The sequence below is a fragment of the Sus scrofa genome, chromosome 16 (genome assembly GCF_054392235.1).
Source record: "Sus scrofa isolate SSC_HxYL_T2T_F1_AM1 chromosome 16, Sscrofa_HxYL_maternal_Yorkshire_Landrace_v2.0, whole genome shotgun sequence".
Classification (NCBI taxonomy): domain Eukaryota; kingdom Metazoa; phylum Chordata; class Mammalia; order Artiodactyla; family Suidae; genus Sus; species Sus scrofa.
This window is the reverse complement of record NC_139398.1, coordinates 25,304,624-25,448,802: the sequence shown is the minus strand read 5'-3', so window position 1 is coordinate 25,448,802 and position 144,179 is coordinate 25,304,624. Positions and strand designations below refer to the sequence as shown.

Genomic DNA, 144,179 nt, shown 5'->3' with positions numbered 1-144,179 from the left:
TGTGGTCAGGCTTGACCCAGATTCCCTTGGAGACTTTGCTTTGCCCTGGGACCCAGTGCACGTGAAAGTCTGTGTGCGCCTTTTAAGAATGGGGTCTCCATTTCCCCCAGTCCCATGGAGCTCTTGCGCACAAGCCCTACTGGCTTTCAATGCCAGATGCTCCGGGGCTCTTTCTCCCTATGCCAGATCCCCACATGTGAGAGTTTGATGTGGGGCTCAGAACTCTCACTCCTGTAGGTGAGTCTCTGTGAACCAGTTTTAGTTTCCAGTCTGAGGATCTTCCCACCCAGGAGGTATGGGGTTGTTTATATCGTGAAATCGCCCCTCCTACCTCTTGATGTGGCCTCCTCTTTTTCTTCTGGAGTAGGGTATCTTTTTTAAGGTTTCTGGTCCATTTTGGTGAAGAGTGCTCAGTCTTTAGTTGTGACTTTTGTTGTTTTTAGGAGAGAAGTTGAGCTCCAGTCCTTCTATTCCACCATCTTAATCCTGTCTCCTGCAGCTAATTTTTATACAGATCACCCTATGGACCCAATCCAAAAAAAATCCAGGAATAGTACATGATTAAATTCATATTGTTAAAAGCAGCTGTATTTGTCCGACGACTTAAAATGATACGAATTTTATGAGAAGACTGGAGAAAATTTAAATAAAAGAATATTTTTAAAAGACAAAATAATGGAAGAAACTGTGGCCTGCAGTTTGGAGAATAACTGGATTTAAGTGTGTGTGTGGTGTCTTTAAAAAATTACACGTAGAAATGAAGCAGGAGATAGAAAATGGTCTGTTCTGAAGCAGAAAATTGATAGCACCTACACCACTGAAACAGTAAAATTGAATTGTGAATAAGAAATCATTGACTTAAAATTAAATAAAAATGCAAACACTTTCCCGTGTTTTACAGTTTTATTATTTTACCTGAGTTCATAAGTGTCCTAGAATTAAAACATTCAACACTAGCATCTTTATCCTCCTTCCTCTATCCCCACCCAACCCAGACTACACTCCCATTACTTTCTCTTTCAGTAAGTAACAACATCATCTTTCTTGTTTTTTAGATCAACAAACTCTTGCACTTAAACCTGCTTTTCTTCCTTATCTCTACAAGGTAGTGATTTTATTTCTTTTGGGTATACACAGAAGTGGAACTTCTGGATCGTATGTTAGTTCTATTATTAATTTTTTGAGGGATCTCCATACTGTTTTCCATAATGACTGTACCAATTTACATTCCTACCAACAGTGTATAAGGGTTTCCTATTCTCTAAGACATCCCTAGCAACCCTTATTATCTTTTGACTTTGTGACAGTAGCCATCTTTACAGGTATGGAGTGATATCTTATTGTTTTCATTTGCATTTTCCTATGACTGGTAGTGTTGAACAACTTTTCATATACCCGTTGGCTGTTTGCATGTTCCTTTTGGAAAACGTCTATTCAGGTAGTTTTCCCATTTTGAAGTCAGATTATCTTTGTTTGTTGTTTGTCTGTTTCTGTTATTGAGCTGCATGAGTTCCTTATGTATTTGGGGTGTTAATTCTAATCAAATATATGATTTGCAAATATTTTTCCCATTTTGTAATTTGTCATTTCAATTTGTCAATAGTTTCCTTTGCTGTGCAGAAATTTTTTGGTTTGGTATCGTCCCAATTGATTGTTTTTGCTTTTTGTCACTTGTGCTTTTTTCCCCAGCTTTATTGAGATATAATTAACATACAATTCTTAAGTTTAAGGTGTATAAGTGATGATGTGATGTACATAGGTATTGCAAAATGATTACCACAATTAGGTTAGCAAACACTTTCATCACCTCATGTAATTTACTTATTTTGCACTTGATGAGAACTTTTAAGATTTACTGTCATAACTTTCAAGTACCAAAAAAATCTAATATTGCTAACTATAATCATCATGCTATATATTAGCTCCCCAGAACTTATTCATCTTCTAGCTGAAAGTTTGTATCCTTTGACCACTTTCTCTCATCTCTCCCACTCTCTGGGCCCTAGTGATCACCAATCTACTCTCCATTTCTATGAGTTAAGATTCCACATAAATAAGATTATAGAGAATTTGTCTTTCTTTGTGTGACTTCCCTTAGTTTAATGACCTCAAGGTTCATCCATTTTGTCAAAAATCATGAGATTTTCTTCATTGTTATAGCTGAAAAATACTCAATTGTATATACATATCATATCTTTACCCATTCATCTGCCCAAGGATACTTAGGCAGATTTTGTTTCCATGTCTTGGCTATTGTAAATAATGATGCAATTATCATGGGAGTGCAGACATCCCTTCAAAATATAAACTTTGGCATATTTTTTAAGATATATACTGAGAAATAAGATTTCTGGATATTATGGTAGGTCTATTTTTAATTTTTTGAGGAACCGCCATATTGCTTTCCATAGCTACTGTATTTATTTACATTCTCACCAATAATGCAAATAAGGGTTTCATCTCCTCCATATCATTGTCAACCCTTGTTACCACTTATATTTTTGATATGACAGTTCTAACAAGTGTGATGTGATATTTCATTGTGGTCTTGATTTGCATTTCCCTGATGATTAGTGTTGTTGAGTGATTTTTTTTTCTTGTATCCCTTGGCCAGGTTCCCAGATTGTTGGGTCTGGGTCTGGGACGAGTCAAGTAGAGCCAGGTCACATGTCTGTTACCAGGTCTGCAGTTTGATCTGGAGTTGGCAAACTTGTTACCAAGGGTATGGTTAAGCATGGTTCCTGACAGATCCCCAGGTAGATGAGACTACCTCTGGTACCATACCTGAACAGGGCTTGGCCAGGACACAGGGCCACTTCTAGGCCTGCAACTGAGTTTATGACCATGTACTGGGACCAGGGAAATGATGGATGTGGCTCCTTCTGGGTCCCTGAATAGGTTTTAGTCAAGTCCCTGGTCATGCAGGACTACATCCAGGAACTTGAAAGTGAAGGATGGGAGCCAGGTAACAAGGCATCTTAAGGATCTGTGGTCAGGTAAATGGCCATCTCATGTTATCAGAGATGTGAACAGGTGGGATTATTTCTAGGTCTCTTGGTGGATAGGGGTACTTGTAGACCACAGTCTAGTGGGACTGGAGCCAAGTCCACAGGGGGCTGAAGCTGCTTCCAGTCTCTAAGCAAGAGCACATAGTAAAGCCCGCCACAAGGTCATGGGCTTTCTTCTTCAAAACATCTCTCCTTGTTTTTGGGCTTCATTAGAGTTTTTCAGCTTCCTACCTAGTTTGCAAATCTCACATCAAGACACTTGTCAACAGATGGCTATCAGAGTATTTATTATATGCTTGAACACAAGTTGGGGACCTCAATCCAGAGTTGGTTAAATCCAAGGACATGGAAACCATGGATAAGAAGCACCAACAGTACTATGCCATTTACACAAGGGACATAAGTATCTGTGGATTTTGGCATCTGTGTCCTGTAACTAATCCCCCAATCCCAATACTAAGGGACAACTGTATTCTACCACTTTACTAACATTGCTCCTTAAGGAGCACATTTTCATGTACTCAGAATATAATTTTACAGTTAGCCATTACAGATTTTTCTAAAGAAAGTATAGAGCACTTTAGAAAATACATTAATAATTCCCAGACTTCCCCTAACTTCTAGAGGTTCTCACTATTTCCCTTTGATAATGCTGAGGAGTCCCCTTCATGGCTCAGCAGATATGAATCTGACTAGCAACCATGAGGACACAAGTTCTGCCCCTGGCCTTGCTCAGTGGGTTGAGGATCCGGCATTGCCGTGAACTGTGGTGTAGGTCACAGATGTGGCTTGGATCTCGCATTGCTGTGGCTGGTGGCCACAGCCCTGATTCCACCCCTAGCCTAGCTTAGGAACCTCCATATGCCTCAGGTGTGCTCTAAAAAGGAAAAAAAAAATGCTGAAAAAATATTACTCAAAGTTAATCTTGCATTTTTCACTATTTAGACTGAATGAAAATGTCCAAGCACATTTGTTATTAACCTGAAATGGTTTCTTATAATTAATTTATTATATTAATTTATATTTATATTGTTGGGTCTTTGAGGACATTGAGAGGCAAACTATTCTCATGAGGCATTCATTTACTACACATTACTTGAAATTATACCTGAGGAAAGCAGGTTTCATCTAGCTATATTGTTTGTTCTTTATGTCATTATCAAAGAGAAATGACACTTTGTTCTTTTACCTAATTAATGTATTCTACTAGGAATAATGTATACCACTTAACACCCTAAGAGAAAAGATAAGTATTATGATATTAAAACTTTGATTTTACAGAACCTAATATCATAACTTACTCTATGGCTTTATGAAATACTAGAGAAATAAATATCATTTGAATAATACATTTATGATAAGAAAAGTATAAACAGAAGTAGTAAAGCAAACTTATCCATCTAAGAGAGCAAAGTAACAGTTTTAACTCAACCTCTTTTTTGTTTTTTTGTTTTTTTTTTTTTGACTTACAAAGCAAAATAGGAAACAATTACATTACAGCCTTTCAATTACTGAATCCATAATCATTCTCGTGTAGAATGTTATATAGTATCAGAGATAATTCAGAAAATGGAATAATTTATGTGGAAGTACTGCAAAACACCAAAGGATTACTCAGAGATGCAATTTCCTACAATGGATGCATGAACACATTCCATGATGCTCTTTTTTTCTGTGAGACTATTGTTAATGATGGACACTGTTAATGATAAACATTAACCATAACTCAGTGAAGCAATTCTGCAAGGTGCTGGAATTATATAAACCAGATGTGTAGCCTTCTGGTGGTGAAACTTAATTCGAAGATATAATTTAGAGTAGTAATAAGTATAAATAACAATCCTATCTCTTTGTATATACCCTAGAGGAATTTCCACACATGTGGACAAATTAATGTGCATAAGGATAATTTTTGTAGAAATGTTTGCAAAATCAAAAATTATAAAATAACAAATGTATATAAGTTATGAGTTGGTTAATAATATATTGCGTAGTTTATGAAATATATATTTTATTTTATTTATTTATTTATTTATTTTTTATTTTTTGTCTTTTTGCCTTTTCTAGGGCTGCTCCCACGGGGCATATGGAGGTTCCCAGGTTCCCAGGCTAGGGGTCTAATCGGAGTTGTAGCCGCCGGCCTACACCAGAGCCACAGCAACGGGGGATCCGAGCTGTGTCTGCAACCTACACCACAGCTCACAGCAATGCCGGATCCTTAACCCACTGAGCAAGGCCAGGGATCGAACCCACAATCTCATGGTTCCTAGTCGGATTCATCAACCATTGAGCCATGATGGGAACTCCCTGAAATATTTTGTATAAACAAACAAATTTGTTATAAATAAAATCATATGTTAACTAATCAAAACACAGTATTGAGTATAAAACAGTAAGAAGCAGGAAGAGAATTGGTACTATTTTTATATAAATTTTAAAAGTACAAGTATAAATTATAATTGTTGGTTTCATAGGTCATAATACTTTTCATAGGCTATCTCCTACACAAATGCATACAGGTTAAGTTAATTAACCCACATTATTCCTGAGCTCTGAATAATAATCTTAAAAATCTTAAAATATTAATGGCAGTAAATAACAAAAAAATAACAAAGAAAAAAATAAAAAATCTTCTTAGAGGTGGAAAATATATTGAATAGAAACAATGTAACAGAAAAATGGAAAAATATAGAATTTAGCAAAGACTTAGAAAATAACACTGAACTAAAAACTCAGGAAAGCATTCAATATGTAACATACATATCTTCAGAACATATCAGATATGAAGAATCAGTTTTAGCAATGCAAAGTAACCCACAAGGAATAAAACAAAACAGAGAAAAGCTAAATTTAACAGCCAATTAGGATCAACTGCCTTTCAACATACTTATAACTTGCAACAAACATAGCATGTGAATCAAATACGGAAATAAATGCTTCACATCTTCTGGAATATATATTTGCAGCTTTCTTTTACAATTTTGAGATAATTTTTATTTTAGCAATTAATAATTCAGTATTTGATTTTTTTAAATGTTCTTATGGTATTTTTTGCCAAACAAATTATTGAAGTGGATTATTAGTGTTTTTGTTTGTTTGTTTCTAAGGTTAAATGGGAAGATTTCTCAGACATTTCAGTCTAATTTACTTTTTTAAAAGAATACTCTATGGTCATAGGTTTTATTGGCAATGTTAGATGCTATGAAAATTAGATTTATAAACACAATATTGGGCTATTTTCCTTTTCTTATTTTCCATGAATTTCTCCAATTCATTTTGAGGTACTAGAACTTTAGGATTTAATCTAAGACTGAAGTAAACACTAAGCAATGACTATTGAGATTCTGTTGCTGTCAGAATTTAATACCTTGATTGCTAAAGTCAATATTTATTCAGAGAAATTTAAAACTTTAGTGTAGGTTTTATCATAAACTATTGGATAGGTATTTCAAATACACTTCAAATAAACATATGTACTTACCAACTCATTGTCTTTTCAGCATCAACCCAACTACTTCCTTTAAACCAGATAATTTTGTTTCATATAGAGGTTATAAACTATGATTGATTTTTTTATTATGAGTGATATAGTATCCAAGAATAATTAAAAGCCTTTGTTGCTACATTTTCCCCTTGCTTCTAATGACTACAATCAATCTAATTAACATATCCATCAACTCACATATTTACCCTCCTTTTTCAGTGGTAAAAATGGTTGAGATCTATTTTTTTCAGCAAATTTCAGGATAAAATACAATATTACTAACTATGGTCTCTATGCTTGCTGCACATTAGAACTTATTACTTAATTATCTCATGTGAGTTAAGTCATCTTTTTAATGAATTTTCTTGGTAATAATTTGGGTTTAGATTTTGTATGTGTGATTATATATGTATATTTGTCTATAGATGACTGTCTCTCAGTATTTCAATATTGAACAGTCTATAAATTATGTACACATTTGAAATATATTGATAATGTATTTATTTGTCTTAATTACAGTATAGTTGATTTACAGTGTTGTGCCAGTTTCTGCTGTTCAGCAAAGTGACCCAATCATACATATACAGTCTCTTTTTTATATTATCTTCCATCATTTTCTATCCTAGAAGATAGGATATAGTTCCCTGTGCTGTACAGTAGGACCTCATTGCTTATCCATTCTAAATGTAACAGTTTGCATCTATTAATCCCAAACTCTCAGTCCATCCTACTCCCTCCCCCCTCACTATTGGGAACCACAAGTCTATTCTCTATATCTGCTAGTCTGTTTCTGTTTTGTAGATAGGTTCATTTCTGCCATATTTTAGATTCCATATATAAGTGATATCATATGGTATTTGTCTCTCTTTTTAAGATTATGGAATACCATATGATTTTATTGTACACTTAGCCCAAATCCAAATAATTTCATGTAAATTATTGTCAGTGATGAAATAAGATATTCATATACAGTGTGGTGAATAAGATAAAATAATCACATACAGTGTAGTGAATATCCTTCATGTTTCTGACTATCTAGCAGGTTAAACATCCTTAGTTAAAAATGGAAGATTCCCAGTCTTATGGTCTTACACATCAAAGTAAAACTCAGAAATAGAATTTCCTAGAATCATTGTCATCTAGTACATAGACTTGGGAAAGAAGATTCTCAAATCAGAACCATTACAAACTTTAGTCTGGAAACAAGCAAGGTGGCAAGAAGTTTCATGACATTTGTTTTGGGTGATGGTCAAATTATCAGGTATTGTTGGCAGTAGGAATGACAGTCTAGTATTCCGCTGATTTAAAGACTGAGTACTGACAAAGAAATAGCTTCAGCTTGGAAACAGTGCTTGTGTTGTCTTTGGCTAATTTTTAATATATGTTCTTAGGTATAATTCCTGAAAATTGTTTTCTGTTCCTCACAACAATTATCTGAACTACCTAATATTATTTTAGTGAGTCTGTTTTTGCTTATTTAGACAGAGTCAGCCTCTGTTGCTTACAACTGAGACATGTAGTTGAAAAATAAATATCTCAACTATTAAAGAATTATTTTTGCTATAACTGTAAGTGTCAGAAAATATGATAGTATCTTGAAAATGTTCTTTTTTTTTTTCCTAGAATGTTCTAAGTTATCCAGAAGAAGATCACTGCTTTGACTCAAATGCCTGAAACAGACAGGGCTAAACATTCTTTATTTCTCTTACTCTTTTTCTGTGTGGCCACATGTTGATTGTTACAGATACAGTCATTAAAACAGATTTCCTACAGCAAAAGAGGTTAAAAAAATTAATGCAATAAGCAATAGGAGACTGGCATATTAGGACCACAAAGTTTAGCTGAATTTTCCAACAGACTTGGGTTTGTGCCTAACTGTCCACCATAATTGCAATATAGACCAATGAGTACAGTTCTGTAGCTGATTGTATTGCTTCATCGAATTAAATTGGGATCTGTTCTAAAGAAGAATCTATCCTGACTATATCACTCAGGATCATATGCAGATAATAGCAAAACCTCTACTATTTTACACCAAAAGATATTTACTTAATACAGAAAATTTTACATTTATACTAATCACCAAAACTCGAGAGAGAGGTATAATCTTTGTTTTTTAGGAATGACTTTTAAACACCATTCATATCAACAGAACTGACTTAGCAAACAAGCTGCTTCTACTTTAGTCAGAAAACTGCTAATCTAACTGCTGACCTCTGAATCACACTGGTTATAAACTTGGAATTCAGAAGTCACTGCTGTGGATGTAGGGTATGAATCCACACTGCTCCAGCCCTATTGAATGGCTCCCAGACATTTTCCAATCATCTCATTTCATGGTCCTGCATTTGGATCTCATGTGGTACCAAATGAGATGAACCAAAAGTATAATCACAAAGACTATCTGAAGAGAAGTTTAGACAATGTGATTTAACTTTTAAACTAATACTACACATGAGGATGTGCCATAAAACTGTGGAGAGAGATGTACGGCCATGTCTACAATTGTGTAGAAATTAAGTTAAATTTCAATAAGTATTCTTACTTTTCATGCAATTACATTTTGCAAGATATCTAATCATATCATTATTCTTTGATTTCATAGTGATTTGATAAGAGGACAAAATAAAAAGAATTTGCCTTTTCCAATTCAGGTAGTTCCAATGTAGTTTATTCTCCCGTTATAAAGCTCTGTCTGGGCCACCAGAAATTCTTCTGATTAACCCTGTCCCTTGGAGTTCCTGTCATGGTGCAGCAGAAACGAATCCAACTAGGAACCATGAGGTTGCCAGTTCGATCCCTGGCCTTGCTCAGTGGGTTAAGGATCTGGCACTGCTATGAGCTGTGGTTTAGGTTGCAGATGCGGCTCAGATCTGGTGTTGCTGTGGCTCTGGTGTAGGCTGGCAGCTACAGCTCTGATTAGACCCCTACCCTGGTAACCTCCATATGCTGTGAGTGTGGCCCTAAAAGGACAAAAACAAACAAACAAACAAACAAAACAAACAAACAAACAAAAAAAACACCCCTGTCTCTTTTCTTCCTTCAAACGCATCCTCTGTAAGTTTAACAGGAGAGGGCGGAAAAAGTGTTAAATATTTAATTGTATTATTCTGCTTAAAATTCTCCAGGCCCCCTTGTCACTTTAGGAATAATACTGAGTTCTCAGCAGAGAACAAGAGATTCTTCCGAATTCTTTCCTACAGCCCTTACTTTACTTCTGACAACTCTGTAAAACACTATATATTCTAATCCTAGACATCTTGCAGTTCTCCACACAAGCTTCTTTTTTTTTCTTCCATAAATGTACTTTTGTAGTACTTTATCTGTCTCATATTATTTCCCAGCTACATCCTATTTTTCCCTTAAGATAAAACTTTGCCATCACATCCACCAGATATCTACCCTAACAAGATATCCTCTCACTTTTCTTTCATTTTCCTCTTCTCCTTAAGAACATTTCCAATAGTCTTTGAGATAAATAAATCACTATATCTGCCACATTTTATTCTAATTGTCTTTGGGGGAAATTTGTCTTTCCTATGACATGATGAGACACTTGAAGATTGTATTTATGTTAACTTATATGTTGCTGACACATTACTCAGTGACTGATCCTTGCAAGTTTTAGAAAATGTTTATGAGAGGAAATAAAACCAAATGATAAAGACCACCTTCAGTAACATACAGACTACTAATTTTAAAGAAAAGCTTTTACTTGAGTATTGTTTGAATTTTTTTATATGAAGTTTACCCAGAATAAACTTGGTAATTAAAATAAATGCTTTGGACATAGGTAAATATTAACCTGTACTCATGAAAAAAAAAAAAATAAGAATCAAGAATTGTTATAAGCAATAAGCTCAACTCTCTTTAAATTATTCCTAAGTACTCATACCATGAAACATTAGGTGAATATGCTGAATGTGCTTTAATACCATATGTATAATGTACTTTTTATGTGACAAAATAATATTTTTTAAGTTTTATTGAAGTATCATTAATTTACAAGGCTGTAATAACCTGCTGTAAGCTGAAGAATTTTGGAAAGTTATCAAAAGATTGGACATTTTCAGGACAAACTTTAGAACTGATTTCACAGTTAGAATTTTTTTTTTACTTTTTATTTTTTATTTTCTAAAGTTTTATTGAAGTATAGTTGTATAGCACAGGGAATTCCACTTAATATTCTGTGATAATCTTTATGGGAAAAGAATCTAAAAATGAATGGATGTGTGTATACATACAACTAAATCACTTTATTGTTAAATAATTAGAACTTTTAAAATGTTACAGTTACATTCTATGAAAGTAGCATAAAGTCTTTCTACTAATAAGTATGATTATTTTCAAAAAGTTGCAGTTTATTTATTTACACCTTTTGTTTCACTATTAAAATTATGGGCCTTGTGTGTTTTCTTTGGAGACAAAAATTAATATAATGCTTTATTTAAAGTCTCCAAGTATTAACAAATGAAGAATGCCCTACTTGTGACCAGTGACACTCTTTGAAAGACCTTTATGATTAATTATCTCATAATAATTACTTGTCTTCGTTAATTAGAAATATGCTTTCTATCTTCTAAATTCAGGTAAAAGTAAAATGAAGTGCAATATCGATACGGATTTATGGTTGCTAAGCTGTCTTTTAGAAAATGTCCTTTAACAAAAAGTAACTGCTCAGAAGTTATTTAGTCTATTCTAATGTTATTTTGGTTCATGATTTGAGAAATTATCTTAAAAAAATTAATCTTATAAACTATCATCCTAATAGTGGAGATTATTTTAAATCTTGTTAGATATCCCAATATGAAATTATTTCATGTGAGGTAGTCAGCAATGATTTTCATTTGGAAACCACCCAAAATTTTCTTCTAAGGAAAGGAACCATGTCCACATTTTTGGCCATCAAAGCTTAAGACTAGCTCTCATTTAAAACTTTTATGTGGTCCTGTAGACTTTTGGAACTGGTTGCTTTTCCCTGAGCATTAGAATTCTGGACTCTGAAGGCTAGGGTAAAAGCCTAGTATAAATGTAATTGAGTTTTTAAAGGTTTCTCTAAAGTTCAGCAGGGATTTAAAATGAAGAATTTCAAGCCTGCCTGGCTATAAATAAAATATGTTCTTTAATGTTGGAACCAAGCACTTTTTTTTCTTGTCAGCAAAAGGAAAAAAAAATCATCACCAGAGAAAAATGAAGTACGACTGGTAAGTCAAAAGGGTTTTCATCCTTGTCTTGATGTTTTGTTACTAGAGGTCCAAATTCTCATGATAATACTTCTGCTTTTCTTTTATTACTGGGGTAAAAAGGAAAAGAAGAAACTAGATTGAACTGTCTCAATTAGGAAATTTTTCAATTATTCACCTCAAAATGAGTTGGTAGAAAGAAGAAATATATATACACATACATATACATATAAACATATATATACAAACACACATACACATATACACACATAGTATATACACATATGCCTATATACATAATGGCTGCTTTCACTGTCATTCTTTTTTTTTGTTATTTTTATTTCCACACCTGTGGCATATGGAAGTTCCCAGGCTATGGGTCGAATTAGAGCTGCAGCTGCTGGCCTACACCACAGCCACAGCAACACCAGATCTGAGCTGCATCTGTGACCTACACCACAGCTCACAGCAATGCTAGATCCTCACCCCACTGAGAGGGGCCAGGTATCGAACCCATACCCTTATGGATTCTAGTCAGGTTTGTTACCACTGAGCCACAATAGTAACCCTGTCATTCCTTTTTCTTAAATAATAGATATATCCAAATATTATTATCAGCAGAATACAGCAGTTAAAGAAACAGGAAATAACATTCTAAATAACAACAAAAAAGGCAAGGTACATGTAATAGTAGACAAAGACTGACAATGTTTATGACAAAATGAAGAATACAGAACTTTTGGAAGTTAAATAGTTGTGTGGAAAGAATTTAGAGAACATTAGGGTATATGGTCATTATAGTTCTTATGTAATTAATTTTATATTAAAGGTAGCAACTAAATGTTCCAGAACTCTTTTACTGTGCCAATTTTAAAGTACAAACTTATGCTGTTTTCTTAGATGTCAGGAACATTTTTGGGCATTGGTTTCTGTTGTACAAGAACAAGCATGTCGATACAAAAAAAAAAAAAAAATGACCTCTATTCTTATATAGAATTTACCTGTCAAAAATGTTGAATCAAACCTGTGTTAAGTCATTTCTTCATTAACACTAAAGAATACAGATGCTTTTAGAAAACCATTTTTAAAATAATATTGTTATTTTCTTGTATATTCAGTGAAGATTTTCCATTTATTTTCCAATAATAAGCATGCAGACTTACAGCTCATGATTATTAACTTGCTTTTTGGTATGATTCTTACTATAGTTAGCTTGCATTGAACATTTCGAATAAGACTATTCTATCACCAAAACTACTGCTACTATTTAAAGAGAAGGATTAACATTAATCTTAGTTTGTTGTTCACTCTATGACTTGAATTGTCCTAAAAATTTTACATGCATTATCTCTAATATAAGCATTAAATGATGTCAGAGTGCCACTAGGTTTGAATATAAGATCTAGGAGAGAAACATATATATAATTATAAAACAATACTAGAAAAATGTATCATACTTTCTAATTCTGTAATTTGTCAAACAAAATTGATCATAGGCACTATTTATATCCTCTGTTGAATAAGAGAAAAAATACATAATGTATATATAACCTCAGTTAATCAAAACTATAAAAATGATTTCTTTTGTCATTTCAGAGTGCCAATAAATATCTGGACAAAAAATAGATATTCCCCTGTATCAATTTTGCAGTTCAGCTCATCACAAAAATATAGTCAACACCAACAATGCCATGAGCTGATTGAGTTTTTATTGGAATGTCTTCAAAAGTATACTTCAGAGCAAAAGTAAATTTACTGTTATTCTATGTGTTGATGAAAGAGAAAAGAACTAGATGAAACAAAAATCGTCACTCAAAATTTTACTTTGAAATCTAATAAATTATCTAAAGTCATTTCTACATAAAATCATTATACATAAATAAAATATTTGAACATTTTAATATAGAAACAATAGTAAAATGTATTTTAGATAATTTAGAATGTACAAATTTTGAAAAAAGGTGGATAAATGAGATATATATACAAAATTAGTCTGAAAATAGTTGAAAACTTTAACTAAAATATACAAACTCTAGAAGAAAACACAGGAAATGTTTGACCTTAGGTTTGGTGATGCGTTTTTGGGGAAAACATGAAAAACACGATCCATTAAATACTTGATAAATTAGACTTCATTAAAATTTAAAACTTGTGCTCTACTAAAGACATTATCAAGAGAATGAAAGGACAAGTCATAAAATGAGAGAGAGTATTTGCCAAACACATATCTAATAAAGGACTTGTATCAAAAATATAAAACTAACTCTTAAAATTTGTTAATAAGAAATCAAATACCGCAATTAAAAAGCGAGCAAAAGATAGTCCCATTTATGAGGTGAACAGATGAGTCAATGAGTAAGATATACAGGTGGCAAACATACATATGAAAAGATGCTAATCATCATTTATGATTAGAGAACTGCAAATGAAAACAACAAGGATAAAACACCTATTAGAATGACTAAAATTCAAAACCTAATTATATTTATCATTGGGGAGGAAACAGAGTTACAGAAATTCCTATTCATTACTGAAGAGAATGCAGAGCAATCCTGCCAATTTGAAAGAGAGTTTTGCAGTTTCTTACTAAAGCAGTCTTAACACACAATGACACTACTAAGTATTTACACAAAATACTGCAAAAGTTTGTGTTCAAACAAAAACTTGCACATGAATGATTATAGTAGCATTATCCAGTCTCTCCAACCCTTCCCAAACTTGAAACAACCAAGACGCCTCTTTTTTTTTGTCTTTTTGTCTTTTGGGGGCCACATCCACGGCATATGGAGGTTCCCAGGCTAGGGGTCTAATTGGAACTGTAGCTGCTGGCCTACGACAGAGCCACAGCAATGCCAGATCCAAGCTGAGTCTGTGACCTACACCACAGCTCACGGCAACACTGGATCCTTAACCTACTGAGCAAGGCCAGGGATCAAACATGCAACCTCATGGTTCCTAGTCAGATTTGTTTCTGCTGTGCCACAACGGGAACTCCCCAAGATGCTTTTTGATAGCAGTGATGGTACATCTACACAACAGAATATTATCCTGTAGTTAAAAGAAATGAGCTATTTATATATATATATTAAACTATATGAATGAATTGTCAATGCATATTGCTGAGTAAAGGAATCTAGACAGGAAAGAGTACAAGTTGCATGATTCTAATTATACGTTATTATGAGTAACTCAATATAGAGATGATAAATATTTGCCAGTGGCATAAAGGGAGGGTATCAAAAAGGAAGATGAGTGGGTAAACACTAATATTTTAGGGTAGTGAAACTGTTATGTATAATGCTATAATTGTGGATGCTATGTCATGCTATGAATCTGTCAAATCCCAGGGAATTTTACAGTATGAAGATTGAACCACAATAAATTAAAATTTTAAAAAATTAGGACATCAGGAGAATCCCAGGGTAGAATGTAGGATAAAAATAAAAATCCGACTTACAAATACATGAAACCTCATTAAAGGTGGTGGGGGCAAGGAAGATGTTGGCCTAAAGAACTTTGGAAATGAGTCTGTAAGTTAACAGTAAAATAAATTGTATAAAAGCACAATAATCTAGTGAATATTTTATTTACCATGGGGATGGGGGTTTATCAATTCTGATACAGCTATACATGTGTATTAAAATTGGAGAAACAAGTAAATGGATGGTGAATGGTGGAAGTTAGCTATCTCAGTGTTGGAGTGGCAAGTTTTACACAGCAAGGGAGAAGCCTAGACTTACCTATGTCATGATGGATTAGAGCTGGAGACCTAAGTATGAACTCATGTTTGGTTCAATATAGACAGGAAGGTTAACATATGCAAATATTCATAGATATGTGTATAGTGTATATGCATTTGTTAGGATAGGTACATATACTTCCTGGCTCTGTCAGCAGGGAGTTCCTAGAAACAATGACAATCTAGTTTTAATGTACACACACACATGACATTCAGATTTTGACTTCTAATTCCATTCTCCAGGAAAAATAACCATAACTCCTTGGTGAAATGGCTGATTCAAGGATCGATGCAGGCAATATAGACGATGACCTTGGAGAATTTTGTAAGGTCAGAAATTAAGGAAATTTATGAAATATGTAAAAAAGACAGAGGAACCAACTGAGAGAGCTTCCACAAGCCAATGCTACAAAAATTTGAAGAAAAAAATATAAATAAAGTAGTATTGGATTATTATCCAAATATAAAATGCGCATATATAATCCTATACTGATATAACTAGGTGATTGTATAAATAAATATATGGGGAAAATAGACAAATCTCCCAGTGCAGGAGAATGCCAACAATTTATGTAGATACCCACATTCAAGGAGGTGGAGAATAGCTCCTGTCAGTCTAAGTCTGGGCCACATATAATGACTTTCTTCCAAAGGATATAGTATGGAAAGGGGAGAAAAGAGTAATTTTACAGTAGAGAAAACTAAGAATCTTGCTAGCTAATGAAGATTAACATCAACAGTGTTAAGTCACATTATAATAAGCATGTTCCCTTGTCTGAATTTAGCCATTTTTTAAGAAGTTGCTCTCATTATCATTTGCATTAAGAAAAACTGGCTTTGAATTTTCCATCGAAAAGCACTATAGGAGTTCCCATTGTGGCTCAGTGGTAATGAAGCTGACTAGTGTCCGTGAGGATGCTGGTTCGATCCCTGGCCCCAGTCAGTGGGTTAAGGATCCAGTGTTGCTGTGACCTGTGGTGTAGGTCACGGATGCGGCTCAGATCCCATGTTGTTGTGGCTGTTGTGAAGGCCAGCAGTACAGTTCCGATTCAACCCCTAGCCTGGGAACTTCCATATGCCGCAAGTGCTGCCCTAAAAAGAAAAAAAAAAAAACCACTATAGACTATGTTGTTTTTAAAAATCAATTTCGTATCAGTTGAGCACAGTAATATAATGAACTTTTATGAAAAAATAATTTTTTAAATTTATATTCTAAAAATTTTCTTTATCTTTCACAAAAACCAATTTCCTCATTAATTCAAACATTACATATGAATTTCATGTTTATCAAAATACAGTTCTAAAGCAGCTTTCTCTACTTTTAAATATTACATTAAAAAAGTACAAATGAATGTATTGAGTTGCAGCACTTTTTGCTAGATAAGCTTAATTATGTAAAGTTATTTTTAAAGATAATATTTACACAAAATGCATGTGTATATGGACTAAACAATATGAACTTTAATAAGCAGAAGTAAATAGAAAGATGACATTTAACCAGATTAAGGTAAACTTTAAATATCAATAATTAGAGTAGCATGATATTCATCAATGGACACAAAGATCAATGGAGTAGAATAAAAAATCCAGGACTAGACTTAAGACATTTTGGCCCTTAAGAGAATGTTAATCCAATGCAGAAAAGATAATACATTCACTAAAGTGTAATGTGATGACTGATTAACCATTTTCAGGAAATAAAATAGTTATATCCATATTCCACATTGTATATGGCTATAAAATGTAATAAATACCATATTTTTTAAAAGAAAATATAGCACTAGAAGAAAATATGTGAGAACTCCCCACTTCTTTAGATAGACATTTTAACAGATTTTGTTTAAATTTGATGGTTCAAAAAATTGGGTAGTTGTACATTAGAAGAAATGAATTAAACATTAAACAAAATTAAATAGGCAAATAGATTACTCTGGGGAACAGGAAGGATCTAGAAAAGGATATGAGGGCTGCAAGACTTAGTTTTGTACTCATTTCTATATGTTTATTTTGACTTATGACAATAAAAAATTCAAATTCTATGATGATTGTTTAGAGACGAATGGTTGAAGTGAAGAACTGTGGAAAGTCACAAGGCATATATTGGAATCAACAAGATTGTTTGGATTGTTTATACCTATTATTTTAGTCTAGATAACTTTTAAAAACTAGACAGGACATATGGATCTCAGTTCATGTGTGTACCCTGCTTGATTGGTTAATGGTTGCAACTAGTTAAACTGAGAAAATTTCCAACAATATTTCCGAGATTAGTAAGAAAACAAACAGGATCATTTAGCTGTCTTCCAGGATTTGAAAGAGAATTGGAGAGATTATTATCTTTATTTCATTTCTCTTTTATCAGCAGACATTGTGATATACAATGTGTATTGACCAGACCTTCCTGTAAAATAAGTGAATTCTATTAAATAAGGGGACTCCAATTTAGCCTATTCAATTTTAGTGCAGCACACATTAAAATATACTATATTAGGAGTTCCCGTCGTGGCTCAGTGGTTAACGAACCCTATTAAGAACCATGAGGTTGTGGGTTCAATCCCTGGCCTTGCTCAGTGGGTTAAGGATCTGGCGTTACCCTGAGCTGTGGTGTAGGTTGCAGACACGTCTCAGATCCTGCAATGCTGTGGCTCTGGCATAGGCCAGTGGCTACAGCTCGGATTAGACCCCTAGCCTGGGAACCTCCATATGCCACAGAAGCGGCAAAAAGACAAATAAATAAATTAATTAAATTAAATTAAATTAAATATACTATATTATTATAACATTTCAGTATAGAATTAATTGTAAACTGCATATAATTATTTTTTGATGAAGCACATTTGACATAAGGCTCAATTATATCAAGGATGAATATTTATACAGTTATACAGTAAGAAAAGTAGTATCATGAGAAATTCACATTTTTTACACATATAGTCACTAATTTTAAAATGCTAATATTATACAAATAAATTATAAATGTTCATTTTAATGCAATTCAAAATGATATTCTTTCATTTGTGGAAGGAAGCTAGCAAATTTCTGAATTTCACTGCAGGCTCAAATAAAGTTTGCAACTGTGACCAGTTCTATGATGATTTGTTAAGGTCTTCTGCATTTAAAAGCTGAAACTCATCTAGTTTAAGGTTAAGCTGACTAGGGCTTAAATTTCCAACAGGGAAAGATGGCTTCATAGACAGGTTTTAAGAATCCATGGGAGTCACAGCAGAGAGAACTATCATTCTAAATTACACACATTCATGTTTGTTTTTCCCTCCTTTATTTTTATATTTTCCTTTTTAAAAGTAAAAACTCAGTGATATGTGGCAGAAAAGCTAGAAAAGGAAACTCTCAGCCGTAAAGGAGAATATTTGAACTACTGGCAAATGGTTAAGTTAAAATGAAGCTAATGTGAAATGGAATTTGCATTCTAGTCATTGGTGTGGTATATAATCATGTACTGTATGCAGTTAAATGAGTCTGTTGTCTGGCTGTAATGAATATCTACATCCATCCTAACAGTTAATGAGGAATAAATGACTTATTATCCACAAATGGCTGTGTCTAAATAGCTCTGCAACAAAAACAGAATATTAAAATGTGTAGCCAAAATAGATCTTAAATGATAATGAACTTACTTAGACTATTAATTAATTTTTAAAGCACCATAAGGTTCAAAGCTTAAGGGTGAAATCAGCTCTAGAGCAGGTTCAAGCACAATGACAAGCTCAAAATCTGAATTTTAAATTGGACTTGAATTCATATGTACATTTTTGTGTGTGTGTATGTATATACGTGTGGGTTAATATATATATATATTATATTTATATATATACTCACTCACACATACACACACTTTTGAAAAACTGTCCTTTGTAAGATACTTTTTCTGTCTTAAAAATGACAGCACATAAATCAAGTTGATAAAATTCATGTTTAATAAATTCACTTATAATTTATAAATCTAATATTTTAAAGGAAAGAATACCACATTAAAATTATTTTTGATATGCCTGAAATTCATGCTTAGTTTTTGACATAATGAGAGTTATTTTCTGTGAAAGCTTAAAGAGTATCTTTTAAAATATAATTTTTCAAAAAAACTTACAGCTTTGTACTTTTTTCATAGTACTCCACTATAGTATTTTACTCAACTAATATGAAATAACTCTTTTAAAAACAACATAATCTACAGTGCTTTGTGGTGAAAATTCAAAGGAAGTTCTTCTTAATCTATAAATGACAAAGAGAAACTTCCAAAAATGGCTAAATTCAGGCATTGTCCAATTTACCCCCCAAAATTCAGAAAATCTGTTCATTATTTTATCAACTCAGTAATTTTAATGTATCTATTCCCTTAACTCCAACATGATCCCAAATACCTTCATCACTAGCACTGGAAATTGTAGTCATCACCAAATGAGCCAACCGTGCTCCTGAGCTCAAACCCACATTCCTGCCCTTCAAATTCATTTCTCTCCCTGAAGGCAACATAATCTGTGACAATATCTTGTCTGAGGCCAGCCATTCAAGTCTTCCAATCGCTTTCAGAGTTGGACCCAAACCATTTCCCACTTGTTCCACCTCTTCTACAGTGTATCCCTCTTTTTTATTGCTGATTAACAGTGCTTTTGAAATATCCTTTCATTGAACCATGCCCCATTTCCAAAGGACCTTTTCATATGCTATTATACTTAGACTTCTTTTTTTTCCTGAGTTATTAGTTTTCCAGGGAAAATTACCCTGAACTTCCAAGTCAGTTCAATCTTTCTTATATGTTTCCATATATAACCCACACATCTCTTTGGAAGTATTTTCCAGAATTATAATTTTCCATATCCTTATAGGCAGGAAGCAGAGGTTATACTTAAACACAGGGCAACTTTATTTAAACCAGAAGTTATGGCTGAATCATAGCATTGTGTGGCAAATAGAATGAGCATTAGATTTCAATCACTTTTTGCTACATAACACAATTAATGAATGACATTTGAACATTTGAGCAAGCGTAGCTAAGGTTTTAAACTGTCACTGCTTTATTTTGTAAGTTAATGACTAAAATATCAGCAATATAGGAACCTGTGCCTTGAATGTTCAGAATATCCATTAGCTGAACATTTTCAAAATTACATTTGAACACAAATTTGTCCTGTAGCTATACATTTGGTTTTAGTTCAAAATGATCTCATGATTATCTTGTCAAGTATCATTATTTTAAGGTAGTTCTAATTTGATGCAAATATCACATAGTATTTGTGGATATATTAGCATTTATTGTGTCCCTGCTAAGTGCTAAGACTATCCAGGAAAATACCAAGAACATATTTCTAGATAGATACACTTAATGATCAAAGGAAAATATACTCAAAACTATAGAGAGTAGGCAAGCACAAATAAATTTATAAGATAAATATGTTTTAATTTGGTAACTTTACTCTTTATCATGGTCTTATCATGCCAATTATTATAGTAGAATAATATAACTCAGAAACAACATTCTTATTTTGTAGCTTATTTTGAAAAAGGTCAAAAATACAAATCTATATGAAATAAATTCAAATTTAAAACAGAAGTGTGGTTCTTTTTATATATTGATTTTCCCCATAAGCTATCTTTTTTGAATCTTTATGAAAATTTGCGAAAACAACTCAAAGTATTTTTTAATGACAGAAATGATTAAATTTTCTAGAAGAGTCTAGCAGATGTAATTCATTTAGATATAAGTGGGCCAAATGAAAAGTATATGAGATGTTTCTGGGTTAAGCAAGGGTAGAAAGGAATTGGAAGTGCAAGCATCTAGTGCACATGCCATATTTTTCTGAATTTCTCATAACAAATAATGATAACCATAGATTTGAACCAGTGACCCCAATATGAGAATATCTGTTACGGCTCAAATTATTTTTGGACTCAATCAGTTTTCCATTTTGGTTGAATTTGCATTTCAAAAATTAAAATGCATTTAAAAATTAAATTATTCATAGGAATATCTGAAAAGTGTAATGAATTGTGAAACTGAACCACCCAATTTGGCTGTAGAACAAAATGTTAAAATAGAAATGGTGATCTAGAAAAAATGCAGGGGACAAAAGTCAGGGAGATGTTTGAGAAGCATTTTACTAAGCTTTTAAAAATCATGCAAGTTTGATGTAGTTAAAGATAAAATGCTGGTTTTCACCCAAGGGTGGGAAATTTTTTATAAGTATTATTTGTGGTTTTACTTTGTTTTATTCTAATACTCACCATTTGCTAAAACAATTTTCCAAATAATGGATAATATCCTACACTCTTACACTGAAATATAGAAACTCTCAAATTCCTACTTATCTAAAGCCTCACATAACTCTTGTAAATATCATATACATCATTCATTTGTATTGAATAATGAACTAATAAAGATATATCCAGACTCAGCAGTAAAAAGTAAACATTCAACCCTATGATAAGTGTTTAAACAATAACAATATATAATTGACCTCTATACTTTGTTCAAGTCTTCCAGGATTTGTATTTTAAAACCACATTTTTATTATTTTCTCCCACAAACCTGTCCAATGAAACAAAATTGCCTTAATTGATGCTTTTTAATCATTCTGTAATTGAATAAGTGTTAGAAATACTGTATCATTTATCCCTCTTTGGGATATTTTGAAGTGCCCCAGCTAAATTTATTTGAACATAACATTTCTTTTCTAAAAAATACAAGATTTAAATCAACAACAATCTAGCCTATTCAATAAATTCTCGTCACTTAGCACGGTACTCTTCCTTTGTGCCTTCATATGTTGTCTATCATCTTTCGTCTTACCTTAGGTATTCTGTGGTCCCCTAACCTAACATATTTGTGACCAACTATTGATCTCTTTCAACAGTTGGTGTTCCCTAAGCTGCTCCTTATTCTTTCACTTTTACAGTGAAATGTTACCTTCCCTTTAAACCTAGGCTTCTTTTGAAATGAGAACCACTGCTTGTCTGTATATATAAACTAGCATACTATTTAGAATATAAGCTGTAAGCTTATAAAATTGTCCAATGTATATCAAAACAATCAAAATAGGAAAGTTACTTTCAACTTATTTTTTATAAGAAAATATAAAATATATATTTATAGCAATATAGATTTCACATCTCTATAACATTAAGTAAAGTTGAAAAGAATGATAAGAAAACCTAAACACACTTTGCAGAACAGATGCTGACTCACAGACATTGAAAAACTTATGGTCTCTGGAGGAGATAGTTTGGGGGGTAGGGGATGTGTTTAGATTATGGGATGGAAATCCTGTGAAATTGGATTGTTATGACCATTATACAACTACATATGTAATAAATTCATTTGAGTAATAGAAATAATAAATAATAATAAATAAAAAATAAAGTCTATAGCAATATATACACACACACACACACACTTATCTATATTCTCCCAAAAGTTAAAAAAATTTCTCTTGGTATTTAAGAAGTAATATGTTTGCAGTTGATACTTGGGTATGTTGTGAGATACTAATTTTGTTTGAATTATCATATGAACAATTGTTTTGTTAGCTCAAATTTTAAAATACTTTTTCCTTTCCCCACGAATATGGCACATCTCTTCCGTCATAAATTAAAATTTTATATATGTATAAAAAAAGAAAAAAGAAAACCTAAACGCATGTTCTTAGTGCAATGTTCTAATGACCACTTGTACATACAAACATGGAATACATCATCTGCTGACCACCATCATTTCCAAAGGATGCTTTCATGGGATGTACATGGTAAACTTCTGTTAGCACTCTCACTAAATTATGTTTTAGGCAAGGAAAAAAAAAATGAAAGTTTAAGTAAATTAATAAATTTGTTTAACTCTTCTCAGGAAGGAGTTCCCTGGTGGCTCAGTGGGTTGAGGAATTGGAATTGTCACTGCTTTGGCTTGGGTTGCTGCTGTAGCAATGTTTCAGTTCCTGGACTAGGAACTTCTGCATGTCATCGGTGTGGCCAAAATTTTTTTATTTTCTTAGAAAAAGACATGAGAACCACAAGGACTTCTTTTGTGGATTTTTATCAGTTATTCTATATAATTTTTATTAAAATGTTAACACTCTAGATTAAAACTTAAATATGAATTTAGATTTTTCTCATATTTCCATGTAAAAAATAACTGCTCATAGCTTACTCTAGGTTATAATAATAAGTGACTTTTAACAAAAGACATCAAAATAAGCCATAGAAAAGGAAGCATAGATGTCTAAAATTCTTCAGTACTTGATACAGCATATGGATTCTAATTTTATAAAGGCAATGCTTTATTTTGCATAAATGTCAAAAGTTGTAGATATATGTTCAGTAACCTGGGTCCTAAAGAAGTAAAAAAAAAAAAAAAAACTAAAAGGTTTTAAAAATATACCTACATTTATTAAAACCAAAACCAAACAATAACAAAAACTGTAACACTTCCCTCAACTTCATTATTTAGTCCCACTTTCAAATTTCAAACAATTTGACATTGAGTTTGTAATTACTTTGGCATAAATACCAGTGTAAACACAACTCTTTAGCATATTTTGGCAACTAGAGAAAATTATCTTTCAGAAGGGAGCCCTAAATTTCATCAGGGTCATTTGTGCACTTGCAAGGTGGCCATTTTTCCCTCAGTGAATGCATGGCTGCTTGAAGCCAATAAAATTAGTATCTAAAAAAAATTGACTGAGGCATGTAATAGATTTACTGTAATTCTTTCTATTATTTATTTGGCAGTTAAATATTAAGTTTAAGATTTCTTATGTTTTATATTTATATTTGTTGCTTGACTTTTCGGTTAACTGGTTTACATTTAACCTTCTATGAATTTCTATCACTTTACTTACATATCTCAGAGGATTACTGATTTACCAAAAGGTCCATTGTAAAACAATGAGGGATAACCCAACATAGTGAGCAGAATTTGGGTTCTAAGCTAGACTTTCAGGTTTTGAATCCAGGAGCTACCAGTGAGGAATTATATAACTCTAGAAGTAAATCTTTTTGTTTGTTTGTTTTACTTTCCTCACATCTAAAGTGGAATTTACTTGTCTGACAATATAATTATATTATAAATCAGTTATCCAAAAATGTGATGAAATGCATGGCTTATCTGAATATTCAGAGTATTTATTTTCCTTTTTATTGAAAAACCAAAGCTGTTTTCTGAAAATCAATATTTTTTGAATTAATTATTTTTATTAAGTTATTATTTTAATGAACATACCAAAACTCTACACTTTATTTGTTTGTTTGTTGTTTATTTTTTGTCTTTCAGGGCTGCACCGCAGCATATGGAGATTCCTAGGCTAAGGGTTGAATTAGAGCTGTAGCCTCTGGCTACGCCAGAGCCACAGCAACAGAGGATCTGAGCCGTGTCTGCGACCTACACCAGAGCTCAGGGCAACACCAGATCTTCAACCCACTGAGTGAGGAAAAAGATCAAACCCACGTCCTCATGGATGCTAGTCAAGTTCGTTAACCACTGAGCCACCATGGGAATTCCCAAAACTCTACACTTTAACTTATTTTTTGTAAAGCATAGAGTTTTCTATATTTCTCAATTACTTTGCTTTCCATTTAAATTTGTTATATTGTATTTCCACATGAATTTTAAATTTCTTATATACTTGTTCATACAATAAATCAAGATCATTACTTGGTATAAAACACTTGGGGATCCTTTTTTGAATCTGTACTTGAATCTTATATATTTTTGTGAATCTTATATTTTTGAATATATATATTTGAATCTTATATATTTTTGAATCTTATATATTTTTGTGAAATATGTATTTATATTGACAGAGGTATTTCAGTGACAGCAGACACTAATATACTACCTTAAATTAGGAATATTTTACACCAAGGAAGAATATCTTATATTTTAGTCACAGCTAGAAGGCAGTAATTAAAAACAAATATTACTATTTTCTTTCCTACAAATGGTGAGGAGAGACGTTATATTTTCAACACTATCTCTAGCATTTATCATTTTTTTATTATAACACATACAAAATATATTTTTCAGTCGTGTACTTAGGCATATGTCTGCTCACTTAAAGGACAAAAATGGTATTTTTGTATGTCACCTATTTTAATGACCTCACTAAGGAGGTCATATACTTTCAATAAATTTTCCAAATTTATTAAAAGCTAAGCACTATAAATATAGACATAATTAGTTATTTACAACTTCAAAGTAGGCTTTAATTAATTTATTTGTTCTCTGTGAACAAATACCTAACGCTAAAATAGTTTAAAAGAATATCTTTTTTTTTTTGGTTTTTAGGGCTGCACCTGTGGCATATCGAGGTTCCAAGGCTGTTCTTCTAAAGTTCCCATCAGGGCTCAGTGATAATGAACCCAACTAGTATCCATGAGGACACTTGAGGACACGTGTTTGATCCCTGCCCTTGCTCAGTGGGTTAAGGCATTGCCATGAGCTGTGGTGTAGGTTGAAGACGTGGCTCAGATCTTACAGTGCAGTAGCTGTGGGTTTGGCTAGCAGCTACAGCTTCAATCTGAACCTAGTCTGGGAATTTCCATATGAAGCCCTAAAAAGACAAAAAAAAAAGAAAGGAATATTTTCATCTTTTATGGCCTTATTTAACTACAATAACATAACATAATAGTATGCTAAAGGCAAATTATTGGGAGTGATAAGGAAAATATTAAGGAAAGAGACATTCTTCCTCTATATTTTTGATTGATCAAATTCTGAAGACATAGATATAGATAGGCAGATATCTCTTTCTATCTATAGATGATACTAATGCATAACATGAATTAGGAAAAGTGTGAAACCAAAAATGAACCGCTTCTTTTTAACTGCTAACTTTGTAGGTTTTAATAATATAAAGTTTATTGAAAGTCTCCAAGAAAGATTTAATGAAGTTTTCTTTGTATCAGCAAAACTAATTATTAAAGCAACAAATTTGTTTGGGATACATTACCTGATCCCACCTCCTAGATGTTTTATTTAGCCCCTACTTCCTTTCTGATGTCACTCTAAAGAGTGCATATATCTAGGAATTCTTGTTTTATTTCAGTGTAAGTTTATTTCCAAAGAGTTCCCAGAGTAGATGTAAAATTAAACCAGAAAATGTGCTCATTCCAGTTTGTGTACAAGAACATATAACTCTACCATAAGTGGACCCAGCTGTGATGAATCTTTTGGAATTGTTTTCTTGACAGCTACATCAAAAAGATTAGAATCTCCCATACTCCTTTTCTAACTTCTTGAGGAACTAATTCTATCTTTGAAGATCAGGGTAGCAGGGAGGCATGGCTAAGAGATTAACATTAAAATACAAATACAACATGAACTTATCTATCCAGTCCTATTTATTTTCATGTCACTTTTCCCCTCTTCCTTCTCCACCTCTTCTCTATTCATCATACTATGTCGAAACATACAGAATCATCTACAATTTCTCTAAAACCTCACATAGTTTCATAACTTGGTTTTTAAATTAATTTTAATCTCCTTGCCAGGAAATACTTTAGCCCTAAGTTTGTGCATCCTCTATTCACCTTGTCTTTACAATAAAATGATGGTCAATTTATTCTCAAAATATCAGTGTCTTAGGTTATAGTTATATTTGCCTGTCTAATTATTTGAAGAATGACATTTTTGTAAAAAAAAAAAATGAAGTCTTACCAATTAATTATAGCAGAAATGAAGTAATTTAAATGTATGTTTTAACATAAATTTAGTTTTTATTGTTACTAGTGAAATTAATCACACATTACAATTAATGAATATTAATTGCAAATATAAACATCACACCGCCATCAATATTATTCAGTGAAAAAAATAAATGAATCATTCATGCTCAATTACTCTTTTTTAACAGCTTTATTAAGGTATAATTGTTACACAAAAAGCTACACGTATTTAATGTATGCAACTTGATGAGTTTAGACATAGGCATATACCTGTGATATCATGCTCAATTACTCTTAAGGACTCTGTATATGCAAACTATCTATGACTTCTACAAGCAAAACTTTAAAGTCATAAATTTCTCTATTTGTAATAAATAACTAAAAAATGGAAAACATGATGTTGAAAACAATCCACGTCCTATTTCATCAGTAATTGGTGATCTAAAAAAATTAGAAAAATAATGTCTCCAAGGCAGATGAATTTTCCTCTATAGGTATTGGCTTCCTGAACAGATAAGCAATCCATTTGAACAAAGTGTTTTTGGCTCTCACATAATTCTATAATTTTAAATTTGAAAAAAAACCGCTTTAACATATTTAGGGTAAGAAGCTGAATAAAACTGAAAAGATAACTGACAAATGTTATCAGGGAGAAGGAAACAGAACAAGTTGTGTTTGTTAACACATGGGTGACGTAAACTAAACTGAGAGATATTCTAACCCCTGCTCCCATGTTAGCATTAAATCAGTGTAACTTGCAAAATGCATAAAACCCAACAGTTTGACTTATAGTGTTGATGGAAGAAATCATTTTTAATGTGTACTAGAAAACCTGAAATACTCAAGAGCTGAGTTAATACGTCTTTTGCTAATTACAATCCCGATCTGTTAGTCTCAGCAGTTTTGTTTTACATGATCTTTTTCAACTTTGTTTCCTGTTCAGCTACAGATGGCTGTTGTTGTAGACTCACAAGTTTAACTGTAGTTAAATAAAGAATGATATATTTTTGGCACATTCAAATTTGTAGCTGAAATAAGTATCTGCCACTTTTATACATATTAAGTTTGAAATAAGTGAAGACACTGCACATCGAATTTGTAGACAAGCTTTGTTATCAAGTAAATAATTACATACACAATAAATCAAAAGATGACTCCTTGAATTTTATTTACAGATTAACTTAATATATTTCTTTACATATGAATGAAAGTAAAATTTACAGACTGTCCTTTTACTCATGTGGATGTTTAAAAATACGTACTAGATTATCTGGGCTTCGTACTTTCCTCTAGTCTTAAAAGGTTTTCACTGGAAAGTGTGCCATTCGTTTTGTTATGTAAACAATTGTGGTCCCAGGTTGCTGGTTATCATAAGAATTCATTCAAAAAAGCAATTTTCTAAAATGTTTTGGGGCTTAGGTCAATTTTAGAGCCCTCCAGGAATGATATGGATAAAAAGAGATGGCTATGGTCTTTCAGTGACATTTCCATAAATGGATAAACAGCAACAAAGTGACAGAGTTGGCAAATAGTAAATAGAAGCAAAATCACTAAGAATTCAAAAATTAAGTCCTTTTTGTTTTATCACAGGATAGGTGAAAGAATTAAATATCTTTTATCTTAATATCTGGGTATATAGATGATGTTTTACAATAACTTTATATAGAGCCTAATCTACAAAAATACTTAATCACTTTAGACAAATTAACTGTCACATTATCTACACATACAACATCTCTGAATTTTGACTCTTTGTTATTTAAAATAGATACTTCTCTATTAACAGATAGTAATATGAGGAAAAGCAATATGAACCTCTACATGCCTTCTCCATTTGTATTTTGTCACACTACATTGTTGTGCCTACCACCCATCAATAATTCTCTGGAGTAAAGAAATACTTTTTTCATTTACATAAAAGAATCATTGTTTAATGAATAAGAGGTTTGAAGATGTCACCAAGGACTTGTGTTTAACAATACAGATGATATTTTTTCTGCTTCGGAAATATTTTATTCATAGATCTGTTTGTAACTAAAATATTTTATTATATTTCCTTTAAGTTTTTCTTAGTCAATTTTTTTATAAATTTTTAAATTATAAATCCAGGCCTCTTTTAAATTGTCTTTTATTTTTTATGAATTTATAAGAGCCTCAATATAACACATGAATAGAAGACATTTATAAAAATATTTTATGTTGGGAGTTCCCATCATGGCTCAGCGGAAACGAATCTTACTAGTATTCATGAGGACACAGGTTCAACCCCTGGCCTCACTCAGTGGTTAAGGATCCTGCATTGCCGTGAGCTCTGGGTAGTTTGCAGATGCAGCTCAGATCCTGAATTGCTGCCACTGTGGTGTAGGCCAGGGGATACAGAACTGATTTGACCCCTAGCCTGGGAACCTCCATATGCCATGGGTATGGCTCTAAAAAAAAAAAAAAAGACAAATAAATTATATATATATATATGTATATATATATACACATTTTTTTATGTTGGAAATGATAATATCGATTATCAAAATATTGAATATGAATCACTCAAACTTGCTATGCTTATAATAATTATTAAACATTAAATATTTGATCATCTTAAATATACTTAATAATATTATTAAATATTCTTAATTTTCAACCTATAATATCTTATAAGTACTAGAGGTAACTTTACTTATTTCCTTGGATTTAAGCACCAAGAACCTTATCTACTTTCTTGAAGAGATTTGTGTTTATAGAGTCAATTGAAAACTTGATTTCAAAGGAAAACCAAAATTACAAAATGGTCAAAGGCATTTATCAAACCCCAATTTATAGAACATAATTTTACAAAAAAGTAAAATTAGTGTTTAAAGTCACTGACTAGTTTGCTGCCCTCCAATAATGTATAACTTTATTATTAGTTTACTAACACTTCGAGCTTGATATATATTTGTGAATATGATGACATTTTTATTTTTATTTTAATTTATCCACTCAGTCTTCATAAAACAAAAACAATAGGAGTACATTTATTATATTCAATTGAGTATCAAGTACTCCACTGAGCAGTAGCTCAAACTGAATCACATTCAATAGCAAGAATACTAATAAAATTAAATGTACTTAAAATACACATTTATTTGTCAGCAAAATAATTTTGGAACATCTAACTTATGGACTATTTTTTTTATTCTTATTCAGTTTCTGGAGATTATGCAAAATTGCATTTTATTTATTGTTTCACATAATATAAATTTTAATAAACTCCAAATAAAACTGAAAATGCACATGTTTACAGTTAGTCATGCATCAAATGCAATGTGGTAAAATTCAATGCAAGTAATTGAGATATATTATTAATTTTAGATTGATACAATCGAGATGTTTCACTACATACATGTTTTTGGGTAGGAAAGACATTCTGAATTCAAAGTATTGATAATTTATTTATATAAAGAAGATTTTTATTTTGGAATAATATTAAATTTAGATTTTAAAGCCTCAGTAAAGATTATTGATTTGTACTTGGCTACTTATTAAGTGTTTGGTAATTATACTTTGAATTAATAAGAATACATAAAGTTTTTTGCTTAGAATGATGGTAAGCAGAACAACGTTCCCTAAAGATGTCCTTATCCTAATCCCTCAAACTTGTGAATATGTTAATTATATGATAAAATGGAATTTGCATGCGTAATTAAGTTCAGGATTTTGCGATGAGAAAATGATCCTGAATTGTAAGAGGAAGGCAGGCAGTTAAGAGTCATGTGGACATGCAATCAAGGAAACAGAGGTTATCAAAATGAACTTTAAAAGTGGAGAAAAAGACCGTGAACCAAGGAACTAAGGGACCCTCTACAACCTGCAAGAGGCAAGGAAATGAATTTCTCCCTAGAGCCTCTAGAAAGAATAAAGCTCTACTGATGCATTTTAGATCCCTCTAACCCAGAACTGTAAGATAATACATTTGTATTGTGTCAAGGAACTAAATTTGTGGTAATCTGTTAGGGCAGGAATAGTAAACTAACAGAGTGTCCTTTCTGACACTATCTTAGATCAGCATTTTCAGAATTTTCACTTCTTAAATTCCCCACAAACCCACTGTCCTTGTTTTACTCTAAGGCCAAATTTTTGCTTTTTTTGGATGTAGTGTCCTGAAGATATCAATTAAGTCTAACTTTTCTATTGTTTCCTTTAGGATCTCTGTTGCTTTATTGTTTTCTGTCTAGAGGATCTGTCCATTGATGTGAGGGAGGTATTTAGGTCTCCTACTATGATTGTATTCTCATCAATATCTCCCTTTATGTCTGTTAATATTTGTTGTATGTATCTGGGTGCTCCTATATTTGGGGCATATATGTTGATGATAGCAACATCCTCTCCTTGGATGGATCCCTTAATCATTAAATAGTGTCCCCAAATTTTTAATATACCACTTCAAACTTTTTTCAGATATTCCATTGTTTTCTGGGTTTGAAATATGTTCTACTGTGTATTCTTGCCTATCTTTTGCCACATCTGGAATGATAAACTAATAATCTTCATATGTATAATATTTTTCTTATAATCAAGACAATTTTCTGTCTTCCTAGAAGCTTTTACACTTTTCTTTCCCTCATTAAATTGTATTCATTCTTTAAGACCTATTTCAGCAGTGTAAGCAGTCTCTTTTATTTATTTACTTTTTATTTTATTTTAGGGTCGTACCTGTAGCATATGGAGGTTCCCAGGCTAGGGGTCTAATCGGAGCTGCAGCTGCCAGTCTACACCACAGCCACAGCAATGCAGGATCCAAGCAGTGTCTGTGACCTACACCACAACTCAGGGCAACACCAGATCCTTAACCCACTGAGTGAGGCCAGAGATTGCACCTGCATCCCGTTGCCACAACGGGAACTCCCTAGTCTCTTTTAATTGTTATGGGACCCTTCCCTTGATGGTCCATTACCTCCCCTTAACTTCTTTTTTTTTTTTTTTTTTATTAAAGTAGAGATGATCTAAAAAGTTTCTTCAAGTTCTGCTGTACACATTGTGACGCAATCACACACAGTCCCCTGTGCAGTACAGTGGGACCCCATGGCCCATCCATTTCAAATATAACAGTTTGCATCCAGAAAGGCCCCCAAATTCCCATCAATCCCACCCCCATCTCCTTCCCCGGGGAACCCCAAGTCTGCTTTCCTTTGCCATGATCTGTTTCTGCTTTTTTATTTATTTATTTATTTTTTCAGATAGGATCATCTGTTCCATATTTTAGATTCCACAAATAAGTGATAACATATAGTATTTATCTTTTCTTTCTGGTTTACTTTAGTTAGTATGATAATCTCTAGTTCCATCCATGTTGCTGAAAATGGCATTAGTTTGTTCTTTTTAATGGCTAATATTTCATTGTATACATGTACTACATCTTAGTCCATTCATCTGTTGATGGACATTTAGGTTGTTTCCATGTCTTGGCTATTGTGAATAATGCTGCAATGAACACAGGGGTGCATGTGTCTTTTTCAGTGAAAGTTTGGTCCAGATACATGCCCAGGAGTGGGATTGTTGGATGATATGGTAATTCTATATTTAGTTTTCTGAGGTACCTCCATACTGTTTTTCATGGTGGTTGTACCAATTTACATTTGCACCAACAGTGAAGGAGGGTACCTTTTTCTCCACACCCTTTCCAGCATTTGTTATTTGTTGACTTGTTAATGATGGCCATTCTGACTGGTGTGCCTTGCTGGGAGCCGAGTTTCAAGAGTGGAATCCACCTGATGACAAAGACCAGGGGACTCTGAAGAAAGGAATCTGCCTGGTGACAAAGTCCAGGAGATTCTGAAGAAGGCTCTGCAAAACAGCATATCCACCGGGCCTCGAAACCCCCACCAGGCATTAGAGACCAGTGCCTGGAGATACATAGCTTTGGCTTCTGTTTTTTTGTTTTAATAATTGATCCATGCCTTGCTTACTGTGCCTTAACTCTGTGTTCTTTTTGCCTTAAGAAAGGAATTTATTATTCTCTAATTAAGCTTCAACCTATTTTTGTTTGTTAGCCTTTAGTTTATCTTTGGAGCTATGGCTCTGTGCTGTTTACTTCCAAAATAATAGCTTCTGGGGAGGTTTCTGTTTTTTCATATGATGACCTTAGATAATATTGGCATGCTTTATTTAGGCAGCACAATTATTTAGTTTTTACAATATAGTATGTAGGCATTAGGAATTGATGATTATTATTACTTCATTGTATAAAGTATAAAGATCTATCATAATGTTAGAAGTTAAAGTAAGATTGTTGCTAGGTAGTAAATAGACGTTTGTGTTAAAGGACAATAAGATGTACGTGACATTTACAAGGTTGTTTGTGATCTGTATGTGCCTCTAGCTTTCTGCTTATTTACTCTATAATGGGTTTATGGTGTACTTTCCCCCATCCAGGTGCCTTTTTCTATCTTTGTACTTAATCTGTAACCCTGGAACAGTTATGAGATAGTGATCTTTTTTGCTGATGTAAGTTTTAAGTTTTTTCCCTCTATAAGCTGCTGCTGTTCACCAATAAATTTGAGACTGCTTGAGCACTACTCGAGAGTGTGTGTGTCTCCATTACTCTTCCTGCGCCTGCCGCCCCTCCTCTTCCGGAAATCCCCTGACCGCTGGGGCAGGACCCAGGCAGTGCCTCCCATTAACTCTTTACCACAGTATATATGCTATAAAAACAATAAATCTTCTTTTAAATGTGAACTGAAATTTGTTTAAGCTAAATATTATAATAAAATATATGTGTAGGAGTTTACATTGTGGCTCACTAGGTTAATATGATACATTGTTCTTGAGAATGAAGGTTTGATCCCTAGCCTCACTCAGCGTGTTAGAGATCCAGAGTTGCTGTAAGCTGCAGTGTAGGTCTCAGAAGCTGCTCAGATAATTTGGCTGTGGCACTGGCCAGCAGCTGCAGGTCCAATACAATCCCTAGTCCAGGAACTTCCCTGTGCTAAAGGTATAGCACTAAAAGAACAAAATGTATATAAAATAATAAAGAAAAAAGTTTTCTCCCTTTATGCAATGAATATATTTCCAATTATGCTGTCCTATAATTACTTTTCAAACATTTATTCTGGTAGTTAAATAAAATAATAATGTAATGATGTTTATTTAATAACTATTTGACATGATCTGTAAACACTTTATACATTGAATTACCAACATGTGTAGGTCAAAATTATCTCTGTAAAAATAAGAATACTTGCTGTGGTTTTTTTCCCAAATTGTCTGAAGTGTATATAGTGGAGTTTGCCAGAGGCTACACCCCAACAGAGTAAATGTGAAAGCAGACATAACAATCCAGCTGTCTTCTAATTATCAGTCATTAAGGAGATTTGAAAAAAAAAAAAAAAGCCTACTTTTCTCATTATTTTTATTGGATTGTAAATTATAGTTAATTTTCTTAAAATGCTATTTTGTTAGTGTATAATGGCTTTGATACCACTATTTTTAAATGAATAAAATAGATTTAGGTTTTCCTGGTTTTAATTTATAATACAGTAAATATTGACCTATATAACATATCTAAATGAAAACCCTTTGGGGTTCTCAATGAATTTTAAGAATTCAAAGAACTCTTGAGACCACAGAGTTTGAGCTCTGCTGACACATGCCAAAGCAGAGATATTACATCAGAGGAACTAATTCTAGCTACATTTAAAAATCTCCCAGGGAGCTTTTAAAATACACTAATGCATAGACCCCACTCATAAACTTCTGTTGTTCCTAGAAAATACATATGTTCAATTAGATATTTTCTTACTTTTATAAGGCAGATATGTTCAGTGGTTCTCCTATTTACCTAACCATAGTGAAAGTAAATAAACATAAGTTTATTGTGCATCTTCCATTTTCTTTACAACCAGGCAGAAAATATTTATAGAAACCTTTGAAAATAAAAAATGTAGGATAGAAGGATTTGCAGGAAAATCTGAATGTTGAAGAGAATGCATAGTTTAAACCATGAGGCTGAGCAGGTATAACAACAAAAGTGACAAGAAAGGTAGATGAAATAGAGAATCAATTCTGCATTCAGCACCTGAGAATAACTGAAATCACTGAAGAGACTGAATAATGACTTAACACAGTTTTTATGGGTAATGGTTGGTAGACGGAATAAATTTTAACAAGCTGGAGGATTTCCCCCTGGTAATCTCTGTGATGTTTCTAAAATGGAAAAATCATGAGGTCACGTTATAGTTATCTGAGGATTCATGCCACTTGAAAATAAAATGTGAAAGTCAGCTTTAAAGAATAATTGTGTCTTGTTTGGAGAGTTAAGAAACTAACAAGTAGAAAATATAGCCAAAACAAATATATTTTTTGAATGTTTATTATATTATGTATCTATCATTAAAATATTCTTTTAGAAGTATGTGCATATTAATTGCCCTTTTAGAATGCAACTCAAATATAAATAATATTAGGAGAGTTGCATTCACATTCTTCTCCATAAAAAAGAGTCAAATAGACTTTTAGAATAGTATTTTTTCTAAAAATTACTCTTTGAATATAAAAAATTATACTGTCCCTTTCCCTTGGTAAACTTTGATTTTGATGTTAATAAAAACAGAAGAGTGTTAAAATTCTTATATAGCTTAATATTTTACTAGATTAACTTCAAACCGTGAGTAATATCTTAGAATCCAGTCTCGCTTCATGTGTCCAGTTTACCATCTATTATCAAAGTTAGTATTGTCAATGCAAATTTATATTTGGATAATGTATATGTTTTGGTGTGGAAATCATAAAAAAAGAACATAAAAATTATTAAAATTATTAGAACTATCTCCATAAAAAGTGTGTCTACAATGTGGTGTTTGCCTTTTTTAAAAGTAGTTTAGAATTTTTTAAGATAGTGTTAGACTTACAGATTGTTGAAACTAGTACAGGGAGTCCCTGTTAACACTTCATAGAACCTCCCCTTATTTTAATATTTTACATAACCATAAAACATTGATCAAATTTAAGAAATCATCCTTAGTACAATGCTATGAACAAAAATACAGAACTTAATTTGATTTATCACATTTCCTGATAATGTCCTTAAAATAAAATACAACCATTTCATGGAGGTATGATTGATATGTAGAAAGCTGTAGGTATTCAATAGATGCAACTTGATGGGGTTTAGGAATAAGTATTCACCTGTGAAACCATTACCAGCCTCAAGGCCATAGGAAGAGCTATAACCTCTCAAAGTCCCTTCTTGTCGCCTTTATCATCATCATCATCATCATCGTGTGTGTGCTAAGAACACTTAACATACGATCTACATCTTGGCAAATTTTAAGTATACAATACAGTACTTACTTATCTTGAAGAACTGGAACTTTGTACCGTTTTACCATTTACTCCCCATTTCCATCTCCTCCCAAATCCTAGTAACAACCATTCTACCCTCTGCTGCTATGAGTTCTACTACTTTAGACACTTCATATCAGTGGAACCATACAGTTATCCTCTTGTGACTGGCCTATTTCACTTAGCATAATACCTCTGGGAAAATTGAAAACGGTCACAGTGAGAGAGGTATGAAGAATATTCCCATGCTTGCTGCTTTACGATGCTTTTATCAATTCATCTTTTCATGTGTTGTGTGCATTATTGTGCATCTTATCAATGAATTTGATCATTTCCTACCACTCCACTGCTAACATCCTCATTAGACACACATAGCTTCTTACCTGACCTCCTTTTTTGTAGCTTTGCCAGATGCCAAGACCAGCTCAGCAAGATGGGGCTGAAGAACGGGTGCTGTGGAACTTAAGGAAAAAAGTAACATAAAACAAGACACAGAGACAGTAAAGGTGGGAACCTGGGGACTCAAGGTCTCAGGGACCAAGAGCACTGCCTCAAGAAACCACACCGCTTTTATTGTGCTCTTTAGATGAGATCAAGTGAGGAGGGGCTATGGGTGGATGAGCAAGCAAGAAGATTGGATAAAGAATGGAGATGGGATAAAGTAAAGAAGGACAAGATAGAGTTTTCAGAGAAACATGTCTCACAACAGCCAGAGAATCTTTAAAAAACTCTTTCATGTGAATTTTAGTTCAAAACTCTTCAATATCTTCCCAAGTCAAAGTAAATACCAAAGCCCTTTGAAAGGTTTGCAGGGTCTCATGGGATCTGAGCCCCACTTTACCCTTCTAAACTTATCCCACACTCCACCTCATTTGTCTCTCCACTCTCATCTAATAGACAGGCCTCTCATGTGTTCCTCAAATATATCTGGCAAGTTCCTATGTTAGTATATTTACAGTTGTTATTCTTTTGCCTGCAAAAAATTTTTTTCCATATAACTACAACTAGGCAACAATTCTTTCTGGCCTTCTGTCAAATGAAACCTTCTCATTACTGATTCTTGGAATATCTAAAATTATATCCTCTTTCCCTAGTACCCTTATATGTTTATCCTGTTTGAAGCTTTATAGTAATCCATACACCCCCATATATTTATCTTGATTATTATCTGTATCCCCTAGCAGAAAACAAGCTTCATAAAGGAAATAATTTTTATTTAATTGGTTCCTTATTTTATGTGTGATTCCTAGACAGAGATCCAGAACTATTTTAACTGGATTAATTAACAAATACATTATTGTTATTATTTAATTGTGATTTCGAACTATACTTTAAAAAAATAATCATTTTATCTGGTATAACTATAAATTCCAAGCAGTGTTTATTTTGAACTTTAACACTATTTATTTATAGACTAGAACCTAAGGACATGCTTCTCTACGCCTTCAACTCCCAAATTGTTTTTTCCATTTATGATAAAAGTCAAATAAACATTTTTGGTCCTGTTGAAAGAAGCTACAGTTTTCTCTAGTGAATCTAAGTGTTTAGTATGAGTGACTTTCATTAGATCACTCATGGGATGATCTTCAAATTGTCATCAAATGTTTGTTTAATCTCAAGGAGTTTTAATTTTTTGTTGCAACTTAAAAGCATACTTGTGATACTTGCTAAACTTTAACAAATGCAATTTGTATGTTATTAAAACCTTTTGAATATATTCATTAATATATTTATTCATAATCTTTTTGAAGAAAGAAGGCTTTGTGGAGAGGCCAAATATTAAATGGAAACATTTCTACAGCACTCCTATTTCAGTAGAGGGTTTGGCAAACAACTGCGTATGGTCCAAATCCAGTCTGCCACCTGTATTTGTTAATATTTTACTGGAACACAGCCAGACTCATTAGTTTATGTATTGTCTATGGCTGCTTTTGTGTTATAACAGTAGAGTTGAGTTATTGCAACAAAGACATATGGCCTGCAAACCTGAAAATATTTTCTATCTGACCCTTAACGGAAAAGTTTGCCAACCTCTCTACTAGTAAATGATGAGGGTTAAATTGTGTGAAATTGAATGGAGTAAAACGCTATGACTACCTGGAATGAAACTGAAATTTCTGGAACATTAAAGCCAGTTGTCACAAGCCATATTTGCAAATCAACTCCAGAGACTCCCAAGAGAATCAGTATAGTCAAACATTAAAACTGAGAATTAGCATGAAAATTGGGATATATTTTTGACCAAGAGTTGATCTAAATGCTATCCCAATGTTGGGATAAACAAACACAGTAGAAATGATTTGTAACAGACAAATAATGTTAGGCACTATCAAGCTATATAGACATTAATTTGTGTCATGTTTTGCTATTTCCCAAGAAACACAAACATGTTATATAAATGTCTCTCCAACATCAATGTTTTTCAAAGTTTCTTATGAAAGTATGCTGAAGCTTAAAAGCATTATGTGCCTAATAAAAAGGTCTATTGAACATTATATAAATACTCATTTTTTAGAATTTATTTTTTAGTAGTCAGGCTTACCACATAAGAAAGGAAAATAACAATCCTGTTGTGTTAGTTAAAGGCAAACTTATTTGTGTCACTTTTTGTTTATAATGGTGGGAAGAAGAAGGAGAACAACAAAATGGTGCAAAACAACACAAAATAGGAACTGGAATAATCATACAATTGACTTCATTGAAGTATGTACTATATAAACCCAGGGGATAATGGAAGGGTGTGAGAGGCACAGAGTACCAAATTTTATGCTATAAGTGTACTACCTACCACTTTATAACAATTTACTATAAAATGTAGTATTTTAAGCCAATGGCAATCTAGTATTAACTTATAGATCTACAATTTTGGCAGGAATCAGTGGGGAAAGTCCTGCTAGTTCCTACAGGGCATCACTTGGTATGGTTCAAAGGACTGCATGGATATGGAATTATTTGAACTTTCACATACACACATGTCTGATGTTTGATGTTAGCCCTTAGCTGGAGCTTCGCAAAAGGGCTTTCATAAAAAAGACCCCCACATGGCTGCTTGGCTTTCTCAAAGCAGGGTGATTTGGTGCTAAATGTGAACATTCTGAGAGAGAACCAGGAAAATCTACCTTGTCTTTTAGCCTCAGAAATCATATTTTATCACTTGTGCCATGATTCAAAAGGAGGGCACACATGATAATATAGTAGCAAAGTTCTAAAAAGAAACATAGGGAACTGGAAACATTGTTGAGACCATTTTTGGGAAATACGATCTGCCATAGGAGGGTAAAGCATTGTTTTAAGTATTATTCATACCATCATGTGTTTCCAAAAATTGTTGACATAAGAAAAAATAAATATGCTTGGCTCTATATTGCATATTATAAAAAAGTAATTTTTGAAAAAAAAAGGCAAGAAAAAACTAATACAAGAGTACCATCTAGGCCTCAAATTAATTGCTTTTATCTAATCCTAGTATTCTGTCAACAAAATGGATGAAAAATAAAATGGCTCAGAGAGTATAATTGCTGATTTTCATATACCTAGGAAATAGGTCTTACAAAGGTGAAAGTGATTGTTGAGTAGCAACAGCAGGAATCATAGTACTTAAGTTCTTTTTTGGTTGGTGAGGATACAGTTCATTATTATCAGAGAGCTGCTGCACAAGGTGTATCTCAGTAGTATGGGTTCTTGCTTCCCTGGTCTTAAATTCCCTAAGAAGAGTCCTGGATGCCAAAGGTATTACCTGATTGAGATCACATAAGGCAACATTTTGTGCATATCATGAGTGTTTTGTATCCCTTTGTAGTCCCTTTCAATGGTTTCTGAAATACTAGCTTTGTGCTGGCCAACCCACTGGGGAGGTGCAAATGTGTGCTAATAGATCCATCATACTTCTAAATATCTTGGGGGAGAGGTCAGATGGATCAAAGGCCAGGATCCCTTTGTATTATCTCTCTACCAGTGCTGGGGTTGCTGAAGTTTAGTCTTGGACTAAAGCTGTCTTTAATTACACTGAAAACACCACAAAACACTACAAACACAAATTAACTCACTATTTTTTCCAATTCCTGCTCAATTCTAGATTAAACCTCAAGAAAGCGAAAAAACATGGATGCAAGAGATGTGTTGAAGCAGTAATTAATGATGCAATTATTTGAAACACCAATCACATAGTGACCTTATGAGCAAAAAGGGAGAACAGAAGGTGTATTTATAGAAATGAGTTATGGTACATTTTTTACATGTTCTATCTGATTCATAGTGGAGTAAGAAAATCAGAAGTGATATTGGCCTAAGTAATAGCACATTGTTGACACCTGAAGCACTAAGAATGTATGAGGTCACCCTAGTGATAGTTAGATAGCACATCACCAGGTCCTCAATTCCACCAAGAAAAAATATTTCTGTTTTATTCCAAGTGTGCCAGTTAATTTTACCAGAAAACTAGTCATGCAAAACTAATTTTGATCAATATAATAATTTGGCATATGTCACATATGGCAAGAAAGGATAGCTTTTCTTCTCTTCTCCATTGAGGTGTGTTGATCAAATCCTTGAGCATATCTGAAATCTTAGGAGTCATTCCATCTTTAGCATCACAAAGAACTAAAATGGAATATTTTTCCAAGGAAACCAGTAAAATCATGAAGAATTTTTTAAGTAAATGGATTATTGAAAGAGACAAATTACATTGTTGAGTGTCATTTGGATAGAAAGGAATGAAAGACGTTGGATTTTATGAGTGTGGAAGTAACATTTACTGCGTACTCTTGGAGACAACATTTTCTACTACACTGCATATTCTATAAGTCAATGTAATGTCTAGAATTATAACACAGAAATTTGAGGAAGGAAGGCCTTTGCCCTGATATTTTCAATTCTAAAAAAAAAAAAAGTTTTTACTACTGATCACAAATCATTTCTCTGAAAACAGAAACTTTTTTTTTTTTTTTTTTTAATGCTATACCTGAAAAATATTGAAGTTCCTGGGCTAGGGGTCAAATTGGAACTGAAGCTGCAGACTACACCACAGACACAGCCACATCAGATCCAAGCTACATCTGTGACCTATACTGTAGCTTGCTGCAAGGCTGGATCCTTAACCCAGTGAGCGAAGCCAGGGATTGAACCTGCATTCTCACTGACACTACATAGGGTTATTAACCTACTGAGCAACAATAGGAACACTAGTATCAACCATATTTCTGGTATGGATGTAAATATAAATTAAATATATACTTAATTATAAGTAGTTAAAATAACATAAAAGATGGTGAGGTAATTGTGGGGAAACAATATGACTACAATGTGTGCTTCTGCTTCAGTGATCTTTTATAGCTGATTTGTAAGTACAGTAAAATGGACATACTGACAGAATATTAACTACATTTGTGGTAGAGACAGTATACATTTAAGTATTTGTCTTACTTACTTTTCAATGTCATGCTCATTATCCTTTATAACTAAAAGGATATTTATTTCTTTGTTGGAAGTTTTGTTTACCTAGGTATATGAAATGCTAATTTTGATAGATAAGGAACTGAGAACTGATTCAATTATGCAAGTATTCAGAATTTTTATTAGGGTGCCAAGTATAATAAACTATATGTCTACATTCTTTGATCTGTTTCTGAGGAGGAGATGGTTTAAAAAAAATACACTGTCACTAAATATTTCAGTTTATCTCCATGGATCTCAATGAAATCAAATCATATAATAAAGGCTGAAACTTCATCTAGCAGCATAATATGCTCCTGTCACCTTTTATTAACATGGCAAGGTTTAAACTATAATTCATGTGTGCAGGTTTGTTTCTCATTATTCACAGGTATTCTTTTGTCCTTAAGATTTCTAGCTCAGAAATGATATTCAAAATTTAGGACAGTATGTAAATATCTGACAATTACACCAAAGGTGTATTTTGTTTGTTGCTGAATAATTTATATTTATAAGAAGAGACCTTCCATTTCTTCCAAATGCTGATTTTTGGGGGGTATATAAATATATACCTAGAAACAAAGTAAAATGTCACTACTTTAACACTGTTTTTTTTTTTTTTACCTTAGAATAATGAATATTAAAAATATAAATCTATTTATAATAATGAAAATTTCATAGTCTTTTTTTAATGCTACATTTCAGATTCTCCCAAGAATATCCAACAGAGTTAAGTTCTTGTTTTGAATTATTTTCATTTACTTGAAAAATTCCAATGAATCAAATTGTCTAAATCAAATAAATCAGTTACTATTTTTAAGAAAATTAAAATGATCTGATATAGGACTGATATCTTGATCATAAATTCCTTAGAAAAAAATAAATAAAATATATCAAAGAAAACCAGGTGAAAAGGAACACAGTGAAGTATGACAAATCTTGCCAAATATCAAATATATTTTAAAACCTCAAAGCTTAAAAGCATGTAATAATACATGACTTATCATAAATTGTTGATAATAAAATAGAAAGTATGAGAAATTGACTTATGTGTATAGAAAGTTACTCCCTGACAAATGCTAAAGAGTTCACAAAAATTCTATTAGAAATAAGAAGTTTAACAATGCCATGGGAGAGAAGATTAATTTATTAACTATTAAAAAATGTGAAATGTGATCTTATGCAATGCCTAGGATCTCCACAACAATGCTGAAAAAAAGCAATGAGAGTAGTTATCTTTGTTTTGTTCCTGAGCTCAAAAGAAATCATTCAGTCTTTAGTGTTAAATATAATCTTAGCTTTAGAGGATTTTTTTTTTTTTGTAAATGTCCTTTATCATGTTGAGAAAGTTTCCTTCTGTTTCTAATATACCAATAATTAAGTTTCATTTTTTCACATAATTTTTCTGCATGTATTAAGATAATAGTCTTTTTTAAAAAGTCTTTTTATATTATGAATTACCACAATTAATTATTGAATATTAAATCCTCTATTGCTTGAATGAACAACACTTCATCACAATATATTTTAACTTTTGTATTAACTATATTCAGTGCCAGTTATGTAATTTGTGGCATCCTGTGAAAAATGATAACGTTGGACCTCTCGTTCAAAAAAGTAGAAAAAGATTCCCTTTCAAGGTACTAAATTATAATGCTATTCTCTTTTGTATTTCTCTCAATATATGCATCATGGTGTTTTTTTCTTTGCTACTTACTGTCATTCAACATAAAGAAAAAATTTAAATTATTAGCATGGTCATTATAATTTGGACTTATATTGTCCAATGACAGTTTTAAATGCAGATAGATGGAATCATCAAAATTGCAACACTTCATATTTTGTGGCTCATACATGCATATGCATTTCATTCTCAGAAAAAAATGGAAATTCTGCACAAATACAACTCAACTAATGATATTTCACCTTTCGATATAATACATACTACCAAAACTCTCTACCCTGATTACAAATGGGTATGAATGGACTGAAATGAAAAGAAACTATGGGTTGTTCTATTGTTCCCTTTACTATTATGTCATGATATTCATTGTTAGAGGTTGGTCAATGCAAAAAAAGTAGACCTGAGAAGTGCAGCCTCCTAGGGCTACCGGTGACCTGGCTTATTTGGTCATAGCTATTGATGAAATGAGAAAAGAATCCTCACTGCTCCCTAATACACTATAGTTCAGAAAGACAAAATAAACACAAGGTATGCATACCTTGCATTTGCCTTGAATCTCACTGGACTACCATGCATTGCGGATTCCCCAGAATCCTGTGCTCTTTGGGTCTGCAAAAACGGGCATCAGGGAACCCAAATATGCATATTGTATGCATTTCCATGCTCCATGGTCTTGTCAGACTTTGCTTACAAAACCCAATTTCCAAGATAAAATTATTGGAGTTCCCACTGTGGTGCAGTGGGTTAAGAATTTGACTGCAGGGTCTCAGGTGGCTACAGAGGAATGTGTTTGATCCCTAGCCTGGTACAGTGGATTAAAGGATCCAGTGTTGCTGTAGCTGTGGCAAACTTCACAGCTGTGGCTCAGATTCAACACCTGGCCTGGGAACTTCTATAGGTTGTGGCTGTGGCCATTAAAAAAAAAAAAAAGATTAATTAGAATTTTTTTTTTTTTGGTCTTTTTAGGGCCACACCCAAAGCATATGGAGGTTCCCAGGTCAGGGATTGAATTGAAGTGTAGCCAATGGGCTACACCACAGCTCATAGCAATGCTGGATCCTTAATCCACTGAGTGAAGCCAGAGATTGAATATGTGTCCTCATGGATGCTAGTCAGATTTGTTTCCACTGAGCCATGACAGGAAGTCCAGATTTTTAAGAATTTCTAGCTGTCAACATCCAAGCCTTAAACCAAGCACAGGGTCTTGATAAATACTGGGTTCTGTGAAACTGCAAAAGTCACAGGCCCAAGAAGCTGACTCTGTTACATATATGATATATCTGTTCATGTTTTGCAAACCAATATTCTGTTAAAAAGATAAAACAAATATCTAATTTGACCCTCCCATTCAAATTTTGAAAAGTTATAAATACATCTTATTTTAGTTTTGTTTCTTCAGTAATTCATTTTTCTTTTTATTTATTTTACATTGACTTTTCTCATTTGAACATCATCAGGAATCCTAGTCTTTTACAGACTCAACAGTTGCAATTATTAACATTACCGCTAGAATTCCCATCATGGTACAGCAGAAATGATACCGACTAGAAACCATGAGGTTGCCAGTTCAATTCCTGGCCTTGCTCAGTGGGTCAAGGATCCGGTATTGACATGAGCTATGATGTAGGTTGCAGACGTGGCTCGGATCTGGCATTGCTGTGGCTGTGGCTTAGGCCAGCAGCTACAGCTCTGATTAGACCCCTAGCCTGGGAAATTCCATATGCCACGAATGTGGCCCTAAAAAGGACAAAAAAGACAAAAAAAATTTACTGTTTATATCACTGTAAAAACTTATATCTTCAAATATTAGATAATGCGAGTCACTTAAACTATCTCTTTTATTCTACACCTCTCATCTTTTACAGCACCCACAGTATCTAACATCAACAGTGTTACCAGATCCCCCTAACATTTTCCTTGTATCCTTAGGGACATGAGAGATCAGTGACAATCAAGGTGTCCCCTTATAGGATAGTAGTAAGGGGCATAACGAAAAAAATATTGGGAGTGAATAGAGGCGGGCAGGAAGCAACAGAACTCTGGTATTCATCAGCCACGTATAAAAGAAGATAGTTGGGGAAAATGTCTTGTAAAAGATATGGATTCATGTTGATTGTTCCGATTAAAGATGTAAATGTTATTGTACCTATTTCTTTTTATTCTTAGAGAATATGTTTCACCTATCACCAAAACTTTCTACAATAATGTCATTCAAAGGAATACATTGTCAAAAATCCTGAACAGGATAGAATATTTCTTTTTCCTTATTATGGCTATGCCTTCAGCATATGGAAGTTCCTAGGCCATGGACTGAACCCGAGCCTCTGTAGTTACCTGAGCTGCTGCAGTCGGATTTTTTAAATAGGTGATTTATAATGTTCCTTCAATTTCTGCTGTATAGCAAAGTGACCCAGCCACCCATACACACAATCTTTTTTTTTTCTTTTTCAATCCAGTTCTAACCCAAGAGACCAGACACAGTTCCCTGTGCTGTACAGAGGGACCCCATCATCCATGTGTTCTAAATGTAACAGTCTATATCTACCTACCCTAGACTCCCTGTCCATTCCCCTCTCAGTCTGCCCTCCATGTCCATGACCTGTTTCTACTTTGTAGATAGATCATTTGTGCCATATTTTAGAAATCCACATATAAGTGAATTCATACGGTGTTTGTCTTTGTCTGTCTGACTTACTTCACTTGGTATGACACTAAGTTCCATTCATGTTGCTGCAAATGGCATTATTTTGTCCTTTATATGGCTGAATAGTATTCCATTATATATACACGTGTGTATGTGTGTACTGTATATATCTTAGTCCATTCATCTGTCAATGGACATTTGGGTTGTTTTCATGTCTTGATGTTGTAAATAGTACTGCAGTGAACACAGAGGTACATATACCTTTTTCAATGAAAGTTTTGTGTGTATATATGCCTAGAAGTGGGATTGTTGGATCATATGGCAGTTCTATATTTAGTTTTCTGAGGTATCTCCATACTGTTTTCCAAAGTGGTTGTACCAATTTATATTCCCACCAACAGTGAAGAAGGGATCCCTTTCTCCACATCCTCTCCATAATTTGTTGTTTGTTGGCTTGTTAATGATGGCCACACTAACTGGTTTGAGGTGGTACCTCATTGTAGTTTTGATTTGCATTTCTCTAATAATTAGTGATGTTGAGCAATTTTTCATGTGCCTGCTGGTCATCTGCATGATAAATGTGTTTTTCTTCGGAGAAATGTCTATTTAGGTCTTCTGCCCATGTTTTTTGATTGGGTTTGTTGTTGTTTTTGCTGAGTTGTATAAGTTATTTGTATATTTTGGACATTAAGCCTTTGTTGGTTGCATCAATGCAAAGATTTTCTCCCATTCTGTGGGTTATCTTTCCATTTTTTTTTAATGGTTTCCTTTGCTGTGCAAAAGGTTTTGAGTTTAATTAGTTCCCATTGGTTTATTTTTGTCTTTATTGTCATTATTCTAAGAAGTAGATCAAACTAGATGTTGCTGTGATTTAGGTCAAAGAGGATTCACCCTATGTTTTCCTCTAGGAGTTTTATAGTATCTGGTCTTACATTTAGGTCTTTGATTCATTTTGAGTTTATTTTTGTGTGTGGTGTTAGAGAATGTTCTAATTTCATTCTTTTACATGCACCTTCCAACTTTCCTAACATCACCTTTTGAAGAGACTATCTTTCCTCCACTGTAGATTCTTGTCCACTTTGTCATAGATTAATTAACCATAGATACATGAGTTTATTTCTGGGCTTTCTATCCTGTTCCATTTATCCATACTTCTGCTTTTTTTTTTTTTTTGTCAGTACCACACTCGATGATTGTAGCTTTGTAGCATAGTCTGAAGTCGGGGAGTCTGATTCTCCAGTTTTGTTTTTCTTTTCAATATCACTTTGGCTATTTGAGGTCTTTTGTGTTTCCATACAAATTTTAAAATATTGTGATATTGTGTTCTAGTTTTGTTAAAAATGTCATTGGTAATTTGATAGGGACTGCATTGAATCTGTAGATTGTCTTAGGTAGTATTGTCATCTTGACTATGTTGATCTTCCAGTCTACGAGCATGGTATATCTTTCCTTCTATTTATGTTGTTTTTGATTTCTTTCAGCCCATCTTACAGCTTTTCAGAGTACAGGTCTGTTGTCTCTTTAGGTAGGCTATTTATAGTTTTTTTTTTTTCTTTTTTAATGAAATGGTAAATGGGATGGTTTCCCTAATTCCTTTTTCTGATCTTTCAATGTTGGTATATAGAAATGCAATCAATTTCTGTGTATTCATTTTGTATCCCTCAACTTTAGCAAATTAATTGATGAACTCTTAACAGTTTTCGGGTAGTGACTTTAGGATTTTCTAGGTATAGTCATTTACAAACAGTGATAGTTTTATACCTTCTTTTCCAATATGTATTCCTTCTATTTCCTTTTCTTCTCTGATTGACGTGGCTAGGACTTCCAAAACTATGTTGAATAACATTGGTGAAAGTGGATATCCTTGTCTTCTTCCTTATCTTAGTAGAAATACTTTTAGTTTTTCACCATTGAGAATGATGTTAGCTGTGGATTTGTCATAAATGGCTTTTATTACATTGAAGTAGTTTCCCTCTATGCCCACTGTCTGGAGAGTTTTTATCATGAATGGGTGTTGAATTTTGTCAAAAGCTTTTTCTGCATATATTGAAATGATCATATGGTTTTTATTTTTCAGTTTGTTGCTGTGGAGTATCACAATGATAGATTTGCAGATATTGAAGAATCCTTGCATCCTTGGGATAAATCATACTTGATCATGGTGTATGATCATTTTAATATATATTTGGATGCAGCTTGCTAATATTCTGTTGAGGATTTCTGCATCTACATTCATTAGTTATATTGGCCTTAATTTAATTTAATTTTTTTTGTAGTATCTTTGTCTGGTTTTGGTATCAGGGTGATGGCAGCTTCATAGAATGAGCTTGAGAGTATTGCTTCCCCTGCAAATTTTTGGAAGAGTTACAGAAGAAGAGGTGTTTAATTCTCTGAACGTTCATAGAATTTAGCTATGAAGCCATCAGGTCCTGGACTTTTGTTTTTTGAAAGTTTTAAAATCACATTTTCAGTTTCAGTGCATGTGATTGGTCTATTCACTTTTTATACTTCTTCCTGGTTCAGTCTTTGTAGGTTGTACTTTGTAAGAATCTGTCCACTTCTTCTAGGTTGTCCATTTTATTGGCATACAGTTGCTCATAGTAATCTCATGTTCCTTTGTATTTCTGTGGTGTCAGTTGAAACTTCTTTTTCATTTCTAATTTTATTGATTTGAACCTTCTCCCTTCTTGTCTTGATAAGTCTAGCTAAAGGTTTATCAATTTTTATCTTTTCAAAGAACCAACTTTTGGTTTCATTGATCTTCTCTGTTGTTTGTCTCTATGTTATTAATTTCTGCTCTTTGTCTGTTCTTTGTTCTCTAGATGTTTAAGGTGTAAGGTTAGTTCCCCCCCCCTTTTTTTAATGGGTGCATCCATGGCACATGGAAGTTCCCACGCTAGGGGTCAAATCAGAGCTAGAGCTACAGCTGCTGCCATATGCCACAGCCACAGCAGTGCAGGATCTGAGCTGTGTTTGCAGTCTACACCAGACCTTATGGCAATGCTGGATCCCTGACTCAGTGAACAAGGCTAGGGATCAAACGTGCATCTTCATGGATAATAGCCAGTTTTGTTTTTGCTGTACCACAGTGGGAACTCCCAAGGTTAGTTTGAGTTTTTTCTTTCCTGAGATAAGATTGTATTGATATAAACTTCCCTCTCAGAACTGCTTTTGCTGTTTCCCATATGTTTTAGATTGTATCTTCATTGTTATTTGTCTCTAAGTATCTTTTAATTTCCTCTTTGATTTTTTTCAATGATCAATGTTTAGTAGTATGTTGTTTATCTTCCAGGAGTTTTTATTTTTTGCTGTTTTTACCTTGTAGTTGATTTCTAATCTCATAGCATTGTGGTCCTCTTCATCACCTCAAAAATATCTTACCACTCTCTTCTGGCTTGTAGAGTTTCTGCTGAAAAATCAACTATTATCCTTATGAGAGTTCCCTTATATGTGATTTATTGCTTTTCCCTTGTGGCTTCTAATATTTTTTTCTTTATATTTAATTTTTGTCAGTTTGATTAACATGTATCGTGCTGTTTTTTTCTTTGGATTTATTTTGCATAGGATTCTCTGTGCTCCCTCAACTTGAGTGAGTGTTTCCTTTCCCATATTAGGAAAATTTTTCAGCTATAATCTCTTCAAATATTTTCTCTGGTCCTTTCTCTCTCTCTCTCTTCTCCTTCTGGAACCCCTATGATGTAAATGTTGCTCCGTTTAATGTCGTGCCAGTGGTCTCTTAGACTCTCCTCAGTTCTTTTCATTCTTTTTTCTTTATTCTTTCCTGTGGCAGTGATTTCCAACACTCTGTCTCCCACCTCACTTATCCATGATTCTGCCTCCATTATCCTGCCATTGATTCATCCTAGAATATTTTTCATTTCAGATATTGTGCTATTCATCTTGCTTTTTAAATCCTCTCACTCTTTGTTAAACATTTAATTTAAGTTCTCAATCTGTGTCTCCATTCTTTTTCCAAGATCTTGGATTATCTTTACTATCACCACTCTGAATTCATTTTCAGGTAGACTGCCTATCTCCTCATCATTTAGGGGTTTTGTGTATTTTTCTCTTGTTCCTTTCTCTGAAAGCTGTTTCTTTGTTGTTGAATAATGTCTGACTTTACTGCTTATCATCCCCTTGACAGAACCTATTAGACACAGCAGCAGGTGCCCAGGCCTAGAGTTCTTATGGGTGGTAGTGGTTCACAAGTACCCAGAGCACGTGATGGGAGCAGGGTATCACACTACCACTCCTGGAGCTGGGTAGCTGCTAGGGATAGGTTCCGTAAGGAAGGTAGCAGTGATTCACTGTTCACAGGATTGCTTTTGTAGCATGCAGGAGCAACAGTGGCTCCTGTGACCTCTCCTGCTCCCAGGTATCTTTCAGGAGTATTTCCTGCAGCTTTCAAAGTCAGCAGGGACTGCTCTCTAACTGTTGCTAAAAGGCTCTCTTTGTAGCTGGAGGACATGCACTCTGTTGGTCCCTCCCCTCCCTTGGCTGCTGTGAGGAGTGCTCTCTGTAGCCACTGTGGATCAGAATGTAGACTAATGGGCCCTCCAAGGCTTCCTTGGTGTAGACAGAGTGCCACTGGTGTGGGTAATTGCAGGGTCATTGGCAGGAGCTCTGTATCTTGTGCTTTTCTCTAGTTGGGCAGCCCGCAGTCTGGCAGGGAGCACACACTAATGTCCCTCTCTTGGCTATTTTGGCATAGTGTCAGTGGGGCTAGCATGAGCCCCTGCAGAGCCCTTTGGCAGAGCCACAGAGTTTGTGCTTTTCCTGGTTTGTCATTTTGCAGTTTCCACTGGGTATAGGTGCCTGTGTCTCTTCTGGTGCAGGACAGGTGCTGCTAGCACAAGGGCCACTGGCAGGAGCCAGGAGCTTGTGTTATTCCCCCAGGCAGTTACTCTACCTGCTCCAAGTTCTCTGTAGTCCTAGGAGTGGGGCCGCTACCCAGCCATTGCTAGGAAGCCACTGTTGCCAAATGGCTCCCAGAGCTGAAGCAGACAGTGTCCTGTGTCCTGAGAGCACATGCAGGCAATAAAGCTGCAGTAGTGGATTCCATCCCTTCCCTCCAGCACCCCCAAAGAGTGGTGCCTAGCCTCTAAGTCCAACTGGGTTGTCTCCGCTTCTACCCCCCAAAGTGGTCACCCTATACTCTCGTACCTCTAAGCTGTTTCCATGTGGCCAACCCTGGTTTTTTTGTTTGTTTGTTTGTCCCCCCCCCCACCACCAAAATAGCCAGCCCTGGATTTCTCTTTGAGTCTCATCTCTAAGGCCAGAGTTTTAGTTCCCAACACCTGCTTGCACCCACATATGGTTGCCCAAAGCACTGACCATTTGGGGATGATTGTTTCTGTTTTAACTGCTTCACATCAGTTGTCTAGAGTTCCTCCTCCATCTGGGTTGATCTCCTTTTGGTAGGGGAAACTTCCCAGGGTACAGAAGCTTTTCCTCTTTCTAATTCCCTCCTGGGGGTGCAGTTCCAGTCTCACTTCTTTTTGCTTCTCACTTTTTCTTCTTTCTTTTGTCCCATCTGGTTTTGTGAAGTTTATCTTGCTCTACTATATTCCTGAGGTCTTTTGTCAGTTTCTTTGCAAATTTTCTGTGCAAATAGACCCACATGAAGGTGCATCCTCACTGCATTTGTGGGAGTAGGTAAGCCTCATGTCCAACAACTTCACCATCTTCCTCCAAGCCCTGCAGTCAGATTCTTAACCCACTGTGCCATGGCAGGAACTCCAGAAGGTTATCTATTTATTTTCCTCATATATAATGAAAAAAGGCATCATATTTCTTATTTCTTCACATCTTTTTACTACCAGTCCCTAAATTCAGAACAAATCTTGCATTTTATTCATATATAATTTTATTTTACTTAATGTACTATCTTCAACTTTTAAATGTTATTTAAGATGTTTGTACTCTGCTCTGACCTATATTTGTAAACTGTAAACTAGATGCTTACACTTAGAAGGTCACAGTAACACTATTTAGTATAAAGGCAAAATTACAAAGAATATTTTTAACTTATTCTGATGCCATATTGACTAAAAACCAAGCTCTTAAAATTCTATAGCCCTGTGAGGGAATTAATCTTTTGCTTATCATACAAAGATAGATCAGGATCCCTTTCAAACCCCTGACATAATGACAAATATAACTTAGGACTTGAAAATCTACCAAATAACCAGGCACAGTTTGCCACTTTTCACTTTCTTGAGAGAGCTCTTAAAGGCATTGCTGAATCTCTAACTCCTGTGGAGATGGAGATTTTTCTGGTCAGCAGCCTCAAGACTATCTTTTACTTAGGAGTCATTCATATTATCTTATAATGTCTGTGATGTGGAAGTCAGCCAAAAACAGGGTAATAAAAAGGAAAGACAATTATCTAAAGAACTATGGTAACAATATGTACTTGTGACAAGAGGGAAGAAAATGACTGGATGCTTGTCTCAAATGAAGAGATAACATTGTAAATTCAGGGAAGCAGCTGTAATATATTGCTTTATGTCTGATATATATATATGCACCATAAAGTGAAAATAGTGTGATACTAGAGAAAGAGAGAACAGAAATTCACAGGGAGGCAGCTTGAACATTTTAAGATAGACTTTTAAAATTGGTGCATATCTTCTGCAAGGACAAGCTTTACATACCAGATATATATATACAGAAGATTTAATCCTTTAACAACATTATGATCTTGGGGTAATGTCTCTCCATATTCTATATTTGCATAATTAGAATGGATGATCTAGGTGAACTGAATCTAGGTAAAAAGAAATTGCTGGTACTCTAATCACTTCTCAATGGTAGAAATTTGTTTTTGTTTTGATGGTTTACAGGCACTATTTTTTTCCTTTACAAATGTAAGTAGTTTGTGGGGAATTCTTAGAGACTCAGAAAGTATGGATCTCATTTTGGAAGACATTATATTTTCCAGGAATTGGTGTAGCAATATCTCTGGTCCCACATGCTTTTTTTGCAATGTGTCTTGGCCATTCTTTCATCAATAGGTACTACTTTGACTAACTGACTATGGTGATGGTGACACTGTGTGGCTTTCAGATCTGCATCATAAAACATAATGCAGCTTTTCCCTAGTTTGCTGGAACATGTTCACTCAAAGTACTAAGCACTGATGTAAGGAGCTGCCTTCCTGAAGCCACTTTGCTGTGAGGAATCCAAGCAAAAATGTGACTATATGGGGTACCTTTGTTTCTAGAAGATTCTAATTGATATAATGTCATCTCATTGTGATGTTATATTTGCTTTAATAGAGTTGTCAAGATCCTTCTGTTCTTATGGCCCAATGAGGAGGGCGGAGTTTTCCTCCCACAGCTATAAGCATAGTGAAGAGGGTGTCTCTTGACCACTGACACATGACCAGGTGATCACTGCGACAGGTGACCACTTGACCACACTGCTACCTCCTCTACTGGCTCTGGTGGTCATAATTTCTGAAAACTTACAACCAGCAATTTCCAAAGGATAGTGACTGATGGAGCTGACATAGATGAGCTAGAGAAAGTGAGAACTAGATTAGGATCTTTCCTTTCATGTTTTTCAGCACAAGGGCGACTACATTTTCCAAATAACCAAGTGAATCTTTGGAAATCCATTGGATTGAGTAAATTTTAAAGGTTCCAAGTCACAATGGCTTGCCTGAAGGTGCAAGATTACTGTTTAGATAAAGTCTCTGGGAGATAAACTTCTGGAAATGGGATAAATATACATTGATCATAGGAACAGCTACCTTCATGACACATGTTCTTTCTTGAGCACTGTCAGTGATTGATCCCAAAGATATGAATCGACCATGAGCACCAAAAACCTTCAGAGGTAACAGAATTAGCCTTAGATTTCTTGAAGCCAGATTTGAAGTGAATAAGCTATGTATATGTTTTTTACCTTTTCTCTTTTATTCCTGGCTGTAACACAAAAGGGGCTATAAAAGCCACTGCTGAATTCAGGAGAGTGTGAAATTTCAAAGAGCAAAGAAGCTAGTTATAACCCATACCTTCTCCACTAAAGACTTCTCCTTCAGAGTGAGAATTATAGGTTTTGGAACCACTAATAGATATTTTTTTTTCAAAATACAACTATTTGACTCATAGCATTTTTGTCTAATTTTAATGTATGCTCTCTAATGAAATTAATATATTAATATGGGAAATATAAATTTTGCTGTTATACTATAAAATATTGACAAGCATTTAAAATGTGTTTTGGTCGGTTTCTGTTGTGGTGAATAGTGAAAATCATGTGGACCCCATCTGCCATTTTCCCTTCCCTAGTATGGTCACATGCAATGATGGATTGTTGTGGAGCATAAAGACCTGGACATTTCAACTACAAGAAACTTTAAAAGGCCATTCTCAATTCAAAGTTCCCTCATGTGGTCAGCTGAAATTGTTGCCATATCTGTATGTATGGCACATATAGTTCAGATGTCCGCATGGCATCTGAACTACTCCCTTGACCCATTTTTACTTCTCCCCCTTCCCTGTGAAGATTTTGATGTTGATGCTAAGACTACTGAGAAGAGCATGCCCACTAAATCATGTCTAAGAGTTTGCCACCAGAAGCATCCAACCAGTAATATGTTTAATAATTTGTTAAACATTAAATGAATCTCTAATATGGGAACTATTGATATTTTAAGATAAGGAACTATAGAATGCATATATTTTCAAACATATAAGTAAAGATATATATTGAGTGTATAGTATATATCTAAAGTGAATGCTTCCAAAGAATGTAGAGACTTTTATTTTAAGAACTTTTAAAAAGTATTGAGCAGACCTATGAAGAGAAACAGCACATTTAGACATGTTTTTACCAAATCTACAGGGTGCTTATGGCATAAGAAACATTGTTTTGCCAGGTAATACTTTTTATTTTCCTATCTGATTTCTGAAAAACCAAACATCTGTTTCTCTTGTCCATACATCAAGTTTTGACTTTTTTTTTAGCTTTAGACTTATCTGCCTTTTGATTTTGTGTGTTTCCATAGGACCAAGATCTTACTATCCAATAATCAAATACTTTCTCTAGTTCTTATCTTGTTTCTCTTCCTAAATGCTATCTACTAGATTTAAATCTCTATATTATTCAAGATGAGTTACTTTAAACTAGAGTTACCATAAAATTCAAAACCCCAGTGATTTAATACAACACAAGATTATTTGTTCAGGGAGTTCCCACTGTGGTGCAGCAGAAACAAATCTGACTAGTATCCATGAGGATGCGGGTTCAGTCCCTGGCTTTGCTTAGAGGGTTGGGGATCCAGCATTGCCCTGAGCTGTGGTGTAGGTCGCAGACATGACTCGGATCCCACATTGCTGTGGCTGTGGTATAGGCCTGCAGATGTAGCTCTGACTTGACCCCTAGCCTGGAATCTTTCATATGCTGTGGGTGTGGCCCTAAAAAGCAAAAAAATTATTTGTTCATCTGCCAAAGTCTGCTGCAGTCTGCTGACTCCTTAGAAACTCGTAGATCCAGCCCATTTGCATTGTATGGCACAATCATGTCAAGATGTGGCTTATAACATTAGCATTAGTATGTAAAGGGAAAGAAAAATATATCTTAGCCTAAAAGTCAAGAAGTCATATTATAATTCCTGCTTGAAGCTCTTTAGAAAGAATTAGACTCTACCCAAGGGCAAGAGGTCTGGGAAGAATAGCCTCCTGTGCTTCCTAAAGGAGAGGCACACAAGTATTGATGAGCACTAGTTATGTCTCAGATCAACTTTATGACTAAAATGGGTATCTACTGTGACTCCCAATTGAGTACAACAGTCACATTCCAGCCAATAATACAACAGGATATGAATACATCATCCAAAATTCCCCCACTCTCACTAAAGATAATACCTTCTTTGTAACTATAGATTCAGAACACTCACTATTATGGTCTACATTTTTTCTTATCCATTGGCACCCCTTGTTAGCTCATGTTCAAATAGCTGTAAAGAGTTAGTTTTTGTTAAAGTATAATTGTCATTAAGTATATCTTATAAAACATCTCTCCATGTTGATTACCTTTTAATAATGTTTGGAAAATTCCACAGTGTCATAGAACCAAATAGAATCCTGAATATAGTGCATTCTCAATAGCTATTTGCTTAAGGATTAAATATTACACTGTGTCTTTGAAATTATAGTTAAAATTGCAGAACATATGTCCCCTTTTTTCCAAAGACTAGTTAGTTTTTCAATGCTTTTATAATTGCAGTTGTGGATCTCAACAATTAGAAGTAGATAGCATTTGGAAAACTAAAGCCTTTAATTATGTAATTTACAGTATTGAAATTTTGAATTTTATTTAATATTATAAACATATATCAACTATATCAAATGTCAAGGCATCACAGATATAAGAATAAGGAAATCCAATTAAAATATATGCTGGTAATTTTACCTATTTGCTTAAAAACATATTTCTTACTAAAGCTGCAAGATTACAGAGGAAACAATCTATGTTTACATGCTAATATTAATTATACATTCTATATACTAAAATATTGAAACATTGAAAGAGTATTACATTACTCCTCAAATAGTTAGTTTTTTCTTTGATCTAAGCTCTATTTTGTCAATGTTCAATGGTTGAGTATCTAGGATAAATATATTGAATCTATGCCTCTTAGACACAGATTAGAATGGCTGATTTATATGGGCACTTCCTTTTCTAAACAGGTCAGTTGTACAATTTCAACAAAGCTTATGTCTAGCTCTATTATAAGAGTCATACACCAAGCTGAAACTTTTCTTATGGGTCAGATGCCTTGGGCACATATGTTACATACCAGCAATTCTATTATTGCCTCAGCTATAGATCATCTTGATTTGGCATGAAAACTAACCACTTCATCTTTTCTGCTCCAGTTCCTTCAGCTGAGGATTAAAAAAAAATGTTTCTAGCCAATTGTCTTATAGAGAGGACATTTATGTCATGCTGTTAGCTCTAATCACCTATAAGGGGGAAAAAAAAAAAACTTGGCCAGCAATACATGGCTTCCTGTTTCCTAGCTGTTTTCCAACTTTTCCTCCTGTTAAGGTATATTTGGGATATAGTGTATAAGCAGTAGAAAACTTATGATGAAAAAAACCAATGTTAGTATGATGGAAGCTAAGAAATTCTCTGACAAAAACACACCTGGACAAGATGAAGAGAGAGGCTAGGCAGTGATGGAGAATGATGATATTGAAGCAAATGGCCAGGAAAGCAAAAAAGAAGCCAGAGGCTAGATCTAGGTCCAAAGAAGTGTCTGATGGTAAATAGCAAATAAAACTTCAAAGCAAAAGTGCTCTACAGCTACCCTCTACTCCTCAGGGAAAGTAAAGAAAAATTAAATATAATTGCTGATTTTGCTTCAAAGTCATATATTATAGGATGCCATTGCTATTACATTTGTGGGGCCAAAAAGAATGTACTTTATTTATATTTTATTTGAGTAATAAATTAACAAGAACATTAATGTTACCTAGTTTACTTTTTATCATGCAATTTTGTCATTCAAACCAACAATGTTCTTTGTAGTATTTTTTCTTTGATTTTTGGCCAGAGTCTAAAATTTTGTATTGCATGGTGTACTATAATGTTGATAGATATCAAAGGAGGTTTGGAATATGCAACATGTTCAAATGTTTGGGCATAGGAAGAGATTGCTTTTGCTGCAGCATAAAATTTTCCGATTGTGTAGGTGTTTGTGTAAGGATATTCAGATATGTACGGATCTTAGCAACATGAGGGCAGAATTCAATAAAGTAGAATGAGATTAAATTCAACTCTATTATGCTTTTCCCCTAATGTCTATCAAGGATAGCAGGAAAGCCAAAAAGGAAAATGAGATATCTAGGGTTGTGCCTAAAGCTATACTTCTTTTCTCAACTAACGTGTTGATGACTCCTTATATAAAATATTTGCATATTGATTTTTAATCTGTTCATTTATTTAGCAATATTTAATGAGCATTTATTTTATGTTGGGCTTTCTATTGATGGGCCAGGAAAGTACAGATGAACTCATAGGAAAACTCTCTCTGTAAGTAGTACATGAGACCAGAGAAGGCAGAAACTATATCCTAATGGGCATTGTAAGTCTTGATTAGGAGTTTGGAATATATCATAAATATAATAATAAGTTATTAAAGGCTTGGGGCAGTGCATTGACTTATAGAAATATAAATATAGACACTGTTTTGGGGTTTTTTTTTTAGACTTTTGTCTTTTTAGGGCTGCCCCTGTGGCATATGGAGGTTCCCAGGCTAGGGGTCTAATCAGAGCTGTAGCTGCTGGTCTACACCACAGTCACAGCAATGTCAGATATGAGCCATGTCTGAGACCTTTACCACAGCTCTCAGCAACACCAGATCCTTAACCCACTGAGTGAGGCCAGGGATCGAAACTGCCTCCTCATGGAAACTAGTCAGATTCATTACCACTGAGCTACGATGGGAACTCCAGGATACTCTTTTGAAAATAGATTTTAGAGTTTTTGGTAAATTGACTGAAGTGTAATTCTAATTGTCCATAACTCTCAACTATACTCTGCCAACCCCTGTATTATATCCCCAATCTTTTGCAGCATGTCTTTGCAGAACTCTCATCATCTCTATTTTTCCATCTCTTATTTCTGTCTTGTATTTGCCACTTTTGGCCAAGAGAATGTGATACAAGTTCAGTGTTCCAGATCTGAGCCATAGGATCATAAAGTATCAAATGCTTCTGTTCTCTCACTTGGATCATCATGAAAAGATGCCCAGGCTAGACTGCTGCATGAAAAGATGAAGAAAACAGGGCCAGTAGTCTAAGCTGAGGTTAGACTACATCAGCCAACAACCAGTCACTGCCAGACATGTGAGTGTGCCTAAGCCAAGCCCAGAACTTCTCAGCCAAGCCCAGAAATACTCTTCCAAGCACTAAGATCATCAGAAGCTCTTCTGTAGACTTATGAGCAATTAAAAAACATTATTTTTTAAGCCACCAGTTACTGGGGTAGATTGCTTTTCATTAAAGGCTCAGTGTTGCATGGAAACTGTGTTACCAAGAGAGTTAAAGAAATATTATGGCAGTGGAGATCTAAGATTTTGCCATGAATTAGGCTCTAACATTAGAAATGGAGAAAAAGACATATTTGGTATGTATTTTGAAGATGAATTCAAGAGGACTGCTAGATGGTTTGAATGTGAATTGTGTCATAGACAATTAAATGTCACTCAAGACTCCATTTCTTTTTCCCTCAGGGAATAAGCTAAGGTATGCTATTTCTATAATCATAAAACTAGCTGACATTGTTTTGCTGATTATCAGTTTCCATATTTTGATTTGAAAAATATACTTCAAAATAAGTAGTTACTAAAACCCTCAGATCAATAAGTATTATAAAGGTAAGACACATTTCCTACTCATTAATATAATTATTATGCTAACATTTGTGATAATTCAAATTATCCAATGGAAATAATTCTGGAAAAATACTGTTTATTCCAATAAAGCTCTACATGGGGAAATTTATTCCATCCTTTATTTTACTTTTAATTTGGCATGAAAATTATTTTTCAATCTCTCAACTTATATTCATTTTTAAAGTAAAGTATTGGGAAATGATTAAATCAATGTTTAAATAAATGCACATTCTTTTTTTTTTTTTTTTTTTTTGTCTTTTGGTTTTTTTTGTTGTTGTTGTTGTTGTTGTTGTTGTTGTTATTGTTGCTATTTCTTGGGCCGCTCCCGCGGCATATGGAGGTTCCCAGGCTAGGGGTTGAATCGGAGCTGTAGCCACCGGCCTACGCCAGAGCCACAGCAACGCGGGATCCAAGCCGCATCTGCGATCTACACCACAGCTCACGGCAACGCCGGATCGTTAACCCACTGAGCAAGGGCAGGGATCGAACCCGCAACCTCATGGTTCCTAGTCGGATTCGTTAACCACTGCGCCACGACGGGAACTCCTAAATGCACATTCTTATAGTTTTGATGTGCAATGCTACAACATTAGAAACATATTGTGAGCAATAAGCTACTCATTTTCAGGTACTTTTAATATGTCAGTATTCTTACTTTTTAAGACTTCTTGTATTAAGAAAGCACAATTACCATTTCATTTTTTTTTAATGATGAGTACAACAGGGGAAATTATTTTGTGTGTAATTTTTTTTCTGTTGTTGAAATTCTATAAAATGTGATTCATATAGTACATACACTTTCACAAAGTAGAAAATAAAACATGAATAAAACTTTGCAAAATGCCTTTCTCCTGCTTTGAAGAATATCACAATTTCCTTTAAAGAATTAGGGAAATGATAAAGGGTTTCAATGAGCTGTTTAATTATAAATTATCACAACACTGCTATAACATTTTACTTTAATATATGTGATGGTTAGTTTTATGCATTAACCTGACTGAAGTGTGGGGTGCCAAGGCACTTGGATAAACATTATTCTGACTGTGCCTGGGAGGGTATTTCTGGATTAGATTAACATACAAGTTGGTGAACTGAATAAATCAGGTTGTCCTCCCCCACATGGGTGGGACTCATCCAATCCATCCAACTTCTAAATAGTACAAAAATTGGAACAAGAGAGAATATATACTCTCTCTGCTTATCTTCGATCTGGGACTGGTCTTTTCTTGCCTGGCAACTAGAAATTATACCATCTTCTCTCCTGCTTCTAAGTCTTTGCACTTGTTCACAAACTATATCATTTATTTCCTAGCTTGAGAGAAGGGGAAACATGAAATGCCAGAAATGCATTCACTTATTCATTTAGTAAAATAGACTAAAGATCTCTTAGATGCTAGAAGTATCCTATATGCTATAGAACAAAGCATTTAAAAACACCTTCCTTCATGAAGTTGGTGTTTCGCTGTAGTAAAAGATTTTAAAAAAATAATTAGTAAAATCTGGTATGGCATATTGTAGTAAGGGCAGTGGGTAAATAGAAAGTAGAAGATATGTCTTTTTGGGAATGTGGCATTTGAGTAAAAACCTAAGAGAAGGGCATAAATGAGCAATGTATATATTGGGGAAGGGGTCTCTCAGACCAAGGAAAGAGCAGAAATACGGCCCTCAAGGAAAGCACATCTCCACAGAGCACAGAGACTAAATACTAAGTAGAGTATCATGTATTGGAGAATATTTAAGGATTTTATTTTTACTATGAATGAGATAAGAATAGATTGGAGGCTTTTTAGTTCTGACCTCTATTTCAACAATAGTCTTCTAGCTGTTGGGTTAGCAAAACACAAAGGCAACACGTGTAAAAGCAGGGAGACTGTCTATTGTAACCATCCAGTAGCATAATGATGATGGACTATACTGGATTGTCAGTCAGTGAGTGTGTAAGAACTAGTTGGGTTTTGGATATTTTGAAAGTAGAGACAAGAGGCTTTGCTAACACACTGGTTGTAAAATATAGCGGTGTGGGGATCCTTGGTGATTCCAAGTTTCTATAATCTATGTAAATGGGAAGGTCAAGTTGCTGCTTTCATGATCATAAAGACTGCAGGAAGGACAGGTTTTTCTGTATAATACAAAATTTGGGAGGGGGGAGTTCCCATCGTAGGGCAATGGTAACAAATCCAACTAGGAACCATGAGGTTGCAGGTTCGATCCCTGGCCACGCTCAGTGGGTTAAGGATCTGGCAGTGCAGTGGGCTGTAGTGTAGGTCACAGAAACGTCTCGGATCTGATGTTGCTGGGGCTGTGGCATAGGCTGGCAGCTGTGCCTCTAATTAGACCCCTAGCCTTGGAACTTCTATGTGCCATGGATGCAGCCCTAAAATAAAAAAGCAAAAAAAAAAAAAAAAAAAAAACAATTGGGGGAAATAATTTTAAGATGTCTAAATAGCTAAAAGGAGACATAAAGAGGCCAATTAGATATATCATCTGAGAGTTTACAGAGTTCTGACTGGAATTCTATAATACATATTTGCAATTTTACTGTGAGCACATGGTACACAAAGTCTGTAAACTGGATGAGATGAAAAAGTCACTAGTCACAGATAGAAAAGATGTTTTCAAATGATTGAGTTTGGGACATTCCAACCTTAAGAAACAATTGATCAGGAGAAAACTGTAAAGGAAGAACCAATGACATAGAAGGAATGTGTTGAAGGTATACCATTTTGAAATATAGGATTCTATATATTTATATATAAAGAAAAAAATCAAAAATGGACTGAGAAATGACTAATGTGTTTTGCAACAAGTAGAGTGTTAGCATGCTTGCTGAGGGAATACTGAGAGAGTAAAACTCTATTTGGAATGGGTTCAAAGTGTAAGGCATAAGGAAAAGTTGAGTATACATAAAAATTTTCTTCAAGAATTTAAATTCTAAATAGAAGATAAAAATTGTGCAACAATTGGAGAAAAAAGTGGCATCAAAATAAAGTTTAATGAAATTATCGCTTTTTTAAATAAGAAATTGGATTGATTTAATACGTACAGGTATAGTGTGAGCATAGGTTTTATTTATCAAGAGGCAGAATTTGCTTTCGCCTTGAGCATAGTCAATTCTTCCTTAGTTAAAGGAATTTAGGAAACTTTGAAGTAACTTGAAAAATGAAAGGAAACAATGCACTTGGGAAATAAGAGTATTTTTACCAGGCACCCTTCATGATCCTTTTTAGGTATTAAAGTAGGATTTGATAAGCTTTTACTAGGTTCTTTACTAAGTTCTTTACTAGGTTTTTTACTAGGTTCTTTACTAGGTTCTTTATAAGGTTCTTCAAATTCCTTGTGTTCCACACAGCCAGATGGGTATGGGAATTGAAGATGTTTCCAACAGGGAGCAGATCCAGACAAGTTCCTTTCCCCATTCTTTGCATGTGCTGTTTCAACTCATAGAGCTAACTGACACAAGGACTGGAGACTCTACCTGAAGAACACTCAGGCTCAATGTATAGGAACTGGATCAAAAAGTACTTCTTAGTTCATTGTTATGGCTTATCATCAGAAGTTAAATAATATACTAACATATTAGTCTTTTAAAAAGTTACCAAGGAAGCCTGATGGTTTCATTTTGGGACTAGTCTGGCAGTCAATCCAGAAAAAGAAAAGTGATGACAAGCTTTAGCCTAAATTAACATTGACATTTTGGTGCAAACCATCATCATAATAAAGATAATTGGCTTTCCAGTGGTTGTACACTTCTCATACGTGGGCTTTGGAAACTCTGGGTGTAGTGACTGGGAGTAGAAAGAATTCCAGTCTTCATAAGCTTCCTGGAAGAACACCATCTCAGTATTGAAACTGAGCAGGACCCTGTGGGGGTCCTGGTATAAGCCCCCATTTCTTATTTTTAGGGTATAAGCTTCAGCCTCCCTGACCTTCTCTGAGTTCATAAGGGCAGGTTCAAACAGTTGCTAATCAGGGAAGGGAGAGGATGCAGAGACAAGGGAGGAACAGTTAGGAAACAATGGTGCAGTTTGGCCATTTTTACAATATTAATTTTTCCAATCCAGGAGCATGGAATATCTTTCCAATTCTTTACTTCTTTTTTAATTTCCTTGATTAATGTTTTATAGTTCTTAGCACATAAGTCCTTTAGCTCCTTGGTCTTGTGTATTCCCTGGTATTTGATTTTGGGGGGTGCAATTTTAAAAGGTATTGTATTTTTGTGTTCCTTTTCTAATATTTTTTGTTAGTATACAGAAATGCGACTGATTTCTGAATGTTAATCTTATATCCTGCTACTTTGCTAAATTTGTTAATCAGTTCAAGAAGATTTTGGGTTGAGTCCTTAGGGTTTTCTATATATAGTATCATGTCATCTGCATAGTGACAGTTTTGCCTCTTCTCTTCCTATTTGGATGCCTTTTATTTCTTTTGTTTGTCTGATTGCTATGGCTAGGTCTTCCAGTAATATGTTGAATAACCGTGGTGAGAGTGGACATCCTTGTCTTGTTCCAGATTTTAGTGGGAAGGCTTTCAGTTTTTCTCCATTGTGTAGTATATTTGCTGTGGGTTTGTCATAAATGGCTTTGATTATGTTAAGGTATATTCCCTCTATACCCACTTTGGTAAGAGTTTTGATCATGAATGGGTGTTGTATTTTGTCAAATGCTTTTTCTGCATCTATTGAGATGATCATGTGGTTTTTGACTTTTCTTTTGTTAATGTGGTGTATGATGTTGAATGATTTGCATATGTTGAACCATCCTTGTGCACCTGGGATGAATTCCACCTGGTCGTGGTGTATGATCTTTTTTATATGTTGTTGGATTCGGATGGCTAAAATTTTGTTGAGAATTTTTGCATCTATATTCATCAAAGATATTCACCTACAGTTTTCTTTTTTGGTGGTGTCTTTGTCTGGTTTTGGAATTAGGGTGATGGTGGCATCATACTACCCAAAGCAATCTACAGATTCAATGCAATCCCTATCAAATTACCCATGATGTTTTTCACAGAACTAGAACAAACAATCCAAAAATTTATATGGAACCACAAAAGATCAAGAACTGCCAAAGCAATCCTGAGGAACAAAAACCAAGCAGGAAGCATAACTCTCCCAGACTTCAGGCAATATTACAAAGCTGTAGTTATCAAGACAGTGTGGTACTGGTACCAAAACAGATAGACAGACCAATGGAACAGAATAGAGAACCCAGAATTAAACCCAGACACCTATGGTCAATTAATCTTTGACAAGGGAGGTAAGAACATAAAATGGGAAAAATACAGTCTTTTCAACAAGAATTGCTGGGAAACCTGGACAGCTGCATGCAAATCAACAAAACTGGAACACACCCTCACACCATGCACAAAAATAAACTCAAAAATGTCTTAAAGACACTACCTCATAACAGTCAGAATGGCCATAATTAGTAAGTCCACAAATAACAAATTCTAGAGGGCGTGTGGAGAAAAGGGAACCCTCCTACACTGTTGGTGGGAATGCAAGCTGGTACAACCACTATGGAGATCAGTATGGAGGCACCTTATAAGTCTATACTAGAACTACCATATGACCCAGAAATCCCACTCTTGTGTATATATCTGGACAAAAACTTTCCTTAAAAAAGACACATGCACCTGCATGTTCATTGCAGCTCTATTCACAATAGCCAAGACATGGAAACAACCCACATGTCCATCAACAGACAACTGGATTAGGAAGATGTGATATATACACCCAATGTAATACTACTCAGCCATAAAAAAGAACAAAATAATGCCATTTGCAGCAACATGGATGGAACTAGAAACTTTCATACTGAGTGAAGTAAGTCAGAAAGAGAAAGAGTAATACCATAGGATATCATTTATATCTGGAATCTAATATATGGCATAAATGAACCTTTCCACAGAAAAGAAAATCATGGACTTGGAGAATAGACTTGCAGTTGCCAAGGGGAAGGGGAAAGGGGAGGCTGTGGGGTGGTTGGGGAGCTTGGGGTTAATAGATGCAGACTATTGCCTTTGGAATGGATAAGCAGTGAGATCATGCTGTGTAGCACTGGGAACTATGTCTAGTCACTTATGATGGAGCATGATAATGTGTAAAAATAGAATGTGCACATGTATGTGTAACTAGGTCACCATGCTGTACAGTAGGGAAAAAAAATTGTATTGGGGAAACAACAACAAAATAAATAAATAAAAACAACAAACAAACAAACAAAATAGTGCAGGAGTTCCTGTCATGGCTCAGTGGAAACGAATCTGACTAGTACCCATGAGGATGCAGGTTCGATCCCAGGCCTCGCTCACTGGGTTAAGGATCCGATGTTGCCATGAGCTGTGGTGGAGGTGGCAGATGTGGCTCAGATCTGGCATTGCTGTGGCTGTGGGATAGGTTGGTGTCTTACAGCTCCTATTTGACCCCTAGCCTGGGAACTTCCGTATACCATGGATGTGGCCCTAAAAAGACAAATATATATATAGTGCAACACTGGGGCAGGATCCTGTTTCCTTCTCGGGAATTATACTTAACAATCTTTGAGTTCTTCTGTAGAAGTAAAATCCCCAACAAATTAAAACCAGAGAAGAGGACCATCAGAACCAGTCCTGGGGCCACTGAACACCAACTCTGGAGAAAAATGAAAGCTTGCATCTACCTGATCCTTATCTGTGGCCCTATTTTTTACTCCCAAACTATAAACCACTTCCTAAACTCTCCCAATGGAGTGCACAGTCTTTAGGGCATTAGCCTGCTGTAGACTTTTTTCCTGGCAAAGCACTAAAACCATTTTTTCTCCTTCACCCAATACTCTGTCTCCAAGTTTCTATTTAGCACTGGTGGACAGAGGCCGAATTTCAGCTACAATATCACTTCTTAACCATGTTTTGACAGAAAACAGAAAATTTCAGTATCATGTGTGGTCAAATTTTATATAAACGTTTTCTGTCCCAGGCTATTTCGTTAATTAATGATTTCATGATATTCAATTAGTCTCTTTTGCCCAGAATTCAAGATAATATACAGATTTAAAAATCTTTTGAAGTAGCAACAACCATTTTATTTCCCCCAACCATATGATGTTCTTAATTGACAAATTCAGCGATTCTAATCATAAAGAGTTTACTTAGGCACCAATGAAATATACTGCTGCTTAAGATAATTTTTAATTCCTGCTTCTTATTTTTGATGATATGCTTTTTTTTCTTTATCTTAATTCCCCAACTTTATTTCTTCTTACTTACTTGGATTAGACAAACTCTACTATCATTATGAATATTCAATTATAAATTTATAACTCTATGAGGCTTTTTTTGTGACTCCTTATGAAAAATTAATTGATACCTGTAATGTACATATAGTGTGAATATAGAATTCACACTTTTGAAGGAAAATAGAAGAAAAAAGAGCAATCGTGGTTTAATATTATGGTACCATTTGTTTTATTTTCCTGTGGAGAATTCATACAGGAGTGCAAGGACAACAACTTGTCAGATTCAAATAAAATTTTATACCTTGAGATAGAAACAAGAGGCAAAAGAAAACAACACAGATCTTCCTTAACAGGAGGCCTCCTGTTGCTTTTGTTGTAGGTGGTAATACTATGTGGTCCAAAGGTCGTATGAATTAATTACTTCCCTAACACATTGCTGAGAACCAATTGCCAGTCTTCTCCCTTACAGAAAGCCTTTGATGTTTGGAAAAATTGGAAGCAAATTGTATTCTACCTTCATTTTTAAACTCTCAGGCATCTCCAAAACAATGTGTTTCTAACTTCCATTATTTTACTTGCATTACTGTGAAATAAAAGATGTTTTGGTGGCATTATTGTTATCCCAATTAAAGAACTTGAATACGCTTCCTCTTCTTAATTTATATCTTATTGTTACAGTCACAATCATATTCTTATATTTCCAAAATGAAATCGCAGTTTCAGTTCTGATTTAAACATCCTTAATTTTGTTCAAAGACTCAACAAAATGTCATAGTTTCACTCCTAAATTATCACCTTAACCACCATATCATATTGACTCGTATGCTCAAAACTATATATTTTACTTATTAATTTTTGTACTATTTTGTTAAATGTATTATAATTGATCTTTGATTTCATTACCAACTTAGACTGGTGAATTTTCAACCACTCTGGGACCACATTAATCACCTATTGAAAAATCTCAAGAATTCACCATACACTGTACAAATTCCAATGTTTTTTTTTTTTTCACAAAAAAGAAGATATGACGCTCTAATATCTAATGGAAACCCAACGTAGTTACTGCTTTTTTTTTTAAGTGACTTTTGAATATGTGAGAATTAATGGTACAAGTGATTTCTGATATAATTTAGAGATGACTAGAGTAACACAATCCAAAAGGATACAACTAAATCATATGGAAAAGCTTCCTTAGAAATAAAACTGTCACAAATTCTAGCTGCTCTGGGATAGTGAGTGACTTTCTTATCTCATCATTCTCCAGGCTGAGCACAAATTGATTGACCCATAACATAGTGAGCTTCTCAGTTTCTGCAAAGTTAGGCAGTAAGAACATTACAATCCAAAGGGAGGAGTTTTCAAGTCAGTCTTCTCCTGTTTTCCACAGCTATATTTGAGACTCTAGTTCAAGAATACTCATGTGGGAGTTCCCGTCGTGGCGCAGTGGTTAACGAATCCGACTAGGAACCATGAGGTTGCGGGTTCGGTCCCTGCCCTTGCTCAGTGGGTTAACGATCCGGCGTTGCCGTGAGCTGTGGTGTAGGTTGCAGACGCGGCTCGGATCCCGCGTTGCTGTGGCTCTGGCGTAGGCCGGTGGCTACAGCTCCGATTCAACCCCTAGCCTGGGAACCTCCATATGCCGCGGGAGCGGCCCAAGAAATAGCAACAACAACAACAACAACAACAACAAAAAGACAAAAGACCAAAAAAAAAAAAAAAAAAAAAAAGAATACTCATGTGACAGTAGGGAGGGATTCTGGAAGTCTGAGAAGCATATCAGAATGTGATAGAAATAGTATAGGTCGCTTATCCAGATTTAGCAATGGTGGTATCTTAAATCTATATCTTCAGGTTACTATTGTTGAGATTACACTGTTCATAAACTATTAGAAATCAGTAGTGTAACACATTCAAAAACCAGAGAGAAAGCTAGAGGCAGAGCTTGAATTTGATCTCACTCCACAGAAAACACATTGCTTATGTTTTTTTACCTATGTTTTGTATGTTCTCAACTCTATTTGCTTAGCCTATTATCTCTCAATTGTCTTCCTCTATTGAATTTCTATTACCAATTTCTCATCATATCAGATAGTATTAACACATGCTTGAAGTACATAATTTAAACCTATTACTATATCAACAGGATGGATTAGATATTATTTCAATTTTAATTAACCAGAAATTGATATCTTTTACAAATTATTCAATGGTGGCAATATCAAATTGGAAGATGCATTACTATAGAGCTTGGAAAATAGATCCAATTGCAATAGAGATGTGAAGACTTTACCATATTCACTGTAATTAATGTCATGAAAGAGTATGGAATTTTTCAAGGAAAAGAAAGTACTAGAGAAGAGCTGAGGGCTTGGAAATTTATTCCTATATAATTTCAATATTTTGATGCCAGCTGGAAGAGGAGAAGCAGAAAGGTAAAACTGTGAAAGATTATTGTTGACAAAAAAATAGAGTGGAGACCAGCATAGTAAAGTTAGCACAAGAGACATAAAAATATGAAGGTTTGATAATGTTAAGCAATTGCAAATGGTCTGAAGATTTCAAGCAATTTGAAGACCTAATTCTTATTGATTATATTTAGTGACATGAATTATATTTAGGTACATCAAAGTCAATTTATCTAAAAATGAACTAATATATATCTTAGTCTTACCTAGAAATTACAGATGTTTTAAAACAAAGCAAGCCTATCTAAAAGAAAATAAGTTGTTTTAAATGTACAATACACATTTAATTCTAAAATTTTATTTCCCTAAACAAAAATCAAAAGTCATTGTGTATACTAGATTAAACATGGAAAAAATTGTGTTTGGGTGGAGTGAAAAGAAAAGAAATTAAGTATAATATGCTGTAGTTATTGCTGTAGTTATTGCTTTAAACAAGGGCACATATATAAAAATTCAAACTTAATTCTGAGACATAGAAAACTAGAGAATATTAGTATCTTGGAAACATATGTACTGTTAGTCTAGTTTAAAAAACAAAAACAAAAACAAAAAACAAAAAAACTTGAATCTTTTAAAATTGATTGCAGCTCAGGAATTCTCGTTGCAGCTCAGCAAAAATGAACCCAACTAATATCCATGAAGATGTGGTTTTGATCACTGGCCCTGCTCAGTGGGTTCAGGATCTTGTGTTGCTGTGAGCTGTGGTGTAGGTCACAGACAGGCTTGGAACTGGTGTTGCTATGGCTGCGGTGTAGGCCAGCGGCTATAGCTCTGATTCCACCCCTAGCCTGGGAGCTTCCATATGCCTTGGGTACAGTACTAAAAAGCAAAAATAAATAAATAAATTAATTAATTAATTAAAATTAAATTGAGAGCTCCTATCTGCTCCAAGAAAATAGAAACCATTTGATTAAATCTTTCCATGTAACCTCTAAAATCAAAAAGTGTAAGATCAAGAATGTATAGAAATGTAACTAACATTATCAAAACCTTCACATTATTATGGAACAGGGAATACCCTGACTTTCAAATTACTCTTAAGCATAAATATATATGCCAAATGCCTCCCAAATGCCATTGGGAGTTGAGCCATTTCTGTTAAATGTGTGGGTATTGAGAGAAGGGGATAATAATCTTTAAAATTCAGTGAAAAGAAGAAGAGAGAAGAGCAGAGGAACTTAGACAAATGGGGCAAAATGACTTCCAGAAGAGATAAATTCAACTTAGTGTAACAATTCTGAATACGGGTCAGGGACTTAATAGATCAGAGAACTGGCAGAGAAGATGGAAAAGGAATAAGGCCAGAGGTGGCAGCATTGGAAAACAATTATTTCTGGAAAAAAATGAAAATGGAAAGAAGTGAATAGCGAAAATAGTGCAAATAGTTTTGCAAATTGAAAGAGGTCCACAGGGCATATCAACTCTTTCTCTTTCCCCATGGGTATCACCCATAAAGACTTTATCCATTAAAAATAAAACAAACAAACAAAAAATTGCACCTCACTATGCTGGCTGTTAATTAAACAAGGAGGCCATTAGGCTTAGGTGGCTCCAATGCTGAGGTGGTGTATGTAAGCAAAGTAAAATCAAAGCCTGTAAATGCGTTCATATTATGAAACTGAAAGCTAGGGACACTTGATCACCAACAGCAAATGGGCTTTATACTGAAGCCAATCAATAATTTCCCTGCTTTGCTTCCTCCTCTTCTTTAAGCAAGTGTCCCCCTGAGCTCCTATCAAGTGCAGTGCTGCTAATCACTATCGGTTTGCTGCTGCCTGATTCAAACTGATTTTTCTTCAAGTAAACTCTCAAAATTTTGAATATGTCTCAGTTTATACTTTAACATTATAGGAAAAAAAAAATCTTTAATCAGAAACACATCTAAGAGGAGTTCCCTTCATGACTCAGTGGTAAACGAATCTGACTAGGAGCCATGAGGTTGCCGGTTTGATCCCTGGCCTTGCTCAGTGGGTTAAGGATCCAGCGTTGCCGTGAGCTGTGGTGTAGGTTGCAGACTGCAGACTTGGCTCGGATCCCTCGTTGCTGTGGCTCTGGTGTAGGCGGGTGGCTTCAGCTCCGATTAGACTCCTAGCCTGGGAAGCTCCATATGCCACAGGAGCGGCCCTAGAAAAGGCAAAAAGACCAAAAAAAAGAAAAGAAAAGAAAAAGAAAAAAAGAAACACATCTAAGAAGTTCCTTTGAATAGGAAAAATCAGATCTACTCTAAAAAATATAAAAAATTGAACTCAAATATTTCGGTTCCTGGGAATTTTACAATTTGAAATTGCGTGCAATAACACAACAATCCAAGCTAAATACATTAACAACAAATAAGTATTTGGAAACTTTATTTTTAAAAATATATCCAAAAAGTAAAATTAAAACCTAAGAATAGAAATGGACAAATCCCAAGAAAAAATGCAGTGAGACTTAACTGAACTTAAGAAAAATGTTTTTAAAAAGCCACATGACAAATGAAGAATAAACTGCAAGTTTCACAAGAAAGAGTTAATTAAAATTTAAAATTAAATTACATTTATATTTAATTTTTAATTTAAAATAAAATTTAAATGAAAGTTAATGAATATTAAATTTTAAAAATTTAGTTTTAATTTAAAAGGAAACTTATAAAAATACAACAGCCAGAGAATTATTTTTTAATTCTCGATATTTGACAAACTGAATGTGCCCCAAGTAATAAATAACTCAACTTATGCACTTTATAAAGTTGATTTGACACATTATATGTATTATACACTGTGAAATACAAAGTACCCATGAAACATTTAACCATAATCAGCTTTTATATCATCAACACAGCCTCAATAGATTAAAAATTTATAATATCCTGATAATCAAGTCACATCAAAATTTAAATTCTCTCACATTTTAAACATAATACTGCATTTAAGTAAAATAATTAATTAAAAATTGATATATCTTAGAGCAAAATCTCTTGTGCCTAAACAAGACATATAGTATTTGGCTCTTTAGAAAAGATGAAAATAGTAGCTCAGCTTGTCAAAACTAAGTAATCGCACTCATAGATAAAGAAAAATATAATCTTTAAATACATCAAAAGAATAATACCCAAGGACTTAATATGTTTTATTCCTGATGTTGGAGAAGCAAATATTTAATTTCTTAAAAATGTCTTTATATTAATAGCTTAAATGAGGAAAAAAACCACAATAATGAGACAATATCTAGACAAGAAAAAGCTGTTGCCAAATTAAATAATTTTTTTCCCAAAAGTAAATCACAGTACAATGTGCTTTATCACATCTCCTATTGAAGTCATGAGCCAAACTATATTGTTGACAGGAACATTCCCATTAAATGAAAATCAAGTTACTGCCATTTTATTTATTAAATCCCATACAGTAATAGAAAATTGAATACAAGATAGAAATATCAGAAAGGATGTGGAAATGTCATATCCAAGTGCAATATGTTTCCCTAAAATCTAAGAGAATAATTTCCAGAGTAAGCTTTAATATTATGTCATATAATGCTATATGAGAATTCTCCTATAATGATTTCTAATTATTACTCGATTCCAGAAAAATTCCAAAATAAAATTTTAAGTAATCTGATTTTAATAGCCATTAGGGAATAAGGAATAGAGGTACAAAAGTTTATACTCTGATGACATGGAGACAGTGGGCAATAAGATTGACAGTACAAGGTCCTAAGTAGATCCAGAGGGGAGTGGATTCTGAATACAGTTAGGAAGACAAACTAACCTAATAGGAAGTACGTATTTTTCCATGAGCAAAAAAGAAAGAGTGTGAAATGCAGGTTATATTGTAGGATTTATGACAAAATACAGAGGGAAAGTACAAATGCATCTCAAAATGTGCATATATATACACATTTTTAGATGGTATAGCAAATCACTGAGAATCATAGAGATAAATACCTGACCAAAACTCAGCTGGTGAAGTATTTTTTAAAATGTCATACCGGAAACAAAATAACTTCTAGTTGTGCTTTAAAGGCATATCACATCAATTTCCTATTATTGCTGTAAAAGTACCACAAATAGTGGCTTCAAACAACACAAATGTAGTATTTTACAGTGTTAGCTTTTGGACATCTAAAATGTGTGGGAAAGGCTAAGTCACTTCAGGAGGCAGCTGGGAAGAATGTTGTTTCTTAGCGTTTACTGGGTTCTAGAGGTTGTCAACATTCCTTGGCTCCTGGGTCTGCATCACTCTGACATCTACATTAGCCATCATTTTTCCTCATCAGACTCTGAAATTCCTGCCTTCCCCTTTTGACCGTATCAGACCTACCTGGATAATTCAGGATAATATCCCCATCTCAAAATCATTAAGTTAGTCACATCTGCAATATCCCCTTTTGTCATGTCAGGTAAACATATTCACAGGTTTTGGGAAATAGGATGTGGATATCTTTTGGTGGAGTGGGGGCACATAAAAACAAGTATATAAAAGACCAAATTAAGATACAGTGGAAGAAGGTAGCATAGGCATGTATTTATATTTTTCAGGTGGATACAAATACCATTTGTAAGATTTGAACATAAACCATATTCAAGAAATACAGGTTTTTGGTAACATGAAATTTGAAAAATGTGATTCTTATGATCAAAAATTCACACCTCAATAGTAAAAGGTCCTCAATCTATGAAAAAAAGAAGGCTTCACCCAAAAGATATAAAATAAATTCTGCATATAGTAGATTATTTGGATTACCAATAATCAAACCAATAATAAAATTACTATTATATTTCAAAAATTAGGAAACAATAAATACTCAAAATGTAAATTTGTACATGCTTAATTGCATATATCATAAAGTAAAACTATTTTCTAGTACTTTCTCCATCAATTCTAATTCTAGCAATATCACCTAAAACAGTAATTGGAACGAATAATTTTTTTTTTAACTGAAGAAATCTTATCCAAGTATCAAAATACAAAATTTACCTTAATAATTACTACATCTATAAATACTATTTTCTGACAAAATGTACAGTGATGGGCGCATATCAGCATGGAAAAATATTCCTGATTATATCAAATTATGCATAAACACACACACACACACACACACACACACACACACACACACACACACACACACACACACTATACTTCTTCCAAGGACATACTATAGCTATAAGGTATCATAACAAGTCCAAACTTTGAGTGACTACTAATTTCTTAGTGACTGAAAAACTTTGTTCAATATATTAATAGGCAATCAGATATGATGAAAATTCTGTCAGTACAACTGAAACATTCTACTCTCGCTTGAAGGATCTTGGTCATATTGATACTAAGCATCAGCCTCCATTTAATCCCAGATGTAGATCAGGGGTTCCTGCATACAACATTACACATCTATTTAACTTTGCAGTTTCCAAGTACATAGGAACCTGAGTTCAATTTATAGTCCAGATCTGATGTTGGCCTCTTTAAATATAGCTTTGTCTTACTTTGGCCCATTAAAACTTTGTTTCATCTAAATTACACCTAAATTTTTTTTCTCCAAATCTGTAATTTCTATTTTTTTTCCTTTCTTGTTGCAATTAATCAAGAAATCTGAATTTGTCCTGTGTCAGGAGCTCAGCTGAGCTAGGAGAGAGCTGAGTTGCCTTGTGCTCTAGTGGCCAACAGAAGCAATTTTGAGTCAAAAATGAAAGCAACAGAGTATGAATAAAACTTTGATCACTGATCATGATAGTATAAGCAAGAGGCTAAACCCAGGGAAGGCTCCATTTTTCCCCATAAAACAGTGCCCTAGTTGAGAGGTAGGTGGATCAGCAAAGAGTTGGGATTTGTCTCACCATAGGGGCAGCTCCAAACAAAAGTCTGGCAGTATAATGGATGCCTAATTAGGTGAAGGGGCAGGAGGAATGCTAAGAATAGAAAAGTACTGGTAACTGAGTTACAGTGGATAAAGTGTCTTCAACATTCTCTTCTTCTCCCCCATTCCAGACCCTACAGGTCTGCATGAAGACCTCTGCTCCAGGCTTTAGAAAAATCTACCTTAGAATTAAGACATCTGTATTAGGAATGCAAATATGCAAAGAAAATGATTAGCCAGAGGTGTCTGAGTCCTTTACTGCATCTGCCTTCATAGGATGTAGGCCAGTTCTGGTATGGAGAGGGCAGCTTTCCTAGTAAGGACTGCCAAATAAAACCTTCGTAATTACCTGGGGTTGAGCCTGAAATATCACCCATAGGTTTTTTTGTTTTGTTTTTTGTCTTTTTGCCATTTTTTTTTAGGGCCAAACCCACAGCACATGGAGGTTCCCAGACTAGGGGTCTAATCAGAGCTGTAGCTGCCAGCCTATGCCAGAGCCACAGCAACACCAGATCTGAGCCACGTCTGTGACCTACACCACAGCTCACAGAAAAGCCGGATTCTTAACTCGCTGAGCGAGGCCAGGGATCGAACCTGCAACCTCATGGTTCCTAGTCAGATTTATTTCCACTGTGCCACGATGGGAACTCCACACATAGGTTTTAAACAAAGAGCCATACAAGAAAAAAATTTTGTCCCTACAGTCTTAGTTCTCTGGTCTTAGTGCACAAATATGAAGGCATATACACACTCATATGAACACACACATTATAACACACATATATCTAAACAAAAGCGTGGGCACAGGTTGTGGAAAATTCATGTTTGCTTATTTACATATTCTAATCTTATCTGTTACCCTGGTATTACCAAACAATACAGCACTAATAAGAGAAGGGAAAATGTGAAATTAAGATAGAACCAGTTAAAAAATGTTTATTTAAAATAATGACGGGGAGTTCCCACTGTGGCTCAGCAGTATCCGTGAGGGCACAGGATTCATCTGTGGCCTCACTTGGTGGGTTAATGTTCTGGTGTTGCTGTGAGCTGCAGAGTAGTTTGCAGAGACTGCTGAGATTCTGCGTTGCTGTAGCTGTGGTGTAGGCTACAGCTCCCATTTGACTCCTAGCCTGGGAACTTCCACATGCCACATGTCTGGCCATAAAACAAACAAAAAATAATGATGACACAAAACCAATATAACTCCATAAAAAGACAATAGAATTGTTCACTATTTCTGAAATTATAAGTAATGAACCTACTTAATAAGGAGCAATTGTCTAAGGGAATTTAGAATAACCAAAGAAATAAATGTACTTTAAAAATAAGACTTCTGGAGTTCCCGTCGTGGCGAGTGGTTAACGAATCAGACTAAGAACCATGAGGTTGCGGGTTCGGTCCCTGCCCTTGCTCAGTGGGTTAATGATCCCGCGTTGCTGTAGCTTTGGTGTAGGCAGGTGGCTACAGCTCCAATTCGACCCCTAGCCTGGGAACCTCCATATGCTCAGGGAGCGGCCCAAGAAAAGGCAAAAAGTTAAAAAAAAAAAAAAAAGACTTCTGTTTGTCAAAGGAAACACATTTGCAATTTGTTTACATATTCTTGAATACAGAAGAATGCTTTTCAGCAGTCTGCATACTTTAAGATTGTTAACAGAAATACATTTAGGAACGTGAAATACATTTCAGAGTGGATAGATTCCATTTAAATTATTTTTTCAATAATACTCCAACTCCTAGAAATGAAATATGTGTGCCTATACCTTATTTTCTATGTACATAATATCTTCCACAAAAAGTAAACAAATAAAGAAATATGGAATTCCTCCCTCCTGCATTATAAGTACCCTTCAGAAGACACATTCAGAAAGATTTGCTCTATGTATTCCAACATGACATGGGCTCTCTCGGCCTAACAAATAAACTCATTCTTGATTTAGATGAATTTTTCATCTTTGACTCTTTTTTCAATATCTTCACTAAAAAACTAAGATTTTCAATTAATTTTACATGCTTTCTACACCAAAACACTAAATGAACCATAGTTTAAAAATATTTTCAGCATACGTTTAATATTCTTGCTTTGGGAATTCAGGTCTTTTTCCTATCCTATTTTTAGTTGTAAATTCATTTTGTGTCTTTTCTCATAAGGCATATCTAAACCTCTTTATATGCTAAGCTCAAGTGGTTACATTATTCTTTTCTTTACCTCATGGTAGTCAAGGAGCAAGTGAGTAACATGGACTTACTGATCTAAACTTTTTTCTTTAGGAATTTCCATTTTTTTCTTCTTTTTAGGGCCACACCTGAGGCATAAGGAAGTTCCCAGGCTAGGAGTCCATTTGGAGTTGCAGCTGCTGGCCTACACCACAGCCACAGGAACATGGGATACAAGCCACGTCGGCAACCTACACCACAGCTCATGGCAACACCAGATCCCTGACCCACTGAGCAAGGCCAGCAATCAAACCCTCTCCCTCATGGATAATAGTCAGATTTGTTTCCACTAAGACACAACAGAAACTCTCAGTTTGGGGTATTTATGAAGCCATTATGTAGAGAATTTAGGGAGGTAAGTTAAATTTAGCCCATGAAATCCTATTTCATGTGAATACAATGATCCTATTTAGCTGACACTTTTTTTTTTTTTTTTTTTTTGGCCACACCCTCAGCATATGGAAATTCCCTGGCCAGGGATGAAATCCAAACCACAGGTGCAGCTGATGGCATAGCTAAGACAACTCCAGATCCTTAACCCAATGCATCGGGAGAGGGATCTAACCTGCACTTCCAAAGGGACAAAACAGGATCCTTAACTTGCTGTGCCACAGTGGAACTATTCTGGCTTACTGGTTTTATTTGGGTTGCTTCTGTCTGTATCTCTAGAACTTTCTTGGTTCATTTTCCATTTCCCCCACCCCCATTTTCCAAGTAGACATTTCAACTTATTTTCAACCCTTTTAATTAATTCTTTCTATGCCTTTAAAAAGTATTTGAGAACACTTTATATTACTTATAATTCATTACCCTGCCCGATAGATGAATTGTTACTAAACAGTGTGTTATAGACAAGAGAACTGTTGAAAATGTGGGGATATAGAAATAACTAAATGGATCAGACAAGGTGAAGACTATAAATACCTATTACTATGCCTGGATGGTAAATTAGCTGACCATAGCACAAAATGGTGAAGGAAAATTTTATTTGGGATCAAGTGCTTATTGAGGTAAAGTTTTGTATTGTAGGAACAATTCAAGAGTTGCTAAATGGAAGTGGCTGTTTTTTGATAGTGTTTTGCTGGCTGGAGAAAACTCAAGACTAAACACACACACACACACACACAATTTCAAGTTTCTTAGCTTAAATCAGGATCTAAATTCAAGAATATCCTATGGTAGTAGAGAAAGAAATTAACCTAATCAAGTTAGAACTTCTATTGGTTAGTCCATGCCTGGTTTTAAGATATACAATCTAAATAAATAAAGATGATGGAAATGCCTTGACATAATCAAGAACAATGCTTCTCAATAATTTCCAGTTATGTCAAAAAATAAATATTAGTATTTACATGGCATCTCAGGCTAAGTAGAAAAGACTACCCACAGTTCTGAAAGACCAATCCAGGACCCAGGCCCTTCCTAGCTTCACAAGGACTAAGGGGACCAAAACATAAGAACACCTGTTTGACAGATATAGCATCCCATGTTGAGGGAAAGGAATATAAATATTTGGAAAGACAGAAAAGTTGGATCATGCTTGTTGAGTTCAAATAACCCATAAGTATGATTTTCAAGATGGCATAGAAAAGATACTCACTACCAAAGATATGATAAATGCTTTCAGTAGGAGGAAGTTTCAGTATCTATGGAAATCTCTTACTGGAAAATTTCTCTGCTAGAGAAGCTAAAATGAAATGCAGTAATTACAATGGATGCTTGATGGTAATATAACCATTTGTTAAGGGTGATGTGCTCATTTCCTTAGAATTAAATAAATTAGCATTCCACTAAATTTGTACCTCCCTTTAAAAATCTAACAGTCAATCAATCAATTCAGGACTAGTGAAAGTTATGAATGAGCAAAAGGATAGATAATTGTGATTTCCTTCTCCAACCATCTCTGAATCAAATTAGACATGCAAAACGTGTTGAATAAAATATGTTGGCTGCATTATTCTGTCAATATATTTGCTGTTCCTTTCTAATTGGCCCCACTTGTATATGGCCTCTTATCTCTGTCTCTCCCAGTGGGAAGACTATAGGGGCTTGGCCAGTGATGTATTAACAGAAGTAATATTTTCCATTTCCAATAAAAGGTTTAAAAGGCATTGTGAATATTGCTCTTTTCTCCTGACCCTAAAAAATGGCATTTTCTGAAAATTAGTTGTTTCTTTAAGATGCATCACAAATAAAGAAAACAGATGAAGGAGTTCCCGCTGTGGTGCAGTGGGTTAAGGATCTGGCATTGCCATAGCTGTGCCTAGGTTGCAGCTGTGGCTCAGATTTAATTCCTGGCTGGGGAACTTCCATATGATGTGGGTGCAACCATTAAAAAAAAAAGAAAGAAAGAAAGAAAAAGAAAAAAAAGAAAAAAGAAGCAGAGTCACAATTTAATTATGAGAAGAAATAAATGTAATTTAATATGAGAAAAATATAAATTTTGTTGTGAATATTACTTGGATTTTGGAATTGTATGTTAATGAAGAATAACTTAGTAAAGTTTGATGGATTCAGAAAGGAGTCCAGGTATATTTGACAAAAGGATATGCAGGAACAACTCAGACAATATTGATGGGTGTATTTATTACAGTCTTATCTAAAAGGATCTCTGGCAATGCCACTTATATACATACTGAAGAAACAGAAGAAAATCAAAATTTTCTGGAATTATTATATACTAGCTCTTATTTTCCAGAATCTCACAATATTATGGCAGTCCAATAATTAAAAGGATTCATTGAATTTTGATGGCTAATGGCATTTTGTTTTCTGTCAGATTCATGGTTACCCCAAGAGAAGTCAAAAACCACTCTGATTATTTCCCTAATTTCTGAGTATAAAATTAGAATATTTTGGGTCAGAAACCGTCAAGACCTGACCTCTATATATTTAAGCCCCTAAGTCAGGGGAGTTAGAAGGCTAATCCACTGAGAAAGTTCAGGTGCAAAGAGTGAGAAGGAGCTCTGAAGTAGAAGGTGGGGGGCATCTCCCAAACAGAGGAAGAAATGTGGGCAAGAAAAGTAAAAGGAGTGACCCAGTCTGGAGGAGATCGATCATTAAAGAGTTTAGAACAGCTTTAACCTCTAGAGAATGAAACAAGGACAATGCTACTAAAAGAGGAAAAGAAAATAGTTTTGTGAAATGGGAGGAGGACCTGTGGCTTATCATGCAGACTATGGCTTCAAACAAACAGTTTAAAGTATGATTGGATATATTTTAGCAGCGTGATTAGACTTCCACTTTGTTGTTGTCATTCCAGTTGGGGTATTTAGAGTGAATCAGCAGTAGGCAAAAAAGTAAATGACTAGATGCATTTATATTCCCAGATAATCCCAAATCCAATTCCTAGACAGTTGAAATAGCATACTTAAGAAATGATGTGGGGTAAAGTTATGCAGAGATACATAAAAAAATATTAAAGATGAAAATCAGAGAAACTTGTAGGTAGAATGGTTAAGAAAGGCAGGGGAAAGGACTTAGAAAGTAAATTTTGGATTTTTGGATGGAAAACATTTTGAATCATTATCCTATATGTGCTTGCACACACACACACACACACACACACACACACACACACCTGTTTGTTTTTCCTAAAGATTTCTGTTTTGTTATCCTGAAAACAACTCTATTTTCCCCATATTTTATAAATCATTCTTTTATATTCCTTAATTTATAGAGTAACAGCAGGCCCAGTGCTTGAAATTAGCTGTTTTCTAACTTCATCTTTTTTCTGTTTTAAATATTTTATTGAATATAAGTATATATAAAAATTCTAAAGTTACAGCCTAATGAATTTTCACAAAAAGGACATACCCATGTAACCAGCACCCAAATCAAGAAACAGAACATTAACTACAATCTAGAAGCCCCTGAGACCACCTTTCATTCACAATGTACTACCTCAAGGATCCCCGCTATTCTGACTTCTAATAGCCTAGTCTTACTGTTTTTTCAGATTTAATGTATGTTACAAACAAACAAAACAGTTGTGTGAGTTTTAGTTTTGTTTTTCATGTTGTCTGTAGGTCATAAATTGAGTATAGGTAAGTCAAATAATCCCATTCTATAACATTTTAGCTCATCCTGTTGTGGGCATATAGCTGATTACTTCCTTGAAAATAGTAATTGAAAAAAAGCAGAATGAGAGTAGAATTAATGGCATATGCTAAATGCAGAATTCTACAAGTAAGGAAGAGAAATCTAAAGCTAGGTTATATATGTTTTCATAATGTTTGAAAAGTTGATTGCTGGTTTTTACTTTAAAACTTTAATTATTTTTTAGTAAGGCTATCACTATATATATATATTCATTCCATTTTTTATTATTACTACAAAGAATTTATTATAATATCAAAGGAGCACTTTAATATTTAGTGCTTTGCCGATAGCCGTTCTAAATTCTTTAATGAGTGATTTCCTCCTGATTGGAAAACTAGGTGTTCAAATTAGAAATCTATCATGAAAGGATGGTTTCAGACACCACCACACTCCTAATGCAAGAATCTGAAATCCTCTTAAAATACTTGGTAAAGAACCAGTGAAGGAATTATCCCTAAAAGTTTAGGAAGTAGATCTGGGCAGATTTTTCTATTCTATTGAAAGTTAGAGGGAAGAGTATTTTAGCTAATCCAAACTCCTGAATACTTTTAATAGAACCTTAAATCTATTTCTAATATTTGTTATGCTAATTAATCAGACACTGTTTAACAAATATAAAACTTTTTTTATCCATTATTTTAATTAACAAAGTGCTGATGGCTGAATGAAATATGGCTAACAGAAGGATATTTAACAGCTCGATCTGAAACATGGCTCTTTCTCTTATAAGGCTAGCTGACTGCCCTCAAACTGTGCTTGCTTGATAGAATTTGTTATCTCATTACACTTAGAATTAAACTTAACATAACTGGCAAATATGTGGTAAGCCTTTCACTTTGATTATACCAAAGAATATGGAATATGTTATCTTGAAAGAAAAGAGGACCATTATTGATGGGAATAAAATATATTTAAGATTGTATCATTAAAATTCATAATATTTTAATGTAATGATCCTTTTTATTTAAAGAAAAATTCATTCAACTTTTGCAAGCCTTGAGCTTCAATAAAACACAGGAAACATTACATTTAAGCTATCTTAAGAAAGTAAAATTATTCCTTAGCTGTCATAAGCAGTAGAATTTCTTAGAGCCAATATACATTAGAGAAGTGAGATTTAATTATAGCTGCTTTAAACTGCAAAAAGCTCATCATTTGCAAAGAGAAATTTGATGAAGATAATATGTTATTATTAAATTCTAGATTATGAGTGAATATTGATTTTGAAATGTAGCTTCTGGCTACATTTTATCAGAGCCCATCCAAACTTTGAAACAATGTTTTGAGAAAATATTACTTTGGAGAAATAATGGCAATATCTATAATGTTCATTCATCCTTGGTTTCAGCAGAAGTACCACTCAGTAATTTTGAGAAGTGAACATGATATATTTCCATCACTTTTTTTTTTTTCAGCTGAATCTCACTGCTCTTGAACTTACCTGCCAAGAATCATTGTAGCCATGCATTTAAATGTTACCTGCTTGAGGCCAGTGATGGGTAAGATTAACTCCTTAGGAGATAATGTGACATGCAATTCCTGAAAATAAAACAAAACAACCTTTTAAAAGTAAAAAGGATATACTTTCTGAGTAAAAAAGTATGGTCAATGTCTGCCTTGAGCACTTTCATGATGTGGCAATATTTCTTAGGCCCTTTGTGTCTATAGATATCCTTATTCTCTCCCTTTAGTATTTTTAAATTATTATTCCTGGGAGTCCTATTTCCCTTATATCTTATGTCATAAACTTGAACATTACATGGGATATAGGTTTTACATCATCCCTACCCTGCCATTTTCCCATCCTTGCTTAGTGCCATGCTCCAGGCTCAGTGGGCTACTTGCAAGACCACAGGCAAACTAAGCTCTTTTCTACTTTAGGGTTTTTGCCCATGTTTTTATGGCTTCTTGAAGGTACTGTTCTCTCTACTCTTCCTGTGACTGAAACCTTCATATTCTCCACTGTTTAGCTTAAATGTCATCTTCCCAGTGAGGCAGTCAGTCAGCTATGTATCTCAGTGGGTTCCCTGGCTGCCAAAATCTGAAGGATTCTGTTAGTCTCTCAAATCACAGCCTGTTTCCATCAATATGTGTATTACGTATTTCTATGACATATTGTGCTTTTACACCTATAGATAGATACAAACGTACATAAATGAAAATTTGCTGACTTGTTTACAGCTGTGCTCTAATTTTCCTTAATTTATATAATCTCTTTTGTTCAGTATTTCATTGTATCAAAAACTGATATGAAGCTTGCCCCATATAATGCAAATAATACTTTGTGATATTTTATTGTGGTTGTCCTTAACTTCTGTACATTCTTAGAAACCTTAAATTACTACTTTCATGTTATAGTTAGGTTTAAAAGCTAAACATTTCCAAACACTAACCACTAGTTACTAGAAAATACACACTCTGGGAAAAAACAACTAAATATAAGCATTTCCTAGACAGATATGTGAATCTTCATTACTCTTATTCAAATTATTTTTATAGCATTATTTCCACTACTTCCTCATTTCTGAATCCCATTAATCCAACCTTGTCTTGCTGTGCTATGTCCTGAATAAAGATGACATCTTCCAGTGTTTGCTTAACTATTGTATTTCCTTGTCTCACAATGATGTTCACTAATTTCTTTCTATGGCTATTTATTCTTCTCCTTAAATGCCGCTACTTTCATTATTTTTCCATCTCAGATGCAAGCATTTTTCCTTCTTATAACTTCATACCACACACCTTCCTTTTAGTCTTATACTCAGTTGGAGGATTTGGCAATGAATCATGGGGGAAAAAAGCCGAGACATTATCCTTAAGGCCTAGTCTCTGAACATGAATACACATGTTCAATTACATTTGCTAATTTCCTACAAACTTATCTACATTTCATCCTTTTTACTATATTTTATTACCACTTCCCACATCTATTACTATAACTCAACAGTGCTACCTACCACTGTATATATAGTATTCTTTTCCCTTTATTCTCTCATGTTGGCCTTTTCAAAAAAGTTCACAGAAGATGCCAGGTTGAACATCAAAAATACTATTGTGACAGCAGCACCCCTTGAAACAAAACACCTCAGGACTCTCTATTTTCTTCAAGGTTAAATATGATCTCTTTGATCTGGCAGATAGAACCTATGAGACCTGATTCTGCAGAATTTTCCCTTTTCTTCTCCCTTCATTCAATTTCTTCACTTCTATGATCCAGGATTTCAAAGTGCTTGACATTCTCTACAACAACATTCCTCATGCTGTCTCCAACTTGGGAGCCCTTCTCCCACTGTCTTCCTCTCCTTAACTCTCTAAACTTATGACATTTCAGAAAATATATCCTAACTTAACCTCATTCACCACAAGCTCTCCTGGTAGGTAGTATTTCATACACTCCAATACTGTTTTGTTATCGTATGTATATGTATTGACTGTGTCTGCATTTAAAAAATTCCACTTGCATTGCACTGCAATCCCACATTTTTTATTCTACAGTTGTATGACCTTGGACAAGCTAAATCTCTATTCCTCAATTTCCTCCTGTGAGATATGAGAAAGAGACTTGAACCTAAAGTGACAAACTGTTATATAAAGATAAAAACCAACCAGGCTTCATTCAATGAAAGCCTCCACTAAATGCTTATGCTTATTTGTAGTGATTATTATTTAATTCACAAACATCTGCTTCTGTGTCCATCTCTCGCTCCAGATTATCAACTCCTTGAAGGCAGAATTCATGGCGTGTTTATTTTGGTGTCAGCATACATAAAATAATGGCAAGTACATATACTTACTCAAAACTTTGTTTAGATAATGAAATAATGAGCAAATTGATTATTTTGAAAACTTCTGACTAGTATAGCAGGTTTTATTTATACATATATTCTCCTTAGTGGTTTGCACATATTAAACCAAGTAATATATATTTAAAAACATGTAATAGTATCTAAAGTCTAGACATCATCTGTGCATTTTAGTAGCAACCTCTGGAGACAGTGCCTCAATTTTTTTAAAAAATGGAGAAAGCCAGGCAGTGAAATCTGAAAACTATGTTTACAGACCAGCTTTGGCATTTACTGTGGTTCATTTCTATTCTGCTCCAGGCTTGAGCTATTTTCTTGTGTTGAAAGCTCTGTGATCCAAAATAAATTTATTTTTCAAACTTTGAAATACTTAAGGATAACATTGAGGTGATGATGAAGAGAAGGAATAGTGAAACTAAGAAATTACATCGCATTTGTTATTTACTCTTGAAAATGGATGATTTCATATTTGCATATGGTTTTGCTGAGATCTGCGAATGGGAAAGTAGTGGTGACTGTTTGACAAATTGGCCAATCTAGAGTATTTTTTAAAACTCGGATGTATAGTCTAATAATCTTACACTCATTATGGCTTGGAATTTTTCAATATATAGTTATGAATGAGAAAATTGGCTATAGAGGAAAGAAAATAGGGAGGGGGTATTAACCATAAAACAACGCAATTTAATGAATTATATATAAAGCAGTGAAACAAAATGTTTTCAGAAAACAAACAAAAATCATCATGATTGATCATTATATTTACTTAAGAAGCTCTTCATTTGAAATACCAATATTTCTTGACATTATATACTCACAATTTTAACTAAAATGCAGTTGATTTGTTTGCTTAATGCTCCTAAAGTCTATACTGGAGATGCATATTTACTATGTAAAGATCTATCTTGCTCTGTTTACTGACATTCCATATAGTACTATCCAGTAAATTTATAAATGGTGCAATTGTAGAATATTTTTTCTACTTAGGTATAATTTTTATATCAATTTAAACAAGTATACACACACACGTGTGTCTATAATACCTGAATCAAAGTTCTGTAAAACCTAAATGAATTTTTTTAGTCCAAGTTCATTTATGAGTGGCATATTAATCTAAGAAATAAAGAAACAGGTGTTTTTTTTTTTTCTAATTCTCAAGATACAGTGATGCTATTGAAAAATCATACAGAAGGAGAGGCCAAATAATTATTTTGTTTTATTTTGCTTTGTTCTGTTTTGTAGAATATGGCAGAAGGAAGAAAAAGGATGTCAGTCTGGGACTTTTGGAAATTTTTCAGAATATTTACAGACCGAAGGATCTCTACCAAACAGGCAGGGAAGTGAAAATAAGAGGAAAAATTTAACAATTAAAAGGGTGTCATGAGAATGGTTGGTCTGAAGAGAAACGTGGAGGAGATATTTCAATAACTAATTTTTAACGTGCTATTTCTTTTGTCAACAAGACTAGGGTATCCTCATAGGAATCTGTGTTTATGGTGAACATGGAAAATATGATTGGTGGTATGGAACTCAAGAAACAGCTTGGGAGGCAGGATGGTGGAAGAGTAGGGGGACATGCTCGCCATCTCCCACAAACACACACACACACACACAAACACATATACAGGTTAAACCACTTGCACAGAACAGCAATCAATCACTGGCAGAAGAACCTAAACTCCAATAATGGCAAGAATCTTATGACATAACTGGGTAAAACAAGAGAAAAGAGGAGAGAGAAGGTGAATCTGAACTGAACGGGCACTCCTGAAAGGGAATTGTGGAGGAGAAAGGGATCCCACATGCTGGAAAGTCACCTACTCGACAGAAAGATCAACCAAATCGGAGGAATCTCCAGATGCAGAGAAGAGTGCAGCAGTAAGTTGGAATTCTGAAAAGCAGAGCGAGAACCGAACAGATCATCTGAACTACTGGCACAGTCACCAAAAATTGAGACACTTGAGTGGGGGCTGGGCACCAAGACTTCAGCTCCGGAGGTTAGGCCCCAGGAACGGGCTGGGTGGGCAGTGTGGAGACTGCTTGGGGGGGGTCTTGGAACCAGTCTGTCAGGTTTGATGGGGCAGAGACTGCCTGGGAGACTAGAAAGCAGAGCATTGCGGGGGGAGGGAACAATACGCTGAGGGCTGGGAAGTGGAAAGCTACATCAGAGAGAACCTGGGAGAAGAGCTGGACAAGGCACCAGTGTTGGGGAGGGGAGAAAAGAAGGGGTGGGCCCCCATAGAATACACCCCATGCCACAGCGAGCTCACTGGCCCACCAGCTATCATAAAGCTGTGCTTCCCAGTGCACCCCCCACCACCTCTCCTCCATGCACCAGACATGGGGCTGCCTGCCATCCGGGAGGGATGGCCTCAACAATTGCCAGAAGCCTACCACCACAGGGGCTTCTCCTGCCCTGGCCTGCTGGACCTCTTGAGGGGCTACACCCCCGCAGAGCAGCACCAAACACTGCCAGCCCCTGGGAAAGGCCTGCAGCCTAGAAAAGCTAGAACAAGCTTGGCTGGGCAGTGAAAAATCTGCCTACGTGCTCAGGCCATCCTTCTGAGTTGGGCTGCCCTGGGGAAGAGCCTCCTGGGTTCTCAGCTAGGCACTCCAGCCCTCAGGGGGTGCTGCACTCCTGTGGAACAGCTGCCCAGCACTGCCAGCCTCCTGCAAAAGCCCCACAGCCCATAAACACCAGAGAAAGCTCTGCCCGGCAAGGTGAAATCTGCTTCCATTACAGCACAGACCTCCTAGTCCTGTCTGCCCTAAGGAAGTCCTCCTTTGCCTCAGAGAGACCCTGTCAGCCCCACCCACCCACTGGAAAAGCCACTCTGCCTCAAAGAAGACTGACCAACAATGCCAGCCCTCAGGAAACATTCCACGGCAGTGCCGAGGCTAACACTGCCTGGCCACGGAGAGTTCAACCCCACCAGGAAAAAGAAAACAACAAGCAAGATGAAGAAGCTGAGAAACCACCCCCAGTTAAATCAACAGGAGAACTCACCTAAAACAGTCAACAATGAAACAGATTTCTGCAGTCTGACAGACCTGGACTTCAAAAGAGAAATAGTGAAAATACTGAAGGAATTAAGAGAAGATATGAACAGTAATGCAGACACCCTCAGAAAGGAACTAGAAAATATAAGGAGGAGCCAAGAAAAACTAGAACATTCATTTGCAGAGATACAAACTGAACTAAGGGCAGTAAAAACCAGAATGAATAATGCAGAAGAACAAATTAGTGATGTGGAAGATAGAATAATGGAAATCATCCAATCAGGTCAACAGACAGAAAACCAAATCAAAAAACAGGAAAGCAATATAAGAGACCTATGGGATAATATAAAGCGGGCCAATCTACGCATAATAGGAATTCCAGAAGGAGTAGAAAAAGATAAGGGAAGGGAAAATATATTTGAAGAAATTATCGCTGGAAACTTCCCAAAACTGAAGGATACTGAGTTCAGGATACAGGAAGCACAGAGGGCCCCAAAGAAGTTGAACCCAAATAGACCCACACCAAGACACATCATAATAAAAATGGCAAAAGTTAGTGGTAAAGAGAGGATCCTAAAGGCAGCAAGAGAAAAGCAGAATGTTACCTACAAGGGAACCTCCATAAGATTATCAGCTGATTTCTCTTCAGAAACTCTACAGGCCAGGAGGGAATGGCAAGAGATATTTAAAGTGCTCAAAGGAAAAAATATGCAACCTAGAATACTCTATCCAGCAAGAATATCATTTAAAATAGAAGGAGAAATAAAAATTTTTTCCACCAAACAAAAGCTAAAAGAATACAGCAATACAAAACCCAGGCTAAAAGAAATATTGAAAGGGCTTCTCTAAACCAAAAAGAAAGGAAGGAAAGAAAGGGAGGAAAAAAAAAAAAAAAGAGGAAGAACTAGGATTGAGGAAACTGAAATCAGAGAGCAGTCACTCAAATAAGCCAGCATAAAAGATTTAATCATGAACATGTTTTAAACAAAATAAAATTAAAAAGAAAAAAAGAGTCAACAAAATCATGAAATGTGGGCAAGGAAAGTAAGGAAATAAATAGACCCTTCCTTTTGTTTGTTTGTTTCTCTTCTTAATTTTAGTATAGTAATGAAGTGTTTGAACCTACAGGACCATCAGGCTAAAACATACAATTATAGGAAGGGGTTAGCATACTTAAAAAACAGGGCAACCACAAGCCAAAACCAAACATTGCATTCACAAAAAATGAAGGAAAAAAAAAAACAAAAAACCACAAGCAGAAAATAACCAGAGAACATCCAACCAAAAAAAGAAAGGAAGAATGGCGAACCATAGAATCAACTGGAACAGGATGTTTAAAATGGAAATAAATAATCACCTATCAATAATCACCTTAAATGCCAATGGACTGAATGCTCCAATGAAAAGACACAGAATGACTGAGTGGATAAAAAGGCAAAAACCTTCTAGATGCTGACTAAAAGAAACTCACCTTAGGACAAAGGATACATATAGGTTGAAAGTGAAAGGGTGGGGAAAAATATTTCACGCCAATAGACATGACAGAAAAGCAGAACTTGCAATACTCATATCAGACAAAATAGACTTTAAAACAAAAGACATAAAGAAAGACAAAGAAGGACACTATTTAATAATTAAGGGATCCATCCAAGGAGAGGATGTTACTATTGTCAACACATATGCCCCAAATACAGGAGCACCCAGATTACATACAACAAATATTAACAGACATAAAGGAAGAAATTGATGAGAATACAATCATAGTAGGAGACTTTAATACCCCACTCACACCAATGGACAGATCTTCTACACAGAAAACCAATAAAGCAACAGAGATCTTGAAGGAAACAATAGAAAAGTTAGACTTAATTGATATCTTCAGGATACTACATCCAAAAAAATCAGAATACACATTCTTCTCAAGTGCACATGGAACATTCTCAAGAATTGACCACATATTGGGACAAAGTTAACCTCAAATTTAGGAGCATAGAAGTTATTTCAAGTATCTTCTCTGACCACAACGCCATGAAACTAGAAGACGACCATGAGAAAAGAAATGAGAAAAAACCTACTACATGGAGACTAAACAACATGCTACTAAAAAAATCAATGTGTCAATGAGGAAATCAAGAAGGAAATTAAAAAATACCTTGAAACAAATGATAATGAAGACACAACCTCTCAAAATCTATGGGATGCTGTGAAAGCAGTGCTCAGAGGGAAATTTATAGCAATACAGGCCTTTCTCAAAAAAGAAAGATCCCAAATTGACAACTTAACCCTCCACCTAAAGGAATTAGAAAAAGAAGAACAAAAAAGTCCTAAAGTCAGCAGAAGGAAGGAAATTATAAAGATCAAAGAAGAAATCAATAAAATAGAGATTCAGAAAACAATAGAGAAAATTAATAAAACCAAGAGCTGGTTCTTTGAAAAGGTAAACAAAATTGACAAACCCCTGGCTAGACTCACTAAGAAGAGGAGAGAAAGAACTCAAATAACCAAAATTATAAATGTAAAAGGAGAAAACACAACGGATACTGCAGAAATACAAAAAACCATAAGAGAATACTATGAACAACTATACAGCAACAAGTTTGCAATCTGGAAGAAATGGACAATTTTCTGGAATCTTACAGCCTGCCAAGACTGAATCAAGAAGAAACAGACCAGCTGAATAGACCGATCACTAGAAACAAAATTGAAGAAGTCATAAAAACACTCCCTACAAATAAAAGTCCAGGACCAGATGGCTTCACAGGCCAATTCTATCAAACATATAAAGAGGATCTGGTGCCCTTCCTCCTTAAACTTTTTCAAAAGGTTGAAGAAGAAGGAATACTCCAAAGACATTCTATGATGCCACCATCACCCTCATTCCAAAACCAGACAAAGATAATAACAAAAAAGAAAACTATCGGCGACTATCTTTGATGAATATAGATGCAAAAATTCTCAACAAAATCTTAGCCAACTGAATCCAACAACATATCAAAAAAATCATACACCATGACCAGGTAGGGTCTATCCCAGGTCCACAAGGATGGTTCAACATACACAAATCAATCAGCATCATACACCACATTAATAAAAAAAAAGTCAAAAATCATATGATCATCTCAATAGATGCAGAAAAAGCATTTGACAAAGTCCAACATCAATTCATGATGAAGATCCTCGCCAAAGTGGGTATAGAGGGAACATTCCTGAACATAATCAAAGCCATTTATGATAAACCCACAGCAAATATAATACTCAATGGGGAAAAACTGAAAGCCCTCTCACTCAAATCTGGAACAAGACAGGGATGCCCACTCTCACCACTGCTCTTCAACATAGTTTTGGAAGTTCTAGCCACAGCAATCAGACAAACAAAAGAAATAAAAGGCATCCATATAGGAAGAGAAGAGATAAAACTGTCACTGTATGCAGATGACATGATACTATACATAGAAAACCCTAAGGACTCAACCCAAAAACTCCTTGAACTGATTAATAAATTCAGCAAAGTGGCAGGATATAAGATTAACATTCAGAAGTCAGTCGCATTTCTGTATACCAACAATGAAACATTAGAAAAGGAATACAAAAATACGATACCTTTTAAAATTGCACCTCACAAAATCAAATACCTGGGTATACACCTGACCAAGGAGGTAAAGGACCTATATGCCGAGAACTATAAAACTTTAATCAAGGAAATTAAAGAAGATGTAAAGAAATGGAAAGATATTCCATGTTCCTGGATTGGGAAAATCAATATTGTAAAAATGGCCATACTACCCAAAGCAATCTACAGATTCAATGCAATACCTATCAAATTACCCATGACGTTTTTCACAGAACTAGAACAAACAATCCAAACATTTATATGGAACCACAAAAGACCCAGAATTGCCAAAGCAAACCTGAGAAACAAAAACCAAGCAGGAGGCATAACTCTCCCAGACATCAAGCAATATTACAAAGCCACAGTCATCAAAACAGTGTGGTACTGGTACCAAAACAGACAGACAGACCAATGGAACAGAATAGAGAATCCGGAAATTAACCCTGACACCTATGGTCAATTAATCTTTGACAAGGGAGGCAAGAACATAAAATGGGAAAAGGAAAGTCTATTCAGCAAGCATTGCTGGGAAACCTGGACAGCTGCATGCAAAGCAATGAAACTAGAACACACCCTCACACCATGCACAAAAATAAACTCAAAATGGCTGAAAGACTTAAATATACAACAGGACACCATCAAACTCCTAGAAGAAAACATAGGCAAAACACTCTCTGACATCAACATCATGAATATTTTCTCAGGTCAGTCTCCCAAAGCAACAGAAATAAGAGCAAAAATAAACCAATGGGACCTAATCAAACTGAAAAGCTTTTGCACAGCAAAGGAAACCAAAAAGAAAACAAAAAGACAACTTACAGAATGGGAGAAAATAGTTTCAAATGATGCAACGGACAAGGGCTTAATCTCTAGGATATACAAGCAACTTATACAACTCAACAGCAAAAAAGCCAATCAACCAATGGAAAAAATGGGCAAAAGACCTGAATGTCCATCGACAGATGATTGGATTAAGAAGAGGTGGTATATATACACAATGGAATACTACTCAGCCATAAAAAAGAAAAATGCCATTTGTAGCAACATGGATGGAACTAGAGAATCTCATACTGAGTGAAATGAGTCAGAAAGAAAAAGACAAATACCGTATGATATCACTTATAACTGGAATCTAATATCCAGCACAAATGAACATCTCCACAGAAAAGAAAATCATGGACTTGGAAAATAGACTTGTGGCTTCCTGATGGGAGAGGGAGGGAGTGGGAGGGATCGGGAGCTTGTGGTTATCAGATACAACTTGAAATAGATTTACAAGGAGATCCTGCTGAATAGCATTGAGAACTACGTCTAGATACTCATATTGCAATAGAACAAAGGGTGGAAGAAAAACATGTATACATGTAAGAGTAACTTGATCCCATGCTGTACAGCAGGAAAAAAATAACATAACATAAAATAAAAGAAAAGAAAAGAAAAAGAAAAAGAAACAGCTTGGGTGGCTATATCAATGACCACCCATATGGATATACCTATACAATTAGTAATAATGGCATGATTAGGGGTCTAGAAGAAATCTGTTTGTCAATTGCTATTACTGTCAAAGATTGATAGAGATAAGAGTTCAGTATAATAAAAAAAAAAAAGGAGCATGAAGGAGATTAGAGCATTCCATGACATGCAATTTAAAGCAGTGGTGTTGTTTCCTTCTTCTTTTCTCACTTTATGTTTGTATAGTTGTATAATTAGAAAAAGAAAGAACATTATGGAAATAACATTTAGGAGCAAGAAGGAGCCCTACACGAACTTCAAAGTCAAGTTTTATAAGAACCATAGAGCAATTATAGAGCAAAAAGGAAAACTTTCACTGGGATTTACAGGAGCAAGCAATATTGTTCTCTGATAGAATCATTTGTCAATTAAGACAAGCAGGTTGAGAAAGTATGAGGGAAGTTTTTTATTGATTTTTTAGGTCAGATTTCCCTAGGTCAAACTGGAAACCTTGGAGAAAAGAGCAGCGAGAATTGAGTGAGCTAAACAGATTGGCTGAAAAGAGAGGTAATATAATAGATGCAGCTATTGTGGTGTCAAATAAAAGAGCAGAATAGTAAGCTTATCAGTGGAATCACGAGGAAGGACTTCTTCAAGACACTTGGTAGTGGAGGGTGATTTTGTTCTCCAAACAGTGCTGCACCATTGATTTTTGAGGGATAATTTGATATAGACTAAAAATAAAGTATTTTAGTGGTCTTCAGTTATTTTCATGGCAAGATGTATATTTTGTCCATCTTCAGTTTCACTTCTTGGTTATTGTTTATTTGCTCTATTTTCTATGCTGTATTTATTGCCTGACTTTGGGGCGTTAAATGCAAAGCAAGCATTTTTGGACACGAAAAATGTGAATTTTCCACAAACTTGTAGTATGACTAGAAATAAAAACTAGTTAATAAGCTTGGCATTATAAATTAAAATAGTAACTTACACAAGTTTTTATATCCTCCCATTTTATTTTGACCACAACACTAGGATCTGTCATGTCTTCATGTGACAAATTTTCACAAGAGAAACAGAGAAGGCAGCTGCCATTCTGGCTTTTGATATCAAAAGCAATAGCAGAATTACAAAGGTTGTTGTTGTTGTTGTTGTCTGAGAGGGTAGACAATTACAGGTTTTAGAAGGACTAAATGTATGGTCCAAAGTATGTAAGATATTATGTGCTGAAGTAAAAGAAAGGAAGGAGAAAGTAAGAGACAAGTGAAATACTCTGAGAAAGAACCATCAATTTACCAGAGAATTAGAATTCTGTGAGAAGAAGAGAACTGTGTGTCAGAGAAGTTAGAATGGCTCCATGTTTTTCCCACTTCACCAACATGGTCAGGCATCAATAGACGCGCTGGAAAATAGGACAGCTGACCCAGATCTCTGTATCCAGCAGAGTGCCAAGAAACAAATGAATTACACATTCCCCCCTTATCCAGAGGTGATATGTTCCAAGATGCTCAGTGAATGCCTGAAATTGCAGTTTATACCGAAACCTATAGTGTTTTTCCTATACATACATAACTATGATGAAGTTTGATTTATAAATTAGGCACAGTAAGATATTAGCAACAATAACTAATGATAAAATAGACCAATTTGGGATTTCCCATAGAGGAAACAAAGCTGACTAGGAACCATGAGGTTTCAGGTTCGATCCCTGGTCTTGCTCAGTGGGTTAAGGATCTGGTGTTGCCGTGAGCTGTGGTGTAGGTCACAGATGCAGCTTGAATCCTGCATTGCTGTGTCTGTGGTGTAGGCTGGCAGCTACAGCTCCAATTGGACCCCTAGCCTGGGAATCTCCATATGCTGCGGGTGTGGCCATAAAAAGACAAAAAAAAAGAACAATTATAACAGTATACTGTAGTAAAGATCATAAGAGTGTGTTCTTTCTCTCAAAAAAATCTTACTGTACAAATGCAATGCCTCTTCCATCTTAATAAGCACTGTCTTGCACTGTGGCTGTAGCTTTTGCATTTTGCGGTTTGACAGCAAAACTAGCTACATTTCTTTTTATCCTTTTTTACATTTCACACATAGAAAATTTGTTCTTGCCTCAGACCTTAGCAACCTAAGAATACAATTTTTGCCTTTCTTTATTAAGTGGAGAACTTTCAACTTTTCAGTAAAAGGAAAAACTTTATGGCTTCTCTTTGACATATCTGAATTGCCAATATAACCACTCTTGCACTTTGAGTCCATTAAGTGAAATAAGGGTAACTTGAACACAAGCTCTGTGATACTGTGACAGTTGATCTTATGACCTGACCAAGGTGGCTACTAAGTGACAAATGTGCAGGATATGCTGAAGAAAGGAATGACTCACTTTCTAGGTGGAAGGAGCAGACAGTGCGAGATTTCATCGAACTACTCAAAATAGCACATAATTTTAAACGTATGAATTGTTTATTTCTGGAATTTTCCACTTAATATTTTAGGACCCAGTTTGACCAAGGTAACTGAAACCACAGAAGATGAAACTGCAAATAAGGGAAGCCTACTGTATCTTAAATCTTGAGTAAAAAAAAACATGTGGTTTTAACTTCACTGCATCATAAAGACATCTTATACAGATGACCCATCAACGACATGGGCTAGAACTGCATAAGGCTACTTTCAGATGGAGTTTTTCCAATAATAAATACTACAGTCCTATATGATCTTCAATTGGTTGAATCTATAGATAGAGAACCATGAATATGGAGGGACCACTGTATGCTGTACTTGGACTTTGACTGTTTGGAAGGGCAGCGCTCCTAATGACTGCGTTGTTGAAGGATCAACTGTATAAAGATGGTAAGAAGGGGATACCTATGGAAAACAAAGTACCTGACAATACAGAAAAGTAAACTCTGAGACTCACATAGGATAATCAATGTAGAGAAAAGCAGAATAGATCATCACTTCTTAATGCCTTGGACTCGCACAACCAGCTTCTAACTTAGAGACTCTTCCAGTGTGGGCTTACATGCGAGAGAAAGGCTATCCACATAATAACCAATGTCTTTCAATACAACCCTCAACACATTCTTATCATATATTCAGTCATTCAATGCCACTTTCTTAACTGAAGCGTTGGATATCATTCCTTGGTTTTTACTGTCACAGCTTGTTAGAAGCTTCTCGAAGAACCATCCTAAAATTCAAAGCTTATTGTGCCAGCCCCCCACTTTAAACTTATTAATAATTTACCAGAACCAGGATATTCTGTTCCTTGGTTTAGAACACAGGGCTTATTGGAATGAGACCGACTGCAGACCTCTATGCCCTCCTTTGCCGCAGATTTTCTCCCATGGTCACCTTGCACATTCCATTTAAAAGGTAAATTAAGCATTATGTCCACTGCAGATTCGATATTCAAACTCTGCCTCAACAGAGAGTGTACTAATTTGGAGTATATTTACCTCAATATATTACAGTTATTTCTCTATATACTGTTGTTTTCTCATTATTATATAAACTAGAAAGCAAAAATTATATCATTCATCTTTATATATATATGTCTAAAATAGGACTGGATTGATGTTTATCTAAAAAAAAAACCAAACAAAAAAACAAATAAAAAAAACCCTACTAGGTGTCTGAATGTCAATGTGGATCCAGAGATTCAGGGCTTATAAATTTCATGGAATTCTACTACTTGAGGGAGTACAAAGAATCTTAATCCTGATCTTTACAATAAATTACAAGTAGTCAATTTTTTAAGACTCACTATATTTGCTTTATTTTCCTATGAGACAAAATTTTCATTAAAATACATAGTTTTCAATTTTTGATTAAGAATACAATGTAACAATATTTATATCATATTTAAAAGAAAAAAATTGACCCTTAGAATCAATTGAACTTTATTAAAAATTAATTCTGTGAGCTCTCAACTTCTGTTTGATTGTACTTTCCCCTCCTAGCACCCTGAATTTTTAGCTAGGTTACCAATTCCCTTTATATGTCTTAATAAAATTACTGTTTCGTGTTACACTGAGCACAGTTGAATTAACACTTGTACAAATGTATGTCTCTCCTGAGAGTTATAAATGCCATGGGGGCAAGGGACCTATCTTCCTTTTTGTGTGACACAAGACACATATTATACCTTAAACATTTATTTTTGTATCACTAAATAGTAATTATATTGAAGTCCTGTGGATAATCCAAAGTTTAAATACAAAATCAATTTACAAATAGTTTATAATCTAAGGCAAATGGAGAAAATACAAACAATATCGATTCCAAGTTGGTATAAAGATGAATGTTCCACTAAAGATAAAGAAACAATAATTTCAGAGCAGAAAAGCAGAAAAAGTTAATTCTTCTTGGATAATATTTAAATGGGGTGTTTTAGTGGATTCAAAGAGCAGAATTTCAACAAAGTGTGCAAAGGTTTTCCAAGGTAGAAGTAATATAACAAGTGAAGCCCAACCACCTCTTCTATACATTACATTGGGTTTAATTAGCATTTGAACAGGAGGTAAATGAGAATTAATATGGATGGAGGAGTTCCCGTCGTGGCGCAGTGGTTAACGAATCCGACTAGGAACCATGAGGTTGCGGGTTCGGTCCCTGCCCTTGCTCAGTGGGTTAACGATCTGGCGTTGCCGTGAGCTGTGGTGTAGGTCGCAGACGCGGCTCGGATCCCGCGTTGCTGTGGCTCTGGCGTAGGCTGATGGCTACAGCTCCAATTCGACCCCTAGCCTGGGAACCTCCATATGCCGCGGGAGCAGCCCAAAGAAATAGCAAAAAGACAAAAAAAAAAAAAAAAAAAAAAATATGGTTGGAGAAGCATCTTGAAAGTTCACATAAGATTTTAAAATATAATGAATACTAAGCTAATACTACTTGTTTCCTTCATTTGCTGAAAGTCAAAATTTAACTTTTCCTTTTTTTCTTTTTTTAATGGAATAGGGTATTGGTATGGTCATATAAACATTGATCAGAGCTACATACCTGGATGAAAAATAGTAGCTAAATATTACTTTGCAGATTTTATTTTTTAAATTATTGTCATATTTTATTAAAATACTAAGCCTTTTCTCTGTTTTTGTCTTTTTTTCTATTTTCTATCATGTGATAGTCAAACATAAAGGATATAAAATTAACATATACAAAAAAAATGGTGGCTATCCAATGATAAATATTGGAATACTTCAATATTAAAACTCTAGTTAAATTCCATCCTTTGTCTTTGGACAACACAGTTAAAGAAACACTAATGCAAAATTTTGTTCATATGACAGTAACATGACTGTAACATATATTATATAATAATTCTAAATAATTTTTAAAAAACATTACAAACATAACTAATTATATTGAGTTTCTCCTGTTAGAATTTTCCAGTCTCTTTTTGTCATTATTAGTTTTCTCTTTTCTTTCAAGGTTCTTTATATGTATATGTGTGTGTGTGTGTGTGTGTGTGTGTGTAGGATACTTGAGCCAGAGATGAAAAGAAATAAATGAATAAATTATTAACTCTGATCAAAATTGTCATTTAATTTGACATTTAATTTGGCATGCTCTGAGGTGCCTTATGCTCCAGTTATTGACAGTCTGCTAGTTCCCAAGATTCATTTGTTGAGTTTATGTCTAGTAATAAAATTACTCAATGTATACTTTAAATGACTTAATTACACAGTGCAACATAATATTTTGAACTCTCTGAAATAAACACTGGAGATAGATTTTCATCCAAGAACAAGTGTTTTGGTTCCAAACCCAAGGTGCCCTAAGATACTACATTGTGATATTGAATGTACATTTATATGGCACACTTATTAACATAAATAGGCTAATTCCTATAAAGCTGAGCTTATGTGTGTTTTAAGACTAGTCCCGTGAGGAACTATTTATTGATCATAATGTTAAAATTATAAACATATTGGAGTTCCTGTAGTGGCGCAGTGGTTAACGAATCCGACTAGGAACCATGAGGTTGCGGGTTCGGTCCCTGCCTTGCTCAGTGGGTTAAGGATCTGGCGTTGCAGTGAGCTGTGGTGTAGGTTGCAGACGCAGCTCGGATCTCGCATTGCTGTGGCTCTGGCATAGGCTGGCGGCTACAGGTCTGGTTAGACTCCTAGCCTGGGAACCTCCATATGCCGCTGGAGCTGCTAAAGAAAGGGCCAAAAGACAAAAAAAAAAAAAAAAAAATTATACGCATATTAATATATTTTTTAAAGATCATATTATCTAAAGTATTTGTAATATTTCTTATGAAATATATCACATATTTAATCTCCAAAGAATATATACAAGTCTACAATGTGTATCTTTGTTCAAGAAATAGATTATAGATTAACTGCAATTCAAGTCATGAGATAGCATTCATTTTTCATGTATATTGGTAGGGGATGTTGGTCAGTGATTTTACTCATATCTTATTAAAGGATAATAGAGAGGTTATCTAGACAATTTTTTGACTGTTGAGCTCATCTGGTTATTAATTGTTTGTATCATTATTGTGTATCTAGAAACAGATTTCACTATTGTAGTTTGTTTTATAAATTTGAAAATAAATACATGAATATTTTAATAACATTTAATAGGGAAAGCCTTCAGGGATCATAAGAAGTAATTATGCTAATAAGCCTCAAAATTTCAAAGTAGCTGAAACAAACATGAATATTTGAATCATAATACTTTAAACTTATGCTTAGTATAAAATCTTAAACTTCTCTGAGTAAAAGTATCTAATTGTCCAGTCACATATTCCTTTTTTATTGCTTAGTAATGCTAAATATTTTAAATTTGTGTACATGTATGAATATGTGTGTTTGTGTCTGTGTGTGTACTTGTGGCAAATAAGAGAGCAATTTTCCTAATGCTATCAGAAAGAGGAAATTCTTAAATACATTAATGAAATTAAATATTTTGTTAGATTCAGTCTTCATTCGTGTTGGAACAATTCAATAATTATCATTATATTTCAAGTTGCCATCTTGTTTCACCCGACCATTACAGTAAGCTCTTAATTTGTCCCTGTATCTTTGTTCCTTTAACCTGTGCTCAAAGATCAAGCAGAGTTCCTTCTTAAATGTAGATATGTTCATTCTGATTCTCTGCTGAAATTCTGTGATGGATTTACCCCCATTCTTAGTTCCCAGTATCTAATGTGTTTGGTCACTGGTTCTTTCTCTGACCTCATCATCTGTTAATCCTGGCCACTAGCTGCCCTATGCCTACTGGCTCCTGGCTTGTTCCTTGACCCTCTCAAGAATATAGTTTTTTGTTGTCGTTTTTTTTAATGTTGGCTCAACTCCCTTTCCTTTTACATTTTCTAAAATCATTCTCTTACAACTTAAAAAAGTTCAGCCCAAATATAACTTAAAAGACTCATCAACATCCCTAAATCAAATATTGTCATTTCACTTTGTATCCTCTTCTTACCCTACTTTCTTGTTCTTTAAACAAATTTTCTCCAAGTGATATACTATATCTTTCTTTTGTTTGCTGTTTACCTTCCATCTCTTTATCCTCCCTGCAATGTGTCGCAAAAACTGATTTTTTTTTTGTTAGCTTTATTTTGGATTTGTTTTGTTTCGTTATGTTGTATTTTCTTTTACTTTGATTTTTGCTGCACTATCGTTAAGAGTTATAAAAATTCTTGGCAATAACTAGCATTTTAATAAAAACAAATTGAACTAATGTATATTATCATATGATTAAACTACATAATATGTTCCTCAGTATTTAACATTTTCCTTCTAGTCTTGTCCATATATTTGAAAGATAATAATACATTTAAAATGTATAGAGACAACATCAATATAGAGTTATAAGAAAATCAGAAAAGATACAGTTAGGAAAATTTCGGAAGTAATGTCTAGCGTTGATGACTTCCTAATATATAATATTTTAAGATGCATATAGGCATGCATCTAACCGGTATTTATTATATGTATAAATGGATTCAAGGATAGATGGATATATAAGAATAAAAGCAGGAAAATGAAGAAAAACAATTTTGAACAATGTGTTTTGTCTCTTTGTCATCCCATAGGTGAAGAGAGGATTTCTGCCCTAGGTTATGGGGATGGCGGTACACATAACATTTCACACTGGACAGAAGAGATCCATGGCTGGTTATTAGTCACATATGCTCACAGCCAGGAGGAGGACACCACATCACACAGGGCTAAATGGGAGTTGCACTGAGAAGAGAGTGAACAGGCAGTTAAAGCAAGATATGCAAATATTCTACTAGGAATTATAATATTATATTTGTTAAAGTATACATTTCATATATTTAAACATGATATTCATGCAAATATAAAATAAACGTGTCATTTATTTTACCTGATTAATTAATGAGGGAACTAGAAATAAAATAAGTTCAAAGAGCATTTGAGGAGCGAGGTCTTTACAGGTAATTTAACAAAAAAACGTTAAGCTAAGATTGTGGGGTTACAGACAAAATTTATTAATATCTTAATGAACAATAATGTAACATTTAAAGTTTTTGTTTCTTGAAGTAAATGCTGAAAAAGGGGTCCAGTCAATAGAAAGCCAAGTAAAGATAAAAGTCCTATACTGAACTAAAAGACCACTCAGTAATCTCTTTTGCCAATTTCCAAGTTTAGTGTTATTTTTTCTGACATTTTCAATCTTTATACAAAACATTTGAAAATGTCTAAGTAATTAAACACAAAAAATCTTAAAGTAAATAAGTAGAAAACATTGGATATTAATGAAGATCAGTCCACTCTATTTTGCAAATTTATCTTCTTTCCGTAATAACCATTTTCTGATTAAATCAACCAAGAATATTGGACTATTGTTAAGCAGAAGTATATTAGAAGGAAAGCAAAAATTACATTGGTAGTTGGTTCTATAACCAATATGTATATAAAGTGAGGTTTTATATATAAATCTTCAAACGAAAATATTGATACCTACTCCACCTCCTTCACTCTCACCTGATAACACTACAATGATAATTTAAAAATCTAAAAGCTTTGAACCATCTATTCACACTACTTCATGCATTTATCTATGCATATATTCTTCTTTCACTCCAGATACTATCAAAGAACTGCCACCTGCTTCAAATGAAGCCCAACCCTTTCAGCTATAACCCAGATCACACCCTTTGTATATACTCAAAGATATCTATGCAGACATTCTATCTACTTTCTCTTGTGTATTGTTCCCTCCCCCTTTTATTCTCATTGTATTACAAAGCATTGTGTTATACTTTTCATTTACTAAAAAAAAAAAAAAAAAAAAAAAAAAAAAAAAAAAATTCCAATTTTAGCTCCAACCATGAATCTCTTTCCCATCTTCCCTTGAGAAAAATGCTCTATAAAAATAATGTCTTGGTGGCTTGCTCCAAATTCTTTATTTTTTTTTCTTGGATTGCATCTAGTGAGGTTTCATCCTCTCTCCACTGAAAGTGCTCTTGCCAGAGTCACAAATAATGTATAAAGTGTGAAACCTACAGTCCACTTCTCAGTTTTCATTTTAGCTGAAATCCTTTACCTGCTTGGCTTTCAGGACAAAAAAAAACCTTATAGTTTACCTTCAAGCTCACTCACTGCTCCTCTTAGATTCTTTTGCTAATTCTTCCTATCTCCCTGACTTGTTAATTTCAGAGGGCTGGGGGTCTCACTCTTGTAAAAACATCAATAAACTGATTCAGATTCATCTTTATATTTTCAGCCTGAATCTTTCCCCTGAACTTCTGTTTCTTATATTCAACTGCCTACTCAATGTCTCCATTTCCATGTCAAACCAGCATCTGAAACATAGCAAATGGAAAACAGAGCTCCAATCCTCCTCTTACCATCCCACTTGCCATTATTTACATCTCAATTAATAGCAAGTCTGTTATTTTAGTGGCTCAACCAAAATAATTTGTCATTTTTGACATTTCTTTTTCTTATAACCTACATGTAGTGTACCAGCAAATCCCTTTGGCTCTATTCAAAATGTATCATGAATCAACCATATATTGTCACCTTGAATACTAGAATCTTGTTCAAGCTACCATCAAATTCCCACTAAATTATTCAATAGCATCTTAAAGTATTATTACTCAAAAACCAGGTTTGTCTCTTGGTGGGTTTGGAGCCAATAGACACAACCAGGCCAAAGATAGGGAGAAGGAAGTATTTATTTTCACCTGCAACGAGGAAAATGATGCTGGAAAGATGTTACCAGAATCCAAGTTCTTGATCACGCAGTGAAGAATGAATTTCAGGAACACACAGGTGGCAAGTAAGCAAAGTCTTTATTACAGGAAAGCAAATAGTTCTGAGGGAGACTACTAACTCAGGTAGTCAGTGTAGGAGCATGGGCTTCAATGCATTCTTTGATATAGGTATTGATTGACATTTGCGGTTTAAGGGCTCCAGGGAATAACATTCCCCCAGGCCTTGTTTACTATAGGGAGTGTACCTACACCCAGTTGCACATTAATCCCTAATCCCCTGTGACTCATTTTACAGGAAGAGAAGGGCAAAGGAATCATAAAACTTATGGGACATTTCCACCCCTAAAATCCCTATTGGACAAGGATTCATATAGGTAGTTGGGCAAGGCCAATGGGAGAAATCCACATCTTTCTGGACCCCATGTTGGTACCTCCCTCATCTTTAAGGGATAAACCCCCCTATAGGACAATGCCCCCCCCACCCCCGCCCAGCAGCCCTGGGAACTCTTTGCTTTCCTATAATACTTTGCTTGCTTGCTGCCTGTGTGTTGGCGGAGTTCATTCAGACTGCCTGAACAAGACCTCAGATTCCAGTATCTTCTGGCATCATCTCCCAGGGTTGCTGGGTGGGGCCTTAGTTCCTGCTGAAATCCAAGATGTATTATTATTATTATGCATATCTTCTAAGAAATCAGGACCATACCCTAAGGCTGCACTGTTGTTTCTTGATTGATCCTCCCTTGTCCGGCATTCCTTCCCCTAAGATAATTAATCACTGAGACCTGTTAAAGGGCAAGTACTGAGGCCAAGCTTAGATCGCAAAATGGCTTAGGGCAAATTGGTTCTCTTAAGTCTAGAAAGTCATCCCTGGTTCTCTTTCTCCAGAATCCCTAACCCATTTGCTTACAGTATCTCTTTGCCTCAGTTTTCTCCCCCCTTTAATTTATTCTCTAGAGAGGCAGCCAGAGAAGTTTTTCTATATATAGACTGCCATTTCTCTTTTCAAAGTTTTAATTAAATTTCTATGTCACCCTGTGTTTTTGCAATGATTGATAAGACCATGGACTGGCCTTTCATTATCTGGAGTCTCTTTCCTGTCTCTCTGGCTCTTACTGGCTCTATCATCCTGCCATAATAGTCTTCTGGTGTTTACTAGGAAATTGCAAAAACTGACCCAACTGAAGGTATTGTAACCGAGTTAGTGCCCTGTGGGGCTCCCAGGCACACATGTGTTTTTGTGTCTTCCATTTCTTGTTTTTAGAGGAAAAGTCTCAGCCTCCATGACCTTCCCTGAGTTCCAAAAGGTAGTCGCTCATCAGAGAAGGGAGGGAGGCAGAGACCAGGGAGGAGCAGGGCAGCCTTGGGCAGGGTCTTGTTTCATCCTCAAGGAATATACCTAATATCTTTGAGGCTTTCTTTAGAACCAAAACCCCCAACAAACAGAAAAACTACTTGATGAAGTATTCTTCATTCTGGGAAGGAGGACCACCAATACCAGTCCTGGGAGCCAGTAAACACCAGGTCTGAAAGACAATGCAAGCTTGACTCTACATGAACCTTATCTGTGACATTTTTCACTCCTCAAACTATAAAACCACCTCCTAACCCCTTCCAAGGGGGGCAGAGTCTTTAAGTCATTAGCCTCTCGTGGCCCCCTTTGCCTGGCAAAGCAATAAAGCTACCTTTTTCTCCTTTATCCAAAACTCTGTCCCTGCATTTCAATTCAGCACTGGTAGACAGAGGCCAAATTTTGGCAACAGTATTAATGCTTAATCTTCTCTTTAATGAAGTTCGGATTTACCTAGTTACCGGCATGGCTCACTTCCTCACTTAATACATGTATTTATTCAAATATTACCTCTAGGCGAGGACTTGCTTGACAACACTATATTTAAAAGAAGCATTCCCTCTTCCTATACCTTCTTCCCTGGTTTATTTTTTTCTGCATCAATGACCATTCACATTCTATACATTTTAGTCAATATATTTTAATATTTAATATTCTCCACTATGTGAATATAAAATGTCTGAGTGAAGAAATTCCTTTTATTTTTGACTCTCCCAACTCAATCTCATAGAAAAATGCTTAAGTGTTTGGTACATCATAAGCATTCAATATGCATGTGCTCACTAAGTTAATGAAAAATGAAAAGATGATATATCATCTGAGTCAATAAGTAATAGATGCTTATTAAATAATTTTCACTTTTTACTTGTCCCTCCATTTCAAACCAAGGCTACCTTTTTGTGAGTCACTGAGTATTAATATTGTTCTAACTTCCCAAGATCAGGATGACAGTGGATCTAAAAAAGATGCATACATAATCCCCTACGGCAAATTGCTTTCATCATTCTCAATGACATTTATATGCCTAACAATTCTTCAGTGACATGAATTTAAAGGAATTATTCTCTAATAATGTAATTTAAAATACTATAAGATGTTGCCTGGGTGACTGATACTACTGGAAAGGTAGAAGAACCTACTGTAAAGTCTTTTTTTTTTTTTTTTTTAGAAACATGCTTAAGAAGACAGATGATGTGGATTTTTAAAAATATGATCTGAAGTATCTAAAGTTTGAGTGATATAAAGAATACCTCTGGTTCCAGAGTTACTTGGGCACTTTTACACCCTGATTTATTAAAAACAAAGTACAAATAATGAAAGCACCATTATTTTACTGAATGTCCATACATATTAATCTAGTGGATAAAAGTATTAGACTTTTTTAGGATTATAGGCAAAGAGCAAAGGGGAGTTGTTGAAAATAGGAATTTTGGTGACTCAGGGAAGTGAAGGAGAGCACAGATTTCCTTAGGGGAGGAAATTCCTAAGGATAAACACTGGGATAATAAAAGAAAAAAGTGACAGGATAACAGACACTAAAAACATCTTTCCCATTTTTCCTGGAACCTATTTTTTCTTTGCTTACACCTGTTATATACATTAAACATATCAATGAAGATAACGCTGGAATATAGGTAGACAGTTTACGATAATACACTATAGGAAGCTGATGATGATGATGATGTTTCTTTCCTAGAAAAAAAATTATTCTTTGGTTCTATTTTCATATTCACAGAGTGATCAAAACTTCAGGACTGTGATTACCATCACTAGCTGTACTGTCATTTGCAAGAAGCTGTGCACAGAATAGAAGAAAAAAAATGAGATCATGTCAATCCCCTCTAGCCAGCACTCTCCAAATACCCTCCTAATGGTATACGGTTTTTTTTGTTTGGTTGGTTGGTTGATTTTGTTTTTTACTTTCAAGCCTACCATGTCAAATTACAACTGTAACACTAGGCATATCAGAGTTTAAGGTTTTGTTGTTCTGATTGCTTAAATTCTGCACATAGCAATAGACATATAACTGTGAGATTTACCTCGCTTAAATTCTTTGCACAATGAGAACATTCCACTGACAATGTCAGAAGGAATCAACAAAATAATAAGATTCAATCAGTGGGAAATATGGAACATGTAACACATTTTCTTATTTTATTTTTCCTAAAATGATGAAAATTCCTTGAACATTGACAGTCAGAATGTCCAAAAATATAGGCTTTTTATTATTTTCCTTTAACTAGCATATTTTAAATCTCTAGCTATGAAAGACACTGTGAATCCACCAATTCTAAGTTAAAAAATATGGTTCTTTTAAATTTAATTTTCTTATATTTTAACACAGGATATATTGTGATAAATAAAGGGAGTTTGTCCAAATGATGTAGATTGGAAGGCTTCCCACATTAAAATGGCTTTTAATATTTCTCTAGAAGGAAGATATAAAAGATGTCTTTTTTTTTCTCTCTCTCTCTTCTGTTTTCATTTTTAACACAACTCATCTTTAACAGTTTTCTGTGCTTGAATAGATAAACTTGGAAAAGCATAACTGGCCATTGTGGTTTATATGGACAGTGTGAAAAAATGTGTATTTTATGGCAAGAGAAAAATTTAAACATAAAAATTCTTCTCCACCATTCGGCTTCCCTTCTCCCCCTACTGTGCATTGGATGTCTGCATTACACATCAACCAAACCTCCCCCATTGGCAAGAATACCTGCTTAACATAAAGAGCAACATTCTCCCAGCATCACCTTGAAAACTCCTTAAAGAAGTTCCTGTCATGGCACAGCAGAAACGAATCCAACCAGGAAACATGAGGTTGTGGGTTTGATCCCAGTCCTCGCTCAGCAGATCCAGGATTCTGCGTTGCCCTGAGCTGTGGTATAGGTTGCAGACGCGGCTTGGATCTGAAATTGCTGTGGCTATGGCATAGGCTGGTGGCTACAGCTCTGATTAGACCCCTAGCCTGGGAACCTCCATATGCAGTGGGTGTGGCCCTAAAAAAAAAAAAAAAAAAAAAAAAAAGACAAAAAGTCAAAAAGAAAAGAAGAGAAAACTCTTTAAAGATAACATCCTTTCTTGATCTTGTAATAGGTCTCCTGAGCCACCAGAATGATGCTTAAATCTGGACTGTATAAATTGTCAGTAATAACATCATTTGACTTATAGCCTTCTGTCTCCAAAACTTGCATAAACTAAAATGCTTTTCCTAGATTATAATTCTCAAATTTGGCTTGAATAAAATTTTCAAATTCTTTCTTATATCAACTGATCAATTTTTTGTCAACATCAGTGTCATTGTTTTAATTAGAAAATTATAATATTGACTATACCAAATAGATTCCACAAATAAGTGATATCATGTGGCATTTGTTTTTTCTTTCTGGATTACTTCACTTAATATGAGAACCTCTAGTTCCGTCCATGTTACTGGAAGTGGCATTTTATATTTTTATGGTTGAGTAGTATTCCATTGTATATACATACCACAACTTCTTAATCCATTCATCTGTCAATGGACATTTAGGTTGTTTCCATGTCTTGGCTATAGTGAATTGTGCACATGTATTTTTTCAATGAAAGTGAAAGTGAGGTAAGCCACAAAGGAAAAGGCAAATACCATATGATATCATTTATTTGTGGAATCTAAAATATGGCACAGGTGATCCTTTCTATACAACAGAAACAGAGTGAGACCAAGGAGAGCAAACTTGTGGTTCCCAGGGGGAGAGAGTAGAATGGATGGGCAATTAGGCGTTTTGGGATGCAAAGTGTTATTTGGAATGGATGGGTCATGGGGCCCTACTGTAAAGCACAGGGAACTGTGTGTGACTGGGTCACTTTGTTGTACAACAGAAATTGAAGAAACACTGTAAATCAACTATACTTTAATTAAAAAAATGAAAAAAGTTTCCTTATGATAAATGAACGTCACCAACATCCTTGAATTCTCAAATGATCCAATTCACAAGTACATGGACAGAAAGTTTGCAATGGTTTGGAACTTTGCTATTTAAAGCATAATCTATTTTATTTGTTTCCTCTTAATTGCTGTAAAAAAGTATGATAAGCTTACTGACATAAAAATGGCAATATTATCTTACAATTCTGGAGGACAGAAGTCAGAAAAAGGTCTCACTGGACTAAACTCAGTGTCTGCAGAGATGCATTCCTTTCTGGAGGCTGTAGAGAAGAATTCATTTCCTCTCCCTTTCAAGCTTCCAGACACTGACTTTTCTTTGCTCATTAACCCCTTCATCTTTAAAGTCAGCCAACAGTCCTATCTTTCTCATGATGCCATCTCTTTCTTGCTCTGACTCTTTTACCTCCCTCTTTCTGATTTAAGGACATTTAGCTACATTGTGTCAATGTGGATAAATCCAATTAAACTTGATTTTGTAATCAGATGATTAGCAACTTTCCATGTACAACCCTAATTTCCTTTTGTCATGTATATATATGACATTCATCCATTTTGTCATATATCCTTTTTTCATATGTCATATATATCCTTTTGTTTAATACATATATATATCATATATACTTTTGTCACATATACTTTTATCCATATATGACAAGTTTTCCAAAACATTTACACCAAATTTTGGAAATGATGGTTTAGGAAACGTACTTATCAAGTGACTTTCTTTGTTTAATAAGAAGTAACATCCTAAACTAAAAACATTTAAAGCCATTAACTTGTGCATTCCAGATCTCTTTCCATCTCTCCCTTCTTTGCCTTTGCATTACTGAACAAAGTCTAGTACCATATCTTTGAATAAGTTGCTCTTGCTGTAGTCTTTGCTCTGCGCACCTTCAATTTTATGGTTTGCAAACATTTAATTTCTTTCTTCTCTCTCTTCTTAGCCATTTCAGGGACATCAGTGGTGCTGTTACTACCTCTAAATCAACATTGCATCATGCCAATGCTTATGGAAAATAAATGGTATCAGAAATTTCTAATCCAGAGTCTGGTTATTACTACTACCTGTATGGATATTGGTTTTGCCATTTCAATCTCTACTGCTAGAGCTGTAGTGCATTTTTATGAATTGGAGCTGGGCATATCAACTTTTTTTCCTGATTGAAGTATACAAGAAATAGGATGAAATCATAATTCAAATTCTGTAAAATTTCGTTTTAAAAAATATAAAAATTCTAACATTTGTTATATAATGAGTGATTTATAAGATCATTACAGTTTTAAATAAAACAAGAAATCACCTTCCCTATTTTGTCACTTCCTCTCATATTATAGATAATTTACTAATTAATTGCATATTAGGAGGCAATATTTTTCTTTGTCACTTAAGTACAGACATTGATTTGAATCCTTTCTCATGATAAATTGTTATCTATGTGACATTAGGCAAAATTTGTAGGGTCTGTGGGAACATAAAGAGGCAGAAAACAGCCAATGTTTATATAAAGCCCTGCCTGTCTTTAAAAGACTTACTAAATGTCAGGCCAAGTGACATTTAACGCTGCTACCCTTGCTGACTGCAAAGGAGATCCCGCATTTTCATAATAGCTCAGAGAGTCAGCTCTTGCTAAGCACTCAGTGAAGAGGTGGATGTCACATTGGTCTTGACTGGATTCCCTGCTTGCATTGTGAGACAAACACATTATAATTCAATCCATCTATTATGATATTCCTGCAAGAAATTTGGGGTCCGATGCAATATCTGATAAAAACAATAACAACATAGTTCAGGGAATATTTCTAGCTTATTTTCCAGGAAAAGAAAAATAAGCATGATTTCTAACCAGAGGATCTCTAATCCAGGAACACAGAATATACCATACCTTACTTAAAAACAACACAAAAAGGGTTCAGTTATTTTATTATATCTCCACTGGCAAAGAAGTTATGCTGTTGCCTTGAATTTTCCTGAATCTACAGCAACATTCTTAAATACCCTTAGTTTCTATTATTTCATATATGATATAGAATTAATACTGTCTTTATAAAATTATTTTGAAAAATAAATGATAATAATGTAGATAAAACCCACGGTAGATTATTTGGCATACAGTAACTCCTCAATAAGTAGTAACCATAATAATGCATCATATCATTAATATTGTTTTCTTGTTTTGTTTTGTTTTGTTTTTTTAGGGCTCCACCTGTGGCATATGGAAACTCCCAGGTTAGGGGTTGAATTGGAGCTGCAGTCACTGGCCTACACCACAGTCACAGCATCTCAGGATCTGAGTGGCATCTGTGACCTACGCTACAGCTCACAGCAATGCCAGGTCCTTAACCCACTGAGTATAGCCAGGGATCAAACCCGCATCCTCATGGACACAGTCAGGTTGCTTCTGCTGAGCCACAACAGGAGCTCCTTATTTTTTATTTTTTTAAATTAAAGTAATTTACTATTACATAAAATAAAACATAAAATTGTATCTAAAGTGTAAAACCTAGTGATTTATTATACATATACATAGCAAAATGATTAATCAAGGTAATTAACATATCCTTTCATATAGTTACACACAAATGGCCAACAGGTATGGAAAAAGATGCTCGATATCACTACAAGGAAATACAAATCAAAATCACAGTATCACCTCATACCTGTCAGAATGGCTATTATCAAAATAAAAGATATCAAGCACTGACAAGGATGTGGAGAAAATGGAACCTCTGTACAATGTTGGTGGGAATGTCAATTGGCACAGCTACTGTGGGAAACAGTATGCAGGCTTTTCAAAAAACTAAAAATTGGGTGAGTTCCCATCGTGGTTCAGTGGTTAACGAATCCGACTAGGAACCATGAGGTTGCAGGTTTGATCCCTGCCCTTGCTCAGTGGGTCAAGGATCTGGCATTGCCGTGAGCTGTGGTGTAGGGCACAGACACAGCTTGGATCCCGCATTGCAGTGGCTGTGGTGTAGGCCGGCGGCTTACAGCTCCAATTAGACCCTAGCCTGGGAACCTCCATATGGCCTGGGTGTGGCCCTAGAAAAGACAAAACAAAACAAAATAAAACAAAGACAAAAAACTAAAAATTCAATTACATGTTCCAGCAATTCCTCTTCTGCATATATACCCAAAAGAAATGAAATCAATGCCTAGAAAAGATATGTTTTATTATTGTTAATGAAGAAGTTTATATTTATTTCCATGATTTTTGTCATTTGATCCTTCTTTCTATGGACATTTTATAAAAGAATAATATAGGGAAATTTAGGAGCGGAAGTCATAGATTTTAAGAAAGGTGTTAATTCCTAATATCTCCATATCTCTTGTTCTCTAAATTAAGAACAAGAAAACAAAACAGGTCACAACAAGCAAAAACCAAAGAAATAAACATTTTTCTTTTCATAACACTATTTAAAGGCTTGTCAATAAATATTTTTCCTCTACCACTATTTTTCCCTTTCCATTCCAATCTTACTGCCAATGCCATCCAACATTTTTTTATCACTTTATTGCTATTAATTGACACCATGTTTTCTTTCACAAGTCCTACTTTTTTCCTAAGAAATCAAGATTCTGAAATGTATTTTTTTTTCTGCTGCAAAAAGCTTTATTGTTTCCAGAAATGTATTTTGAGTGCTACATAGCACAGCATGAAATTGGTTAAACATGAAGGAAAATTACTTTCTCATGAAGATCTTTGGTGGTTCCAAACATGTGCTTACTTCAAGAAATTCGATTGAATATTTTTGAAAGTTACTTCCTTCTCAATGATGAATGCACATTTCCTTAAAAAATATAAACTAAGAAAACATTATAAAAGATTCGTCTTATTTGAGTAAGTCTATATTGTTATATATAACCATACTCCAAATTTACATCTCTCTATCTTATTTAAGGTATTCTGTGACAGTAATGGGGAATTCCTTGGAAAATAGACAATAATATTCAATCCTGAATTACCATTGCAGGATAGATATAAAATGACTTTAGAGAAATAAAAGTTAATAAAAGTTATTTCATCTCATGTGACACATACTTAGAACAAAACATAAACTAGGAAATGAAAGCATGTCTTGATGAAAACCAATATATTATTAAGTTACTATATGAAAAATACTGTTCCTTTAGAGAATATCCTCAACATTTGTGGCAAATACTCAATTTTCTTAAACATTCTTTGCTTTCAAGCGTTTGAAAATTTAGATGAAAAGTTCACAAATTCAAAAGAAAATGAGAAAATATTTCTTTCAAAACAATAGAAAAAAATTGATTTTTTTTTTTTTGCTTTTTTAGGACTGCACCCTGGGCATATGGGAGTTCCCAGGATAGGGGTCAAATTGGAGTGCAGCTGCTGGCCTACACCACAGCCACAGCAACACCAGATCCCAGCCGTGTCTATGGCCTACATCACAGCACATGGCAACACCAGATCCTTAACCCACTGAGAGAGGCCAAGAACCCAGCTCGCATCCTCATGGATACTAGTTGGATTCATTTCCACTATGCCACAATAGGAACTCTCAAAACAATGGACAAAATTGTTTTGTCCATTCTACTCATTTATTCAAAATAAAGGGCTATCAGTTGGTATGTGTGTATGCATGTGTGTGTGTGTATCTGTGTTTGTGAGAGAGAAAAAGAGACAGAGAGATAGACAGAGACCTCTATTGCTACTACAATGCATGATCTATGAGGAAAAGGATGATTCATTCTTATTCATCACTCAGACGCACAATAAGAAAGATGAATGAAGTATCTTTTAGTAAAAAAAATATATATACACACATTTGGCTCTGGATATATATATAATCACACACAGACACACACAAATATATATATGTAGTATATATGTAGTTTTTAGACTTTATCGTAGATCTGTAATAAATTGTCAGGGTGCTAGAGTTTTAAAATTATTTTCTGACCTAAGCAACAGTTAGACAACCCAGAACTTGATAACAGCATGTCTAAATTTCTCTTTCTTCCTTCCTCCACCCTAAAACTTACCTGTTTTCATTTGATATATCCTGTAGCTCAATAAATTATAATATAACAATTAGTCAGTGACATGATTATTTAGGTTTAACCTGAATAACCATCAATATTCTCCCTTTGAATAGCAGCCTTGTTGCTTAAGTTTACACTGATAAAATAATGTTTTATAATCATTGTGTTTGAAACATCAAAGTCTTTTCTAACAGGTAAATCTTGTAATTGCATATTTCTAAATACCCGAAAAGTAAGCCCTTAAATTAAATGACATATCCTACTTTTTCCTGTGTCTGCACAAACTACTGCATTGACCATAGCTAGATATTTAGGAAGAAAATTAAGTGATACATTTTGTTGTTATATTTTTGTGAAAACAGACTGATACCTGTTCAGGTTCAGTATCCTATCTCTATGACAGCACAGTTGCTGGAACAAATTTTGTCTTCCATAAACATTTGATTATTGAATGACTTTATTCTTTCATTAGCGTTTTATCTGGTACAACCCTTCCGGGAACTGCCCCTGCCATACAAAGGGTGAGAAGCAGCAGGATATGGCTAGGGAAATGAAGCCAAATCCAAAAATCTGTTAGAGTAAGAGAGTTCTGGCAGATTTCGTTGGTGGGCAACAAGAAATTAATTATATGGAACTGAATATGTCTAAAAGCATCAGGAGGGCAATGTGGAACCAGGTAGGCAAGAAACTCTGTTTAGAAAAGTCGGGGAGTGTCAAACAACTATCTATCTATGTACTCCTCTGTTTTTAGTGTTTTTCTGTATTTAGTTTGAACAAAAGTCACTGAGAGGATTTGAGAAGGATAAAGTAGCCAACAGAAAGAATAAAATTAGGAGTTTATTCACAAATTAAACATTTGGATCTGTCAAATTACATATTGAGACCTGCACTCTTAAGTAGAAAAAAAAGAGAAAAGAAAAATCACAAATGGCTGTTTTTATAATACTAATTCAGCTATAGAAATGTGTCCAATTATTCATTATGCTGAGCTTTTTGGTGAGTTTATGAAATTTTTATATGGCTCCTCATAAAGAGATGAAAGTCTGTAGTAACGATGTCTTTTTTTTTTTTTTTGCTTTTTAGGGAGGCACTCATGGCATATGGACGTTCCAAGGCTGGGGATCTAATCGAAGCTCTAGCTGCTGGCCTATGCCACAGCCATAGCAACGCATGATCAGAGCTGCATCTGTGACCTACACCACTGCTCATGGTAATCCTGGATCTTTGACCCACTGAGCAAGGCCAGAGATTGAACCCTCGTCTTCATGGATACTAGTTGGGTTCATTTCCACTGCACCACAATGGGAGTTTTGAAAAAAAATCATCTTTTAAAGTTTCCTGTATTATCACAATGGCAATGTGCTATTAACACAATGGGTATTACACAAAGGCAATGAAATAACCATCAAATGTATTTCAGTAAAGGCTTTTCTATTAGGTGTTGAAATCTGCAGCCCTTGTTAGCAGGATTGTATGACAGACTGGTTTAATTCAAAAACACAGGATGAAAATATATAAAAAACATATTTTTGAGACCCTGGTAATCAGGCAATGAAGAACAGCAATCTCTGAGAGATGGAAAACAAGCAATGTGAGCCTTACAATTGCCCCATCCTATTGCCCAGCGAGGGCATCCAAATCACAAAGCTAAAAGGGGAGCTCAGTTAGAGCCAGGCAGATTGCTTAAGTAAGGCAATATTACAGAAAGTACAGGGAGATAAAGATAATTGAATTTACAACGCAGAGTGTCAAAGAAGAGAGAATTGCATGGAGAGGAAAATCCAAATATTTATAAGGGTCCCCTCAGTATTTAACAGTAGAAAGATCAATGCAGACATGTGAGGAAACTACCCAGGTCTGAGGAAACAACCATCCATAAGAATTATAAAGGATTTAGGAAAGGTCACAATTCATGGCCTGTAGGTAGAGTACTCAGAGAGTCCCCGCCTCAGTAGAGGTGAATAAGCAATCCTAGACTACAGCCTGTTCTGATCTCACTTAATAAATTTTAAAAGCAAATCCTAAAAGAATCAGTTTCCAAGTAACTCAACTATATTTTAGAAAAAAAAAAAAAAATGCAACACTGAGAACAAAAACACCCTGCAACTAGCAGGGTACAAAATTCATAATATCTGCAGTGTAATCAATACTCACCAGACAGGCAAAAACAGCAGGAAAATACAACTCGTATGAGGAAAGAAACAAATTAATTGAAGTAGACCAAGACTAAAACAGATGTTAAAATTGTTATAACCTTATTCCATATGTTCAAAAAGCTAGACAGAAGATTGAACATGTTCAGTATAGGCATGAAAGATATAAACAAATCAAATTGTTTGAGATGAAAATTGTAATAAATGATATGAAAAATATACTGTTTGAAATTAATAGCAGGTTAGACATTTCAGAAGAAAAAGATGGATTACAAGGAAGATGTAGCAATATAAACTAATTCAGAATTAGTAACAGAGAGAATAGAAAATAATGGAGAATTAGTCAACAATGGGATTTCTTCAAATGCCCTAGCATATATGTATAATTAGAGATCCAAGGGGAGAAGATAAAGGGGGGGACAAAAAATATTTGAGGAAATTAATGTTAAAAACAGGCTAAATTTGATCAAAATAAATTCACAGACCCAATACTTTCAAAGAAGCCCAAGCACAAGAAACAGGAAACAGACCACAGCAAGGAACATCACTGAACCAGCAAACTCTAGATATTTTTTTTTTTGGCTTTTTTTGCTATTTCTTTGGGCCGCTCCCATGGCATATGGAGCGAATTGTAGCCACTGGCCTACGCCAGAGCCACAGCAACGCAGGATCTGAGCCGCGTCTGCAACCTACACCACAGCTCATGGCAATGCCAGATCGTTAACCCACTGAGCAAGGGCAGGGACCAAACCCGCAACCTCATGGTTCCTAGTCGGCTTCGTTAACCACTGCGCCACGAAGGGAACTCCATAGATATTTTATATATAAATGTTGTTAATAAACCCTGTTAGGCCTCATTAATAAGTGATTTATCTCTAGGGATCTGTATCTTATTTGTAGTTTCCTGTTTTAGTTGGAGTATTTGATTTTTCCACATGTATTAGATCCATCTTATCCACTCTCTTAAACTTGTTTGACCTTGTTTATTCTGATTCATTTTCCTACTGGATGACCTATTTATTTCAGATCAACCTGCTTCTTCCTTTAAGGTCTACTTTCCTAGTCTCCAGCTATTCAGATCACAGGCAGAATCTGATGAAGCATTTGACGTGCAAAAGCAGAAAATAAAACTCAGAGTCAAATACTATTAAATGTTTAGTGTATTTATTTCTAGTCATTTTTCTATGTGTATATGTGTGAATACAAATATATTCCCCAATGAAAACTGGATTATTCAACTGTGTAGATTATCTTTCTACTAAAAATTTATGGTAATTATTATTATATACTCTCAAATATCCCTTGGTACATTATTTTTTTAATTTAATTTAATTTAATTTTATTTTATTTTATTTTATTTTATTTTATTTTGTCTTTGTCTTTTTAGGCCTGCACTCATGAGATATGGAGGTTCCCAAGCTAGTGGTTGAATTGGAGCTGAAGCTGCCAGCCTACACCTCAGCCACAGCAACATGGGATCTGAGCCTTGTCTGCCACCTACACTACAACTCAGAGCAACACTGGATCCTTAACCCACTGAGTGGGGCCAGGGATCAAACCCACGTCCTCATGGATACTAGTTGGGTTTATTAACCACTGAGCCATGACAGGAACTCCAGGTAAATTATTTTAAAATTTTATATATTTCATAAGGTGAAAAGTTCTTTATGCGTAATTTTGATTATCACATTTTTCTAAACAAAAAAACTTCACGTCAAAAAAAACCCAACATATTTTGTCACATTTCTCATTAGGAAACTTTTCTAAAATTGATTTGCTTGGTCAAAGATAAAATGCTATGTCTATTTTTCAAGCTTAATACATGTAAAATATAATTTTAAAAAAGTATTTCCAATTTATAGGTAATATTTTATCATGTATACATATAAGAAAAATGAGTATATACTTATATTTTTCATATATTTTTGTCACTTCTATGATTAATTATTCATATACAGAGGCCTACTCTTTCTGAATTAAAACCTTATATTTTCTTGTCAATTCCCTCAGTCTTATGTGTTTTTAATTATAAATTATGCATAAATTAAGGAAATAACCTACAAGATCAATTCTCAATATATAAAACATACTCAAGTAATAATATTTGAGTTTGAGACAACTCTTGCTGAGTAAACACTTTACATAAAGCTCACAAAGTCTCACAATCATCCTTTAAATATATCAATACCAGGGAAACTGAGGTCTCAAATAGTAAATAAATATGGAAAGTCAGCACAACAGTATTTTCATATTCATTGATCAAGTCTACATAATAAATATTCTCAGAGCTTTTTTTAAAAGATGAGTTATAAATGTACTCACCTGTAAGTAATAAAATACTTAAAATAATATGATTGGATTCCCATAGATTAAATAATTTTCTATCTCATAGTTTATCAGAGACTTTGCTTTTATATCTGAATATTTTTGTTTCTGTCAGTTTTGGCAATAATATTTATTATTTTCCTCATTACAATGTATAATTACAGATGTAGTATTATTTATATTTTCACTGTAGTAATGTTCTTGTGGAAAATACGTTACATCATGCTAGCAAGGAAAGATTGGTAGGCTGTGTCAAATTCTGCTTGAAGGAATCATTTATTTAGTAAAGCCAGAATTTTTTTGGCTTTATTAAAGCTGTTCTAATATCCTCTAGTTAATTATCTGCACAGCTTACCAAATCTTAACTTCCAATGCCTCCTATTCAGTGTCACTATAGGAGAGAACTAATTTTTTGGTGATCTTCATTTTCATTTGTATGTGATAGTGTTTTTCTAGCTCTATTGTATTTTTTTGTAAAAATATTTCTTCTTTTTAGGCCATTCAAACCTCCTGACTATTTGTATGTGCTGATGATACAACACTGGCTTTCCTAGCTGATGTATTTTTAATTAATTTTAATTTTATTTAATTAATGCTAATTTTTATCTAATTATTTTAATTATTTAATATTTATTTCACAATGTACAATTGTATCTCAGAGAGGTAATCATGTGTTTTTAATCAGCCATTTAGAACTCAAAGTCATGTATATTTCTATTTTTTTCAGTTTCCTAATTATTTTCAGATACTTGTAACTATTGAGTAGGGAAAAGTATGTTTCTCAGAATTCAAAAAATTGAAATTAAATTAGTACAGTTTCTAATGATATATGATTATAACATAGACATACTATTGCATGACCAGACAGAAATAAGAGCATAAAATAATTATTTTCAACTTCATTCATTAAAAACAAAGCCTGGTACCTTTAAAATTATGTTTACATATTTAAAACATATAAGCCCAACAATGCTCTTGTATGACTACATATAAATAGTTTTCATTTGGTGTTTTGACACTACATTATTTTTTGCTTTACTTCTTAGTAGTGCAATATAGTACTGTTTATTTTCATAGATATGTTTTAAATATTTGCTATATCTGCTTATATTCAAAACAATCTTTGAGAAATTTATGTAGCATTTTTTCCTACAGGCTCAAATGTAAGATGTTTTTATCTTTAATAGTAAATAGATCTGACAACATGTTTTGCCACAAAGTCAACAAGATTAATAATATCTGTTAAAGGAAAATTAAAAACATTCTTTTTCATCTAAAAAGAAAAGTAAATTGCTTCAACAAAAACACTAATGCTGTTAATCCATTACATTTATAGATTCCATTATGTAAATTCATTAGATTTTTATCCAGCATCATTTGTTCAGAATAATACAATCTTACAAGCCATAAATCGAAGCTTGCTAATGGATTCAGATGTTTATATTTTTTAAACACTGAGTAGTAGAAATGCAAATACTTTTAGATCACAGGTGACTCAGATCATTCACCCATGAATGAAGACAAAAATTCATCAAAGCAATAAAATGATGATCAAGTGTAAACAAATATCAGAATATTTTTTCAAAGGAACATAACTATCTAATATAATGTGCATGCAATGACAATGAATGGCAAAAATGTTTGATAATAGTTTACTATGTGTTATTCATACCCTAAGGATTCCTAATAATTCTCTACTTTTGTGTGAACGTTAATAGTCTTAGTTCAAATGAAAACCTCACAGCTTTTCTTCTAATAATTTATTTTTTTCTTCTTATTTGTCTTTGTTTTTTAAGATTAATACTTAGGATAATTATAAAATTGGTAAAAGCAATTAAAGATAAGAGAAAAAAAGGAAAAAAAAACATTTATTTTCAAGCTTCAACTGAATCTCACCAGCTCAATGACTGATGATTCCTACAGTCCTGCTAAGAATCCTCACCTATCTGCTAAATATTTAGTGTAGTCTCCAGATCCTCAAGCCTTTAATCTGGGAACCATTTTATTATATCAATACAATAGCAATAATTTAACCATTAATGTGATAGTTTGGTATTCAGAATGACTGACAATATTGATAATTAGAAGTCATATAATTCTAATGAGCATGTATTTTTATTTGAAATGTTGTGATCATCTAAAGCAGTATGTCTCCAGATGTTTAGAGGAGTACTAGTCAGAAGAAGCAATCTAAAAATGTTTCTATTATTGGAGTTCCCGTCGTGGAGCAGTGGTTAACAAATCCGACTAGGAACCATGAGGTTGCGGGTTCGGTCCCTGCCCTTGCTCAGTGGGTTAACGATCCGGCATTGCCGTGAGCTGTGGTGTAGGTTGCAGACAGGGCTCGGATCCTGCGTTGCTGTGGCTCTGGCGTAGGCCGGTGGCTACAGCTCCGATTCAACCCCTAGCCTGGGAACCTCCATATGCCGCGGGAGCAGCCCAAGAAATAGCAACAACAACAACAAAAAAGACAAAAGACAAAAAAAAAAAAAAAGTTTCTATTATATAATTTTGTTACCATAAATACTTTTTGGTGAGGGGTTTGGAATGACGTGCAAGCATAATTGAACTAAAGACAATTTCAATAAAAACATAATACTGCATATATTATTCCACCTGAATCAGTGACAACTATAGTTCTTATGGAATTCAAAAAACATTCTAGTGAGAATAAACTTATAGTAAATGTTGCCTTTTTCTTTTGAAGTTGATTATCTTGAATAAGGAAAGAACACATTACAACCACATAGACATCCTCAGTGTGCAATAAGTATACACCAAACGGAGCTCAGATATTATTTTATTTAAAAAGGAAATCTCAGTGCTTGGTAAAAGTTTTAAATATTATATCAATTAGCCACATATCAGAAGCTAAATACATGAATGAACTGACCTTTAGCTTTCTCATTTGTTAAAAAGATACTTTAGGAGTTCCCGTCATGGCACAGTGGTTAACGAATCCGACTAGGAACCATTAGGTTGAGGGTTCGATCCCTGCCCTTGCTCAGTGGGTCAAGGATCCGGCGTTGCCGTGAGCTGTGGTGTAGGTTGCAGACGCAGCTCGGATCCCGCGTTGCTGTGGCTCTGGCGTAGGCCAGTGGCTGCAGCTCCGATTCGACCCCTAGCCTGGGAACCTCCATATGCTGGGGGAGCAGCCCAAGAAAAGGCAAAAAAAAAAAAAAAAAAAAAAAAAAAAAAAAGATAGTTTAAATAATTAGGGGTAGAAATGCAAATGTAGTTTAAAGAAATGTTTTAATTAATACATATCTAGAGACACAACTATATTAAATAAATCTAAACAAGTGTATGTGCATTTTATTCAATACATTAAAATTACAGACCCACTCTTAGAAAGATGTCTTCCTGTCCACATGTGGACACTGCAAAATAAATTAGCATAATAAAAAAAAATGGGAGTATAAGAGTCACTGGATCTTTTCTAAAAATTATGGAAGAACATTTTACAGAACACAAAATTTCTTCTAAGTATTATGTAGATGGAATATATTTCAATCTATATAGAGATGATGAGATTTGACTCACAAGTATTCTTTCTTACAACTCTGATACAATAAATTAATCAGATTGAAGTTGATTCCATTTTGGAGAATTCAGTGTAGTGACAGTTCAGTATCTTCCTAAATCAGTAATCATGGATAAATTAGTTACCTTAATTTCTATTTTGTTATTAAAATCATGGTAAATAAGTATATGTCTGTGCTAGTTGAATCATCTGAGAAGCAGGGTTCAAGATGATTTAAACATGAAAGTATATAGAGAGAAATTGGTGAACTTCATAAGATTAGATTAGTCATCTAAACAGTTGAAATCTGACCCTGGTAAGAAGAAAAAAAAAAAAAAAAGATAGATTGGGGTAGAAGTTCTGTAAACTGATGAGCCACATAGAAAATTTCAGCAAGGCTGCTGGAAACTCTTTAAGTCAAAAACAACTATCAGAGATATGTGAAGTCTTCTGGGAATGGGTCTACAAAAGAAAATACTGAGCTCAGATACTGCCTGGGACCCACCAAAGGAAGTGTGAATTTAGCACAAATGCCGAGATGGGCCTCAGAGCATTGCTGCTGGGTCCCTGGGTCGAATATGCTTCCTATAGTTGGGGGTCTATGAGCTACATTCTTGTGGCCACTATATTATCTCACAGAGTTATGAGCTTCATGGAAATAAGTTCATAAAAGCACTTAGAGGAATTTTAAGACAGAGTTCAATAAATGACTGGTATTATTTAGAAAAGTTAAATACTTGCCTTTGAATATTGAAATAAGCTACCGTTCACATGTAGATATTTAAGACTTTGAAGATTAATAGTATTTAGAATGGTTAAGGCAGATGGCCTAACTACAAACCAAGGAATGCAAAGGACACATGGTGGAGGGAACTAGACTCCTGCCTGAACTCACAGGTCTTTTCCCTAACCTAGCAGCAGTATCAACAGGAGCAAGATCAGCCTTTTTAAGAGATAAGATAACAGAAAATTGGACACTTCAGTTTGCTCCTAATACAACATATTCACCAATTATAGAGAATAACTGCACTATAGCAGAACATAAAGCAATCAGCCTCTAGAACAGTCTACAGAACTTTTGTAAACAAGCAAGGCATCTAATTTACACATTCTGACATCATTAAAAAATCAAAATTAGTTAAATCAAAACACTGGTTTATTGCCATATGACATACAAGATTTTTACTTAGCATATGACTCAAGTGCAGATTCTTATGTCTGCACATATTTGTCTCTGGTTCCGTGGTTCATTATGTGGTTATTAGCTAAAGGGGGGGGGGGAGATTTGATACTTCTACAGATGTTTGTATACTCAATTTATACCCTTCCTATGATATTTCAGTTACAACAAATATGCTGTGTTCAAATTTAGACCATGTTCCAAGAGTGGCAATAACAAACCTGAATGACAGGAGAAATGCTCAGAGCCAAAAAACATATGAAAACTTAAAATTGTATGAGATCGTTGAGACAAGAAGGACTTTTTTAAAACACAGAGCACAGAGATGTTTCTCCAGAGAGGAAGATATTTTCCTTATATAGCTACAGATTGCTACATGAGTAACCGCTTATAGTTTTTGTTTCATCTTGGCCTTAAGGAGCTTACCTGGAACAAACTTCTGTTCAAAAAGCAATGTGATATAGATTAAAGGCATTGTAGTTGTGAATCATTGTGAACATCCTACAATTTCTGAGCCTCATTTTTTTTTTTTTTTCCTTTTAGGTCCAAACCTGTGACATATGAAAGTTCCCAGGCTAGGGGTCCATAGAATTGGAGAAGCAGCTGCCAACCTATGCCTACACCACAGCAGTGTCAGGTCTGTGACCCATGCTACAGCTTCTGGCAATACCAGACCCTTAACCCACTGAGTGAGGCCAAGGATTGAACCCGCATCCTCATGGATACTAGTCAGGTTCTTAACTTCTTAACCTGCTATGCCATAATGATAACTTTTGAGTCAGTTTTATATCTGTAAAGCAAGTTAGGATTAACCATTTCATAATAATGCTTAAGTATTAAATTTATAATACAGTTGACACTTGAACAATGTGGGTGTCAACCGTGTGAGTCCATTTTTGTGTAGATTTTTTTCAACAGTACATACTATATAGCACTACACGGTTCACAGTTGGTTGAATCCAGGGATGTGGAAGTATGAATATGGAAGACAAACTACAAGTTAACGTGCAGCTTTTCAATTGAGGTGAGGGTTGGCACCTTCAACCCTTGTATAGTACATGGGTCAACTGTGTAAGCAAAACATTTACCATGTGCCTATGTCAAATTAAGAAACCATAAGGAAAAAAAAAACTTTAGCTATAGAAGAAAATTTTTCTCTCACAAGGAGTATTCATTGGAGCTTCCAAGTTGGTGAAAGCATCTATTCGTTGGGTGGGTGACACATCCCAACACTATGGGGACAGAAGCTCATGCACTCAAGACCATTCTGTCTTTTTTGTCTTTTTTTTTTTTTTAAGGCCCACTCCCACGGCATATGGAGGTTCCCAGGCTAGGGGTCCAATCAAAAGTACAGCTGTTGGCCTACACCAGAGCCACAGCAACGCCAGATCCAAGCTGCCTCTGCAACCTACACCACAGCTCACTGCAATGCCGGATCCTTAACCCACTGAGTGAGGCCAGGGAACAAACCTGCAACCTCACTGTTCCTAGTCGGATTCACCTCCGCTGTGCCACAATGGGAACTCCTCAAGATCCTTCTGGAGCTTGCCCTATGTTCCTCTTCATCTGACTATTCATCTATGTTCTTTATCATATTCTGTATCATAAACCAGTAAACGTATGACAAGATGTGTGGACATGTGAACTAGAAACTTCAGACTCAAACTGAACAAATGAATTATGCCGATGGCAACTGAAAACAGTCTTGATTTCCTAAGGCCAAATTTTGCACTCATTGGAGTTAGATTTTCAGCTATTGTTGGAGACGAAGTCATAACTATGGATGGAATTAAAAGATTTGTATGCATGTAAATCTTCCTTTAAATATGTCCGGCTGCTTCAATATATGCCTGAATGTCAATGTGGCTCAAGGAAGATGAGATAGAACTGAAAGTGTAGCTATTTACGGAGAAGACAATTAAACTTCTGAAGTTGGAGACATGTGTATGACTCTCAGAATAAATCTAAAAAAAAATAACTTTTGGCCAAATTCAGAACAACACTTGAGTTCATCTGACTGTGAAAGCACAGTCTCTTTCAAGAAACAGAGAAATCAAAGACTCATTATTTAAACTGTGTGTTAAATTCAGTCTGTCATAAACTGCATCACTATACACAGTCCCATAATATTCTAGCATTAGCATTTTACTATTTTTCAATTAGTAAGGTTATATTTTCAATTATTAACAGATGAGTACATATGTTGTTAAGCAGTAGAAGTTATATAAATCTATCCTGATTAAAATTCCTCTTATTTACTTCTAATAATATAGAGACTCAATTGATCCAAGTCAACTACTTTATCTCTACCAGACTAAGGAAACATTATTTTTGTATATCTAACCTATAAATATTTTAGAATGTTCTTCATTCTTATATAAACTGTATTAGCAAATCAATGAAAATAAATTGTTTAAGGAAAAAGAGAATCAGGATAAATATTAGGGTTGTTTATTTTATAAAATATTAAATCACTAAAAAAGTGTTAAGTCCTGTTCAGAAATCCTATGCTTTCTTAAAGAGATGTGCATCATGCAATTGAAAATTTGACAATTTTTCCAAAGCTCCCAACTTTTACATTTAGTTATTTTTCTTTCTTTTTTTTTTTCTTTCATTCATTTTCTTATTCACAAAGAAATAGTTTACCCAAACATGAAAATAAGGCAAAAAGATAACTGGCCTACAGAAACAGTAACTCAAAGCTTGATTAATTAACCTGTCTTTTAGATAACTTGATTTTCTTACATGTGTATTCTTTCCTTAATGAGTTCTTTAAACACCTATGAACATAATCTGTTGTCTTTTGCTGGTGCCTAATTAGTGATTAGGGAAAAATTTTGACCTGAACCAGAAACAAAACCAAAACCAAATTAAAACAAGTACGTAAATATTTTGCGTACCCTTTTAATTCTTACCTTCTCTCCCTCAACCCACTTTTACTTCTTCCTTCTTTTTCCTTTCTTCTGTCCCTATTGCTTCTCTTTATATTTATTTCCTTTTTTTATTCCTAAAATCCTTCCTTCTTTTAAGTTTTTTTTCAAATTTACCCTTTATTAGCCAAGTTGTAAACTAGATTATTACCAATATTTCAAGCTCTGGCAATATTTGTGTTACCTCCTTATAGCCTTGACAACTTACACCATGAAGTTCTCCACTAATATCTTAATTTTCATAAAGCCCCATCTATCTAATTTTCCTTTTTTGCTTATGCTATTAATTTCGTATCCTAGAAATCATCAGCAAATCCAATGTCATGAACATTTTCCTCCATGTTTTCTTTAAGAGTCTTAGAATTTTAGCTTCATTTTGAGCTAATTTGTGTATATTGGGTAAGGTAAGAATCAATCTTCATTCTTTTGCATATATATACAATTGTCTTAACACTGTTGAAAAGACTGACATTTGCCAATTGAATGAACTAGACACTCTGTTATTTTGGATCACTGAAGTCTCAAATATGACTGGTAGTTACTTTACTAAATAATGTTTTTTATAGGTTATAGTGATTTTTCACCACAAATTATAAATATTTATGGTATAAAATGCACCTCAAAGTTCCGAAATATGCAATTGATTTTGCAGCTCTGGATTTAATTATTAAACTAATTTCATTTTTGTTTTATTTGTCTGAAATAATTGAAATTATTGATCATAAACTTATGCCCTGTGGGCCATGCAAAACTAGATTTACACGGGCTGTAAGATACATATATGGATATCATACTAAAGTAGATAGTCATTTTAACTGACAGACTTAAAAGTTTTTAATAGTATAAACAGAAAAAGTGCACAATGTAGCAGTGTCAATTGATGAAAGGTTATACTTGTTTGTATCAAGGATCTTAGCCTTTCTCTTATACCTTTAATTCACCTGATCGGTAAGATCCAGCATATTTTAGAGGTTCCCACTTCTAAGACCTTGTTCTGATATAAATAGTTACCAAAAGATTTGAATGAAATGCAGGTAGTTGACATTAATACAGTAAACTATTTCAACTATTACTATTTCTTTAATCACACACTATATATTTGCCACTCGTAATAACAGCTTGGTGTCTGGTGGACATCCTGTGTTATCTTCGCTACTCATGTGATCTTTTGTGATTAACTTAATCTAGTCATTATTACATCCTCAGACTAATGTTCATCCAATTTCACTGCTTTCATGTACTTCTGCTTTTCAGAACTACCTGGCACTGATGCTTGGTCTAATCTGACCCCTGCACTCTTTCTGCTTCTATGAGAATTTCCATGGAGGAGGTACCTGCCATGTTTATTTGTAGAAATTGTTCCTTGACTCAAAAATCAAAACCGAAAGCATCTTTTCTTCTTTTTTTTTTTTCTTCTTTTGTATGGTCATATTGAAAATAACATTGTATCCCTAGTTCTAAAATATTTTATTGACTGAATTGATGGCATCTCACTTTTAGCCTCAGAATCACCATGTATATCTCTGTTAGTCTTTTTTTTTCCACCTGATCTCCCTCTCTTCTTCCTAAGTTATACCAGTAAAAAGTAATGTATTTGATTAACCTATTTATAGTTTTGTTTGTTTGTTTGTTTTTAGCTATTTTGAAATTATATTTGTTGAATAATTTTAGTTAAAATATAACGTATTGAATGGATCAATTACATTAGAAAGCTTTAACCTTTTTCTTTTCTAATTTTATATATCATGTATAAACTTGAAGTTTAAAGAGGCAAAAATATTTATTGGAAAGTAATTTTTTCATTCTACCTCCATTATGTGTACTTTATATTATTTTGCTTTCTGAAATATCATGTATTCAACTATGTAATAAACTAGTAAAAACTCCTCAATTCCATAAAAAGCAAATAATTTTAAAGTAAGATATCTATTTTTAAGTTAATGATATTTAAATCCAACATTGTTAATGGTTATAAGGAATAGAAGATATTATAATGCTACATTAGTAGTGAATATATATCATTCAGAAGAACATCTTCATTAGACCCAGAGGGCTTCCTTCTCACCGTGGTATATTGCTTTTCCACAAAGAGACAGAAAGTATGTAAAAAATAAGGCTGCTGGGAATCTTATACTCTGACAATCAATTCAGATGCTTTGAGCTCTGAATTTAAGTGGAAGTCTGTTATTGACAGTAAAAGAATTCTTTTGTTTGGGAAGTTCCATTTAACATTTTAGAAAAGAACTAGAAAAGTTAACTGATTTTTGTAGTAACAATTCTATGGCTGTTCTCTAAAGTAAAGTGAAGACTTTTTGAATTATAAATTGATACTCGGTAGAAGGGAACTTAAAAATCTACTTTCTTTGAATATCTATATATATTTTAATAGAAACTGACTTTACAGCACTTATTTCACATACATACACACACATATATATAATACTTATTTAACACTTTTTAAATTTCTTTTTTACTTAAATTCACTTTTAAAATTTCTTTTGTGAGATATTATACACTCCAGATCCCTTGAAGAGAGTTGACACATTTAGAGAAGCCAAAGACAAATGGTTTGACAGTATACACATCAGATCTGTTGGATTAATATTGGCTAGAGGAAATTCATGGGGCCTAAAGCAATCAAAGGTGTGTGAGTTTCCAGTTTTTCTTGCATTTTGAGACATTGAATTACATCCATTAGGCAACATCTCACAGAGTTGTAGAGAAAACCTGACTCTCAGGCTATGGGCTTTTAAGCAGAAGAAAATTAGAGCATTATCCCATGCCTGACCTGTAAAACGCTGAAGTTCAAACCTTTTACCCTGTATAGTATAATGAAATGGGATCTGTGGCCTGAGCTACCATCTTTAAACTCAACCAGGTTGGTTAAATTGAGCAATTTGTTGGGGGATATTTCATGGAGGTCTTAAGGCATCAAGCTTAGAAGCAGTCTAGATGCTAATATCATACAGGCTGACATAAATCACTGACTGGATTGGGCCTGATATTTGTTAACAGGAAAGGTCATGTTGACTGGAGTCAAACTGAGAGATCTTTTTGTAAATATAATGCATTTATATGAGCTACCTAGAGTATTAGAATTCATAGAGGTAGAAAGTAGAAAGGTGGTTGCCAGGGGCTGAAGGAAATAGGTGATGGGGAATGGTTTTGGGGGTTTTCATTTCTATTATTTATTTATTTTTAAGTATAGGAGATTTACAATGTTATTTCAATTTCTGTTGTACAGAAATGTGACCCAATCACATACAGTTCCCTATGCTGTACAGTAGTAGTTGTTGAGTTTGTATGAGTTGTTTAGATATTCTGGAGATTAGGCTTTGTCTATTGCATCTTTTGCAAAGATTTTCTCCCATGTTATGGGTTGTCTTTTTTTTTTTTTTAATGGTTTCCCTTTACTGTGCAAAAGCTTTTGAATTTAATTAGGTCCCATTGGTTTATTTTTGTTTTTGTTGACCTTATTCTAGGAGGTGGATCAAATAAGATGTTGCTGTGATTTATATTGAAGAGTGTTTTGCCTATGTTTTCCTGTAGGAGCTCTACAGATCTGGCCTTAAGTTTAGGCCTTTAATCCATTTTAAGTTTATGTTTGTGCATGGAGAGTGTTCTAATTTCATTCCCTTACACACGTAGCTTTCCAGTTTTCCCAGATCCACTTATTGAAGAGACTATCTTTTTTCACCTGTATGTTCTTGAGTCCTTTGTCATAGATTAGTTGACCATAGGTTACTGGATTTATTTCTAGGCTTTCTATCCTGCTCTACTGATCTGTATTTCTGTTTTTGTGCCAGTAATGGATTGTTTTGATAACTGTAGCTTTGTTATATTGTCTGAAGCTAGGAAACCTGATTCCTCCATCTCTATTTTTCTTTTTCAATACTGCTTTGGCTATTTGGGGACTTTTGTGTTTCCATACAAATTTTAAAATAATATGTTCTAGCTGTGAAGAATGCCATTGGTAATTTTATAGGGATTGCACTGAATCTGTAGATTGCCTTAGGTAGTACTGTCATTTTGACAATATTGATTCTTTTAATCCAAGAGCATGGCATATCTTCCCATCTGCTTGTGTTATTTTTGATTTCTTTCATTAATGTCTTATAGAGTACAGGTCTTTTGTCTCTTTAGGTAGGTTTATTCCTAGGCATTTTATTCTTTTTGATGTGATGGTAAATGGGATGGTTTCTCTGATTCTATTTCTGATCTTTCATTGTTAGTATATAGAAACACAATCAATTTCTGTGTATTAATTTTGTATCCTGCAACTTTAGCAAATTCATTGATGAGCTCTAAAAGTTTTCTGGTAGTGTCTTTAGGATTTTCTGGGTAGAATATCATTTCATCTGCAAACAGTTTTAGTTTTACTTCTTCTTTTCCAATTTGGATTCTTTTTATTTCTTTTTCTTCTCTGATTCTAGTTCTAGGACTTCCAAAACTATGCTGAATAGTAGTGGTGAAAGTGGACATCTTTGTCTTGTTCCTGATCTTAGTGGAAATGTTCTCAGTTCACCATTGAGAATGATGTTAGTTGTGGATTTGTCATATATGGCTTTTATTATGCTGAGGTATTTAGATATTTTCAGGAAAAGATTTTATGTCTCCTATTCTTGAATCTCCTCATACCTAGAAAAACATTAAAATCCTTCATGGTGATGTCTGCTCCTTTTGACTAGCAGTAACCTTCATGAGACTAGCAACAGCCTTCTGCAAAAATGTGTGGTTGGTTGCATGTACCTCCCTCTTCACCAAAATAACATATTTACTGATAATCCCCTGCTACCGTCTCTGGAGTGGTTTTTCAGAGCTATCTGAAATGCTGCCTCCTGGGGTATAGTTCTCATTTTGCCCCTAATCAAAATTAACTTAGAACTGTCATGTTGTACCTTATTTTTCAGTCAATAACTATAACGATTTTACTTTCATTATCAAATAACAAGCATATGCAAAAGGGTTTTGCATGTATGTGTTCATGTAAATCTTTCTATGGACCTGTTTTTTTCTACTCAGAATATTACTTAATTTTCATACCCAGTGAAGGAAAAATTGTTAGAATTCAGGTAAGTTAGTGATGCTGGACAGATGTTACCAGAATCCAGGTTCTTATTGATGCAGTCAAATAATGAATTCTGTGAACACACAGCTATCAAGCAAGCAAAGTCTTTATTATAGGAAAGCAAATAGCTCCCAGAGCCGCTGGGAGAAGGGGAGAACTCCTCAGCTCTCTCTTGTCCTATAGGCGTTTTCATTCCTTAAAGATAGGGGGGAGTGCCAAAGTGGGATCCAGAAAGATGTGATTTTCTCCCACTGGCCTTGCCCAGTTACTTATATCAGTCCTTGTCCAACAGGAATTTTACGGTTGGAAATGTCCCATAAGTTTTATGATTTCTTTGCCCTTCTCTTCCTGTAAACTGAGTCACAGGGGATTAGGGATTAATGTGCATCTGGACGTAGGTACACTCCCTATAGTACACAAGGCCTATGGGGATGTTACTCCCTTGAGCCCTTAAGCCACAAATGTTAATTCATAGCCATATCAAAGAATTCATCAAAGCGAAGCCCCGTGTTCCTATACTTACTATCTGAGTTAGTATTCTGCCTCACTAGTACATCTAATTTTATTTGCTTTCTCAATAAATTAATATCACTAAATGTTATCTTCTTCTGAAAGGAAACTATAAAAGGAAAATAATGTTTTACATGAAATTAATCAAAATATTAATTGCATGTATATTTAATAGAAGGAAAATGAAGAACTCCAGCAGAGAATGATTTAGGGGGAATGGAAAAAACAAACAGAGAAAAAAACCACAATGGCTATTCAGAGCCTTAGGTATAGGATTTAAAAAATAAATTTTCCTCTTCCTTTCTAGGCTGAGACTCCGTTGTAATAAAATATCCAAGGAGCAAAACAAAAAGGTTTAATTACTGTGTACTTCCTGTGTACATGGGAGATAAGAGGAAAACTGATTATCTCTCCAAAATGACCCAGGTCACCATCTTAAATATTATCTCCAGCTAATACAAAAGAAGATACAGGGGAGGGAACAGCAATGGGAGACAATCAAGAAAAGCACTTAAAAAGGTAGGATTGTTATGCAGATTTGGATAATTGCCTTCTCCATTGATAAAGTCTTTCTAGAGAATTCCTTATCCTTTCTCCCTAGAACAGAGAAGAAGCTATCCTTATAAATGGAGATTTCCCTTATAAATATAAATAATCTCTTATAAAATGGTAACTTTACTGTTTTCAGAGCTTTCCCATGTCTGTTGTTTCTTAAAAATAATCAGCCTAAAACAATTCATATGCCAAAGAGACACAATTCAGAGTGACAAATTTTGTTCCTCCTCATAGGCAATATATTACTCGTCAATATATTGACCCACTGTGCAATATAAAGGTAGTGCAAAAAAAAATCATGCTATAGCTGAAATAAAAATGTTTCATATGTAAGTAGAAATAATCATGTACAGCAAGAGATTTAAAAACAATAATGAAGGTTGAAATAATTATTTTTGATGCTTTTAACTTGCTTTAACTATATTTTTCAATTGTATAATATATTTTAAGGGTTAATAAAATTATTAGGACATCATCCCCCCTTCCTATTCATATCTACTAACAATAATGGATAATTGTTTTCCTAGGATCATGATAACGTAAGTTAAGTCATTATACACATCCTTCAAAACTAGAGTTTAACAGAGAGAACAAATAAACCCTGCCACGATATACATCTGCAGAAGGATGAAGAGACAGGAATCTATTGACCTTCAATTTGCATATAAATGAGAGAAACTTCTGGAGCTGGCTCAGGCTTCCACATCAGAACACAGAAACAGGCAGGAAAGACAAGTACAGTGAAGTTCTAGTGGTAGCAGGCACAAATATTTTCACCCAAAGAAGATTCCCATTGAGGGGAAATCAAAGAAAACAGGAACAAATTTAAGTACAGTAGAGCACTGGCTTGGGAAAATGAAGTAGGTTCTCAATTTTGTGCAGGACCAAAAGGATAGCCTTGGGATGGGAATGCTGGTGGAGGGGGAAGTTACATGGACAGGCGAGGTGTACCTTGTTGATTTTGTGTAGAAGAAAAAGAAAGAATAAAAGAGTCTCAAAGAAACAAGAGCATCACAGTTTTGGAAACCATAGTTGTTTCTAATAGAATATTTTATTAAGATACATGCACTTTATTTTACTAACAGTAGAGTTGATCTCCTAATGAGAAACTTGTTAGCTAAGGAAACTCCTCATACCAATTATAAAAACAATTGTTTATGTCTCAATGAAAAATTAAAACATTTAACATAATGAACAGAAATAAGTCAGAAGTCGTATATAAAAAGTTATTATATGACAACAGAGAAAGTGAGAAACAAAACTTTCACATAATGAAAATATTAAGCTAGCAAAGGAAAAAAAACTATAATAAATGTTTCAGCATAAATATCTTTAAATTTGCAATTGTAGCTAAGAAAGTACACAATAAATCAGCAATTTTTTTAAGCTCAGAGTAGAATTTAAAAAAGAATAACACTAAGATGTGAGAAGATAATTCAGCAAATCCATTAAAGTAAATTGCCAAATCAAAACAGAAAGAGAAGACAGAGCTATAAGAAGTTCAGGAAGCAGTAAGCATTACTGTGAAGAGAACCAAAACAGTGAAGCAAATAAAAACAATGTAATGTGACAAAAAAAAGAGAAAGTTAAATATTTAGAACACTCACACTCTAATCCTAAACCATAGAACCCTAATCCAGTGTGTAAACAGGAGTTCTTAAAGAAGAACAAACAAAATGAGGGGATAGAATAATTTTTTTTTTTTTTTTTTTTTTTTTTGGTTACAGCCATGGCATATGGAAGTTCCCTGGCAACTCCAGAGTATACATGGGGGGTAGGGATGATTTTTGTTTAGATAAACTTGAAAAGTGCTTAAAGTTACAAAGATTCCTCTCTCTCTCTCTCTCTCTTTTTTTTTTTGTTCCTGTGACTAGGGATCCTTTAACCAACTGCATGGGGCCAGAGATTGAACCCAAACCTCTCCAGCAACCTGAGATTCTTAACCCATTGTGCCACAGCAGGAACTCCTATTATCTGTAGTTTTAATCTGTATGTTGAAAGTTTCATCATTTAAGTAGGAAAGTTGTAGGATGATTGACAATTGTAGAAAGTATACTTATAAAACAGAGTGTAAATTCAAAACATCCAGGCAAAATGATCAAGCCTCTTAAGAAGAAAATCAGGTCAACACCAGCTTTCTTTAAAATATTCAAAATAAGAAAACAATGAAAATTTTAAGAAACCAAAGGAAAACAGTAAGCAAAATTTTAAAGTTCAGAAATCTGCCCTTGAACTATAAAGAATTTTAGAATAATTGAATTTTTAATAATATAATTATGTTTCAAAAAAAAAAGGAGTTCCCATTGTGGCACAGCAGAAATGAATCCGACTAGGAACTATGAGGTTGTTAGGTGTGATCCCTGGCCTTGCTCAGTGGGTTAAAGATCCGGCGTTACTGTGAGCTTTGGTATAGGTCATAGACTCAGCTCAGATCTGATGTTGCTGTGGCTGTGGCATAGGCTAGCAGCTGTAGTTCTGATTAGACCTCTAGCCTGGGAATCTCTATATGCCACTAGTGCGGCCATAAAAAGCAAAAAAGAAAAAAAAATTATGCTTCCTTTTTGAAGAATCAACTAGATTGCTAAAAATTCATTAAAGAACTATAGTCATCAATAAATATATTTAACTGTAGTTAAATATACAAAGATGGGAACAAAACAAATTAATAATATATAAATTTTTTAAAAGTAGAAATGAATAAAATGTAAGAAAATAAACTCAATGATTGAATAGGTTTTGAATTTACACTCTGTTTTATAAGTATACTTTCTACAATTGTCAATCGTCCTACAACTTTCCTACTTAAATGATGAAACTTTCAACACACAAATTAAAACTACAGATAATAGGAGTTACTGCTGTGACACAATGGGTTAATGAGTAATGAGTGAGAGTTAAGGTAATGAGAGCCAAGGATTTCATAAAAAGATAATAAAATGGAGGAACTTAATTAATTAAAAAGGAGACTAAGGATATTATTAAATATATTACTATATAGTAAGAATTTGAACAAAATATAAACCTTTATAAATATCAGACAGTACAAAAGAGCAGTGAAAATACACTATACTTGGAAATACATATTTAACACACAAATGAAATAACAAGATCTCATGGAAAAAGAAAATTAAGCAAATTATTCATGTCAGTATTTACAAATGAGTTTAAATCTTTCGCCTGGATTTTCTCACTAATCAAAATCTAAGTTTATTCTATGTAAAAGACATATCTAAATTAGCTACACACATAAAGTTTAAATGACTGGGCAAAATTATACCAAGAAAACATAATCACTAAAAAAGAAGAGTTTGTAATTTCATCAAAGGTTTTTAAAAATATTTTTGGAGCACATGAATGTGTGATTTGGGAGAGGATTTCATCCTTTCCAAAAAAGCCTATGCATGTAGGTAGGTATGAGGGTATGAGTAAAGATAAATTAATGCCCAGATCAGATTTGGTTAAAATAAGCTGACGTTCCGAATTAACTGAATAAGCCATCCTTGGAATTAACCTTTAGATTTAGCAGGAATCAGAACACATGTAATAATGTTTAATTATTTCAAATCAGTTACTATTATTTTAGAAGTGCATAATAGTTATTTTAGAAGCCTCAGATTTTTAAAGAATAAACATTATTTTAAAAATTATGAATACATTAAGATTCAAAAGAAGTGGGATATTGAGCAGATTACAGAAACGTTAATCTAAGTACAAGCACACATGGTAATCACAGACTGGATGAATTATGCATGATTTTTCAGGTAAGTTATATGTCAAAAATGTTGCTAATATAAAGGGGGAAATGGAAAGAATTTTTATTGGTTCTTAGAGTAACAGCAAACTCGAGTGAAATTAGGCTTTATACTTTCTGAAAGCAATATTCTAAGGCTTTCCGCAGCGATTGGCAGCACATGTCCACTTGGGTGATGCCTGTCACTAGATGATGATTACATTATACTCAGAAGAACTCAGCACAATTAATATAATGATGAAATGAAGACAAGTGCAGATAATGAAGCTACTGCTGGCAATGTGGGGGTGCATTACCCACAGCGATGTTAGAGCCTACTTAGCATGAAGACCATGAGCTTGTTCTGTGTGGCTACTTGTGCTGAGTTCCTTCAGCCAGAAAATTGGCTGATCAGGGGACTAAAGTGAAAACAGATGTTTTGCTAACATCTTCAGACAACTTATGCAGGCAGAGTCACATATAGCTATATAATATGGGAGGCTTTGACATAAGTTATTTTTAAATATCTTCATAGTACTGGTAACACGTTTCCATAGCATATTTCCATAGCTTAAAGAGCTTCAAGTAAGACAAAGAAAGTGAAGATAAACATAGTTTCTGCAGTCAACCTTCAGAACCATGTTGAGTCACGTACTCTGACTATACCCACTTTGCTCTGTTTAAATGTTTATTTTTGTAAATGAAAAGTATATGCAATGTTAACATTTAAAATAATTCAATGTTCACAGTCTAATAAAATCAGTGAGAATTCCTATGCCTACAAAATCAGTACCATTATACAGATGATAATTTTTCTCCTGATTACTACTGGCTCTCTTAAGAGTTATCAATAAATGTCCAGCGTATTACGTGAATAATTTGGAATGATTCCTACTAAGGAGTCAAATAAGCAACAATTAAGCGTAAACTACATTATTTTTTAACCATGTTTTATGATTAAAATTCATTTTAACTTATTCTTCACAACAGAATAACTTGTTATTCTCTTTTATGGCCTGAAATCCATTATGTAAAACAAAGTAAATTTAATCCTGATAAATCTTGAGGCCTAATTGCCCTTTAATAGATTGAAACCAGGGTTAGATAGGAGAGAACATAAAATGTCTATCTTGCATTCACATAAAATCATGTTCAGTTTGACTTTTATAATTAATAAGCAGTCATAGTATTCATTTATCATATTTTAAAATTGTATATACTATAATAATTACTTTTTTTCTTGCCTGATGAATCTTTCTTCCTTTTGTATTTGAAACAAATCAAAAAATATATTTTCAGTTATTTTCTTCCATTACTTTTCAGTTATGTTCTCCAGTTTTGAAAAGAATAAAAGAATTTTTGGATCTTAGTGAATTAAGCAGAAATTTTACTTCTATGCTTTTAAGAAATAAAATAGTTATACAAAATAGTTATATGGTGTCCACTATGAGAAATATGAATGTTCTTCAGATACAATCATCTGCCTAAGATTTTAAAATTTAATATGTTTAATAAGAGATGGACATAACAGGGTAAAAAATATGAGTCATAAGAGAGTTAAAAATCAGATACTTAAAAATATTTAGAAGGAAAAGAATTTGTTTTAGTATAAGTCTTGAGGGATCAAGAAACATTTTGTGTCAGTTGAGACAGAGTCTAAAATATATAATGGAAAGTTCCTGTCATGGCAAAGTGGAAATGAATCCAACCAGGAACTGTGAGGTTGTGGGTTCAATCCCTGGCCTTGCTTAGTGGATTAAGGATCTAGCGTTGCTGTGAGCTGTGGTATAGGGCATAGACAAGGCTCGGATCTAGTGTTGTTGTGGCTGTGGCATAGGTCGGCAGCTGTAGCTCTGATTAGACCCCCTAGCCTGGGAACCTCCATTTGCTGTGGGTACAGCCCTCGAAAGACAAAAAACACACACACAAATATACACACACACATACACACACACATATATATAAAATAGAATGGGAGTCAGGGAGATGAGTCAAGACTGAGAAGCATCTTTATAGAAAAAGTGAAGATTTGAAAGCATAAGCATATATAAGAAGCAGCTTAGTTTGGACAGGTCTTTCCCTTCATTAAGGGGATTAGAAAAAGATAAGGCTGAGAAAGTTGCCTGGGGTTAGTTCAAGCAGAAAATTAAGTATCAGGAAATTAAAATTGGAGCGTTAAAAAAAAAAAAGACATTAACAATTTTGTTTTCATTGTTGCTTTTTGTTTGTTTGGGAATTGAGACACTATCAGATCCTATGGGAGAGATAAAAAGAAATAACAGAGGAAAACTTTATCAATAATTTTAGGTGAAACACACTGAGAGCATGAACTGGAAAACTAGCAGTGTAGAGGTGCCAAAGATAATCTTGGTTATATTTTAGAATTCTTAACACTTCCTTAGGTCAATGAAAAGACATTAGATATGCTAGTCTTTGCATGAAAAGAAAAACAAAAGTTTCAACTTGGCTAGTTATTGTATTATAAATTAAAATATACAATAAATCACAGATAAAATCTTATATTGGTCATTGAGCCAAGCAAGGAAAGTATTATGATTCCAAATACTTTTCAGATATTTTGTCTTATAAAGAATATTCTGATTTAGATTCTGATAAGGAAAAACTCATACAACAGTAAAGTACAAATCCTCCTTCTAGGTCCCACCATGATTTGATGAAGAACAATAAATTATTTTAAGGGCTAAGGCTTATCTGCAGGGCAAGGGCCTTAAAGTGCCCTCTTGCTTTTTACCACATGCTGAAAACTCAAAACACAGTCAATTTCTACCTATGATCAGATCGAACACCAGCTACTGCTGTTCTTTCAGAAAAGATTATTCACATTCTATTCCTCACTATCTTTACACACTTTCAGGAAACATACACTGAGAACTGCAATATTTTGCCATGGAATCACATCCAGGGTAACAAAGGAGGACTGATTTAAGTGCCAGTGTTTTGTTGTTTTTTTATGACACACTATATTTTTACTTGATGAACATGCCTGAGGAAGAGTAATCATATAGTTGAGTTTGAGAGTATTGGGGTGAACAAATCCAGAAGAAGTCTGCAATTCTTCAATAGGAATTATCAAAAATACTATTTTGGTAATTGTGAGGGCCATGTACTGAACATAATCAAAACTGTTATGTAAAGAGATAGAAGGGTTGTTCCAGAATAGGGCACTGGAGAGAAGCAGTGGATTATTTGGGGATAAGTTATGTTGAAGAGTAAGGTGGTGAATAAGGGTTTGAACCTTTTTAAAATTGAAAGGCCATTGTGTAGTCATAATTTACAAAGGAAGGAAAATTCAGCTTAAAGTTAAGAGTTTGATTAAGAATCTAGAAAGAGGAGTTACTGTTGTGGCTCAGTTGTAATGAACCGGACTAGTATCCATGAGGTTTTGCTTGGTGGGTTAAGGATCCGGCATTGCTGTGAACTGCCATGTTGGTCACAGTCATGGCTAGGATCCTGGGTTGCTGTGGCTATGGAGTGGGCAGGCAGCTCTGATTCAACCCCTGGCCTAGGAACTTCTATATGCCACACCTTTAGCCCTAAAAAAAAAAAAAAAAAAAAAAAAAAAAAAAAAAAAAAAAAAAGAGTGATGGATCCCTCAAGATGTAGCACATGTCCTATGCTTCGCTTTATGGACATTACCCAGTACAATGACATGGGATAAATAGAAGAACATGATTAACAGGGGGAGAAAGGTGTTACCAGGACACCAAAAGGTGGTTTTCAGAAAAAGAAATATTATTTTAAATATACAGATGAAAGAAGGAATAAAAAAAAAAGTAATGTAAATGGGATTAAATACATATATTGACTTTCTAGTGATGCTGTATTGTAGAGTTATATGTTAATATAGAATTAAAGAACATGGCTATACTGTAGCACAATGTAGGAGCATGATAAATGAGAAAGTGCCTTGAGGCCCTTTAGGGATGGGTGAGATAGCGCCTCTAATTACAAGAACTGATGATGACTCAAGAAAAACAGAGCTCATATCTAGATATAGTCTGCCCATGGGGGAGAATGACATCAAGGATATTTAGGTGACCTTGTTGTGTTAAACTCTTAGATTTATAGTCATGGGGCTGTGACCACCACCATTATAATTCTTAGAATGTTTGCTCATGTTACATACTGACTCACATAGTTGAATCCACATCCTCACTGGTGCTCTTTAGAGAAAGTTAGGAGGACAGTTGAAAAAGAATAGTACTTAACAAGTAAAATAAAAATATTTGGTTCACATCAAAGACCTAGGAACATCTTTTACACCAAGCATGTGTTAAAGTGGTTTTATTTATAGTAGGAAGACCTGCTTTAACAAAAGGAAAAAGTTAGCAGTTCCCCTCATGGTCAAATGTCCATGGACCTCTGAAATCATCCTGGTCTTGACGTATAATGAGAATTTGATATAAGAATCAGAGTTATAACCTAATAATAATATTTTTACTAGTGGCTATAAGGATGCTTGAAAAGGAAGGTGGAAGATAAATTTGAAGTTAGCTGAAATTCAAATTGCTAGAGAATTTGTATTAACTCTACTGACTTAAGCAGCTAAATATTATTTCACGAGATTGACAACTGACATGTTAACATGGATATAATGTTGGCCAACAATGGCATTCAAAGGTTGGAAGTAGTTTGTCACAATGTAGGAAGGATATTAAAAACTACATACTGGTTTTTATTAACTGTGTCTCCCAAGATGCCTCCAAAAATGTCCTTGAAGATTCTTTCTTCTCCCATGTAATTCAAAGAATAGATAACAATATAGGATATCAAATTATTTAGAAAAAAATTTTTTTTTGTGCTCTCTCATAGTCAGAAATGTTTAGGACAGCAGTACAATTACTTTCGTCTCCTTGATTTCTGAGTACCAAACACTTGTGAGATAAATCATTCTCATTGTGTGACTCATGTAGAAAGTATTATTTGTACAATTAGTATAGCATGCCAGGGTAGGAACATAAATCTGCTGTAACTAAAGAATACTGGCCAGAAGGCTTCAATTACCTTAGTCCCTGTTTGACAGACAAAGAACTAAAGGCATCAATATTACCACACATCTGCATTTGTCCGAAGCATAATATTGTGTTTTCTAACTAAGATTTTGAACCACACATCTGCCTCACCTGTAGATGTTCAAAAGCCAGAGTGAACATGATGTCATTGCTGTGACAAATAGGGAGAAGATGATCATCAGATCTCAAGAAAAGTCAAATATGCATAGTTTATTCTGATGTCACTAATGAATGATGGAGATCTTGCGAAGGAAAAAAATAAGACAGCTATATTTGTCTTTTTTTTTTTTTTTTTTTTTTGCCACAACTGCAGCATGCACAAGTTCCCAGGCCAGGGATCAAACCTGTGCCACAGCAGTTAACTGAGCCACAGTAGTGACCAGAATACTCAGAGAGACAATGATGGGTCATTAACCTGATGAGTCAAAAGCAGAACTCCCATAAATCTTTTTTATATTTATTTATTTTAATATCTTATTTAAAAACATGTCTTTCCCCAAGTTTACAAAAATAATCTAATGTGGTTTAAATGTTTATACCTTTGCTTTTCATATTTAAGTTTAATCTACTATCTATGCTATGAGGAAACATCCAATTTTAGTAATATTTTTCAGTTGGAATTAACTAATCATTCTCTACTTTTTAAGTAAATGACCTTTTCTCCATTATCCAACGGTGTTAACTCTGACCAATATATTATTTCCTCATTGTGATCTTACCTGTTTCTAAGCATTGTATTCTTTCCCTTGTTTTATTTCTTTCTGTGTATCAATACCATGTTATCTTGACATATTTTTAATATAATCTGGAAGGCAAAGTATCCCTCTTAGATCCTCTTCAGTTGTGTATTGACAATTATTCACTCATTTACAAATATGCTAGAATTTCTTTTTCAAATTTCATGCAACAACACATATTGAGATTTTGAATGAATTATACTGAATTTATAGTTCAATATGCTAAGGACTGACATGTTTCCCTACGTGTGGACATGATTTATCTTTCAATAATTTAGCTTATTTATAATATTATTCAATAAAATATAACAATTTAAAATGTTTCTGAACATATTTTGTTAGGTATACTCTAGGCATACTTTGAATTTTTGCTGACTTTATAATCATATATTAATTTAAATTATGTTGTTAATTGTCTTTTACATTTATAGACACTATATTGATTTTGTATATTTTTTTTATTTTAAGCAAAACTTATAAAATTCCCTCCCATTACATCTAAGAATTTGTCTGTTTTGGTAAATAAACTTATAGGAATATGGAACTTTTCTGTTTTCTTTTCTTTTTTTTTCATTTTTGGCTGCCTCACAGCACATGGAGCTCCCGGGCTAGAGAGCAGATCCCAGCTGCCAGTTGCAACTCAAGCCTCAGCTGCGGCAATGCTGGATCCTTAATCTACTGTGCTGGGCCAGGTATTAAACCTGTGACCCAGCCCATCCAAGACACCACTGATCCCGTTGTATCACAGTGGGAGTTCTGGAGTATGGAACTTTATTCCTAGTTTTTATATTTTCAATCATTAATGTGTGTTGAATTTTACCACATGCTTTTACTTGAATTATTGGGATGATCCTATGAAATTCTCTTCTCCAAGTGAATTAAAAATGATTTTTAATAATATACTAAATTAATATTCTTTAAGTAAATATTATGTTTATTATAATTATATATCTTTACTTGTACTTATATCTATCGACATATAGTTTTCTTCCTCCCAATTTGTTTAGAGATTATATTAGTGGTTACACTTGAAGTTAAACATAGTTGGTATTTTAAAAGTTACGTAATTCAAAATCAGTACTGTCATTCCTTCAAATTAAAAGGCTTTAAAACACCTTAAGTCTAATCATCTCCAACTAGTTTGCCTATTTGTATTATACAACATTTCAGTTGTTGTTCTATTAGCGGGGGTTTCATGTCTTTTATCTGGGATGTTCTCAGAACATTCTTTCAGCTGACTCCTGCTGTTTGGCTTTTCAATCCATGGTCTTTCTCATTTCATTATTCTCCCATACTTCAAACTTTCTTCTTTCTCGAAATTGTATTTTGGGTGATCTTTAACAACTTAATGTCAATTTACAAAATGAGTATTTGCTACTAATCTGATGCTTTACTCAGAATTGATTGTTTCTGAGTTAATTTTTATACCCATATATTCACTCATTTTTTATTTTTCCTGGTCATTGTATTTGGCCCTATTTTTTTCACTTTGTCAGTACAATTTTTAAAAATTTCTTTACATGTTTCATACATGTTATTTTACATTCTGTTCTTGCAAATGAATGGCTTAGAAAGCTTTAGACTCCAACAAACTCCTGTATGCTGATTATGTTGATGACCATACAGAGAAGCCTGTGTTATTTTGTGTTCAGCGAGTTTTAATTATTAGGTCATATTTGACTCAATTGAACATGTGGGAATATATAAATATCAGTATTGAGAATTCCTGTCGTGGCTCAGCGGAAGCGAATCTGACTACCATCCATGAGGATGCAGGTTCAATCCATGGTGTCACTCAGTGAGTTAAGGACCTGGTGTTGATGTGAACTGTGGTGCAGATAGTAGATGCAGCTCAGATCCGGTGTTGCTGTGGCTGGCTGTGGCTGTGGCATAGACCAGCGACCACAGCTCTGATTCGATCCCTAGCCTGGGAACCTTCAGACCACCATGGGCACAGCCCTAAAAAGACAAATATATATATATTGAGTACTTCTTTCTTAACTCAGAAAGAATTTATGTTTGTTCTCATAAACACCAGGGATACTAACAGCCAGGAAAAATTTAATTACTTAGCCTAAGAATGTTCTATCCAATGACTAAAATATAAATTTATACCTGGACTAGGTCTGTGGAGAAACTTGAGAAGTACATATGTGACAGAGAAGGAAAATGGTCATAAGTGTATTAAAAGGATAAACTGAATCTTTATGCTTAGGCATTTCTGAGTACTTCTGGTCTGTTGCTCCTCCCACTAACACTGGTAAAGCCAATTGGTAGCTAATCTCATAATTTCAGACGAATATTTTGTTGCATTTTTTTTTTTTATACATCAGCATTACTAGAGGAATGAACCAAGAGTTGAAAATATAGCAAGCTAATACTTTTGGGGTCCTGTGTTAGCAGATCTGGGATTAGTGAACTTTAGGAATCCCAGCTACTTTTATCCCTATGCCTGTGCTACTGTTATAGAGAGTGGGTCCTGGCCAAAGATGCCTAGAATCTGCCATCAGCATTTGGAAGAGAAAGCAATGAAAGATGTCTCTAGTCTCTCTGGAACCATGACAGTGGAGCTCTGCAGACCCATGGTGAGAGGCAAGTAGCTTCAACAAATACAGACACTATTAGGACTCATCACCAGAGATGATGAGCTCTCATAAAAGGGTAGTCAACCAAGACCAGTATATTTGATTTATA

At 34.4% G+C, this 144,179-nt stretch overlaps 1 long non-coding RNA gene across 2 annotated transcripts; it reads left to right on the top strand.

Moving 5' to 3' along the window:
* The first annotated feature begins 49,137 nt into the window (after positions 1-49,137).
* On the top strand, positions 49,138-106,678 carry LOC146395471 (uncharacterized). 2 transcript variants are annotated; one of them, XR_014831076.1, is made up of 3 exons: positions 49,138-49,260; positions 82,819-82,902; positions 106,544-106,678. It is a non-coding gene; the product is annotated as an uncharacterized LOC146395471 (long non-coding RNA). The 2 variants fall into 2 exon arrangements; XR_014831077.1 differs by lacking the exon at positions 106,544-106,678 and adding an exon at positions 85,113-85,179.
* Positions 106,679-144,179: the final 37,501 nt, after the last annotated feature.